This window comes from Rhodamnia argentea, chromosome 4, assembly GCF_020921035.1.
Source record: "Rhodamnia argentea isolate NSW1041297 chromosome 4, ASM2092103v1, whole genome shotgun sequence".
Taxonomy (NCBI): Eukaryota; Viridiplantae; Streptophyta; class Magnoliopsida; order Myrtales; family Myrtaceae; genus Rhodamnia; species Rhodamnia argentea.
This window is the reverse complement of record NC_063153.1, coordinates 22,035,321-22,168,708: the sequence shown is the minus strand read 5'-3', so window position 1 is coordinate 22,168,708 and position 133,388 is coordinate 22,035,321. Positions and strand designations below refer to the sequence as shown.

The 133,388-nt window shown below is 39.8% G+C and overlaps 11 protein-coding genes, 1 long non-coding RNA gene and 1 pseudogene across 20 annotated transcripts; 5 read left to right on the top strand and 8 right to left on the bottom strand.

Annotated features, from left to right (window-relative positions):
* Positions 1–7,515: 7,515 nt before the first annotated feature.
* On the bottom strand, positions 7,516–8,418 carry LOC115740567 (protein FAR1-RELATED SEQUENCE 5-like). Of its 2 annotated transcripts, none has more exons than XM_048277217.1 (2): positions 8,272–8,418; positions 7,516–8,155 (listed from the first exon to the last, which is right to left on the bottom strand). In XM_048277217.1, the coding sequence occupies exons 1-2, from the start codon at positions 8,367–8,369 to the stop codon at positions 7,609–7,611; spliced, it is 645 nt and encodes a 214-aa protein (XP_048133174.1). In that variant the 5' UTR covers positions 8,370–8,418; the 3' UTR covers positions 7,516–7,608. The 2 variants fall into 2 exon arrangements, with proteins under 2 accessions (XP_048133174.1, XP_048133175.1); XM_048277218.1 differs by having other exon boundaries at positions 7,516–8,152.
* A 6,942-nt stretch (positions 8,419–15,360) lies between these two features.
* LOC115740698 (anthocyanidin 3-O-glucosyltransferase 7-like) lies at positions 15,361–17,023 on the bottom strand. The gene has a single exon (XM_048277207.1). It carries the CDS (start codon positions 16,924–16,926, stop codon positions 15,520–15,522), a length of 1,407 nt encoding a protein of 468 aa, XP_048133164.1. The 5' UTR covers positions 16,927–17,023; the 3' UTR covers positions 15,361–15,519.
* A 3,830-nt stretch (positions 17,024–20,853) lies between these two features.
* LOC115740684 (40S ribosomal protein S3-3-like) lies at positions 20,854–23,543 on the bottom strand. The gene is made up of 6 exons (XM_030674242.2): positions 23,383–23,543; positions 23,144–23,291; positions 22,858–23,029; positions 21,660–21,714; positions 21,431–21,562; positions 20,854–21,227 (listed from the first exon to the last, which is right to left on the bottom strand). The coding sequence occupies exons 1-6, from the start codon at positions 23,410–23,412 to the stop codon at positions 21,057–21,059; spliced, it is 708 nt and encodes a 235-aa protein (XP_030530102.1). The 5' UTR covers positions 23,413–23,543; the 3' UTR covers positions 20,854–21,056.
* Positions 23,544–32,482: 8,939 nt separating this feature from the next.
* On the bottom strand, positions 32,483–34,861 carry LOC115740688 (protein ELF4-LIKE 4-like). The gene is made up of 2 exons (XM_030674245.2): positions 34,613–34,861; positions 32,483–33,224 (listed from the first exon to the last, which is right to left on the bottom strand). Exon 2 carries the CDS (start codon positions 33,127–33,129, stop codon positions 32,773–32,775), a length of 357 nt encoding a protein of 118 aa, XP_030530105.1. The 5' UTR covers positions 33,130–33,224; positions 34,613–34,861; the 3' UTR covers positions 32,483–32,772.
* Positions 33,768–34,642, top strand: LOC125314908. The gene is made up of 2 exons (XR_007198254.1): positions 33,768–34,254; positions 34,573–34,642. It is a non-coding gene; the product is annotated as an uncharacterized LOC125314908 (long non-coding RNA).
* Positions 34,862–40,680: 5,819 nt separating the features above from the next.
* LOC115740687 (acyl-CoA-binding domain-containing protein 3-like) lies at positions 40,681–41,404 on the top strand. The gene is made up of 4 exons (XM_030674244.2): positions 40,681–40,799; positions 40,896–41,013; positions 41,097–41,159; positions 41,278–41,404. Exons 1-4 carry the CDS (start codon positions 40,788–40,790, stop codon positions 41,349–41,351), a joined length of 267 nt encoding a protein of 88 aa, XP_030530104.2. The 5' UTR covers positions 40,681–40,787; the 3' UTR covers positions 41,352–41,404.
* A 34-nt stretch (positions 41,405–41,438) lies between these two features.
* On the bottom strand, positions 41,439–42,872 carry LOC115740690. 2 transcript variants are annotated; one of them, XM_030674251.2, is made up of 3 exons: positions 42,832–42,872; positions 42,397–42,562; positions 41,439–41,895 (listed from the first exon to the last, which is right to left on the bottom strand). In XM_030674251.2, the coding sequence occupies exons 2-3, from the start codon at positions 42,507–42,509 to the stop codon at positions 41,673–41,675; spliced, it is 336 nt and encodes a 111-aa protein (XP_030530111.1). In that variant the 5' UTR covers positions 42,510–42,562; positions 42,832–42,872; the 3' UTR covers positions 41,439–41,672. The 2 variants fall into 2 exon arrangements, with proteins under 2 accessions (XP_030530111.1, XP_048134271.1); XM_048278314.1 differs by having other exon boundaries at positions 42,397–42,565; positions 42,793–42,834.
* Positions 42,873–63,901: 21,029 nt separating this feature from the next.
* LOC115740683 (transcription factor MYB1-like) lies at positions 63,902–65,541 on the top strand. Its single transcript, XM_048278172.1, has 4 exons — positions 63,902–64,157; positions 64,325–64,454; positions 64,562–65,348; positions 65,384–65,541. Exons 1-3 carry the CDS (start codon positions 64,025–64,027, stop codon positions 65,238–65,240), a joined length of 942 nt encoding a protein of 313 aa, XP_048134129.1. The 5' UTR covers positions 63,902–64,024; the 3' UTR covers positions 65,241–65,348; positions 65,384–65,541.
* An 11,609-nt stretch (positions 65,542–77,150) lies between these two features.
* LOC115740712 (mediator of RNA polymerase II transcription subunit 20a-like) lies at positions 77,151–81,430 on the bottom strand. 2 transcript variants are annotated; one of them, XM_030674280.2, is made up of 5 exons: positions 81,300–81,430; positions 81,041–81,183; positions 80,749–80,927; positions 80,476–80,565; positions 77,151–77,482 (listed from the first exon to the last, which is right to left on the bottom strand). In XM_030674280.2, exons 1-5 carry the CDS (start codon positions 81,395–81,397, stop codon positions 77,240–77,242), a joined length of 753 nt encoding a protein of 250 aa, XP_030530140.1. In that variant the 5' UTR covers positions 81,398–81,430; the 3' UTR covers positions 77,151–77,239. The 2 variants fall into 2 exon arrangements, with proteins under 2 accessions (XP_030530140.1, XP_030530141.1); XM_030674281.2 differs by having other exon boundaries at positions 81,041–81,173; positions 81,300–81,412.
* A 5,596-nt stretch (positions 81,431–87,026) lies between these two features.
* On the top strand, positions 87,027–98,543 carry LOC115740700 (protein CTR9 homolog). The gene is made up of 24 exons (XM_030674260.2): positions 87,027–87,420; positions 87,622–87,688; positions 87,866–88,060; positions 88,367–88,467; positions 88,671–88,724; positions 88,908–89,024; positions 89,130–89,193; positions 89,304–89,518; positions 89,698–89,782; positions 90,081–90,181; positions 90,295–90,387; positions 91,436–91,504; positions 92,427–92,519; positions 92,741–93,007; positions 93,501–93,581; positions 93,678–93,836; positions 94,488–94,583; positions 95,713–95,814; positions 95,891–95,998; positions 96,079–96,303; positions 96,732–96,998; positions 97,115–97,186; positions 97,590–97,892; positions 98,121–98,543. Exons 1-24 carry the CDS (start codon positions 87,280–87,282, stop codon positions 98,307–98,309), a joined length of 3,264 nt encoding a protein of 1,087 aa, XP_030530120.1. The 5' UTR covers positions 87,027–87,279; the 3' UTR covers positions 98,310–98,543.
* A 1,595-nt stretch (positions 98,544–100,138) lies between these two features.
* On the bottom strand, positions 100,139–102,619 carry LOC115740702 (annotated as a pseudogene).
* A 2,657-nt stretch (positions 102,620–105,276) lies between these two features.
* On the bottom strand, positions 105,277–116,567 carry LOC115740701. Of its 6 annotated transcripts, XM_048276987.1 has the most exons (20): positions 116,264–116,561; positions 115,375–115,472; positions 114,827–115,146; positions 114,289–114,474; positions 114,126–114,209; positions 113,464–113,523; positions 113,056–113,100; positions 111,727–111,923; positions 110,761–111,234; positions 110,268–110,394; positions 109,975–110,172; positions 109,732–109,821; positions 108,980–109,042; positions 108,568–108,642; positions 108,403–108,453; positions 107,737–107,814; positions 107,058–107,192; positions 106,271–106,378; positions 105,891–105,956; positions 105,277–105,711 (listed from the first exon to the last, which is right to left on the bottom strand). In XM_048276987.1, the coding sequence occupies exons 3-20, from the start codon at positions 115,133–115,135 to the stop codon at positions 105,643–105,645; spliced, it is 2,415 nt and encodes an 804-aa protein (XP_048132944.1). In that variant the 5' UTR covers positions 115,136–115,146; positions 115,375–115,472; positions 116,264–116,561; the 3' UTR covers positions 105,277–105,642. The 6 variants fall into 6 exon arrangements, with proteins under 6 accessions (XP_048132944.1, XP_030530121.1, XP_048132945.1 ...); XM_030674261.2 differs by lacking the exon at positions 115,375–115,472 and having other exon boundaries at positions 116,264–116,560; XM_048276988.1 differs by lacking the exon at positions 115,375–115,472 and having other exon boundaries at positions 114,827–115,116; positions 116,264–116,560.
* A 7,915-nt stretch (positions 116,568–124,482) lies between these two features.
* Positions 124,483–128,719, top strand: LOC115740704 (12-oxophytodienoate reductase 3). Its single transcript, XM_030674267.2, has 5 exons — positions 124,483–124,661; positions 124,813–124,953; positions 126,799–126,929; positions 127,265–127,447; positions 127,998–128,719. The coding sequence occupies exons 1-5, from the start codon at positions 124,588–124,590 to the stop codon at positions 128,651–128,653; spliced, it is 1,185 nt and encodes a 394-aa protein (XP_030530127.1). The 5' UTR covers positions 124,483–124,587; the 3' UTR covers positions 128,654–128,719.
* The last annotated feature ends 4,669 nt before the right edge of the window (positions 128,720–133,388 follow it).

Sequence of the window (133,388 nt, the reverse complement as noted above, 5' to 3'; positions counted from 1 at the left end):
GCGAGAGAGAAAACTGACGTAAAGATACGTTTTTTCAACGGCGGTTGCCGCGTCGGTGTCGGATATTGACACGTTCCGTCGTTCAGACATGCATTCATCGCGTGTCAGGATTCCGACGACACGCCATCAACACGCGTGTCGAACTCGCAGGGGCCCTTAAAAAAAAGAAGTTGCATTTGCAACCGTGGAAACAACCCAGACAGACCAGATCCGAGGCCAGGTAGGCGTTGCGACGGCGAGGACGGTGCATTTGCGCCCGAGCAAAGATGAGCTTCGTGCGCACGGGAGCAGAGAGCGAACGAGCGGTGGAGGACAAAGCAAGAGAGAGCGCCGGAGGACAGAGAAGGCAGCCAAAATCACGGTTGTTGTCGTCGCCGTCGTCGTCGCCGCGTCGTTGGCTTCTCGAGACAGAGAGGAGAGAGAGGTGAGGCGTGTGCGTTCAAGAAGTAAAGAGAGAGGATAGATATCGTGGGGAAGAACAGAGGAGAGAGGAGAGTGAGCTTGGGGAAGACGCGAGATGATGAGAGAGGACAGAGGAGGGATTTGGATCCCTTGCCATAGAGGGTTAATGGCAGGGTAACATAGAACGAAATCCGGCCGTCCATTTGAATCCGAAGGCCGAGATTCGTCCACGTCATCTTAAGGAGAGCAGCTCAAAATTTGGGCGCGAAACCAGCATTTTCTAAATAAAAAATAAAAAAATATATTTTTCTCTCTCCTCAAATCTTACAAATCGACCCTCTCCCTTGCGAAATGTCCGCTTTCGTCCTTCCTCCTCCTTTCGCTTCCTCTCTGGTGACGGTCCCCTTCGATGCCGGCCTTCGTGGAACCGCCATCGACCCCGGGCGCTTTCGTCCTTCCTCCTCCTTTCGCTTCGTCTCCTCCTCAACGATTTCTTGCGCTGCAGCAAGGGGAGCAACTCGGCAAGCTACGGAGGACAAGGCGAGTTGTTCTCTCTAACGCATCTACTAATTTTTCCAATGTATGCCGGGTACGTGTGTGAGATGCTTCGGATTTCTTGGTGGGGTTCTTCGATTGAGGCGATTCGGAGTCCGATTGTTTCATTTGGCGAGTGAATCGATGTTGGCAAAAGATTGGGGGTTACGAATTTGTGAAGTTTAGAGTTCTTGTAGTTGACTTGCGATTAAAATAATGGAGCGAGCGGCTTTGTTTTTCTTTCGTTGGTTTTGGCGTCTCATTTTTTGCCCGGAGCCTATGGTAATGTTGAAGGGAGGGGCGTAGATTCTCCTTTCTTGTCTTGGATTTGTATAGTAGCAGACATTAGGTTGTGTTTTTCTTGAATTGGGTGGTCTTGTAAGAACTTTCATTTTGGGAACCAATTAGTTCGCATCTTGATGTTCCAATAAAAATCGTGAGTACTGCTGGACAATATCTTGACTGAAGATTGGGCTCAAACAACTGCTTGGTTTGCTTTCAATTATCACTCGCGAAGTCTCATCATTTTTGCTCCAGCGTGGACTATGAGTAATAGGCACCTTTACTCTAAGTTAACAGTATCTCCCTCTTGTTCCATTACTTATGCTTCAACAAGTTGATGGCAACTTTATAGCTAGACCTAGACTTACCCAAAAGATGATGCGAGGTTTGATTTGTTGTCCGGTTAGACAGGGTCTTACTAGGACAATTGCATGTCTCACGTTCTTCATGGATGTTGGATATTTGAGGTTTGTGTGCTGTTGGGCCGATATACCATTTAAGTTTTTCCAACAGCCTTCATATAATCGGTGGTGTTTCTTATCTTTTTGAGCTATGGTTCTTTGCATGAATCAATTGGACAAAATGTGCTCATATCCTTGGTTATCGATAAAGTTGCCTTGCATTAAAAATTCTGAACGAGTAAACAAACCGGCAGTTCTGTTTGGGGCAGAAAGATCTTACCCATGTGTTGTATTGAACTTGGTTGAGTGAGGACTTCCTGGAGCTGGATAGCTTACTCATGAACATGATTGGACTACATACTCTGATTTATGAAAAATTCTGAACTTGTTTACGAAAATAGTGGACACTAATTAGATGACATGCTGACTCGGCCTTAGTGGAGGAGGGCCTCATCCATATATATTCTCTTTGTTGCACTTTGATACTTTTAGGAATGCATATGCTCTAATTTAGAAGTTCAAAGCTTGGTTGATTGCCAATCATTAGAAAATTTGATGCTTCATCTATTGGTTGTCGCATTTTTTTGGTTCCAGAATCGCTCATATGCTTCAAGGAACTTTGCTAATCTCACTTGATTTTGTTCAGTGGATAATATTTTAGGTTTCTCATCAAGGTGGTTACTTTGATCTTCACAAGAACGCTTTGTAAATTGAATGCTAATGCCCCTTGGTGTTGTATATCACTTCTCTATGCTATTTTAGGTTTGTTGAAATGCCGAAGGAATACTATATTGTTTTCAATGGCCGTAATATCGGCATATACGATAGTTGGCCTCAAACCGAAGTTCAAGTAAGTGGTTTTAGTGAAGCTAATTATAAAGGATATAACAATTGGGAAGCCGCAAAACAGGCATACTTGAAATTTTTCAATATGAAGGAGTTGCCAATGACAAATCATTTACCTACACGATTTCGTCCCACTAATGAACATGTGAAGCAGGTATGTTAGTTCCTTACTCTTGTAATAACACACTTTAATACCTGTTTCACATGTTCAAACTGAAGTTCAAGTAAGTGGTTTTAGTAAAGCTAATTATAAAGGATATAACAATTGGGAAGTCGCAAAACAAGCGCACTTGAAATTTTTCAATATGAAGGAGTTGCCAACGACAAATCATTTGCCTACACTATTTCGTCCCAATAATGAACATGTGAAGCAGGTATGTTAGTTCCTTACTCTTGTAATTAGTTCCTTACTCTTGTAATAAGACACTTTAATTTTTCAATGGTTTAGGGATGTAACAATTATATGGTTTCTTGTTATGTCTAATCGGGACGATGATTGTCCCAGTGGTTGTAGCCGTATAATTAGAGATCTGAAAATGGAGTTGGAACAAACCTGATTTGAGCTGGAACAAACCCGAAGGGAGCAAGAACATAGCCAATGTTCGCATTGATTGACTATACAAGAATTGGAACATACCCAAGGTTCGCTTCTATTGACCGTACGAGAGCTACGGAATGCGAGGGAGGTGAATGACAACTTCCGAGATATGATTAGCGGCTTTAGGAATGTCAACATCGATTAGAAATGCTTCTTGCATTATTGTTTTGTGGAAGATCTAGCTTGAACTTATAGGATGTGAAAAAGATCTTAGCATCTACATTTATGCCTTTGTAATCACTCAAAAGTACATGCTACCTTGTTTCTGGAGATTTAGAGCTTCTTAATGAATGTTATTAAGTAAATGCGACTACCTTTTATATTTGGTCCTCTCTCTGTTAAAGATTCTTTGCATACGCCTTATACGCTCATACGGAAGGATGACTGGTAATGTCGCAGACAGGTTTTCATGTTTTTGCTATTGAGAATTGTTTGTGTTTTTTTTTTACAGGGCACGTAATGACTTAGTGTTTTTTTTCTTAATACAACCTACCCTTGTTGAAGTTTTTCCCTCTAAGTCGCAAACAGGTTTTCATGTTTTTGCCGTAGAGAATTGTTTGCCTACGCCTTATACACTCTTAATGCTTTTTTTTTTTTTTTTGCGCTTTAGAACAATTGGGGTTGGTTAATGAAGGTTGTGTGAGGAACACAATAACCTCCTGCTGTGAGAGATATTCAAACTAGTGAGTAATGACATCTTGAAAGGAGGACAGGCATGAGGAGTCTCATATTCCTTTCCTTTCCTCCACTCTGTCCCGGACATTACTTTGTCGCCCAACCAGCATTTCTTTCTTTGAAACGTATCTATGCAAATCTTCTTTCCTTATTGATGAAAATGAATTTTACTTTTCTTTTTCATGTCTCCCTTTCGATTTTTTTTTTACTTTTCTTTTATGAAAAAAAAGTTTTCGATTCTACGCTAAAAAGGGCTTCGCATTAGAAAAGTGCGAAACATGAATGAAAAACCGAGGTCAGGTACAAATTATATAAACGACATGAGTTTGTACAAAGCGGATTACCTTTTTTTTTACTTTTCTTTTTCATGTCCCCCTTTTGATTTTTTTGTTTTACTTTTCTTTTATGAAAAAAAAAGTTTCCGATTTTATGCTAAAAAGGGTTTTGTATTAGAAAAGTGTGAAAGGGGATGTAAAACAATTACATCGAATGAAGTCGGAACAAAAAGTCATCTTTAAATCCAAAACACAGGGAACATACGAGCAACAAAAACAGAAGAGAAAAAAAAGAAAAAGAATAAGGGATCAAATGGTAGTCAATGGAAAACAAAAAACGCAACCAGGTCCCCCATAAATAAAACATTGACTAACAATAAAACATCGAGTATTTTGTCAAGCATGAAACATTAGGAAGTAACAAGACATAACTTAAAATATTAGAAGAGTTGAAAAGCTTCGGATCAACGGGAGGGAAGGATGTGGTTGGGGGAAGACTACCACGTAACCAAGCTTCGGATCAACGTTTCCCATTTTGACAACCTCTCTACATCCATCAATCAAAGAGTTGAAAAGCTCAATTTGTGCTTCAACCAAAGCTGCAGAATCTGATCCATGAACCTCCGAAGCAATAAAATTTATTTGATTCTCATTTCCAAATTTCATAACCTATATAATCGGAGAAACAAGATGATGAACATACTTCCCACCTTCTACTAACCTGGAAAAGAAAATCACATTTTTGTAAAATGATTTTCGAAAGAGTCTATTTTTTAAATCATTTTCCAGTAAGCACCAGATTGAGTGATATCAAGTAACAACAAACTTATTAATAGACTTCAGAAATGACATGAAGTACGAACAAAATTGAAGTAGCTTTACCTCATTTTAAATGGGAAGCGTGTTTTATACGTGCATCAAAAAATTTCCTCCAAAAGGAAGAGCATATTCCGTAAAACATGCAACGGAAGTTTAATAAAGACAAATAATGATGAACAAAGACGATGAAGAGAAAGAAACCTTTGGCTTCACTTAATTGAATAGTTCTCGAGTCACAGAGATACCCATTCTTACAAATTTTGGCAACTTCCAACCACCAAACTTAAACAAGAAAAACTAGCATGTCCCTTATGATTCTTAAGAAAAAAACAACCCATCTTGTAAAGATGTATCCGCCTTCGAAAAATTCTCCTGGAGATTTACAAATAAAAGGTATAAGACATCCAAGGAAGGAATGTAACAGCACTAGCCCTCAAATCACCTGGCAACATAGAAAACATCGTTTTCAAGCATTAACAATTTATTTGCAAGCCAATGCCAAGAGTACCGCCAGAGCCACCTTCTCCAATAACGTTGTTTCGTTTAAGTCGTGTACTTCTAGCAGAAATTACTGGTCAAAGTAATTAGAAATTGTATTGAGTAACAATAAACATTACGTAGTAACAGCCAAGTTACTACGAACCGATGAAGATTTTTTAGTTTCGTTTCCCTCAAAACTTTAGGAAGAAACCTCTCTAGCGGGGTATGATAATATGACATCAAACATTTCTTAGAATCTACGAAGTAGATGAACTCTCTACAGGACAAACAACAATACCCGAAATCGTAGCATCTTTTTGAAATAGATGAACTTGAGGTGGGGCTGTATCTTCTAAGTTCGGGGGGAGCTGGTGGGGCTGCATTGCCAAGCTCATAAGCCTAAACATCCACAATGAAATGTCCCGAGTGTTAGTAAATAGGAAAAACTTTGCCCATCAGAAAGTGAAAACCATTAATCCAGACAACAAATCCACAACTTCCGCAAATAGACATAACAAATCAGAATTTAGCATGCATGATAAAATGAACATAATAAGATGAACATAACTTACTGCAAATAGAATAGTGCATTACCCGTTACCAAGCGATGTTATCATGGAAGGCATATTGAAGTCTCGTGGTGCCTCAAACGTACCGAGTAGATTACTATAAAAATCCGGAGAGTTATTGTAACTTCCAAAAACTTGAGGTGCATCTCCTTGCTTTTTTCTTTTTCTTTTATTCTTCTCTAGACAGCTCTTATGTCGCTTTCCTCCTTTGCGTCCATCTTTCTTCTTGAGGCTTGTACATTTTGCAACGAGCCTCGTATCTTCACTTAAGCCTATCAAATTTCTCCGAGACTCACCTCCAAGTGGCATTTCATTGAGAGATTTGTTTATGGTCAAAATCATCTTCTTGATAAATTCGTATCTCTAAATTGTTTGTGAGCCCTTGACTGCTATCTTCACAAACTCGGGACACACCTCTCTATATCTATCAAGAACATCCATGTCACCATTTCCCTAAACGAATGTATAGAATTTATTAGAAGTTACCAATAAATTAGAATACTAAATTGAGTAAAAAAGAATATAACGAAAGTTTATACACGAGTATCTAAACCATGCTTCTCGAGTATTCCATCTCTTGCTTCACATATCCATCTCTTCAAAATGTAAGCACTAGGAATTAACTTTATGTCCAAGTTATCAAGCACCTTCAACGCATGGCAACATAATATCCCAATGGTCTCAAAATGATTACAAGCACAATTTACTATTTCATTGCTTGGGCCGCCTGCGACCTTATACTTTGAATCATTTGTACCAAATGAACCAACAACATATTCCCGCAAGATTCCCATCTCATTGCGTTCCTTGATAACTAGGGATAAAGTTTTCATCCATTCTGTCTGAAAATTTTCAAACATTGAAAGTGTATAGACCTTGCTTGCTTTACGCAACATAGGTGATGTCCGACACAAAATCGTTGGCAATTTCTCTCTAGCATTAAACTTAGCGTGTAACTCTTTGTACCGCTTATCATTCACAACCTTATCAAATCTCTTGAAAAATCCATTTAGATTTATATTACATGCAAGATAATCCTTCAAATCTCCATTCAAACTCTCACTCAATTGTGTACTACGTATCCCCAATGTCACCGTAGCTTTCATATAACATCTAGCCCACTTCTCTTTCAACCTATACAGATTTTGGAGTCAAAAATTATCAGTAGCTTCATTTGTTGAAAGTAATGAATCCCAAACCTCGTCAAATTTTTTCACTTCTACATATTCATACACAAGCTTCTTTAAATCAGTCAAAAAATTAGATCCATTCCTCATTAAATGACCAACATTTTTCATAGCATTTTGCATTAGGTGCCATGTACACAATCCATGTCTTGTCTCGGGAATCACCTCTTTTAATGCCTTCGACATTGCTGCATCTTGATCAGTAAAAATTGTTGCGGGCCTCCTATATTTGTGTGCCCCCAAGAATGTTTCGAAAAGCCATTTGAATGAATCTGCGGTTTCATCATATAAAAGTGCAGTCTCAAAAATCACAAGCTCTCTATGGTGATTGAATCTAATAAATACACCGAGTGGCCTGTCCTCTTTGTTGGTGGAAAATGTTGTGTCAAAGGTCACAACATCACTAAAAAAGGTATAATCAATAACCATTCTAGAATATGCCCAAAATATGTTTGTTATTTGCTCATTACTATCAAGTTGGACAGCATAAAAGAAAGATGTGTCTAAGATCCGTCGTTTTTCAAAGTACTTCAATAAACATCACGTGTCTCCAAACTCCATGTATCTCCCTCGTTTAGTGCGAAGATAGTTTTTCACATCAACCCTCGTGTAACCAACATTTTCTCTTCCCCCAGATCGTACACTAGACAAGTCATGCTGTTGTCTCTGTGTGAGGCATGCATTGTCGCCCAACACAATTTGCTGAGCTTGGACATCGCTTATTTGCCTATGTGACCATATCAAGTGAGTACACTCTGCAAAGTGGAGTGGATGGGAATGCATCGACTCAAAATCATACACAAAATATTTACCGCTCTTTCGAACTAATTTTATTCCCATTCGGGCATGACAGTCCATCCTCGTTTCGGGCCTAGACTTTTTTACTAATTCCAACCATTTATCTTTTTGTTGATGTCCCTCTTTTGCACAACAAAAGCGTGTAGAAGTTATGGAACCATCCTTCCCTTTGTTAGTAACTCTTCTACGTACACCAAAACCAATTTTTAATGCATATATCTTCCAAAACTCCCATGCCTCATCTACATCATTAAATTCCATACCCATTTGTGGAGTCCAGTCATTACTGCTGATAAAATCACACAAAAATATAGTGGATAAAGTGACGTTATTAGACGATAAACTTGAACAACAAACAATAAAACAGAAGAAAAACTAAGATACTTTCATGAAGACATTACTTACCTTGTGCCGCCATCATCCATTTGAGAAGGAGTCTCCATTTGAGGGATAATTTGACTGCTAGTACTAAGTATGGTAGTTAGTGCTCCCTCCCTATCCATTTGAAAGGGAGGTTCTCAATGCCTCTTCTGAAGATCTAAGTGTCCGAAGGTAGTTTATCTTCAAACTAAGAAAAACGTCACTTATCATTAGAAGTCAATTTATGAAAGCTGCTGGAATGAGAGAGAAAAGCACAAGAGACAAATTCCAAACCAATAAGCTATCCGAGAAAAGCATCACTTCTCATTAAAAACATCACTGCTATAGGTATCCTAATCTAATCTCGGGAAAATGCTGTAATGCTTAGAAAGGGAAAAAAAAACTATATTATTCATTATCATGCTAAACTTCCCTTTACAATTGTCGTTTATCTATATCAAAAGAAATGAAGGCCTACCCCTAAGCTACATTCTACCAATACATTGTCCGAGGTAGGGAGTTATAATTTTTTACATTTTAACGAACAACTACTGAGATGATTCTTAAAATGCTTCTCTCAAACAAACTAACATAAAAACAAAACAAAGAAAAAGATGAAATGTCTTCTTTTCACCAAAAGAAAATTTGTTTTAAGAGGAGTAGAGAAGTAAGAAATACTAATCACTAAACATTATATTACCTGCCCCAATTGCGGTCATCCCAACTTTTAATCCACCAATAGCAGAGACTACTGCATCGGGAAAAAACAAGAAAACTATGAGGACATGACCTACAATGATGATGTAGACCTACAATTCCAAGTAAATAACCCACATGTATATTGAACATCAAAAACTACACTACCTTAAAGACATCCCAATGGAATGTCCGAGGATCAAGTGAGAACCCGACATTGTCGGCGTAACAACCCCATCGGCAGTAACCACCGAAGTACCAGCAAGCACTAAAATAAGAAGCAGTTTTTTCAACGTGAGTGAATTTTCTAGCCTTTCCTTTAGCCTTAAGGATCTCTCAAGTTCCGGGGATGGCATTTTTTGTCTAAAGGATGATATTCGGACATCAAATGGAAGCTAGTTTGGGAGAAGACCGACTTTGGTGTGTCTACAAATCAATGAGTATAAGGCGAAGGTGCCACCTGCAGAAAGTTAGAGCAATTAGGAGAACTTCAAAGTCACCAACAAATTGAAACAAGAGAACAATGGCAAAGAAGTAAAAAGAACAGATCACAACATGCAAAAGCAAAGAACAAGATTCACACACACACACACACACACACTAGGCACTTAATAGATTATATCAAACAACATCGTCTTCATCTAAACCAATAAGGTGTCCGAGAAAGGAGATCTACTCCACAAACCATGTAATGGAATTATATATACTGAGATGCACTTCATGTGTCCTTGCGGGGCCTTGAAATCTCAAAGTTGTTCCAGTGACTAGATATAGAGTATGAAAGCCCTGGCCAAGACTAGTAGCTGCTTTCTTTCGACCAATTTTAGTCCAAACAATTCATTTGACGTTTCCAAATTCATTTTATAGCAAATTTTCCTCATCTAAAACAGGCGTCCATGTCTTGAAATAGAAAAGGAAAGAGCCTACAAAAAAACTAGAAATTGGAGGAAGGCGTCGCTCCGGACCAATTTTGGACGGCACGCATTAACATCCGAGAAGCTTGAGAGACGAAAACAAAAAGTACTCAGCAATTCATAGGCATTGCTAATCTTGATGATTTCAATCTGGACACAACACGGATAATGAATACGGAATGTGGATGCGGCAAATGCAATCTTCCATTTCATTTGTGACAATATTACTTCACTTTTTCGCAAAAACCCCGATCGAGGAAGTGCTCTTAAATTGACCGGCTGTTAGGAAAGAATCATATGCACAACAATTTTTATTGTCCTTTATGGGCTGTCAAAATAAACTACTTCAATGGCAACCTGTGACGTCCCGAAAATTTGGTGTCCGTAAGAAAAATTATGAATTCCAACATGGAAAATAAAATTTGAATTTTGAGGATTTAAGAGACGATGATTGGTTATTCCGGGACATTTGTTAGAGGAAGTCAAGTTTGAATTGTCAAACGTTGACTCGTAGTGTTGAGACCCTTCATGGGTAAATTCAAACTTGTCTGAACCCTAAATGCCAAAATTCTAATTTTGCCCTCGGTCGATTGAGCCAAATGACTACCGGTATCCATTTTGCCAAATTGCCAATATGTCCTTAGATTTTATTCATATAGGACAAAAAACATTAAGTGAGATTTGAAATTGTGGCCCCTACCCTTTTTTTTTTGTTTCTTTTCATCCCATCAGCCGTACCTCTCTCTCTCTACCCTATGTTCTCTCACCTCACCCACCCCGTTGCAGCCCCCCTCTTGCTCCCCAAGTTTCACCTTTTTGACTTTTTCCATCTCTCTCTCTCTTTTCCCTCATTCTTCGCACAACCGGACCCCACCCCCTCTCTTGCTTCCTTCTTCTTCTTCGTCTTCAACCTCTGTATTCCTCTTCTTTTTCTGCAACCGAGCGACCAACTCCTCCACCGTGCGACGCCCGGCCAGCCCCAACGCCGTGTCTCGCCATCCCGGTCGTCGCCCGATCGGCCACCCGAACCCCCGAACCAAACCCGGCCCCTTAACCCGACCCAAAGCCGGACTCGCGAACCCCGACGCCGCCGTGAACCGAGCTCGGCCCGGCCGTCGTCGGCCACCCGGCACCCCCTGACCCGACGACCACCCGAGCTCATCCATGACCCCAACACCGGAGACTCGTGGCCGTTCGAGCCTCAATCGCCGCCGACCAGCCGCCCTCCACCCAAGCACCGCCGGCCAACGAACCCCCGACCGAACCTCGCGGTCCGGCCACAGCGCCTATCCGATCATCTCGGCCGCAGTCCGACGAACCACTCGAGCCCCCGCCGTGAACCCGGAAACCTGCGACCCGAAACCCGACTTTGACTCGACCCGAATAGTGACCCGATCCAAACAAGAACCCGAGCCCCAATCCCGACTCGCGTCGCTGTTTTCGTCGCCTCGCGCCCGACTCTACATCGAATACCGGAGTAGTGAGTCTGACCCCTAAACTCTGATTAAGGCGTTAACTGCGTTCGAGCATTAGAATAATTGATGTGGACTGCAATTAAAATAATTTGCGGGTGCTAGATATATTTATTTAAATTATAATTGCATTATTTGTCTAAAGTCGGGTCGGTTTATTATTAAGGTGACAATTAATCGAAGCATGGATTAATTGACTAAGATGGATTAATTAACTAAAGCCGGGTTAAATAATTAAGATAGATTTAATTATTTATGTTCGAGATTTATTAATTACTAGTTTAATCATAATTAAATCAATTAATTAGGACTGCGACAATTATATTAATTAGTCATAATCGGGATAATTAATTACGTTAATTAGTAATTACTTGTTTATTGGATTATTATTATTTGGTGACTGCCTGGTGAATGTTTAATGCCTTGATTGTTATGACTGGTCATCCTATATATATATGTGTGTGTGTGTGTGTGTGTGTGTGTGTGTGTGTGTGTGTGTGTGTGTGTGTGTGTGTGTGTGTGTGTGCAAAGTCCGGTGGACAATATGTGTATTTATGTGATCATATGTGGACAGACATTTTAAGCATGAAAATGGTCTTGAGCCAAGTTTTGAGCACAACTATTTGTGTGTGTGCATTGGGTTAAATGCAAATATACAAATTGGCTGATTACCTGTCGTGCGTGTGTGGTCACATAATGGATACCGTCTTTTCGGGTACGTGAGGACGAAGGCGACCCCCGGGTACGAGGGTTCGAGCTTGGTAAGTTCATGCCAAGGGTACTTGGAACCACACGACTTATTAAATGTCGGTCGCAACTTGTGACGGACCGACACTCCCTACAGGAATGCCCGAGTGTTAATCCATGCCGAGGGTACTTGGAACCACATGGTTTGTCAATTGCCATTGCCGAAGGAATGGAACGGTGCCTGGTCATGCCAGAAGAGCATGATTTTGCTAAGACCGAGAACTGTCGTTAATAACTGGAACACATATGGTGCATTGTGCATGCAATTTATGATGAGTGTTCTAGTTATGTGACGTGGTTGTATGCATTTGATTGCATGTTATATATGAATTATTTCATGTGTGGACCAAGGTGGGGTAAATCTGCATGTGCTTGATGGTGGACTGTTGATTTTGGATTTGACTCCGTGATTGATAAAGCGTTGCAAGGATCGCACGCTTTTAGTCTACCGTCGTTATTGTATTACATGCTTAGGATGCCTTGAGTGAGTCAATGTCTTACTCGGACTTAGGCATTGACTCACCGAGATTTTATATCTCACCCCGTTGTTGTTAACTATTTTTCGGGTTCTTAGCTGGAAGCCGGAAGTGTTCACATATTCTTTTTGAGTAGCACGGAGTAGTGTTAGCCCATAATCTTGATTCGGTATTTTTGAGGGTTGTAGGAAGTGGCCCCGAGGTAGGGCTTGTATATACACGTTTTTCCTAGGGTTAACAATAAATAAATAAAAAGAATTGTCCGGAATGATTTCTTGCTTTTCTATCCCTGTTTATTTTATAATTATTTGGGAGTTACACGTTCCGTATGCGCTTAATAATAAGATAAAATAATGGGTTGATGACGTGCCTGGGACGTCGTCCTTTTATGACCTGACGCGTTTTGGTCGGGTTGTTGCTGGCCCGGGGATCGGAGCGTGACACAAACAAGTCGAAGAGGCAGATTGAAAAGGAAGATTCTATTCTTAAGCACCCAACTCACGTAAAACTAACTCCAACGTCTTCTTTTCACATACCAAATGTTTTCTTACGATCGACTCAAGTGTTTGAGCATTCTTAACGCAGTATTGGTCTACTTAAGAACGGCTCAAGGTAAGCTAATCAGTACATTTAGATGTAGAGCAAAGTTCCAGACTCACCAACATGAGTTAAATCGAAAAATCCTAAAAACTTCTCAAGAATGCTGAATCATAGAAACCAAATCTAAAGAAGAGAAGCAAAGATTGATCAAGCACCAACCTGTAATCGAGGAGATCCACACGGAGTCGTAATCGGCAGAGAGAGAGATGGATATGTGCTCGGGTTCGAAGCTACTGACACGCCTCTCGATTTGGTGTCGGGAAGGTCGACGGTGGTTCCGCGGATGCTGGCATCGAAGAGGAGCATCACCGGAGCGAAAGAAGGAGAAGGATGGAGGGAATTTGACAGAAAGAGGTGAAAGCGGACGTTTCGCGAGGGAGAGGGTCGATCTGTAAGATTTGAAGAAAGAGAAAAATATAATTTTTTATTTTTTATTTAGAAAACGCTGGTTTCGCGCTCAAATTTTGAGCTGCCCTCCTTCAGATGACGTGGATGAATCTCGGCCTTCGGATTCAAATGGACGACCGGATTTCGTTCTATGTTACCCCTGCCATTAACCCTCTATGGCGGGGGATCCACATCCACAAAGGAGAGACAGCAGAAGACGTGCAAGATGAGGGAGGAGAGAGAGAGAGCGTGGGCATTTAGAGGTCTAAGTAACATCGGGAGCATTCAATTCAAATGATTTAATTTTCTTTTTATTTTATTATCTTTTTTTCCATAAGCCGGCTGCGGTCAATTTACGGAAGTGTCGTGGTAGAAAATTTCCTTTTTATTATAAGCTATCTTTTTATAAATTCTCTACTTTTGTGAAAAATCATAGAAATAATAATTAATTATGTATATATAAAAATATACATATTTAATATATAACGTGTTCTAATATGTCGAATTTTTTATTTTAGAAATGAAGTATCGACGTGTCGTGTCGCGTATCACATATCGGTATCGGTGCTACTTGAGATGTGGTTGCCTACATAGGCGGACCACCGTAGCTATCACGCAACCCAACATCTCCTACTAGCTCGTGAAGGGCCAACAACTCCAACTTACGTACAAAGGGCTAAACAACTCTCACTCGCCCACGAAGGGCTAAAACAACTCCCACTCGCACATTATGAGTTATACATAATACCGTCTTCTTTACAAGTTTAATCTCGACAAATAATCCGTGCGACAGCATATACTGTTCCCTAGATCGATAGTCACAACACACACACACACACACACACACACACATATATAGATCTTTTTTAAGTATGATACATTGTACTCACAATTGTGATCACACAAAATAATTATAATTGACAAGTATGTGAATACACAACTATGATATGACTTAAAATCTATCTCTCATTCTTAGTTCAATTTACTTTTCTAGAAATGTCCCATTAGGTTGAATCAATTTCACAATCATCGGTAAACACTCTAAGATAGCAAATATTGAATAAAAATCTTGATAATAAGTAAGAGTCATGAAATATGAGGGATACACATCCTCAAGAGTTTCACACGATTTAAAATTGAGATCAAAACTTTGCCAACTCTCATTAGTCGTCTCTAGCATACGTAATATGAAATACGTACTACAACATTCTTTCCTTTCCCATGGAGCGTACGTCTTTCCACTTAATACCATACATGCCCAATGTCTAACTTGAGTTCACAAATATACTCCACTAAAAAAAGTATCCATCGGAGTCATATCTAACAATAAATACAGATCAAGTGAAATATGTGGGTTATTTCACTTTCGGACATTATAAATAATAAGTCATCATCTTAACATTCTGTTAAGGAAACATCTTTATTTTAAGCTCGATATCTCGATTATCACCTAGATAACGAACTTGAAATTGTCTCATCTCTATTCATTACATAGTAAATAGAGGCGATTACCGGTATGAGCGGGCTAATCGTTTGTATGTCCGGCATACCTTCTCAACATAATGCACTAACCATTAATATGCATAAATGTCATATAAACTTATAGGCATGATAATAAATACCATTAAAGCCAAATGATGCACGCGTAAAAGCATTAATACCAATGAAGAAACAGAGCAATTGTCTGAATCTTCATTTGATCAATCAGATTCAAGCTATAGAGCTCCGACTGATGCCATTAACATTGACATGCTTATCGACCCCAGGCAACCCGTGACGTTCCTGCCGATGCTCAAAATGACCAGACCGACACGGCAATGACCGAAAAAAGAAAATCCCCCCTTCAGGAAGATACGGGCATTAGCGAAACCCGTCCCTGCTCCACCGGAAAAACAAATTCGCAACAAAACGCTACCAGTGTGCCGCGCCGAAGCTGTCTGGCCTACTGGTGGAGGGAGTTTCAAACAAAGCATACACGAAACGAACTAGAAACGAAGCTTATCAAGAAGCAGAAATCAAGTCCACAAGGGCCTTGAAATCAGCTCCGACGCTCCCGCCAGGGCCGGCAGCCTCCGCCAACCTCGCTCGAAGCTCGCCGACCTTCTTCCTCATCGCCTTTCCTTCCTCGCTCCTCAGCACAACCTCCAACGCCTTCACCATCCCACCCTTCGTAATCATCCCTCCCTCCGCTCCCGCTCCCGCTCCCACTCCGATCCCCCACCATTCCTTCACCATCCTCGCGTTCATCGCGTTGTCTGCCCAGAACGGCTTGCATATCATCGGCACGCCCCCCGCCACGCTCTCGAACACCGAGTTGTACCCGCAGTGCGTCACGTACACATCGCACGCCGGGTGGCTCAGCACCCGGCTCTGTGGGGCCCACGGCACGATCTTTCCCCGCGCCTCCGTCCGTTCCAAGAACCCTTTGGGCAAGTGTTCCATCATGTGCTCCTTCAGCGACCACAGGAACGGGGTTCCGGTGGATTCCAGGGCGTCGGCGAGGGCCGACACCTCGTCGGGTGACGGCATCGCCATCGTCCCGAAGCATATGTACGCGACCGTCCGAGGGTCTCTGGCATCTAGCCACAACAAGCAATCAGTATCATCTGAGGCGGAGCTGGGCGGCGGCGACGGCGGAGGGAATTGCACCGTGAGGCAACCCATGTGGAGGAGAATCTTGAACTTGGACTTCAAGTCCGCCACGAGGGGTGGGGGGTTCGCTTCCTCAAACGAGTTCACGACGACGGCCGTGGCGCGGGGCAGCACGCGCCCCATCTGGCGAAGCAGGTTCGGCACCATCCTCGTGTTCTGGTCTTGTAGTATTTCGTCTGGGATATCTGACATGCGAAATAACGATAAACCTGGAACCATCTCCAGGGCCTTGTCATCCGCCTCTGCCACCGCCACGCCGCCGCAGGAGGTTCCATGGCGGAGCCGACCGAGGACCTCGACGTGGACGCAAGCGGACAAAAAGCACGGCGATGGGACCCAGAACGTCACCCAAGGGACGCCCATTTCCTCCGCGATCTCGCATGCAAAAACTAAGAAAGCGTGACTCAGCAGACAACTCACCTTCCTCCTCGCATCTCGCTCGGCGGCACCGATGGCTTCTCGAAAACTCTCCGGAGCTTGCTTGAGGAACATATCCCCTTGCTTTCGCGGGTGCAGCCTCGTCGCTCCGCGATGGCCGGCCGGCAAGCCGTCGTCGACGTCGTAGATCCCGACGTTGGGCGGCAGCTGGGCCCTCGACGAAGGGGGAAAGAGGTCGCCGTTGGGCTGGGGCGTGCATAAGAAAGAGAAGCGGACGTCCGGGGCGGCTTCGGCCAGCTTACGGAGGAGGTTGGCGAGGGGCGGGGGGTGGCTAGTGAACGGGAACGCGAGGACGGCCACGTGCTTTTCCGAGGTCATTGTGATCCCCGACCCAACAAGAAGAACAGGTGGAGCTCTATGGTACCAGAGCAGAAACGGAGAAGTGAGACTGAAGGAGGAAGACGAGTGTTTTAGATTTGAGATTTCAATCGATAATCTCAGGCAGACTGCACAAGCTCGGGAAAATATCAGGTAGGCCGGGGTCAACACGTCACCGTGTACCCCTGCCGAACAATTACCGCCACGTGAGCCAGTGGTCCCACCGGCTTTCCTCCACGGGTTTGGTAGTGGGTTAGGGTATGTCACCTGCCTTTATGGCAGGTGATCCAAACGCTGCAAAAGAAGGCTACCATGACCGTCCTACCAATTCTGACGGTGGTACGGCCAATTTGTAGTCGCAAATTGATTTTGGTGAAATCGGATCACTTGTGATTCGGTTTCACCCTTTTGACTGCAATTTTTTTTAAACGTTAGTTAAAATTAAAAAAAAATTATAAGAGGAAAATATCCAATTGATAATATTCAAATAATAAGTTGCAACTTTTAAAATAGTAGATATTATTATCCTGCCAAATAAAAAGATTACATGGATATTGTCCCTAAAATATGAAGATATTCTTGATAACCCAAAAAAGTCGGAACGTAATTTTGACTCCATATTGAATCAACGCTTGAAATGTTGACTTCGCAACTAATAACGAAATCATTGTGCAATGAAATAGCTTCTCATTCCTTTCACTCAAATCAAATTGCTCCAAAAGGACTCTCCAGTGACCTAAATAAAATTAAGACCAGTGATATCGATTATGCACAAAACAAATGAAGTAAAGAAAAACTCAAAATAAGAATTAGTAGAAAAAAAATATACCCTATTGATCCAAATCTCGTTGATGAAGATGTGCATGGACCTAAAACATTACAAAGTCTAGGATCACATGAGTCATCTTCAGTTGCATTGTTCATCTCATCTTCATCAACACCATTATTTTCACGAGTGAAGTTGCTTTCAATATGAACTCCATCCATTTGCACGAGTTTTGAAAAAAAATTAGCATTGCATGTCTAGAATATAGATATAAACTAAAATTCGACGACAATAAATACCTCTTACTCTCTTGCGATCGAAGAAGCAGAGATTAAAGAACGTCTCTCCGGAGTTATGACTTGTTCGATTACAAAATCCTATGATAATTAGTAGTTCAAAGTATAAAAGATAATTACCTTCTGATTTTTTTTAGTTATTAAGAATGTCTTCGTATTTTGGAAATAATATCCATGTAATCTTTTCATTTGGCCGGATAATAATATCTAATTTTAAAAGTTGCAACTTGTTATTTGAATATTATCAATTGGATATTTCCCTCTTATAATTTTGTTTTTTAATTTTAGCTAACAATTAAAAAAAATTTGCAATCAAAATGGTGAAATCGGATCAGCAAGTGATCCGGTTTCACCGAAATCAATTTGTGGCTACAAATTGGCCATTCCACTGTCAAAATTGGTAGGACGGTCATGGTAGCCTTCTCCAATTGAAAAAGAGTAATACATGCAGTAATGCCGTGTAGTCCATCTCGAACGTGACAAGTGTTGCGCTAGGCCCACCATTCACCTCTCCTTTCCCTAGGGTCTAGTGTGATAGCATAATATGAAATGTTAAGCATAAAATTATAGGCGAATCTCATTATGATTGCTATATATATTTTTGTCATTCATAAAATTTGTGGTTGAGATTGAACCATTATACTATTACACTTCAACTTTTCAAATCTCAATCCAAAGCTCCATAAAATTATGGAGCCTAATTTCCTTAAGATAATCCCAAATTTTAGGTCAAGTCCTAAATTTATCTTGAAACTTGTCTCGAATTGTTTTTTTTTTTGTTAAAAAAACATAAAATTTGGCCTAATCCTAAATCCGGCCCGAGTTTTTTTTTTTTTTTGTCTTTAGATACAATCTTAGATCCGTCCCGAATTTTACTTTGTCTGAAAAAAATCACAAATTTTCAATATATTCTCAAATCTATCCTTGGTCCAGTCCCAATTTGAAAATGCATATTAGCAAAGAAATGGGGCAATAAGTGCGAATCGACGTGGCGTTTTTATGTGGATATTAAATCCATCCCAGTATTTAACCAAAAAAAAAAAATCCATCCCAATAAACAAATCCTTCAAAATGAAACCGTTTTAGAATATGAAAATTAGAGACGCCTAACGGTGTTTTCTGGACAATATGGAACATATTTAAGATTAGGGTAAAGATGGGTGAATTTTTGTTTAGGTAATTGGATCAATTACTGCGAAAAAAAAAAAAAAACTTTTCTCCACGTCGGAATGCATGGCCACAGGCCATGGATGAAAAGCAACGGGGCAGAGGCTGAGGAGTAGGCAACGCAGCAGCACTGATCTCGGTGGGCCCGGCGCTATAAGCGCCGCGCTTTGGATGAAAATCATTGTAGATGAGGGACGAGGACCTGGACCTGGACCTCGACGTCGGATGTAAGCGGGGAAAGAAAAGCACTGAGGATGGGACCCATCCCCGCTCGCCTTCTTCCCTTGCTTGTATTGTCGCTTCCGCGGCATCAATGGCGTCTCGAAACCTCTCCGGAGCTTTGCTTTCCCAACTATATTTGAAAATAAATTTGTTATCCATAAAGATAAAAGAAAGCTTTTTTCCTGTAGTTCCGCTTGTTCATCCTCCCTCTCAAAATAAAGAAAGACTTGTCAGAAATTTCCGGTTAGGTTAGTCTTAACAGGAAAAGACATGGAACTTTTGGGATGTTGTTTGAGAGTTGTCAAGCTTGGACCGACTTAAGTGAAGACTCCTTCACCGCACACTTTCTATCTATGTCTTTTCATTATCGGCTAAGATAAGAGTTTAAATATCCTGATGATTCAAAATTATTTAACTCTTTATAGAATTAGATTCTGACGTCGGGCGGCAAATCGGCCCCAAAACGAAGGCCGGAAGAGATCGCTGTTTGGAGAGGCAGCCAGTGAATGGGACGGCGAGGCCGGCGACAAGCTTTTCCAAGGTCATTACGATCCTGGCCCAATCGAAACCTTCGACGTCACTACATGCAGAAGAAATAAATCTTCAATAATAAGTTGGGCTCAAGGTGGACGATCATATCCATCGAAATAGAGAAGTGAGACCGAAGTAGGAGGAAAACACCCAATGAAACGAGGCAGGGGAGAAACGGAAGAAAGAGAAGGGAAAATTTAGTTCCTAGGTCGAGAAGGAAGTGACTGTATGCCCAATCCATCTCTGTGGCTCTCATTTCACTCTCTCCTCTCTTCTCTCTCGTCCTCACGTACATTCCATATTCTCGTCTTAATTTGGACATGAACTTCCCTAAATTTAATTAAATATGTAGGAGTTCCAATAATATGAGTCGGGTACGAATTGAGAACGGATCAAATCGAGTGTGGATCACTATATTTACATTGTATAAATATAGGTCAATATAAGCGAGATCAATTAACAGGTCCAACAATGTGGGACAAAAGCTAATTCCGCACCTAAGATGCTGAATACACAGCTTCATATCTCAACGAAAAAACAGACGAACACATGAACAGTGACTGAAACCTTTCTCTGTAAGAATCTGTGCAGGAAGTGGGAACTAGAATAGAAATTGTAGCACCGAACCTAAATCTCTCAATTCAAGCTTTGATCTAACTAAGCATAACGTTATATCCATTTCAAGTATGCCTGCCCTTTCTTCAGGATCATTACCTTACCAATTAAATTTATACTTTTAGAAAGGCCCAAGACAAATGGAAGGGAGAGAATGATCTTTGTACCATAATAGAATTGTATCCTAATGCAGCACAACTGCAGATTCCTGATTCGACTTCTTTGATGGCAAACCTACTACTATAGTCCAAAAAAATTGAATGCACGCATGTTTTGATGGCCTAAACCCCTAAAAAAAAAAACCGCATTTTAGATCACAGGAGAGCAAAATGCACAATGAACTCAAAAATTTTGAATTAAAATCGTGCGGATCAAGATATCTGTAACAAGATTCTGACAGAAGGAAAAAAAACCGAAAACTATCAAAAGATCATAGCAAGTTCTTCATACTCTAAAAACTGCTCTTCAAGCTCTTAAAGAAAATTCATGGAGAATTTCATAAACACGACCAATCCCTAGAAGTAGGAGGAGCATTAAGCAACTGGGACAGCTAGGTCAATATCAGTAGTCATCACTGGTGGCCTGTACTCCTCTTCCTCCTTGGGAGGATGGATGGTAACAAGATCGGGCAGTGGAGTTGTAGGCCCTTGTTTGCCCTTGGGATCCCAGTCGAGCATAATCTTGACCTTGATTCCAAGCACACCCTAGACAGTGAAATGCTATATGTTAGGCGATAAATTTCGAAGCAGAGAGGCATGATAAGATAAAATGAAGGTACAGCAATAGATTAAATTCTTAATCAGTCGCATCTTAACAAGAAGAGAAGGAATTTGAGGAGGCAGTTATTTAGGTAGGCATTTTTGTATTGCATAAAAAAAAAAGGTATTTGAGAAGGGGAAGCAGCAACCTGTCTCAAAAGAACATGTCTCACAGCCGAGTCAATATACTCATTAACAGGCTGACCAGAAGAAATCATGTAACCATCTTTGAATTTCATGGACTTGGCACGTTGAGCCCTGAGTTTCCCACTAACAATCACCTGTAAAATATTGACGACATTCACAAGTAAATTTATTGCACATGTCAAGAAAGGAAATCCAATAAAAACAGTTGATAAAAGGTTTGATGAGACAAACCTCACAACCCTTTGCTCCACTTTCCATGACAAACCTCAAGACACCATAACAAGCCCTGACATAAAGACCCACATCAGCAGAAATTCAACATCTAACGTCCATGAGTCCAAACAATAGATATTAAAATCAACGTTCAAGAAACAACAAAGATATGGACGATGCGAAATAGACATGAGATCCAGAGAGACGTGGGGAAAAAAGTTTGAAATGATGGCAGGAAATCAGTGATATAGTGTGGCATCATTAGCACTATGTGTGACCATGACATGCAATTGGTAATTACGTGAACATTACCATTATATAAACAAGGGTAAAGAATAACACTCGGCATTAACATATATGCACACAAACAGCAAAAGAGATCATATTAGAGTGAGCTAATTCTGTAGCTATGTATCCTCATCCAGGTTACTGCATGAAAATATAGGAACTTCACGAGAATGATGGCATGCAGGACAAATTGTATTCGATTTAGTCATCTTCCGACACAAAAATGGTAAAGGGAACAACCACACTGCTATGTAGATGACAAAGGGACAGAGTACATTGAACAAAGAACAGCTAAACCAAGATAAGAGAAGACACAATTGGTTATTATGGACATAAACATCATGAATAAAAGAAAATAACAACTCCCGGCATGGCAGTATGCACACAAACAGCAAAAGACGGCCTACAAGAACCAGCTAATTCCGAAACTCTATATCCTCCTCCAGGTTACTGCATGAAAATATAGGAACTTCATGAGGATGATGGCATGGAGGACAACGTGTATTCGATTTAGTCATCTTCCGACACAAGAATGGTAAAGGGAACCACCACTCTGCTTTGTAGATGACAAAGGGACAGAGTACATCGACCACAGAACAGATAACAATGATGTGAGTCGAGACATAATCCGACCACAAAACAAGAAAATACATCACAGATGCCGCATAAAGAGGTTGGAGACATTTCACTGGTGGTTTTCTATCAACTTGAAATTCTAATTTAACTGCACACCCAGTCTACTTAAAACGACGAATTCATCATATACACGCCATATGAATATTCTTTAACTTGCTCTAGTATCACGACTGTCCGGATAACATCTAGGAATGGCCATCTCTCAGCCGGGTTCAACAAGGACAACTAAGCAATGGACCTTAAAATGAAAGCAGGCTCAACAAAACATAAGAGGATTGCACAAAGTCTCCACCTGCGGACAGCCAGGCCACCGAGAAGCTTGTAGCGGAGCGACTCAGCCTGTGCGATGGCGCAAAGCCCTCTGTTGTTGACCTTCTCAGCATACAACTCCACGCCATTCTCCGGAAACTTAAACCTCTTCTGCACAACAGAGGTCAGCTCTCTGATCCTCCTCCCTTTCTCTCCTACACCACGCAGAATTCCCCAAAAAATACGAAACCAATCCATCACAATATCTACAAACCTCGATATTGCACAAAAGAAGGAAAATTAAGGGAAAAACAATTCTGACAACAGACCGAGAACATTTTGAGTGCGAGTAGCTCGGATGATGATCTCGGTGCGCATGGGCGTAACCCTAACCTCGACGCCGGAGTATCCATCCTCGGCGAGCTCTCTGGTCAGGACCTCGTTCAGCTCGGCGTAGAAGACTCCGTCAGCCACAAACTGCACAACCGAATAAGCCAAAACCACGATCAACGGAACCGACATCTCATCGTCCCGCAAAATGATATCTACCGAAGGCCGAGGCACTGACCTTTCTCTTCTTGCTGATCTGAGTCGTCATGTTTCGGATTTCGGTGAAGCTGAGCGAATTCGCCGGGAAGCGATCTGAGCTGAACGAGACGGCAGAAGCTACTCTGCAAACCCTAGCTCTCACTGGGGCTTTTGGGTGGTTGGAGGGCGGATTATATACGTGAAGTAGGAAGGAGATGGCGGGTGGAGATGAATCGGACGGTGTGGGTGAGAGCTAGGGTTTCGATTGGAAGTGGGGGCGCGCGGTTGGGGGAAGTTGGGCCCTAAGAGGGACGGGCCAGTTAAGCCCATTTAAGACATTATTTCAAGAAACTTGGGCTCTTGTTTGCGGACGATGAAGTATAGGATTACACAGAATATGGGCCTAAGTTGATGTCCGAGGCCCACTACAATCTTTTGTCGTTCAAACAAGCAAAAGTCAAACCCGGTTAATTTGAGAAATTAACCATAGATTAGTGAACTTTGGGCCCATAAACAATACTCCTCGTTAACCGCATGAAAATAATTAATAAGATGGACAATCGTTCAAGTCGCGAACGGATGTCCGGCTCGAAATGAGAATGTTTGCGCTTAGTAAAGTGCGAACCGGTTAAACCTACCCTTGCTTGTATACCTAATCTATCTAAACACGTCCGCTCCTCAAACATTAAAGCATCTTCGCCATAAGAACCAATCCGTAGTACGCTTCCTCCATTCATAATGGTCGGCATTGAACATCTTATGGTACTCACGAGAAATTCGGCATTAATATGATAACCAAATTAAACGGTGTACGCCCAAAAATATTCGTGTTGAAATTGGTTTAGACTTTGCCGAGTTGATCACCAAAGGTCGAAGCACATTCATCTAGAATGGTTACGACATTCGCGGCTTGTTTTTATTTCAGTAGATACCTTTTTTACGAGTAACCACGGTGAAAAAAAAAAAAAATCAATATCAATGCTTCAAAGAAAGTTGAAGTTAAATATACTCTGTAGGGCTCGATGCCTCAACTTCGTTCGTCGAAATGAGGCTACACAATAATCTCGATCTCTCACGCATTACTTCTCCATGTGGAAAACTTTATGGTACTCGTCACTCTTCGCACCCTCTGATTATCATTCCAATAACATTATGAACATGACACAGGGAAAATTATCAAAAAAAATCCTAAACTTATTGCGGTTGCGCCGATTCAGCCAAAAACTTTTTTTTTTGTCGATTCAGTCTTAAACCTTTTGTAATTGTACCAATTCGGTCCATCCGGCGAATTTTGGCTGACCGGCACTAATATGACGCCAACCGACCGACGATTTTATATTTTAATTATTTTTCTTTTTTCCTTTTTCTTTTCTTTCGTTATCCCCTTCCATGTTATACCTCCAGCCAACCGCCACCCAGCCATTGCGAACCCATAATTATTGAGCGGGAGGACGCCGATGTTGGACGAGGACCATGAGGCGACGAGCTCGATCGTGAAGAATCTGCTAGCGGGTTCATCATGGAGGAGGAGAAATCGACTAATGGTTGGAGGTCCGGAGTTGGATGAGATCGAGGCTCACTAGATCCACACCAACGGGACGATACGACCTTGTCGATTGAATCGAAGATATCCGAGTAATGTGGGATAAGAGAACATGAGGAGGAACCGGCTACAAGGCTCGGCCATCCTCACCCGACCATGGCAAGGCCAACGAGAGCCTCGTCGGTAGCCCTTTGGCCGGTCATCGAGATCCCATGATCAACTGGAGCTAGATAGGAAAGGCGGAAGGGGAAGAAGAAAAATAAAATAAAATAAAAATTCAAAAATATTAAAATATTATGTCGCCGGCTAGCGGGCATCCACGTTAGAGTCGACCGGCCAAAATTCGCCAAATGGACTGGATTGGTACAATTACAAAAGATTATCTCACGAGTATCGACTATCTTATGAGTCATAGTCGGCACTAATGTAAATGATTTGTGCATTTTTTTTTTATATATTTTTCTGAATTTATTCTTACTTTTATTTTTTATATTTTTTTTCCTTTTCTTTTTTTCCCCCGTATGGCTTGTGGGGTCCCGGCCTTACAAAAGGATTAGGACTTTTTTGGACTTGTTTTCCCATAAGATATAGCCACAACTTGTAAGCTAATGACAACGACCCGCTTAATCGTTCGCTTGCAAACACTCTTCTTCCTCCTTTTTTCCCCTACGGCTACACTTTTATCCAAAGGCATCACAATATTCAACAACAACAACGACAACAACAAAGGAAGGAAAATGGGTTTGGTCATGCTCATGCATCAAACAAACAAACGCCCTGTGATTCCACCAACTCACCAAGCACAAAGAAAAGTCAACAGTCAAATCCTTCAAGCCCTAGAGACCTTTAGTGGAGATGCTTGCTGAACTCGGCAATTAACACAGAGTTTAATAAACCCGCCCCCCATCTGTTAAATCGTGGGCAAAAGGCATAAAAAAAAAACAATGAAACACCTTCGCTAATTAATTAGCTGGGCCGACTAATGATGGAGATGCCCACGAGACCCAAAGTTAAATTTTATTTTTAATTTGTTTAATTTTTAAATTTTTGTTGGCTAAAGTTGGAAGAGGCCAAGACATGGGGGTCGGTTCCTTTCCAACCTTATATATATTTGTGCTCCAACTTCAAGAAACAAAAAGTGAATGAAGACTAAAGTTTTGAAAAGAAAGAGGATAGAATAGATGAATAAAGTTGGATTCCCACTTCACATGTTGTGTTGGCAACATGTCTGATTTGTCTTGGCTTGGCATGGGGCCAACATCCGGCCCCATCTATCTCATCCTTCTCCTCCTCCTCCTCCTCCTCATTTCCTTACCACAAAAAGAAAAAAGAAAAAAAAAAACCTTGTCAATAAAGTTTTTATTTATTTCGAGAATTACAAATAATTTTTAAAAAATATTTTTCTAAAATTATCACTCGAAGCAATTAATCCATAAAAAAAAAAAAAATTTTTTCATTGTCGCCAGCAATTTATGTCGAAACATTTCCGTGAAAAATGAAAACGTTTTTCCTTCGTTCGTTTTCATAAGATGAAAGAGATCGCTTTTTGAAGAAAATATTTCTCAAATTTACGTTCCGCCAAAAAAAAAAAAACGGGGAACTTAGATTATACGCCTTTTGTAAGGCTGTATAATTTGTTGAAATGCATCGGTTGAGGATTTTTATTTTATTTTATTTTGTTGATTTTTTAAATGCCATACATCCGGCAAGTACTACTTGATTTTTTGTTTCTCTTCTTAAATCCAGCATGTTGGATCAGATTGACAATTGGATAAGAGACACGTCGGGGCTTGTGCGGAACTTCTGGTTATTATCATAATGAGTGATGAAACCGAACCGCGCTTTGGTACAACATCACAAGTCACAACGAATAAGGTAAAATCGCGTATGATGTGGAGAACTCGTTGAATACGTGTTTCGATCTATGATAGTGTGGACTCTCAATCGTTTTACTATAGAGAAAACAGAATCCAATAAAAATGGCAGAAGAACATCCGAAGTGTCAATATCTGTGTGCGGCGCTTACTTTGGTGTTAATATATATTTTTTTAATCACTTAAATGTCGGTTTTTTTTTTAAAGATTATTTCAGCGACAAGTCCGACGTGGCTAGTCGGAAATCATACGTGGCGCATACATGTCACGCCGGAAATCCCAATCAGCAATAAAAAAAAAAGTCAAAACCTAATAAAAAAATTCCACCTAATAAGCTAAAAAATGAAAATAATTAAAAAAACCAGAACTTCAGCATTTGTATTGCAAAATTGGCTAAATATAAATAAAAAAAAATCAAGATGAGCGGCGGCGACGAGGGCTTGCACAACCCTTGCCACCGCCGCCCCGCCGTCATTAGCAATGGCCGGCGATGGGTGGGGGCTAGTCGGCTAGGGGTCGACGACCCCCGTCCATTGGCCCGCGGGGCAAGGTAGCCCTACCGAGGGCTGGTGAGGGCCAGAAGCCCTCGCTTAGATCTGGGCGAGGGTCGTGGCCCTTGCCTAGGCTCGGCCCCGGGCCGCCGGTGGCGGCCGACCCCCGTTGGTGGAAGCCCGCGGCTAGGCTCGGGCAAAGGCCGCCGACCCTCTCCCGGATCCGACCGAGGACTACTGGCCCTCGCCGGCCATCGCCTCGCCAACCCCGGCAGACCGGCCCCCACCCCTCGCCGACCTTTGCTGGAGTCAATGGGGTGGCAGAGCCCTCACCCAAATTTTTTTTTTAGGTTATACAGATTTTTTAAATTTTAATTTAATTTTTTAAAAATATTTTAGCTTATTTTGTAAAATAATATTACACGTTGTGTCTATGTGGACTTAATTTTAAAAAAATTGCCACGTGGGCTGACTTTTAAAAAAAAAAATTCACATAATATTAAAAAATTAATTAAAAAGATCATGTGTACTGTTTGGCCGGAATTGGTACTTAAGTGATTATTTTTTGCCAAAATTGGCACTTAACTAATCGTTTTTCTTCAATTTTAACACTTAAGTGATAAAAAAATATTGACACTAAAGTGAGCGCCGTACACAAATATTGGCACTCCGAGTGTTTTTTTTACCCAATAAAAAGACAAACATACATACAAACATAGATACATATTTTCTGCATAGTAATAAAATATTTCGCTCCGAAATTTGTCACTTGCAATGAATTTGATTTTTCTTAGGAGTCATAAATTCCTCAAAGCAATGAATTTCTCATGAAAATAAAGAAGTTGTGCTTTTAATGGCATTAAAGAGGTCAACTACCCTTACCAAAAAAAAAAAAAGAGGTCAACTATTGTAGATATATTAGTTTGGATAATTAATGAATTTTGAGGAAAGCATACTAAAAAAAAAAAACTGGGATGTGGCACTCTTTCCTTTGCTAAGTTTGCTTAGTTTGGCCTAATTTCAAGTGGCCTCTCTAGTTACCTCGATCTATATGTAAAAGTATATCATGCGGTCGAAATCCCCCTAATTTAGGACAAATAGCAACACAAATTATTTTATGCTCTTTCCAATTTTATCCCTATCTCTTTAGGTTATCAAAATAAATCATCGCCTTTCGAACACGCGCGCGCGCGCGCGTGCGCACACACACACACACACACATATATATATATATATATATATATATATATATATATATATATCAGATGTTCCTCGACACTAGACTCCCTCCCAAAACTATATGGTACTCTACCCGTTTGCCCCGAAGAGGTCGTGATTTATTTTGTCGATTGACCTTTAATTTGTCGGTTAAGCAACTACATGATAGACATGATCAATTGTTTAGCATGCCTATACACGGGTATAAGTCATCACTATTAATAGAAAAATCATTGGATTTAGGAAATAATCTAATTGTTACAAAATAAATTAAAAAAGCAAATTTTTGGTGCATTGAATGATTGAAAGTTTAGTTTCACGATTTCATTATAAAGTAAAAGAAAATACTTTCATGATAATATTGTTAGGGATGGTGCAATCTCAATTATAGATGCACACATCATCACCGCTTGTTTTTACATAATGTATTCGTTGATTGGAAGATCGTGAGATCAAAAATAACTGATAATATCGTAAGATTTTCAGATTATCGATTTTCTAAAATAAACTAAATTTAAGCGATGAACAACGAAATTTGGCCCATCATGCACATGAATCCAAATTCATCACATCATACATTTAAATCCAGCTTAAAAGCATGTGTAGTGGTAGCTACCTATAGGGGAAATGATCCTCAAACAAAGTATGATCTCACATGCATGAGAAAAGCCATATTAATTCGACCCTTCTTATTTTTGGTTGCTGGTGTCATTAATAACTCAGGAAGAAGAAAGAAGAACATCCACATCTCCCTATTCAAGTGAAAAGCAGCCAGCTTTGTGCAGCCATTAATGACTATCTGCTGTGGCACTACTCCAACCCCTACTCTATTATCCACTTTGATTGCAACTGCTAAATTTTGAATTGATGGATCACGCACGCCTAGAAAACCTGGACCAATCAAGATCTCACAACAAGACATGCCCTGAGGTCACAGGCCATGACATCACACTTTCACAGTGACAGCGAAGCACATGCAGTGGATCCAGTTCAAACCTGCGGCATCACAAGAGGAAAATAACTAAATAAATAGGTTCGAATAGAGTTGCTTATGGACATCTTTCTGTACATGGAGTGACAGCGATCTCCCCCCACCAATGTTCCTTTCTCTCGTAGAGAATAAAGAAAGAAGGGGAACAAAAAAAAAAGTCTAGTGCAGGACAAAAGATATTTCCAGGAATCCCTCATGTGGTGGGCCTTTCTCATCCTCCTGAGATCAGGAAAAACTTGGGTAGCTCTGCATTTATGGGTCCACCATCAGGAGCACCTGCTCAATGCCCTCAAGAAGAAGACATGAAAATGGTGGAGAAAAGCCTGAGTTAGGTCGGTCTTGGGACCTTCTATCTTTTGCATCGATGAGAAACGAGATGAAAAATCGACACGATCCGCTCATCAGCAGACCCGACATCGACATCGGAGTCTACGAAAAGAAAGGTATAGGTCCGATGCGATTGCGTGAAATACAATCAAAGAAAACATGCCCAAAAGAGAGAGAGAGAACACGAAACCTTGGCAGTGGGAAGAGATGAGCATGTGTTGGAACCCTAGTTCCATCCTTAAAAAAAGAATGTTGAACTGTTGGTCCCTTGTCATGTCACTGGGTTTCTGTCCATTTCCTGGGACTGTAGTGCTTTCAGTTTTTTCCTCATCGTCAATTATTTATTCATGTATCCTCCTCCTATCTTTCAACACTTCCTAGTGAATACTTTATGAAATCTCTCTCTCCTGTCGTCACCATCCAATAGATTGTCTTGGGCGAGCAAGAGGAATTCAAGAGAAAGATATGTAAAAAGAAAAGGGTCAAGAGAGCTCATCATCATCGCCATCTCTTATCTGACTGAGATTCTGATCTTGTGGTGGTGGTGGAGTGTGATGGGAGCCAAAAAGATCATCAAAAAAGCTGCTTTCTCACTCAACCAGTTTCAGAGCATGTCAGGAACACTAACTTAAACTCAGATTTATGTTTGAGTAGTTCCATAACTACTTTGCTCAGTTCTCCACATCGAAGCCCAAAAAGTTGAAAGGATCATGAGAACCGCGAGAATATTTTTTTTTTTTAACCTTTAAGCAACCAAAGAAAGACCATCTTTGATCTCGTGGCAGTTCAGAAGAATTGAGAAAGGGACCGCTCATCATGAAAACATCAGGCCCCCGCTCTTTAGAATTGATCATCAACCCATCATCATCTAATGGACCGGCGAGATTGTAAGGTAGGGAAAAAGAAAAATAATACTTTTTTGTTACAAGAGAATTTGGGTTATGATGGCCAATTTTTGACATTGAAAATGATAATTTGATATGTAAATAGAGTGTTAGGGAGCGTGTAGCAGAAATCCTTACCTTTTGCTTAGAGGGAACACTAAGGGGGGAGCCCAAGATTGAGCCCGACAATATATCAAGTCGGGGCTCATTTTTACTTAAAAGCTTAAACCAATGAGTTGTGGGCCTACATCATATCAATTATTCGATGTTCTGACAAAAAAAAAAATTCGATGTGAAATTTCTTTAACACAGCTCGCAAATGCATATTAACAATCTCCCTCTCACGTGTGTGTTTGGTGTTAAGTTTACTCCCCCTTAATTCAAACATCCTTCTGCATCAAGATATCTTTCCCCATATTGAACTATGAGTCTGCTACCGGGCCTGCATTGTTTTGCCACAACGTCCATCGCTTGAAAATTACGCTCAACTTCATCCACCATCGGCTCTAATACCAATTTGTTAGGGAGAGCATAACAAAAACCCGATATCTTTTGCCTAGGGAGATCATTAGGAGGGAGCCCACGTTCGGGCCTATCAATACATCAAGTTGGATTCATCTTCAATCAAAAGCTTAAATTAATGAGTTTTGGACCAATTATGATATGTTAATTGTTCTATAAGTTAATAATGTCGTGCCACTTGACGTGCTTTATTAAGTGTGTTGAGGTCATGTTTGGATTAGCCAAATTTGTGTTATGTCTCTGTATCAACACGATACGACACAAATTGCGAGCATTAGCATAAACATAAGATAAACACATAAGCACCAAATCCGAAAAATAGTCGTCGTATCCGTGTTTCACAAAGAACCACTAATTACATTATTTAAATTATATGTTAAACTAAAAATTTGATATTTGTTTTTCTCTTTTGGCTTGTCACATACTAATTTTAAAGACAAGCGCGTAGGGCTAGCGGGAAAAATTGTCCAAAAAATCCTAAATTTTTCTCACTTTTGCCGGTTTAATCTTAGACCTTTTAAGTTTGTCGATTCAATCATAAACATTTTCACCTTTTATCAATTCAATCTTGTTGGCCGAAAATCGCTAACGTGGATACCGTTCATTCCATGTGATACCGTCAATATTACCGTGAAAATTTTGAATCGTTTTTAAATATTTTTTCAAATTTTTTAATTTTTTAATCTTTCTTCTTTCCTTTTTTTTCTTTGTGGTTCAGAGGCCGGTGACCCCGCCGGCCTTTGAGGCTAAAAAGAAAAATAAGAAGAAAATAAATTTAAAAAAAGTTGAATTATTTTAAAATTATTGAAAAATAATACGTCGGTGCTGACGGTAGCACATAAGATGGCTAACTTCTACATCGGCGATTTTCAACCAATAGAATTGAATTGATAAATATTTTCATCGATCGCGAAAATATTTAACATAAATTGTGTCGATAATTAAATATCTTTTTTGTTAGCAAATTATTTCAAATGATATAAGTAATCATTTTTATTGCTATATTTTTAAATCATTTATCTTTCGCAAAATAAAGAGAGATTTAATCACTTCTAACGATTCTTTATCACCTCTTCACATTGTCAAGCCTATATATGTATGTATGTATATATATAGAGGCTTGGCTATGATCCTATGAATAAGATCCTCTTTCGTTCGATGGGCTTTCTGAAAGGCATGCTAAATGACAAGGTACGGACACACGCACAGAGCAGACGGAACAAAGCATGATTGATCCCTAATTAGATCCACAGTTACGATGGAGCACAGAGAGAGGGGAAACTTTTTGAACTCTTTGGAACAATTATTCTCCTCCTAGTGAAGAAGGAAGTACGGATGAATCAGGGGGTGAAAACAGAACCGCAAGAGACACAGTTCAGAGCCACTCCAGTGACTTCATGATGGATCAAGCACTTAATAAAACCACATTCTACCACCACGCACCCAAGAACCCCACTTTCTTCTTCTTCTTCTTCTTCTTCTCCTTCTTCTGCTTTCTTCATCTGACTTCATCCCATCAAAACTACAGAGAGAATAAGCAAAAGGGTACGACTTTTTTGTTTTTGCTTTCTTGAATCTGTCTATGCAGGTCTGTTTCTCTTGAGCCCAGCTTTGGCGTCTGATCTCAGAGCGCCGCCACTGGAGTCACCCTCAGAAGAAGCGTCCATGGACTTGGCGAAGTTGCTCGACAGACCGGCGTAGAGGTCGACCACCCTCCGGATGTTGTTGTTGAGCTCGCGGATCAGCCCCACGTTCCGGCTCAGGCTGTCGGGGACCCGGGACTCTTGGTTCTGGTTTATCTCGTTGATCAGGCGCCTGTTCTGGTCCAGTAGGTCCTGCACCTGCACGAAGCTCTTCTGGAAGGTCTGCAATATCTTGGTGTCTATCTGGTGGTGGTGAGCCCCACCGCCGAACCCAGAGAATGCGTCGCCTTCCATTTTACACTTCCCTCGAGTCCAACTTTTGACCGGCCCCCGAGAGAGATGGAGGAAAAAAAGAAAAATCCTGTCTTTGTTCAGAATCTCAATCTGCCCTGTTAAAAAGAGAAAGAAGGAGAATAAAGGACAGCAAGTGGGATAATGTTCTCATTAACAGGCCCATAACCAGAAAATGATGAAGCATGAATTTCCAGCAGCAGAAGCGGCAGCACTGTACTCTCTCTCTCTCTGTCTCTCTGTGTTTGTGTGTGCTTTGACATTTCCCGTCAGCCCCACTACGGAACAAGTAGATCAAAATGGTATAATTTATTATTCTTTCCAGGCTTAAAAATGTTAAGCTATTTCTGATGTGATATTACTTTAATATGACAAGCACCCATAATCCAAATATTCATTCTTTAAACAGTGGATGCCTACCCCAAGAAGAACCCCAAAAAGACAGTTTTAAAAGAGAGAGAGAGAGAGAGAGAGAGAGAGGGAGAGAGAGAGAGAAGGAAACGCAATGTTGGGATTTGTTCAAGGCATCTTGCATAAAAGACAGGATCAGAGATGGGTGAAATAATGACCTCAAAGGGTACTCTGTTTTCTCTCAGATAGAGGGATCAGATGACAAATTTTTTTTTTTCCGATGATGATGATGATGATAATTGTGGATATTGATATTATGAGTCTATTATAGCTGCTATTATTGTTGTTCACAGGATTGTGGGAAAAAAAGCAGATCCCGTTTCTATAAAAAGGAACCCCTTTTCATTGTACTGAGAAAAATGCCCACCTAAAGCTCAGTGTCCCAGAAGAAGAATCTCACGGAAAAGAAAAAGGTCAAAAAATGATGCAGAGAAAAAGATCAGGGGGCCATAACAAGAAGGGAGCAGCACTGCTTGGGGAACCAGCATTTAACACATTGTTTGTTTTCGATCCTTAATACGAGCAGACAACAACTACTGTAGCAAATTCAAATCGATTCAACAAAGCACCGAGAAGAATCAACAAGGGAGGAGGAGGAGCAGCAGCAGTGTCAGTGGAAAGGGATTGAAAAAGATCAAAGCTTTTCGTTCGCTGGAAGCATGTAAAAGCTCCAGAAATGCCGAGACAACCAAAGCGACAGCTCAGAAAGAAATCTGGGTATTGACCAAACTCTGATTTGGAGAAGATTCCCATGCTTTTTACATGCAAGGATTTCGCGATTTGTCAAAACGGACAATTTTGCGACTCCGCGAAGTCCCCAGAAACGATAAAACGAAGAGGAATAAACCGAGAAAAATCTGAGACTCGTGCCGAGAGAATTCGACGATCTAATAATCAGTACAAAGACTCATTTTTTTTTTCTCCCCCTTCCCGCATCGCTTACGAGAGCAAGAAAAACCGAAGGAAAAGACGAGCTTTTATTCATTTTATTTTTTAAATTTTTTTTAAACCACGAAACGGAATCTTCACTTTCAGCAGAAGTACAAGAATGATGGAACGATCGAACCTAACGTACCTCGAAAATCCGGGACATCGTCGAAATCCGCAAAGAACAAAAGAAAGGAGAGGATTCCCGGAAAAAGGGAGCCGAACCAGTCGGACAATCTCCTGAAGACGGAGACGAAGACGAAGACGGAGAAGACGACGCCCTTTTCTTTTTGCTCCTATGCATTCAGAGCTGATTTTTTAGAGGAGAGAGAGAGAGAGAGAGAGAGAGAGAGAGAGAGAATGAGTAGATTTTGAGAGTCACGCTTGGTCCCCCCACCCCCCAACCCCTCTCGGTGTCTCAATCTTATAGCTCTATCTATGATTCTATACTACTCTGTAATATCCAGCTATAGTAATTATTTTTTCCCTTTTCCCTTTTTTGGTCTCTCTTTCCTTTAGACCGCAATGCCACGTGGCTTCCTGTCCGATGATTGCCCGAGAAAAATTCCGTCGAAAAAATGTCGAGAAATCCGAAACCCTTGTTGAGAAATATACAAATATCGACTTTAACATTTTGATTACCCCGGTGGATTGAATTTTGGGATTTAGCTAACTCGAGCTCTTAACGCTCGAAAAGAAAGTGCGATCAAATCTTAAACTCATTATCGACAGATTCTCCGCATCGGAAACCTTTGTTTTAGAGCCACGTGGCCATAGTCGAGAGAGTTATCAAAAGTACTGGAAAATTTATTGGCGGTAAAAAAAAAAAAAAAACTCAGGACGCGACCGTACGTATTCCAAAACGTAAAAGGGTTCTGGTCAAAGCAATATGTTAAGGATTGAATCGACCAACGATCATAACGTTAATGACAGATTTGAACTCTATTTGTTTCGTGCCAATACGACTGCACATATTTCAAAACATAAAGGTTTCTAATCAAAGCAATGTGTTAAGGATTGGATCGACCAACGGTCGAATGTTACGAGATAAATTTGAACTCTATTTATTTCGTGTCAATCTTGTACAATCGAGCTCATCGTCGTTTTATCTCCTCCGACATCTCGAAGTTGCCAAGTGATGATATCTCCAACACTTCCTCTCACTCGAAGGCTAAATCGACAAATGAAGGCGCTCCATTTTTATCATTGTTGTTATTATTATTTTTTGCCAGAGAGGATTTTTTTTTTTTTTTTACTTTTTCAATCTTGAGTTTAACAAGCAAAAAGGAAAAATAAATTGTGACGCAATTGGCATGGTTTCCGGGGTGGACAGCTCAATGTCCTCCAGCTAGCGGATCTTTGTTTTGGCCGAGAATGGAAGCTAAACTTAAAAAATATAATAAAAATAATAACACTACTAACAAAAGGTGTCTTTTCTATACATCCTCGGACCGGCATTCGATTTCCGCGTCTTGTAAAAAGGCATAGCAAAAAGTCAAAGAGATGAGAATTGTAAATATGACAGAACAAAAGTAAAATACACTCCCGTGCTAGTTAAAGTGCGACACTTGCTCTCCGTCTTATTACCTCATGTTCAACTTTCAACATATTTTCAGTGTGACAAATTAAAAAAAAATTATGTCATTTTGGGAGTTTCGAACTTGGAAAAAGAAAAAAAAATCCAAAACACGAGAAAACCGCAAAATTTAGACTAAGTGAAATATAGATAATTTTCTTTTGGAAAAATATGTTTACTATGAAGTTCATAGTACTAAAAACGGGTAATATGTGGGGCACAAAAGTCCGAAGTGGGTAAAAAAACTTTCGGGACATATTTTCGCCGATAGTAGGAGAAGCGTGTTTGATTCTAAGCAAGACCTTGAAAAGCTTCGTCTGAACTCTAGGATGTAAAAATTCGGAGGTATTCTCTTGAGATAAAGGGAAGAAAAATAATTTCTCTCAACAAGGGACAGGGCGTGCGGGCACCAGCACGTTAAAATAAGAAACACATGCGGGATGAACGCCGAGTTACCGGACTACCGTTGAAGGCTCCTTTTGGAGCTTCGGCTCGCTGCTATTAGCCAGCACTTTGCGCAATCCAAATTAACCGCATGGCAAAGCAGTACCCCCGATTGGCAGAAAAAATGTCTACTTATCGTTAAGAATGCGGGATAGTCTTTTTCATTTACGGTTAGAAAGTTCGATCACACGCGTATAAAAAAAAACATATAAACACATAGAAATGTGAATGCAAGCCAGATTAGGAACAACACGTAGAATTTGACGACCTTGATGATCACGTTTATATAAAAACAAGATTAACTCATATATCATTTTGGATCGTTTCAGTATCAACCGATATGGAATATTTTGCTTCGTCATTTTTAATGTGCGATCTGGCATAAGAATAATTGGCGAATTTGACTAGGATATGCTCGAGTTTGGAATCGATGGTTTGCCACAATTAACATGTATCTTCAATGTAAAACAAATAACGGGGAACGTGTAAGGAGGACATAAAATACTGATTTTTAGAACGTGTAAGAGCTTCTTCTTCTTTTTTGCTTTATATAGTAGTGTGGATATAAGTTTTATCACGTAATCAACTAAGAAATTTATTTCGAAAAAAAAAACTAAGAAATTTATGAAAAAAAAAAATTAAGAAATTTATAAAAAAAAATCACTAACTTTAGGTTCGGTCTCAAATCTGCCCCGAACTTATCTCCAAAAAAATCTCAAACTTTAGGTACATTCTCAAATTTGCTTCGAATTTTATATTATCTTTAAAAAATCACAAATTTTCAATGTATTTTCAAATCCACATTGTGGTCCAGTTGCAACTTGACGTGGCATTTCTACGTTGATAAAAAATATCACATTAGCAAAATAATGGGGCAATAGATACGGATCGAAGTGGCGTTTTCGCGTGGATATTAAATCCTCCATAATAAAGAAATTCTTTAAATTAAAACCGTTCTAGGATATATCTAAGGATGACTAACGACCATTTTTTGGCAAAGGGCTAAGGTAACAGAATGAGAGTAAAAATTAGTGATTTTTTCTTGGACAAAAAAAGTTCGAGGTATATTTGAGACTTGACCTAAAGTTTAGCGCTTTTTTTACATAAAAAAAAGTTCAGGGCATATTTTGGATTGAACCTAAAATTGGAAGATATTTTTAAGAAACAAAAGTTACGATTAGATTTGGGACTTGATCTAAAATTCGAGTTTTTTTTAAAGGAAAATTGGCATAAAAAGAATCAATTTTTTTATGCTCGAATCACAAAAGGAATCAATTAAAACGCAGCCATTTCGCTTTCTAGAACTGCTTCAAACCTCCGGGTAGTTTGGACAATGTACATGCACGTGCATGTCACGCGCGGTTTGGCGGGTCCATAGTTTTAGGAGGTACATTAGACGGCAAAATTATTGTAGGCATTCATCAGTTTGTAGAAGGAGAAAGAGGTATGAAAAGTCAAAGATGTCGCGTCCTTGTCCTATCGTTTTCATCGATTAGATTCTCCCAAGACTTCGATTTACATAGTACAAAACATGGTGATAGGAACCACCACGTATATATATAAAAAAAAAGTACCTGTAAAATGATACGAATGATCTCTAAATTTTAATCTAACGCCTAACGTGATTATTAAACTATGACCTTTAAAATATTAGTAAATTTCAATTCAGGCCCTAGATTACATGAGAATGTTCGAGGTCGTCCTTCAGTTAATTCAAGTTAGCGGAATCTGCTGACGTGGCTTTCATTTCGTTAAATTTGAATGGTGGATAAAAGAAAGTTATATGCGAATTACCCAAGTAAAATATTCATCTCAAATCATTATATAATAATCCACGCCATCAAATAATGACAGGCATTCATAAGGTAAATGGACAAAAAGATGGACACGTTAAACTCGTCCTTTTTAAGAGCCCAACTCGACGATATAATGATCGACGTTATCAAATAAAAGTTCGGGAACAACATTGCATACTAGGTTAAAGTCTAAGAAACAATTAAGGATGACACATAAATTTTAACGAACTGGGTGGACTTAACACACGTGAAATAAACTAGGGCAGAAATTGCCCATGACACCACGATAGAAAGTCATACAAAAAAAAAAAAGATTATGTTTGTTTTGCAAAAAATGAATAATTCTATAAATAAATCTATTTCAAAAAATGATCGATTATATTGTTTAAAAGATTGAATGAATGAAAAAAAAGTTTATTGTCCACGAAAACGTTTGGACATAAATCGTTAATAAATAATAAACAATGCAAACTATCATTTGAAAAATATTTGGCAAATCATTCATTTTCCGCGTAATAAACGGAGCCTTGACAAGTGGAGGAAGATCACAAACATATAAAAAGCATATAAACCGCCTAGTCATGCGATGTGAGATATGTCAACACATGATTCTAGAAGAAGAAAAAAAAATTATCGCAAAGCCATTATGTTTATCATCAAAATTTGACAAATTTTCGGAATTCTTACATTCAGTTAAATCTATTGGTTCTTCCATAGTATGCCTCTGGATGATACGGTGTTTTGTAGATCTTTAAATTTGGCAGGAATCCAGATATCAATTCGGAAAATTCATTATATACTTCTAGATGACAAAAAAAAAAAAAAAACCAGAAACAAGATCTTCTTTTTATTGCTTAAGTTTTCCTTCGCACTGTGATGATCATGCTTAAATCAAGACTTTTCATATGCCACCTTGGATTATTTCATCTGTTTTCTTGACAAAGTATATTTAGACATAAAGTATCGTCGATAATGATTTTTTTTTATAGACTAATTATTTTGAACGATACGAATGTTTTTCAAATTATTTATTTTCTGTGAAATAAACGGAGCTCGTGTCGTGTCGATGCAAGACATTTGGGTGCACGAAGGTAGCGTCCAGATAATTTCATGGCTCGTGAAAAGTAGGTGGATCGATGGCCACCTGATCTTGCATTTCCTTTTTTGCTTAATTACAATCCATGGACTGATATGGACAAAGTCATTATTAAGTTCTTCTAGTTCTATCGCAATAATTAAGGACGTTAAGTCGTCGGTATTGACACTGGACGATGCTGTCGCCAATAAGACAATCCAAGATCATGCCTTAATCCAAATAGTCAGTGGAAAAAGGTGTCATCTAATAAGTATTCCCAATTGACAAATGGGTTTTGGGATTTTGATAAGTTTAAGGTCGTCATGATCGCATCTGCCCCGCTTCTTTTCCAGATCTGGGATCAGCTCATGATTCATATATAAGTGGGATTAGGCACGTAATAAGGCGATTTCGGTTTCCTTGTCTCTTCAAAGGTAACCGATCCAATGTTTGGGCACCCATCGGGACTTGGGTACGCCGTGATCCGTACGAGGCTCTGGTTCGCGGCGGATGGCCGGTTGGATTACTCGGGTCGTGCCGTGACGTGCTCGCTTGATAACGATCGAGAATGCGGAGTCGTGGGATCGTGAGACCCGAGTTTAGTGGCAGGAGAGTATGGCAAGGGATCCATGAGGGTACCCGTCTTCGAAGGTCTTTGAGCTAGTACCCGTTTTTAAAACCCGAGCCCCATGAGTTTTGGGTCGGGTCATTGCACATGTTGTGGCCCATCTCTAGAAGACCAAACATAGGGATAACGATATAAATAATATGTGAACTTTGGCTCAACGTGCAATGTAATCCATGAACTTTAGCCCAATATTCAATGTGATTTCTGAAATTTTAATTTGTTCAATGTGATCCCTAAACTTTTGGTACATAATCAATTTAGTCCATAAAAGTGTATGGTTATTGTTTATATGAAAATATTCAATGCAATCCTTTTATTAATTTAAAATCAAGAATAATATTGAACATTTTTATATACACAATGACTAAATTGAACATGTACTAAAAGTTCAGAGACTATATTGAACAAATTAAAAGTTTAAGGACTACATTGAATATGTTAAAAGTTTAATGATCATATCGCATTCTGAGCCGAAATTCATGAAGTATTTGAGTCATTTTCCCACCAAACAAATGCGGTTGTCTAAAATGGGGTCAGATCAAATTGAGGTAACAGATCACCGCATGTCCTGCTCGCCAAGCATACCATTTCTCGCTCGTTCGAAACAAGAAAGGGTTCGACCGAAAAGAAGGAAAGTCTACAAGTAGGCCGAAGTTGGCTCAACGATCCGGACGTACTCCACAAGAAAGATCTCTCTTGTTCGCATCGCCATGTGAGGCCAATGCGAGCTCCCTTTTAAACTATAGAGAAGAGAGATCCGTTGCATGTTTGCCAGTTACAAGCCTCCTTTCTGCTGAAAAGAATATGGCTTCAGAGGTTCTCACCATCCCCTCATCTTCTATGCTTGTGTTCTTGCATTGGGTTCGTGTTTTTAAGCTCTTCTTTTTTATCTGATTTCATGTTTCGTGGCAGGATGAGTTCAAGGAGTATGCAGAGAAGGCCAAGTCATTGCCGCTGAGCACAAAAGATGCAGACAAGCTGGTGCTCTATGGGCTGTACAAGCAAGCCACCATTGGAGCTGTCAATACCAGTAAAAAAAGAGAAATCTTTAGACCAATGTTTTCTCTGAAACCATTCGCAATCGTGCACTGATTATCCTCTTCGTAATGATAGGTCGACCCGGGTTGTTCAGCCCTGCAGACAGGGCGAAATGGGATGCTTGGAAAGCAGTTGAAGGTCTGAGCTACAATTGAAACAAGCCATTCATCTGAATCTTACGAGTTTTGTGGAATTTCTTCTGACCTGAGAAGGAATCAAATCATTCGGTTTCGTCATTTTATGTTTTGTGTTTCAGGGAAGAGCAAGGAAGAAGCAATGGCTGATTATATCGCCAAGGTGAAGCAGCTGCAGGAAGTGCCCTCCACATGAATTGAATTCCATTCCTATCCTGTTTGGACTTCCGTCACTTCCGAAACTCAGTCAAGCTGTTCTGTTTACGAAACGCGACAAGTCCTCGAATTTGATTCTGTCTTCAATAACAGTTGTTTCTGCAAGTGTTTATCTCTATTAGTACACGGCAGAGACACTGTCCTGCCCCTTCTAAAAGATCTTTCTTTTGGGTCTTCCGGTGTGACAAATCCAAACAAATACCACCTCTATGTTACAGAAAAGGGGGGTGCGCAATCAATTTGCGGAGCCCTTAAGTAATTTTGTCCTCTAACTTAAGCCGAAGGAAAAACCGGACTTCGATTACTGCGCTTTTGAGCAATTTGGGCAACGAAAATGACCTTTTGCTCCACACTTCGTGCACGGTATGGTTTTCACCCCGGTTTCATCGCCACCAAGCAATTGATATAAATCGTCCATGAAACTGAATCTGATAAGCCCGCCTTCCTTGACCGATCCAACTCCACGACATGTCGAGCATGCTATGATCTTCAAATCGCCGCATTTCCTGCACATACCGAGTGAGCTGCACACGACAAGACAAAGGCAGTTTTTTGAATCAGAATGCATAGATGAAGCATCCTTGTGTACGGACAAAGGATTGTGCTCTAGAAACAGAATTGAAGTGCCATTGCAATTCCATCATTTCTGGCCCAACCTTCAGACTTTATAGGTGAGTGAATGGAAGCGATTTCTCTACACCTAATCAGCAGATAGCAGATGAACTGGCTAAAGTCAAACCCAATAATGTTGGGAGTGAACCTTTGCGGATCACCGTCAGCTCATCCAAACATAAAGAACATGAAGAAAGACCACAAAAATAGTTCATGGGAAGATCCAAATGCTGTCCAAAAGACACTATAGATATTTTTGATAACTTCCTCTTTGAACAAGAACCTTTTACTAGTTTCTCTGTGAAAACTAGTCTGAAACCCACCCGCGAAACCAAATTCATAACAGAAGCATAACCCAACAGCATATGAAGGCATCTGAAGTAAACCAGAGAAGGGCCAGGAAAAGCAGAAACCTCCTCTGTGAAGCAGAAATGAAAGAGTCGACTCTTGGAGCAGCAATTGTGGCACAGAGAAGCAGAGTGCCCACCCCAAAACCTGCAATCTCACTTGCTGTTATGTTTTCCATCTCCCTCTCTCTCTCTCACTCTCTCCCAATTCACTCCCCCACTAGTCTGCAGTCTGCACCACCATCCACAGAAGCATGTATTAATCAGGACAGTGAAGCGAAGTTCTCGTAAATTGAGTTAAAAATCGGATCTTTCAAAGCAAGTGCAGAGCAGCATATGCTCTGCATAGTTGTATAATCCTCAGACACAAGCTACATAGCAGAATCACGTGAGGTGAAAGATCTAAACAGCAAGATATGCACACCATTCTCGCTGGGTTAATGTAGCAGAAAAATTATTAAATCTGAAATCTTAATGCTGATCAAGCAGGAGAGGACCGACCTTTCAAGATTTCTGCCGAGAGAAGCTTTGCAGATGCAGAGCATTGGTGGAGATGAAGAGGATATAGCTGAAGATTATCCTTTTCTTTCTCCACTTCTTCTGGGGTCATTGTCGTTTTGAACTTGGGCCTTTCTCGGGTGGATTTCTCGTTTTGGGCTTTGAGCGGCCACGTCAAAACAAGATTTTGAGTCCATAAGCAGTCTATTTCACGAGGCCGAACGCAATTGAGTGCATGGCTAGTCCCTGGTTACTCCAAGATTTAAGATTGAAGAGATATGGGATGATTATTCAAAAAGTCCTAAACCTATTGAACGGCGGCCAAATTGTACCAATTTGATTCTAGACATATTGGTTATTTATCAATTTGTTTATAAACATTTCAATTGTGTCAATTCAGTTTGGACTTTTTCCAATTTAGTTCTAAACCTATTATTTGGGTAATTAGCCGAAAGGACTCGACATATTGTCAATCGGTTTAGAAATAAATTGACAAGTCGTCAAAATTGTTTACGATTAAATTGGTTCAATTGAAAGGTTTAAAATTGAATAGCCAAATCGTCAAAAGGTTTAGGTCGAAATTGGCACTATTAAAATGATTATGAGGATTTTTCTCTCGAGTGACGTAGTTGCATATGTGCCCATCAAAAGGCAATAGCTTTCTCTTCCTATGTCGACTTCGTGTTAAGGTGTGAACATGCATGTGGAGATCAGACGCACAACGCGCATGTTCGAATTCTCCACGTTATCGAAAGAGAATTTCCTTGTCATAAAAGTTCGATCTTTTATCATTTATTCTACGCAAGAGGTAATCCTCAAGGAACGGCATAAGAACTCATATTCCCGCCGACCATCACATCGGACAATCGATGCTTGGTCTTCGTCCAACTTGCACATCAACGCTGTCAAATCTAAAGAGAAGAAAACATTCAACCTCGAAGAAATTTCACCTCTTGAAAGATAAAAGATTCAAATCGGTCACGCCAGCTTTTTTTTCCAACGGAGATTGAGCCCCAAGCTAAGTGCACTGCGGTTGAAACTTGGGGCATATGACAAGCTATGCTACGTGAAAAGGCAAGTCAAGCCTTCACTAAAATTACGGAGTCCATTTGTTTCGTGAAAAAATGAACGATTTGAAAAAAAATTTCTTAAAATTGATCGTTTCTATCGCTTGAAATTATTAGTCCATTAAAAATACTATCATTACAATACAAGCGATCATTTTTAGAATTTTTTTTTTCGAATCATTCATTTTTTACTAAACAAATGAAGCTGAGATTGTATCCATTATTGCCTCGTCATGTATGGTCGAACGCTCAACTAGGTCCTCGCCAACCTTATTTGATTAGAACCGTCAAATTGTGACTACAGTCCATTCGCACTAGACAGGTTCTCGGTAAGTTCCTAACCGAGTTATCTAACTACCCACATGGAAATTTGGTTGCAACATATGCATCATAGTTTCAAGACAATCTTTGTTCTGGTCAAACGTGTGCACATGCAGCTTGTGGAATTTGAGGTCTGGGGACTTTGATTATAATAGGAAAAAACGGCACAAATGTTATCTGAATTTTGTCTCAATATGTAATGTGGTTCAAAAACTTTTAATTTATTCGATGTGGTTCTTGAACAATCATTAAATGTTCAATCTAACCTCTAAACTACATGAAAATATTTAATTCCGTCTTTTTATTAATTCAAGTTAATGAAATATACTCATGTTTGAGCAGTGAAAAAAAAAAAAGGTTACATTTGAATTATCCACATAAATTATTCATCTCAAATCAGGTTATAATAGTTCATGTCATCAAGTAACAATAGATATCTCGGTGTCAATTTTTTTTTCCCTTGTCTAAAGTAAATGGATATATTGAATCATCATTTTTAAAAATGCAACTCAGCATATATTGTCTTATTGGTCACTTGAGCAAATGAAAGGACTACATTGGACGTTGACCAATAGTTCAGGAACTGTATCAAGTAAATATAAATGTCCATGAACGATATTGTATATTAACCTAAAGTTCAAGGATCATTCGTGTAATTTTTGCATTATAATATCGCAATCAACATGGATGTTTCGCATAGAGACATCCTCCTAGACAACAATTATTTGCTTTGTGATGGATTAGAAGCAATTAGCAATAGCTTTAATAATTTTTCTTGGGCATTTCAAATTATTATTGTTTGACGTGGACCATAGGCAATGGAAGATCCAAGTTGGACCATACCCCGATCGACACGTGGCTGGCTTGCTTAGAATAATCAATTGTAATTTTTCATTGCAGTCTCTTCTTTTCATCTTGTCTCTAAGCGCGGCAAGCGAAGTCATAGAGTCCTCAATCTACTTCCAGACCATCCCCTTACTTCTATAACTGATATGTGTCAAATATGTGCCAATTGGGTGGCTCGAATCGAATATATTTCTAATTATTTTTTTTTAACTATACATTTCAAATGACTTGAAGATGACAAACATCCTACATGTATATGTAATGCCATTATCGCCGACTGTCTCTTGTGTGATTTCGTGTTTTCGGTTGTTGGTGTCGCTTAGTTGCGCATGTTCGGCTTTGTCAATGGAATAGCAGGATGTGTTTGCTTCACGAAAAATTTTATGAAAAATGAATTTGATTGTCCCTAGATTATTTTCAAAGAAAATAGTTTATTTTCTTTTGTTTGGTGATATGTGATCAAAAATATTATTTGGTGTTTGATTCTTATTTGAAAAATGGTTTCAATATCATGATTTTATCTTAGGCAAAAAAAAATTTCAAATTAGTTATTATTATTATTATTATTATTTTATTAATTTAGTATTTCATTGTTTTTTTACTTTTCTTTTTTCTTCTATCTCGCCGGTTGTTGGGCCACGGTAAGGCTCGGTCTCGATTGATACCGGGCGAGGCGAGACTCACCGAGAAAGCTTGAGCTTGTTTTGGCCTTGCCAGCCTGCGCCCATGGTTGATCACCGGCTGTCATCAAGGTTTGGTGACCGTCGAGGGAAAGAAAAAAAAAAGAAATTAAAAGAAAAAAATTATAAAAAATTAAAATAAATTGTTAAAAAGTTAGAGATGAGCAATTTCGAAGAGTATTTTCACCTCTTCAGATTGGGAAATTCACTTTCCAGATTTTTGCATGAACATTTTCATTGACCGGAAAGTATTTTCGATTGACTTGTCACTTTCGGTGAACAAACAAGTGAAAGTTCGAAAAAAGAATTTCCGAAAAAACACTTGCGCTCAAACAAACACACTATTAGGCTTTATTTGTTTAGCAAAGAAATAAATGATTTAAAGAAAATTCTTAAATATAATTTTTTATTACTTGAAATAATTAATTAATAAAATATAATCTCATGGACGGTGAAAACTTTTTCGTTTGTTTACTTTCATAAACGTTACAAGCGGTTCACCTTTTCGCTCCCCCATGGATCAAGAGATTTAGGCTGCGTATGGTAATGTTTCTATTCCAGGGAACAACTTTTAGAACGGAAACATTTTTTTCTGTTTTGTTCCCAAAGAACGATTTTTTGGAACAAAAACGTGTTTGGTAACTACAAAAAAAATCTGTCCCCGAAATAAAAAAAGAACAGAAACATGTTTGGTAACTGCATAAAATTTCTGTTACGGAACAAAAAAGAAGAAAAAAAAGAAATGCGTTTGGTAACCGCAAAAAAATTGTTCCTAATTTTTTTCTTTTAATTAAGGGGACTATATATATTAAAATTAAAATGTCTTTATCTTTTTAACTTACTAAATCAAATTAAATTGCATTTGTTCAATTTACTAAATCAAATTGGACCAATATATGTATAAGTAATTTATGCACGATTTATCAAATAATGATATGGATGAGATCAACTATAAAAAAAAAAAATGAAAGAGAAGACGAATTGGAATTAGACAACGAGAACATCAAATATGTTTTCTATAGATAGGAAAAATTACAATTATGAGTTACACGTAAATGTTCCCAAGTAGTTAAAAATATGATTACCTTTAAACGGGGACTCTAGAAAAATATTAATTGCACTTTAAGTGAAATCGGGGACTAAAATGAAAAATATTTGTGCATTTAGGTTCTTTTAGTCCAATTGTGCAATTTTTCCAAACATGAGGACTGAAATAAGATGCAAGATATCAAAATCTCATGTCATGACTCTAAAAGTAAAAATTTTGGCTAAAATGATTTAAAATGAAATTTTTTAGTCAATTTAGGATTATGTTCAATGAAGAGGCATGTGATCCCAAACTGAATTTTTTTAAATTTAAGAGACCAAAATGAAAAGGGAATTAAAATAAGAATATGGACTATTTTTGCACACTTTTCTGACCACAAATACTATTTTTCCTTATTTTCGGCTATTTTTATAATTAAAATAAATCTGCAAAATGTCAAATATTATAAAAAATATTTTTTGTTCAAAATTGGTTGCTAAGGCTAGGCCAAAGCTTCCAAGGTTGATTTTGTAATTTTATAAATTTTTTCATATTTTTAATTAATTTTTTAAAATAAAATGATCAAAAATCAAGTGTCAACATCATGCAAGAACAAAAGAGAAAAAAGTGTGTTCAAAAATAGAATTGTTCCCAATTGTTTCTAAAAAATGTTCCAAATGTGTTTCTAAAAAGTGTTCTAGGAACACAGAAGCAAGTTTTTCTTGTTTCTTGTTTCTGCTCCAAAAGTGTTTTTGTTTATCAAAAGTGTTCCCAGAACATTTTGGGAACATTGTTTTACTATACGTATTTCTATTCCCAAAGTGTTCCCGGAACACTTTGGGAACAAAAACATTTTTTCTAGTACGTTACCATACGGACCCTTAAGAACCAAAGGTAAGAAATGATTGAAAATATGCATCTCGTATGTGTTGCCAAGCACATGTGAACCACGCGATCATTTGGGCCCCATACGGGCGCACCAAATCTAGCGGTTCACATGCACTGAGCTTATGTGAACCAAGAGCTTAGGTGAATGTTCCCGAAGGAATTGGTTTCTCACATGCTGCATCACGTGCGACGCTCACCGGCCTGCGAGACCCGCTCCAATTCATTCTCATGTTCCCTCGTAGGGAAAGTATCAAAAAAGTCTTAAACTTATTATATTGGTATCAATTTAATCATAAATCCTTTACATTTATATCTGTTGAGTCTATCCGATCAATTTTGGCAAGAAATCACTAACGTGGACGCCGATCGTCTACGCGGCATGACCGGTGCTGACGTGAATACTTTTTAATATTTTTTAAAATTTAGATTTAATTTTTTTTTCATTTCATTATGGCCGCGAGATCCGGGCAACGGCTGTTGTGACATCTTGGATTAATTCACTGAGATATTTTTCACTTTCCAAGAGGTCACCCATCTCGAGAGTGCTCTCACTTGAGCATGTTTAAGTTTGAAGTTCCAAAGCTAAACATTTTCATAACGCCAAAAGGTGCCTCTATGAGTTAATTACGGTTGTGAAATAAGTATTCCATAATTGTTCTCCTCCGCCCTTTCGTTATCCTAGAAGTTTGCCGGGAGTCACTTCTTGTTCAAACCCTTTAACTCCGGCGTCCACTCCCAGCTCTTGTTGGACTGGATTGAGACGGGCCCACTAGCTTCGGCATGGGTCATCCTCGAGCATACACCTACTGGAGGGATCTCACTCTTATGCCATATCATATTATCTCGGAATGACTCACTGAGGTATTGTCTATTTTGGCCCGTCCTATACCAAGGCTCACGATTTTGTCCTTTGACATACATGTGGTCACTTTCCTAGGAGGTCATCCATTATGAGAGTGCTTCCACCCGAGCACGCTTAACTTTGGAGTTCCAAAGTTAAGCATTCCAAAAGTTAACTCCAATTTTTACATATATATTCTAGAATCACTTTCTCCCTATTTGGTGCATGGTTGGGTTCATTTCTATTCCCTTCGCCATCCTAGAAACCTAGCAGGAGCTGCTTCTTGTCCAAATCCTCTGCCCTTGAGGACTGCTCCCCGTCCTCATTGGGCCGGGTCATTACAGCCACCTTTCCCAGGGCCTTCGTGGCCTTGCCAATTTTGGAAGAGGTGGACTCTCACGAGTCACTGGGCGAGGGTTGCTTGCCAAAATGAAATGAAAAAAGACAGAAAAATAGAAAAAAAAATTGAAAATTCAATATATTTTAAGAAAATTATTTAAAATGTCCACGTCAAGCCTGGCCGTGTCACGTAGGATGGCCGACATTCATACTAGCGATTTTCGATCAAAACTGATTAAATGGACTCAATTACCACAGACTCAAAAGGTGTAAACTTTTTTGGGTACTTTTCCCTCCCCTCGCATGCGCACACTCAAAGTGAAGGGACAGCCACCAGTGCTTCACATGTCTTGGCAAAAGCATGTCGGCGAGCTACGTAGGGACACACTCTACTTCCTTTGGGAACTCTCCCTAATAATTTTCAAGCATGTTGGGACCAATTATTCTTTTTCGGAAAATTAATCAACTAGTAAATGAAGATCTAAATACCTGCACACACACAGATATAGATATAGATATATATATATATATATGTATTGATGTGAGAGCATCGGACCTTGTTGACAAATTCATGTTGAAGATGTCGATTGCATAAGAGAGTCATTGATTCAATAATTAAGTTGTCGATTTCACGGTTGTCGATCGGCTACCGAGATACCAATACAAAAGTTTATTGCCGATTGCGAGACTCCCTATTGACTACCTAACAAATGGAAGATGTTCTCATCAATTTCTATCGATGTTTGATGATCTTTAATGATGGCTGTTCGGCTTCCGAGGATGATGAACGAATTTATAGTCTAAATATAATTACTTCGTATTTGGTCAAGCGTCTTTAGTCCTATTTTTAAGAGTCTTAAATTTGCAGGTTTCAAGAGTTAAAAGTTCAAATCTTTTGGTGTTCTAGTATATTTTCTAGTTCTTAAGTCTTTATCGTGTTTTCTAGTTTCTATATCATCAATGTTTGGTACTTCCCATGTCTTTAATGTTTGTCACCTTGGTTGGTGATATTCCGTGTGCCTTGCGTCTAATCGTAATCTATTTTGTATTTTGCATTTACCCATCGACATCATTCAAAACATCTCTCACCTGTCCTGCACCCGCATACTATGTATGTATGTATGTGTGTGACACAATCAAATCTGTTGACAAACAATTGCTTCAAGTCCTTGGCCTCGACTCGGACCGAATCAGACCGAGCAAGACATGGTTAAAGTGAAATTTGCTTAGTCCTTTTAATCGATGACTATAGGTAATCGACGAAGGCGCTGAGGAGTTACCGACAGGCGATACAAGAGAAAATTACTGAGCGTTGAGCAAACGAGTGTGGGTAAACGAGATTTAGCTGAGCCTATAGGAGAACCGAAGCTGAAGTGAAGATCTACGAATTAAGAACAAGATAAGCGTTCACGTCGTGAGGCCAACAACTTCGGCTGCAACCGTAACAATCCATTCGATCGTGAAGCCAGCATGATTACCAGCTTGTGGAGCCATAAATTTCCAAAGTCACGAATGATGATAGCCGAGAAACTATGGGCTGTTATCACTATCATCTAGTAGGGTGTCTTTAAGTAGCCATTTGCAATTGTAATTCGAGCAAAGGGTCGCCAACGAATCAATGAGCACCAATCGTTCAATTTCATCTTCCCGATATCTTTGCATTCCAGTGTCTTTTTACATGGCCGGCCACGATTGCCTCCAATCTTTGTACATTTAATTATCTCGTAAATCCGCGTTTCTCGTCCAAGAATCAACAAAAGAACCTCCATATCCCTCATCAATTTCCACATTGACCCACAATTTGAAAGGTGCTTTGCCGATTCTTTTTCGACGAAATGCAATCCCATCCAATATTCAAAGTGTCTTGTGTTAACTAAAGTTCACAAGGCCTCGCCATACTCAATGTTGAAACCCTAGCTAACATATTTCTGGTGGAAAAATTGTCGAAAAAGTCCTAAACCTATTATACTTTTGTTAATTCAGTCATAAACCTTTTAATTTTGCCAATTCAGTCCTAAATCTTTCTTACTTGTGTCAATTCGGTCTTAAATTTTTTTTTTGTGCTAATTTAGTCCTAAATCTTTTGCATTTGTGCCCAATCAATCCATCCGGTCAATTTCGACCTGTCGGCGCCGACGAGACAGTTTTTAATAATATTTTAGTATTTTTTAAAAATTTTATTTCTTTTATTTTCTTTTATTTTCTTTTTTTCCCCTTTTTCTGGTTCATCTTCTTCGTCCACCAAGGCTCACCGGTCAACGACACAGCCGCCTCAAGAGGCCGGCGCCACTATTGGCCTTGCTTAGATCCGGCAAGGTCGAGTCACCCCTTGGTTGGGCGAGGCTCGGCCTTGCTAGATATGAGGGAGGCCGACCTCGCCCGGCCATGGCGTCGCATCGCCGTCGCTAGGTGGGTTCGGCTTCTCCCGGCTACGACCGAGCCTTACCATCGCCCAACCGAATGCCCTTACTTGCCTGGTTTTCGGTGATTGTGCGGCACCGACGGTCTAGTTACGGTTTTTGCCGAGGTTTAAGTATCGAATAGTTTTGGTCGATGGTGTTGAGTGATTTGGCCACCACCGGAAGTGTGGTGATGTCGTAATTGGCCGATGGATAGGTTGGTGATGGTCGTTTGGCGTCGGTGGCGGGCGACGATGGCCAAGGATGGAGGTGCCGCGAAGTCAAACATAGTGGCGTGAAGTCAAACGTGGACTTCTCGAGAAGAGCCGTTGCAATGAAGAAGAACAACAATAAATAAGAAAAAGAAATAAAAAAATTAATAAAAAATAAAAATTTTGAAATATTATTAAAATTACCACATCAGCATCAACTGGCCAAAGTTGGTGAGATGAATTGAACCGACACAAATATAAAAGAGTTTAGGACTAAATTTGCACAAATGTAAATGTTTTAGGATTGAATTGGCAAAATTAAAAGATTTATAACTGAATTGGTAAAAGCGCAATAAATTTAAGACTTTTTTTTTTTGACAATTTTCCCCGTTGCTGGTCATTGCCTACTCGGAATCCATACCAAGCACTATGAACAAATCCCGGGAGCCTTGCGAACCAAAAGCGAAGAGGACAAAAATCACATGGGAGTGGGCACAGTGACCTTCGTCGGCCAGCCGTTCGTTGGAAGGTTTCCCATGTCTCCGGATGTCAGAACTCGTCCGTGCGTCGTGGTCCTCGGTTTTCGATTTCCGCACCGTCGACCGCCGACACTCGTTCAATCCTCGTTACCTCTAGATTTCTCGTTGCGTTGAGTGGTGCAAGCGCCCGGTCATGTCAATGCACCTCACAGATCTTTGGATTTGCTTATGGCCTCCACCTCCCTGCAATGGCTAAGGTTGTAGGTCCGCTTGCCGTGCCGAAAAAAGACGACCGGAACGCGAGCCGTTGTGTCCATGAGAGGAGAAATTATTAGCCTATGGAGCGTAGCATGCGTAATAAGCTGAATTTGGACATTCGTGAATATGGGTCATCGCCATATCGAATGGTCCATATTCATTTTACGACGGGTATGAGGTTCGCTAAATACGACGCGCGGACCATTTTCATCTTACACGCCCCTGGTAGCCGAGCAAAAAATACATAAATAAAGAGAAAAGAGAGAAAAATGAACAATCACATGTTTACGCACGGAAGAGTTTGGTCCTGAAATTAGTGACCATCGTCAACTTAGCCTGATATTCTTAATGGTCGGCTCATAAGGCAGAAAGCCCTAGTGGAATAGCAAGTATTATGTCGAAGACAATCTGCTTTTTCATTCTGTATAAAGATATATAAACTCAGGGAGCACGGACATGAAGACCTCGATACTTGGAGGCCATGAAACACCTTGCAAGTCCCCTTAACCGGTAAGTCCAAGCTTTTGATCTGTTCAGGTAGCCCTAATTTAGAACAGTTTGAATGTATGTTAGTGCATCTGGGAACAAGTGATCTTCGGCTTCTTAATAAAAATCCACTTTCGGATCAACCAATTGAGCCAATCCTGGAGGATAACAATGCGCTTCTAATAAATGCGGCTTGTCGGCCTGATTTCTCGACGGCTTAAATATATGTTAACTTCTTGAAAATGGTTAATTTAATGTAATGTATCGAAGCCTGGATCACGAGGTCGAATCCCGAGATTTCCTCTTTCTCCTGATTAGTTACTTGAGGTAGGAAAAATGTAGTCAAACTCTTGTCCTTGCATATCGAGCAATTTAGGGCGGCCGCCATAAAATAGATTTGAACGTCAAGGACCACCAAATTCGAGTTTTTCAATGAATGAAATCAAAGAGAATACGAGGTTCCTCGCCACTAGAATAACACCACCACACAAGCATCCACAAGCAATATACAAAATTCCCAAGTCTTAAACCTCCAAACATGTGGAACCATTCTCTCAAAGACAGAAATGCAAACTTTCATAGAAGCCGACAGAGCTCTGTCGTTGACGAAATTGAGCTGATCTTGTCCCTATCTGTTCTATATTTGATTGAAGATTAAATTGAAAACAGCTTCATTGGCATAAATGTATGTACGTATGTCGTTCGTGGGTATGTGTCTTAATAGGAAATTGCAAAACCTAGTGAAGGTTTCGAATAGTAGAGACGGCGATTGTCACGAACAAGCTCCTTCAAGCCCTCCAAGATAAGCTACGGGAGTTGAAATTAAGAGTTTTGCCTCCTGTTAGGGTGTGATTAATACTCCCTCGGAAAACCAGAGATGGCTTTTATAGCTTGAGCTTCGTATTTTACTATTTTATTGGTAGTTCGGATTGGGCCCATGAATAGTTGCTATTAAATATAATCTTTTTTTTTTCTTATAATTGAAAGTCGTAATAGAGATATGAGATGTGCTAATTATAGTGAAATCATCTGCTGGATGTAACCCTAGTCTATGGGCGAACTAGAATAAACCTTGTACCTTGACTTCTTTTTCTCGCATTTACTCTCTATTTCGTTGTGATTGTGCGCTTAATCCCTAACACCTCATGGGCACTATCTTGATGATCAAATCACTGAAATTGAGAAGCTCAAGGAACAAATCAAGTCTCTTCGGAGTTCGAGAGAGGCGGCTTCCCCCAAACCTCTTCCTTTTTATTCACCAATTGCTCCCTCTTCAAGTCACTTGCACTCGGAATATCTCATCGTGACTATCGGTTGGTCGAGATTCTCCGTGCTCGATATCCATTACAAACTTAAGATGATTCTACGATTAGAGATGAAAATTTACGTTGCATGCTTATTCCAATTCATCTCTATATGAAGAGAAATTCGTCATTGAGAATCTGACACGTGTTGCCCGAACATGACCAGTAAGACGTATCCTTAGACTTAATTATAGAATCTTTTCATTATAAGAATAAATCCAAGAGGGAACACGCCAAGATCCAGCTGATTATAGAACGCACTCTGATGGCACGGAATCTCGTGAACATTGGACAATATTATCACAGCAATGGCAGACTTATTCACTATGTTATCACAGCAATGGCAGACTTATTCACTACACATGCATAGTGGTAGCCAATTATTACCATTAAGCTCAAGTAGACATTAATCAATCAATTAATTAAGGTAATCGTTCTTTGTGGTCCAGATACCCACCGATGCTGCCAGACTCTTTCCGTCTGATATAAATAAAAAAAATTTGTTGTCATAACAAATCGAATCTTCATTTCTTGTTAAGTTATTACAACAAAGGACAATTAGGAGGTCAGTGTCGCATATAATACTGTTCTGAGCTGGCTAATTTACAGGGAAGAGTTGAAGTCTAAGCACGTTTAAGATAATCGATTGGTTTAGGTAAGTTGTTTTCGCTTTAAGTGGTCTTTGATTTTGTTTTAGGTGAAAAGTGAAGAGAAGGTCATGCGTCCGCCTTAATAATACGTCCAAAAATCAACCTGGTCCCCAACTTTCCTTTAGGGTGGCGTTGTTATTGTTTGGTTTGAAGATTCTTGCGCATAATTTTATCATGGACTGACAAAGCAACATTATATCAGCAATTAATTAATGAGAGGCAACATTCTGTCTCTATTTGACCGTATTGCACACGTCGTAACTTAATTAGTTTAATCTAACGAAACCCTTTTCCAGATCTCATAGATCAACTTAGTGAAATGAGCTTATTAGGCTATTTAGTCAGATTATTTCACTAACAATAGAGATTTACAGTTGATATGTAGCGAAAACTGGACCCTTCTGATTGGACACGGCGCCGTAAGCACGAGATAATACCAATATCGAAATAGAGATGATGTTAGCGACGATGGGACCGACTAAAAACATTGTTATGCGAGTATTTCGAGCTGTTTCTTAACGTTCTTTAATGAATTTATGTAGTTTTTTTTTTTTTTGGGTCGAAAAAACTTATGTAGTTTGATAAGTGAAAAATCGCCATAAAAGTTGTAGACATGTTCCATTTTTGTCAATTCAATCATAATTTTTTTTTTTTGTCAATTCAATCCATTCGGCTAATTACGTCAATGCCGACCGATCTTGACGTATACAATTTTTAACAATATTTTAATATTTTTTCCATTTTGTTCTATTCTTTCTCTTTCCTTCTTCTTTTCCCTTCTTCTTCCTCTAGCCTGTCAACGGCAAGCTTCACCCGAGGCCGACAAGGTCGACCTCGCTGGCAACGACCGGCCGGAGGAAGAAAAAAAGAAAGAGACATAAAAGAAAAAAGAAAAAAAATACAAAAAAAAAATTAAAATATTATCAAGAATTGTCTAGATCGGCGTTGATCGACATCCACGTTAACGCCGAACTGCCAAAGTTGACAAGATGGAATGAATTAGCACAAAGTCAAAAGGTTTAGGACTGAATTGAAATAAATTTAAAAGGTTTAGAATTAAATTGGCATAAATGTAAAAAATTTAGGACTAAATTGACAAAATTAAAAGTATTAGGATTGAATTGACAAAAACGCAATGGGGTTAGGTCTTTTTTTTACATTTTTCCGTTTAATAAGTGCCTATGTTGAAGGGTCTTATGGTAAATAATTTTTTGGATGTGAAAGTAAATGTATTTTTGAGGGACCAATGCCGGAGAAATAACCCACGAGTCTCCCTATCGTGCACGTCGATTTCCGCGACAACATCCATGACATAGAGCATCATTACCACAAAAGGTGATATCCTTTGGAGGTCGGTCCAATATTATATTTAGTGCTCAAATTGCACCACTTGAAAATCCTAACTTTAATGTAGAATTTGTGCCCCACTAGGAGGGGGGGTCGCGACTTTGACGTCTACCAACCCGATCTAAATTAAACGACTTATGAGCCGTGCTCCTATTTGGATTCGACTATCGATGTAATGATAGGAATTCTCTGTGTTTATTTGCATTTAATTCATCGAGAAATTTCGCGACTAAATTCTTATTATTTGATTATAGCATGACGTGAACTAGGGTTCACGTGTTGCGTGTACCGACATAATACTTCTGTTCGATATTTTCTAAACAATGGGGTGGGTCTATGAAGCTTATATTATGCCATGTACATGTTATTTAGGAATAACTAATGCACAAATAGCCCAGCTAAAGTAATACGTTTTAGACTGAAGACACTCTATCAATCACCATCTACTTTGGAAATAGCTTCCGAAACAATTTTTAGGTTTTGTACGTGATGTAACCCCTATGCCACGTATGCCCGCAGGCCTCATAAAAAAGATATGTGTAGATATCGAAATGAAAGAGATTTCAAGAGACATAAATGATTCGATGATTTGATCAAATAATCCTACTATAGTTCGAGAAAAATTAAGAATATCTACTTGGACGCTACTGAATCCCAAACAATTCGATTATGGGTTAGTACACAAAGATTTAAGGTCATTTATTCAATTTACTCTTCATTTCTAAGTTCGTAGCCTTCGCAGTAATTTCATTGATGCTACTTACCAAATAAAAGGCTTGTTTAGGAAGACCATCTAATTCTCCGGAAAGAATTAATTTGTTTTTGTTAGACCAACATATTTCCTCGAGAAACCGGTAAATACTTTTGCAACGAAAAAGGATTGTGATCAGAAACGCTCAATTTTTCGTGCTCTTGCTATGGATAATAAATCCATCGCATTGAATAATCGAAGGTAAGGGAGAAGAACTCCCATTACAAGCTTGAGTTAGGGAAAAACCCTAATATCATGTTGCGAACCCGTCTTGTTAAAGTAATTAAATATTAAACCCTAATTGCTTAAATTTTTAGAAAAGTTGTCAATGGCCCACAAAATCTCACATGGCATCAGAGTCACTCGGAAAATACAGGTTGTTGCATCTCTGACCTAGGGTCGGGTGTGAGGGGGAGATTGCTGGGATTATCCCAAATAGGTTGTGGATGGGTCTAGTAGTTAGTTTATAAGTGTGAAGGAAATTTTCATCATTTGAGCTAGCTTTTGAAATGAGAAATGCCCAAAACCACCCAATACTGTTTGGTATCGGCTTAGGAGGCCTCGAGTTCAAACTTTTCCATCTCCTATTTGCCTTCCCAATGAAATATTTTCACGCTTAGTACTAAGTAAAGAAAGGCCATAAAAAGCATAAGGGGAGCGTCAGAGTAATTAAATATTAAACCATGCATTCATCTAATAGCTTAAATTTTTTGAACAGTCGACAATAGTCCAACAAAATCTCGTATGTATAATGAGTAGAAAAAAAATCCATCTCTTGTCGAAAAATAGTAAAATGCTTCACGTCACAAACAACTACGATTGAATCTCGCCGCTCATAGACAAGATTGAAGGAAGCAAAAGATCGCATGACGAGAAAACATAGCAGCTGTAATAACTGTGTCAACTTCGGGAGACGTATTCTAATGAATCAACCTGTGGTCTTCTAGCTCTCAGTCTCCACAGCCTCCGGAGCCCAACGCAAGTCTCCATCCTGTTCGCCGATGAACCCGGCTGGAGTTCCTACAGACCCAAACTTTCTTAGGAAAAGGAGCGTAGCCAGAGACTAAATGATCCCTGGATTCCTGGTGGTGTTTACACCATTTTCTCATTCTACTGAGCGTTCTGTAGTCTATCAAGAATAAATGACCACACTATGAAGCCAAGCAAGTTGAACCAGGAGACTGTAACTCCGGGATCTGTGACTAGGTTCCATGCCTCCTTATGAGAGATAGTTGCACTCCTAGATTCAGTATATACAACCTTTGTCGGCTGAAGCATTAGGATACAAGCTGTCGCAAACTGCTGCTCGGATATTAATAGAGTCTTCCGTCCAGCAGGCTGCCATTCCCGCTCGCAGAATTGACGGTCGGTATAGTTGCAGGAAAGATGTTGGAAAGAAGTGGGAACAATCCTAGCTGTCTTAGTTTCTTGGACTCTAGTTTCAACCAAGCAAAGGCATCGAACGTCTTACTTTCTACCATCTGCAAAACTTGTTCAGCCCTTAGGGTCTTATCAAGTCCCTAACATTCCAAAGAGAGGATATTCATGGCCGAAAGATGGAGCTAAGTAGGATAGCCCATTCAAATCATCAACATACTACTACTTGAACAATGTGCTTCAACATCCACCAGCTGTCGTTGCGGCCGCTCAAGGCTACCGGGGGGAAATGGTTTAATCGATTTATAGGGAATCTATATGTTATCATTGTTTTTTTCATAATAATCTGAGTATTGTACCACATCTTCTGAATTTCAGGACTATATAAAAGATGGAAATAAAGTTTTTCAAGCTAATATAAGGAATAATTTCAAATAAGGACATGAAGCGGTTTCATTATCTCACAAGAGGGCTCAGAATGAACGTTGTTTCAAATAAAGTCCGACATGGCCACCTAATCTCCAATAGAGATCTAAACTCGCTAGTTGGCGATCAAGGCAGGGGCAACGACCAAATAGGCAAATCCAGTATACGAATAATTGCTTTCTTGTGTTGTGCAAGTAGTTCATGTGCGCCCACCCAAATACGATCGCTGGGTTCATCGCCAGCCTGGTGTAGCCCAACACAACCACCAACGACCTCACCGTTGCCATCGCCAGTAGTCACACCATCAAGCTTCTTAGCCCCTTCATCAATATCACCAGGGACTGATGACAAAGGTTAGCGAACCCACCCCCCCCACCCCCCGGGGAAATGCCCATGTGCTCCACCTTCTTCGGCATCCGCCGTGGGATGGCTTCTGTGTCCGCTTGGGCAGTGAAGTGGTCGACATGCTCGATCCAAGGCTTGGATTGACCTCCATCTGACGACGAAGTTGCTGGAGTTACTGTTGAGGGGCGGTGGCAGACAAGGTCGAGGGCATCGATGGTGAGGTTAGTGGAGAAAGAGAAAAGAAGAAAGAAAACAAAAGAAAAATTTACGTGGACAAAATTGCCCCTCCTCTAACCGCCGGTTGGTGAAGATTTGGCCGGCCGGTGAGTTCGAGCCCTTTTTTGAAATTAAATGGGCACTCCAAACATAATAATTTTTTTTTAATAAACATCAACATCAACATTACCTTTATCTCAAAAATAAATAAAATAAAAGCAAGATCGATTGAGGAAAAATATATAAATATATATATAGGAAAAAATGACTAAAAAGGACAATCTAGAACATAGGAATTCTGCTCCTCTATAATGTTAATAAATTTCCTTCACTCCATCCTAAGACAAACTATACGCCAATCTATTTTTCACTTCATTAAATCTTATTTTATTACTTTCCCTCAAGTAAGTTTCAGCCAATCTCTTCTTTTCTTCATGTCATGTTCTCATTAACAAACTTCTGTTCTTGCTGGAGCATCTAGAGATCTTTGAAGAATATGCTCAATCCATCTCAATTTATGTTCTCTCATTTTTTCTGTCACCGTTACTACTCCAACTTTTCATTGAATCTTCATTTCTTATCTTATACATCCTTGTACGATCGCAGAAAAATCCTGATGTACTGTGCCATTTTTTTCAGACCTAAAATGCCTTGTTTTATTAATAAAATAAAACGAGGCATTTTAGATCTTTATTTTAAATTTTCCATCAAGACAAATATCCGAGAAACTTTTCTTCAACACCGGCACCGGGCTTGATGAAAGCACGGGTTCAGCCGTCCGGCCGGAGGGCTGAATCGTAATTTCCTACATTTGGAGAAGTGATCTGTCGGGCCCATAAAAAGACGCGAATGCGACCAGCATAATTCCGCCCGCAAAACTACAATCGCCCGTGGCCGTGGCTCGCCAAAACAATAACATCGCACAGCTTGAGAGCACGATTGGCGCACTCGATGTCCAAAGGCCAAGTTGGGCAATGTGTTGGCAAGTTGCTCCTCCCCCACCTTTTTTTTTAATGATTTCGAAACTTTTCTTCATGCATCATCCAATGCGAATATCCTCCGTACAATTTTGAGCAAATTTTTCTTTGGCCCTTTTCGTAATATATATTTATCATCATCTCGCGACGCGCAGCTAATATAATTTTGAGTTTTTACCAATTCGAATCTCAATAATCATTGCATCATATGACATGTGCAATGATAATTAGACTTGCCAAAAGGGGGGGGGAAGGGGGGGGGGAGGGGGTTTTACCCAAAAGAGGGGGGGGGGTGACGGGTTGGATAAAAAATGGTCCATTTTAATTTATTTTCAAGCAATGCAAATCTAGTGACCCACACTTGACTTGATTCATATTCCTAAAATATTTTCATATTTAACCCAATTTAGGAAAATCTAATACGGTGAGAGTGCAGAGTGAGTGACGTGAGATCGACCGAGAGAGTCATAAAAGTTTATTGGGTCTAACGAAGTTATAAACTCATTTAGGACACATTTATTGAATTCAACTAGCCCATTTAATAATTCAGCCTATCACATAAGAATTAAAAAATGCGTTTATTACCCATTTTAACAGGTTTACCGATAATATATCGTCTCGCCGTTCTTGAATTTTAACATATCCGGAAATCCGCAATCACTACGAGTTAATAACGAGCAATCTTTTAAAACACCGCTTGGGATTTAAACTTCAATTAAGAGTGGACCTTGTGGTCTAAACATTTGATCGACCTTTCTCCCTTGAGATCCCTTTTTTGGTCCCCTAATGTGGGGACATTTCATATATATATAAAAGAGAGTCGTGGCGAGATGAATTTTATCATTAAGGGGAATAACTCTTATGAATTGAGTATACGACTTAAGTGCTTCTGGAGTTTTTCACAACATATTCTGATGTGACATCAAGGGTTCACAAATGGAAAAGATCTAGAGGGATTTGGACTTTGGAGGGGATGGACGGTAGATTTTCCACACCTATCTCGCAAGTTTTCTCAGGACTAGTTATGAAAATACCAATCTTGTCAAAAGTGAAAAGGATTGTGGTACTGTGGAGGTGACAATGGGGGAAATTATGGGCATCTTTTTTGTTTTTTGGGGGTGGGGGGTTGTAGATTGCCAAAAATAGGTTATTGGAAAGCAATAGAAGACCGGCTTTTCAATGAGATGAATGAGTGCAGTGATTTTGCCCCCAAAAAGAAAAAATTATAAGACTAGTGTTTAGGATTTGGTAGCTTTCCAACTACTAAAGTCATTGCTTCAATTGTCCAATGCCACATCTGAGTAGATAGAAAAGACACATTGTAGCTTCTTGTCTCACTTGAAATTTTGCAAATACAAGGCGTTTAATCTTGTGCGTGAAGCACCAATATAGCTCAATTTTCAGACATGTAATTTTTTAGACTTAATTTTACCTTAGAGGTCAAATTTGAAATTTGGTTGCTTGTTATGTGTGCAGTAAAGGAGAGGACAATCCTTGGTAAATCCGTTGACAAATTCATCATTCTTCTCTTCTGATAAAGATATACATCAAAATTTACTGCACACGAGAGAATTGAAACGGGATTATGGACTTGCTTCAAGTCAACCATTGGCGGTAATGATAGGTCGCCTCGTCTGGGACTCAGATGATCAGAGGGCAATGAGTGTTTCAAATGCGCGTCACCCCAATATGTGCGATATAGGTCCTCCATATCGCAATCTTATTAGTACTACCAATATAATTTATGAGAGAGAGAGAGAGAGAGAGAGAGAGAGAGAGAGGAAATAGAATTCTCAATCCCAAGGTTAGAACCCTTCTTTCTTTGTGATCTAATACCTTCAATTTTTAGAGAGAGAGAGAGAGAGGAAATAGAATTCTCAATCCCATGGTTAGAACCCTTCTTTCTTTGTGATCTAATACCTTCAATTTTTAGCTTGTTTCATACTGGTTCTATTATTATATTTGCATAAGGTGAGTTTGCTTCATAGTACAAAATTTCTAGAAGAATTGTGGAAAAAGGGTCATTGCGTATTGCTATGTTATAACCAGATAGTCAAGTATGTGTATTATATACATAAAAGAAAGGCTACACAAGTGCCACGTACATCCTATCCTGGAGATTTTTTTTAACTCTTGAAGACTAGTAATTGATGGAGGAATCTTTCTTAAATCTTTTGGACTTTAGACTTCATAATTTACTTTATTTGATTAGACTTAGGGATATAAAATATCAATGAAACCAAATATAAATGCATTGAAGCATGTACCCAAGATCCCAATCAGTCGTGAGATGAAATTGGGGAATGTATATAGCAGAAAAAATTGTGACGATATAAAGCCTCGTCTATTCTCTAGAGTAATGAGAAAACTTCAATGAAGATGCGATGCGACTTTATATCCCGTCGACGAGGTAAAGATAATCAAACGAGAAAGCCCGTCCAAACGGATCTCGAACAGATTTCGCCGTTCCCCCTTTTCGAATTTGCGAAACAACTTGTGACTAAACTAATCTAATCAATCTCATAACATCTTCAATCGATTCAAGAAAAAAAAAAAAAAAAAGGTTTTAGCAGCTTCAAGGACCACTCCTTCCCCCCTCCAGCCCACACACACTTGCCTCTTCCCTACGAACAAACAGATGATGGAGACATGGACGGTCCAACGTGAGATCGGGCCATGGAGCTGCGACGCCATTGTAAGGTCAGCGACATTTACTATTATGGCCTTGCTGGTGCTGTGTACCTCTCACCCTCTTGACTCTTTCTATTCTTAGAGAGAGAGAGAGAGAGGCGGCTGAGTCCAACCAACTTTCAAGACAGAGTACGAGAAAGTTAGCTTGGGACGAGGACGCGAAACTGGAGAGTGATAATTGGGAGGGTAGGGTTAAAAAAAGATTCAATTTTTTACGGACCTACCACGGGACAATGATCACGTTGGCCTCCAGCGATGAAGATTGATAGTAAATAATGGCACATAACGCGCGACACGCGAGACAGACACCTTTTTTTTTTTTCTAAGCATCGCAATTCGTCCAAATTCTTATGGCCCAATGAACCTCCGTATACGCGCTTTTTAAAACATCTAGTGTTTAAACTGCTCAACCAATGCTTTAAAAATCGATCCGTCGCATTTGGTTTCGCCTGTGCAGTACATTATGCGGAATATTTTCCCTCCGGAATCCATCGACAAACAGATAATTCTCTTTCCCCGATCATTTGCTGATTAGATTAACTAAAATCTTCTTTTCTTACAACATCTGTTTGTTTGGATGGAGTACGCCCAGTATTCCCATCATTTGGATCGTGCGTGTTCGTATAAGATACCACGTAGATCAATCTCTGACCCGCAAGACGAATTTTCATTTTTTAATGCCGACATTTAATGCGTCGAGACTTTCGGGACAGTCTCGACACTTCTTGCGTATTGTACATATATAACATAGAAACATCGATCTCGAAATTAGGGGTCTTGATTTTCCGTTCATAGTTTTCGATGAAACGGTATTGCTGATCTCCTAAAGATTCATGTACATGCACACCGTATATATAAGGAAACTGTTTGAAATAGCGAACAGAACGTTGGTCCCCGGAGAGAGGCGCATGCAACCAAAAGTTTGGAAAAAGTATCCCTGGAATAATCCTTTTTTTTTTGCAATTCAGTCACGTTGATTTTGTGATTTTCAAAGGGACCGCGTAAGTTGTTTTTTTTTTTTTTTTGTATTTCTCAAGGGAAAATGAAACGGACAAACGGACAAACGAACGAAGCTATGCCTCTGTGTATGTGCATGTAGTAAGACGACAAGATGATGGTTGCTATATAAGCACCAAGTTTTTTAGACCAGAGGGAAGATATTACACTACACCCAGAAAGTTAACCTGAGGAAAAAACCACAGCCACAGAGAGGAAGAGAAAGGGAGAGAGAGAGAGAGTGGGGGGGGGGGAGGGAGGGAGGTTGCAGAGATGGGAAGAAGCCCTTGCTGCTCCAAGGAGGGCTTGAACAGAGGTGCGTGGACGGCTCAGGAAGACAAGATCCTCACCGACTACATCCGAGCTCACGGCGAGGGCAGGTGGCGGAACCTCCCCAAGAAAGCAGGTCCCTTTAACTTCGCTCCAGTAGTTTTGCTTTTTGCCTTTGCTGTAAATGAAGCTTGTGAAGATGGTGGGGAGGGATCGAGATTCATCCGGGTCGTCCGGTTCTCGAGAGATAATTGCCATTATTGGCTAGGAAAATGAGGTTTCGTTTGAAAAAAAAATTTGCAGGGCTGAAGAGATGCGGCAAGAGTTGCAGGCTGAGATGGTTGAATTACCTGAGGCCCGACATCAAAAGAGGCAACATATCACCTGATGAGGAAGAGCTCATCATCAGGCTTCACAAGCTTTTGGGGAACAGGTTGAACTTTCTTCTTGAATTCTGTGATTTTTTTCCCATCTCATCTCGCTATGTTTGAGTAGTAAGTACTGGTTATAGATGAACTCACCGGAAGTTTTTGGTTTAAGATGGTCTCTGATTGCTGGGAGACTTCCAGGGCGAACAGACAATGAAATAAAGAACTACTGGAACACCAATTTAGGCAAGAAGGTTCAGAGCAATAATCAAACCAACTCCCAGTCTCGTGATGGTCATAAAGTAGAGAACCCGAAACATTCCGAGACATCGAAAATGTCTGCTGATGATAATAGCGCATTCGAGTCGCCGTCGAGTGAGCCCGAGCATCGTTTGGTCAAGACCAAGGCATTGAAGTGCTCCAGGATCCTCATCAACCCGCTGCCAGAACAAGAGCTTCGCCGAAGCAAGGATCCTATCAACAAAGACTTGGCGGCGGTGGGGACGGGGGTGGAGGACCCGGCTCCCACCGGGGCCTTGCCACCATTCGTGGGGAATATTCCGGCGGATCTGTTGATCGATGACTTTGAGATTGGGGAGATCTGCTTGTCGGGGCTCCTGAATTCCGATCTGTCGGGCACCGGTAACCAAGATCAACTCAACAGCAACAGCAACACGAGCAGGGACGATCCGTTTGCTGATCAGAGCCAAGTGCAAGGTCTGGCTTGGGCAGCAATGAGCAGCGACTGCGCTCATGATAACCATCAAGCGAATGCTGCTGCCTCCAACTTCCATCAGGCTTTTGCTTCCTTTCTTGACTATAATGGAGGAGATCAGTGGCTATGGGTATGATCAGCGAGGCATTGTTCATAGAAGAAGTTGCATATAGTGACACACTGTGCTGTCTGTGCTGTTCATGATTCCTTCTTTGTTTTTTGTTTTCCTCTTGGGTTTCTGCCAGTCACTCTGTTTTTTTTTTTTTTTTTGGTCGGAAGTCACTCTGTTTATTCACTCGTGGATTAATTGTACGGGTCTCTAACCTTAAAAAAATCCTTCCATAAGATGATGTTTGCCCAACTTGTCTGATAAATAATCCCATGATTAGTTGTACTTAGCTCCCAGAGAGAGAGGCCTGTGTAAGGGAGAGCTTTTTCAAAATTCCTGCTTTAACTTACTGGGTTCTTTGCAAGTCAGTTGCTTTCTTCCACTCGGTCCTGTTAAGAGCGCGTTTGATCGATCATCCCTGAGCTTCGGGGATTTGGGCGAGCCGAAGCGAATCTGTCGTGTATGTTTCGTTGTCCGAACATCTGTTCCCTTCTTGGCGGCATATATAAAATAAGTTTTTCCAATCTCTCCTTGATTGGCGACGAGGTTGTCTAACTAATTCCAGCACGACCTCTTCGCGCCCCGGTCGCTGCAGCGATGAATGAACACTGGCATTGTCGGTTTATCAAACGGTTAGTCCGGAGAATCGCCCGCACATCCATCTGCAAAGTTTTCATCACGTACAAGGAAGCACAACCATATAGAGCTTCTTGGCTTCAGACTCCAAAAGTCAGTCTCAATATGCCGAAGTTCAATTCAGATTTTTGGGCATATCAGCGTTGACCTCAGTCCCGTGCATGGCTTTTTCTTCTGCAACGTCCCTGTGGAAGAACAAGTAACAAAGATAGGGCTTTAGACTCAGCAGCAATATGTATCATCTCCTGAGTTCAAGCTCTCTTTCTTTGCAGGAAAAGAAATCCTAATCCTATTGCATTGATGATAATTTAGTCCCAAACATTTTAATTCGTACCAATTTAGTTCTAAACTTTTTTATTCGGAGCCGATCCAGTCATTTAGGTTAATTTTAGCCGGATATTGCTGCCGTGTTAGTTTCTTGCTAGAATGAAATGACAAAAAAAAAAAAGGAATCTTGACATCTACGGTAACAGCAAATTCTCCAAAATCGAGAACTTCGAAACATCAATTTATTTCCTTTACAAGAGAGACAATCAAAAGAGTCAAAATTGATGGCCCCACCCTCACTAATTTCTTGGTCCAACTGAAAATCTTCAATGTAATATCATGATAGAGGGAGAAACATCCGTCGATTCTTAGCAAGATCAACCAGAGAAAGTTCTATATTTATGATAAGTAGCGACCTGCTCCTGCTCATGATAAATAGGCAGGCAAAACAATTAAGGTGATGAAAGCTCAATCTTAGGGTTTCTTTAATGGCCCCCCTCCTTCCCCATAGACGTTTGCTCAAGAAAGCTATTGGCCTGATAGTTTGATGGTACTGTCAGTTATTTCTGACTATACGATCTCCCAATCAATGAGTGCTTTATGCAAAACACACGGTGATGATATGTGGATATACGGTTAAGATTGTATTGTTCCCGACAATCGTGAAAGCATTTCTCTTTGCTTAATTAGCACAATCATCTACTTCTGTTAATTTTGAGTACCCTTTTCATTCCCGATTCCGCTCAAAGTCTCTAGATGGAGAAGAGAGTATAAAAAAAAAAAAAAGCAACGATTGCAGTACATCGACGTGAAAAAAGGCAATGCATGGCCATGCATTCGACTTAGTTCGTGGAGGCATACTTGATTATATAGACAAGGAGAAGAGTCATCCACGATATAGACGACAACGGTATTTCATTTTCGTCGACTTGTAATTTGCCGATGGCTCACTTTTGACTAGTTCCTGTCAATTGCTATCTAAATTGACTTGCACGAGCATGTGTTGCACGAGCCGCGAAACCGTGGATTAAGTACAAGAACCGATTATTTCTCTCATTATTTTCACGATGCATGTGGAGTTCAGCAATTTTTTCCTCTCATAAAACACTCAGTTAGTATATGTTCTCATCTTCTGCATCTTAATCGGTATCGAGTTATCAATACGGCGATCCTGTCAAACAATCTATACGAGCATTTGCAGTAGTCGTTAGACAAATGAGAGATGAATGATCTACCGCAGCGAACGAACTCTCATCGGTATTTTCACGACTCTCCCACCGTAAAACAATTTATCACCTTTTGTTCTCCTGTAAAATTTTTACTGCAAACATGCAGCTCGAACCAAAACCCTAATCTTCTTAATTCAAATATAGCGCCGAGTCTCAATTTGCTGAGAAACAAGGGCATCATCATCATCGTTCAATGAATTCATGATAGCATAAAGTGGAATTAGTTCACCTAACCCTCTTAAATCTGAGGTAGTTAGGACATTTTAGAGAGCATAACGAATCAAGAAATGATCTTACTGGTTTCCCATTTCTTGGGTCTGCGAATTGACATCTTGTCTTCACTCTTCCATTCTTGGACAGTGAAGTTTGTGAACGAGGCCTACACTGTACAAAATCTGCGATATGCGGGTTCGTCACGACGGGTCGATAATAACAATTAAAGGACACAGAAATTGGATTAGGGTTCATAGGCATTGTAGTATTGCATGCGCCATAAGTGTAGTGAAGTCCTACGTTGGCATCTTCCTTAGTCTTTCCTTCATGCCGGACCGTGTTTCTTCTACCCTTCAACTCTTCTCAACCCTAGACTGAGCAAGAAGCACTTCTTCCCACAATGTCTATGAGCAAGTGAAGCTGCAGAATCGTAATTTCCAATAGAAAGAGAACAAAATTAGAGAGAACTTGGCTTCCTGACGATCATTACTGCACAAAATCCACTTGATAGATCTTCCATTTTCGGAACAATTCGAATGTGGATTATGTAACAGAGGTCGCATTTAAACCGACAGCTTAAATTTGTAAATTGGCCGGTAAATGTCCGGTATGTAAGCGGGTTCAACCACGTTAATTTATGCTTGACGGCAAGTCGATCGCTGAAGTATGTAAGCGGGTTGAACTTTTCATGCCACCAATTCGATAAAGTCGTTAAATACATAAATTCGCATATTCTTGGCTTGTTATCTCTTTTCTTTTCTTCTTAATCTCGAATTGATCCTGGTGATATTTTCGTGAGCGCTTGCTTATTCTTTTATCTTGATAGATGAGTCAAGTCAATGGCACGATCTTGATTCTTGACGCCTTGTTGGAGTTATAGCTGAGATCACAAAGGTTTCGTGCATGTCCTACTTTACAATGAAATCAAATCTCGACCTTAGACCTAAAAAGAGGAATATCATTTGATTTGAAGAAAGATTTTGGGATCCACAACAAATGACATCTTGTGGGGTCCGCGTTTACTATTCTCTGGAAAATCATGTTTTAGAAAAGATTAATCAATATCCATTATTTTATTTTTGTTGAGCAAAGCTCAGAAGAGGCAGTTGCTTTTCCACCTGCTGTGTGGCCGAAATTCTACCACGGGGAGGGGCCAATCTTTTTTTTTATTATTCATCATTTTGTCATTGTCAATGGGGACTTCTCGATAGTTATTTTCGAGTCAAGTAACAATTTTCAATTTTCAAAATATGTAGCTATTGCTTCATTATAGTTTGGAGGGTCAGAAGCACTAGCTCACAACATTTCAAAAATAATTGTCCAAAATGTCATAACCTATTGTAAGCAAGAACTACCTAGGAGTGCTCACGGTAACACTTTTATAAGTGAATTTCTGCTCCATAAGTATTTTTGGAGCAGAAATCTATTTGGTAATGTAATTTCTGAAGTAGAAATTCATTTAGTAAAAATTTTCATTTCTGAAGTTGTTTTTCCTCAAATTTGAGAAGTTAAAAAAAAAAAATTTCTTCTCAACTCAAGAAGCACTTCTTCGATTAAAAAAAAAAACTCAAGAAGTACTTGTCGCGTAACCCTCTTTTCGACCACACCCGCCTCAGCCGACCTCTGCTGCTGCCCATCATCGACCACCGCTGTCCGCGATCGTAACGACCTCGGGACCTTTGCCCCGTTATTATACCTCTTTTCTAATTTATTTATTATTTCTTCCAACCTTTATTCTTTATCTGCGGAAACGTGACCATAGGCTACCTATATAAACAGACATACCAGCCACCAAGATATTTACAAACCTACTTAAATATGTACCAAGTACATCTTACAATATTCATTACCTTCCCTTAAAAATATACAATCAAATTTTAGGGAGGTCATATCGACTATTGCTACTCGGTATCTCTTTACTCTTTCTAAACTATTAGAACTTCTTCCTCATTCGGACTCGGGTACTCTCCTAAGGCATCACTCTGCTTTGGAAACCTAACGGCCCATCAAAATTGTGCAGAGGATCCATGAGCATTCCTCTACTTACTCTTCTACGCCAATTTCTACATTCACAACTTCCAGCTGAGAATATTCCATGTAAGTCGATAATCCAAACAGCAAGGTGTGAGACGGATCCATCTTAGTTTCCCGAAAAATAAAGGGATGAACGAACAACCTAGTAAATGAAATTACTACGCCTAAAGCAGGAATGTCATTTTTATACTCAACAAAGCTATCCTGCGATCTATTGTAATATGAGCATGAATCTTCATTGTAAATCATCAAATGCATGGAGTCCATTGCATAACTTTTGTTCAAATGCAATGAACACATCAATCCATGCAAGTCATATCAAACGGCCATTCCTGGCTCGCCAATTTTTTGTGCCTATCCCGGCCATAATAATCGCCTATCCGGGCCATAATTAGTAAGACGTATTCCGGGAACGCCCTATTGTGGGTTCAACGTCACCAAAAGGTGAACGTCGGGCATAATCACCTTCACGAGAATGGCGGCTCAATATATCCATAGTACAAACCCTCGAGACTTTAAGGGAACGTTTGCCTATTCATACCATAATTGCCTATCCGGGCCATAATAATTACATATCTAGGCCATACGTCATTCCTCGGATGATCCGCACAAACACATTCTTGCAGGCACATGCATCAAATCATTTTAATGCAAGAAAATATCGTTGTGGTATGATTCAAATCATTTTAATTCATTGTCATGGCTTAATGCAATAACACTCGTATCGCACACAAAATGCACACAATTCATGTCAATCTAATGCAATACTTCGTTTAAGTAACAAATGAATGTTACTGTGTTAGATCTAGTAATTTCATTTACCTAGAACCCGAATTACGGTGTCCTACGTCAAGCAACAAGGAATCAAGACGAGAAGTAGAGTGATAGTGGCGGCAGCACGCGGTAGTGGCGTCGGTGGGGTGGTCAAGAGTAGAAGGTCGGAGTGAGGGAGAAGAGGGAGTAAAAAGGGAGAGAGATAGTATATAAGGAAGAAGGAGAGGATTGATGGACAATGGAATGAAGAAATCGAACCCCTATTTATAGGAGTTTCCTAGCATTAATTACTTGAAAGTAACATAGATCTTATCATATTACTTGAAAGCAATGTTGATCTTATCCTATCATTAATTTCTTGAAAGCGATATTGTACTTATCCTATTACTTGAAAGCGACGTTGATCTTATCCTATCATTAATTACGTGAAAGTGACATTGATCTTATCATATCTTCATTTACTTAAAAAATTACATTGTTCCTATCATTTAGAAAAACTTAATTGACTTAGCATCAACCTTATTCTTATTCTTTAAAAAATTGACTTGTCGTTGACTCAATTTCCCCTATTCTATTTGATTTATAAATATCAATTTAAGAACTATTTCTTCATATCATATTTTCTAATACAATTTTTCGGAAAACTTCTTAAATAAGTTAAGTAATAGTTTTTTGAGAAATTTCGAAATAACTTTTTCGAAAAGTTACGAAATAACCTCTTATAAAGGTTCCTTAAAAAATATGTCAAGAAGGTTTATTTTACTTTCTAATTATTTTTAGTATAGTGAAAATTCGAGATGTCACAATGACGACCACCACCCACTGTCCCCCACCACCAACACCCAACTACCATCGGCGGTCGCCCATTGCCGAGCTTCATCGACCGCCGCCAATCGCCCACCATCGCTCGCTACCGCCCACCGTAGACCTCCATCCGCCGTCAACCACCCCCACCAGTGGACCACCACGACCAACCGCCGACACCTGCCAACAATTGCCCAACACCAACCTCTCGCGATCGCCGCCAATTCTTGCCGCCAACCATCAACCTCCATCGGCCATGACTGTCGCTCCCTACAGCTAACTGTCCACCGCCGACCATCGCCCGCCGCCGCCAATCGATGACCATCACATTGCCGCAGTCTTCAGCCGACCTTTGTCGATCACTGGAATAAAAAAAAAATTGAAAAGAAAATAATATTTTTTTAATAATAAATAATATTTTGTAAAGAAATTTAAAAAGTTTAAAAATGAAATAGAAATTTTTTTGCCGCCAACAATAAATTTTCATAGAAGATTTTATATTAATAATATTTCAGAAGTATAAATTTTCAACCGTTACCAAACGAATTCTCCGATCGTAAACTAACTTCCGGAGCAAAAGTAGAAAAATCAACTTCTGCTTCTTAGGAGAAGTAAAAAAATCAAATTTTGGCCGGAAGTTGATTTACGAAACAAAAGTATGGCCATGCGCGCCCTTAGTCATCACCGATCATGCCACGCAGGACGCCCAATGATAACTAGGTTGTCACGTCTGCGATCTCCGGACGAAATTAGCCTGACAAGTAAATTAGAAAATTGCCAAAAAGTTTAGGATTACGTTGATCAAATCGAAAAATTTAATGCTAAATTGGCAACCGTAAAATACGTTTATAACTATTTGGATAATTTTCCTCAACATTCGGCGTGCATCTTAAGCACATAATTTTAGGCTCCCACATTGTTCTGGACCTTGTAACTCGGAAACAACCTTTTTCGAGCCAGATTATAAAGTTATATCCTCATAATTTTCTTTGTCTTAATGATTCATGGAAAAATGAGAACTACAAGAGGGGGACAAATGTGGGGGAAAAATAAAAAAGAAAAGGGCAGAAAAAGTAAAAAAGATCGAACCATAAATCAAAAGTTCAAATTGGGCCCACTACCACATGATTTGTCCCCCTCGCAGTGCACGTGAGTCAATTGCATACTGTCGGAAGGGACTCACGTGCAATGTCTCCGATTTAGGGCCTTTGTTCCAATTTCGAAGGGTGACCCTATCAATTAAAGGGGCGCGGCAAACACCCCCCCTTGCTCCCATCTGATCGGGAGCACCGTAAAGCAAAGTTGCACGTGTTGCGAAAAAAACATTATTACGACATAACGAGGCTCCGTGCGCTCTCAATATCTCTTCACTTAACGAATTGAATCTCAGACGATTCGAACATCCGCGCGTGATCTTATCCGATCCGACGATGCAAACACCGAGCGCCGCTCAATTGTTCAGAGAGAGCGAGAAGGCACCCGGATGTAGATGTGCGGCAGTGGTTTTCATGCCGACGTGGTCAATTTCGGACTCGTCATTGGAATGTAACTATCGCCAGCAACTCTCTATTATGGCCAGGCGGTGCCGTATGACCCCGCATCATGAATTCGCTGATGGCCACATTTCCGCTCTGACGTAGTCGCGAAATGGGCCGGCAAATAATCCAAAGATTATGCCAAGAATCCGTTTCAAATCAGGAAGGTGAGAAAGTCTTAAAGAGGAGTTCTATTCCAAGTTCGGCTTTGCTTCTCTGCTTTTTCTTGACCTGGAGTTTTGTGGCTTGTCGCATACAATTGAAAAACGATGCTCGAAAGGCGGCCTCTATCGAGATCAAAAGGTGTCGGTTTTGTCAAAGTTGTTGGAGACCTATGAAGTTTTCGTGTCCGAGTTCGACAATAGCTTTGAAGAAAACCAGATCTTTCAAGTGCTCGAACCATTTTGTATCAACCAAGCTATTCACTTCCAAAGTTACATAAATTGTCTAAGAAGAGAGAGAGAGACAGACCCCATAAGAGAAAAAAGTGCATAGATTCGATGAACCGCTCTCTGTGAGAAATCAACTTTTCTCACCTCACATGACTAGCACACACGCTGCGTTTGGTGGTCAGAATAAAAATCAAGATAAGATAAAATCTATCATATTCTTTGTTTGGCTACCACGATAAAGTGGGATATAAAGAGGATATAGCTTGAATAAAAATATCCCATGAGGGGTCGGATAAAAGTGGATATGATTTCTTATGTTCAAGTTATAAAAGTTATTTTTTTCTCGAATAACAAACTAATTAAAAATGAATTATATTTGAATTCTAATATTATAAATAAAACTAAATATTAAAAAAATTATTTATTCCTACATATATTTATAAATTTTAGTTTCTTTTTACGTAACAATAAATATTATTTACACATATATATACACACACTTCATATCTATGTTATTACGAATTGAAGGATTTCTTATTGGGTGAGTTCAAAGAAGGATTTTTTTGGTAGTACAGTTTATTATTTAATAAAAAAAATTATTAAGAAATGATGGGATGGAATAAAAATAACGAAAAAAAGGGATATAAAAATAAGTAAATAAAAATAAAGTAGAAGAACCCAAATTTTAAATGAACAAATTCGAACTTAAAAATGATCTTTCGAATTCTTGAAAAATATGGGGCAATGAAATTTCTAAAAAAAAAAATCTAGAAATCTCGTTCTCCTATGTATCTTTGATTCCTGTTGAAGTTTCACCACATCTTTGTAGTTTTTTAGTTCACGTCAAAATCCTACAAAAATGACGAGAGAGTTGAAACTTCTTCTCTTTCGTAGATTTCTAGCTCACGTCAAAAGTCTATGAAAGCAAAAAGAGAGTCAAAACTCATTCTTCTCTGTAGTTTTGTGATTCATGTTGAAATTTAATGAAAATAAAAGAGAGACAAAACTTTTTGCAGTTGCAAATGCGAATGATTATATTTTCTCTCTTACTAGAATTGACAATGAATCATAAGAGATTCTTATAATCTCCGTTTATGTATTTTCATATTCATTTATATCGATATATGTAAATACCAAACAATTAACATAATATTATATGAATATATCCGGCTTTATTAATGTTTAGCACTCTCGTGTATTAAGTCATGTTAACGACTACAAGCCAGAACCTCAGTCCACGTCCCCGGAAGAGAAAGGCAGCAAAAGAAGAGGTTGAACATGCGAGGCTTTAGCTGAAAGTCAGGCGAAGAATGGTCGCCAACTCTGCCGTCGAATTTACAAAAACAACCTCCTGGATGAGACTGATATCACCCTAGGACGAAGATGCACGACATTTTATTCTTTCCGTTTTCGAGAAACTGTGATTCCGTGACTTGTTTCTCTTTTCTAGTGTCTCTGTTACATCTTCTAGATTAGTAGAGAAACTGAAAGACACAGAGAAAAATGATATCCAGAGAGCTACATTAGTGTCTTCGTAGGCAGACTAAAATTGGGTAAACACCAAAAGTGGCTACCCCCAGTGGAAGTTGAAATACGCTAGGCTTGGTCATCTTCAGCCTAACAAAAGCATGCATTGATACAAGGATAGATTCCCTCTGACAGTGACTTCAAGAAGACATCTTTCAGTGCAGTTGAGTGTCCCCATCACAACAAATTACAAGCTTTTATGAGGATCATCAAGAACCAACTAGAACATTGATGACATGAAGTGTATCCATTTGGATCAATCTATAATTTTTTTTTTCACTCAAATCTATATACGTAATCTGACAAATCAGGTTTTGCTCAATTTCTCAGCATGACCTAGCTTGTCACACATTTCAGCTCCAAGAAACAGAAGAACGGGATAACTACAAATCATTATGCTTCAGCTCCCAGGAGCAGATGATAACTACAAGTTATACTAGAATAATACAATCACAAGACAACAACTAGGCAAAAATCTGCATGTTGTTATGACATTTGTTTCCCAACATGATCTATTACTGCATACATCACTTCAATAGGAAGCACTTGCAAGCAGAGGCCTCACTTTACTTCAACAGTGTCCTCCCTCCATTCTGCCACGAAATTATATGTTTGTTTCTTACAATATCGGCTCCATATTTATGTGAATCATATTTACCATCAGCACTAGATGCAAATTAGATTACACACACAATGGTCAATTTGTCCTAGTTATCCCGTTACGGATCATACGTATACTTGATACTGTGACTGCTGAGAATGATGCAAATGACAAAGCTAACCATGTACACAGCCCATTAACGGATTTGACCTGCATTACGCTTTAAATGATCAACAATAAGTCATGCCTATACTAAAGTTTGTCGTCTTATTAATGTTGTCCCAAAGACCCATCGTGATTATAAGCATCTCACTGTATGGAAATTTAAACTATGGCATTTAGTATATAAAAGTCTACTGATTCTACTCACATATCTCGGAAAAAAAGTATATGCATTAGCATCATTGTCTCTATAACATTCATGTACATGAATCAGTAGATAAACTGAACCCAAGTTCCTATAACTTCAAGGAGGACATATAATAAGTCCACCCATACAATTAAAAAAAATGCTCAATTCCTCTTGGATGGGATGCGAGCACAATCATTCCAAATGTGTATCCAACTTGACTTTACTAATGTCAACAGGAAAATACAAAAGAAGAAACACAAAAAAGAAAGATTCAGTAAAAACGACAGTCATTCGGCAAGGTATGTACTCTTAAGCCAATATTAGCGAAAGGGTTTGTCTGGTCGATAAATTTATTGAGATCGAAATAGCATAGAGCTATCCGGAGAAAGTCTTGAACTTAGCTCGTCTCCTTTGATAATAATGGTCAGTAGAATCATCAATTGCAAACAGTTACATTAATCTAACAATCAAGCAACTAAGTGGCTGAGCATGGGGAGACCGTCATCAAATTGTAACTGAAATAAAAGGAGAGGCAAATCAACCAAAATACAGCAGAGAAGCTCCTTATGAGAGCAGATGGCAATAGGATAGGACTTCTTTTAAAATCATATCAATGAATCGCCAAAGTGAAGGCACTGCATCACTTTTCAGGTTGCATGTAGATAGGAAATGATGTTTTTAAAGTCTAGATTCAGAAGTGAGCAAGTCAGAGGGCCCGTTTGAGGCCCTTGTTGAACAGTCCTTTTCCCTTGCACAATGATCAGATGGCCAGAAATCGTGCAAAATTCAAAGATACTCTGTCACGGAGATTGAATATGTCCATGAACAAATGTTAAACTCCATTTTTGAGGAGTAAGCAGCCTTGCTGAAACGTAAGTATGTCAATCAATCATCTTCAGTAACCAATCATAAGTTCACAAATCCAAATGACTGACAGTAGACTTTTGTCCTCGGAAGCACGGATAACAAGAAAAAACCTCAAAAGTTTTCTACGAATCGTACATCCATAAATGTTCATCTGGACTCTCCCAAATATTAAGATATTTCTGTCATTAATAAAGTCACGAAAGATAATTTGGTAAAAGTAACTTTCTCAATTGCAATGTTTCAACACAAAATGAAACCAGAAAATGGCACCAGAGCAGTGACACCACAAGACCAATTTCAAGACTCCGAACAGAGAATTCTCTTCTACTGCGTAAGACATATTGGTAAACAATCAGCGGACTAAGCCAAAAGGTGGAAGCGCTCCCTTGCATTGAGTATGAGGAAATCTATATTGCCCAAAATCAGACCAACTGAACACTGAATAGATTTAGGCGTTGAAAAATCTGGGATTATATTATCCGTGGCTAACTTCAAGGATCGGCCATTAACATAAAGAAAGTAAATCCTCGTACTAGATGTCTTACATTCACTGCACAGCTATTTTTTCTACTTTGTGGTAACATAGGGAAAGAGTCCTATCTTCTCACAAACCAATCAACTTGCTTAAGTTTGCCTGTGATGTTGTACATCTTTGGATATACAGAAAGGACATTAGTACACCAAAAACAATCATTTTGAAGTGAAATTTAGAAAATACAGCAAAAATTCACTAATAACTAATCAACCCACTCATAAGAGTAATATGCTAACACGAATGATTAGACACTGTGGGTCTTAGTTTCTCACTGTTGACACAGCTTGTGCAGAGGCAATCAATTGAGCCATTACAGTAGCATACTGAACAGCTGTGTGTTGTGAAGTATAGTGGTCTGAGAGCCCATATTCTGAAAAGTTCGGCTCTACATGAATAAAATGACCTGGCAATGATCTTTTTGACAATGCTTCTTGCCATATATCAATGAACTCTTCCATGATTTGTCTGGACTTTTCCAATGAAGAAATAGGCAAATACTCCACCTGCAAGACATAACCCAAGTTCCTCTTGAATTAGTTACCAGTGGAACTAAATCACCAGTATGCATGCAGTTAACACAAAATAGAGAAAAAAAGAGAGGAGGGGAAAGAGGGGGGGGAGTGGCGCGGAAGGAGGGAGGGGAGGAAGATCTTATACACTATCTAATCTATCCAAAATGACTGAAATTTGGCTAGTGTAGGAAAAAAAGTTCCCAGGGATGCTAAGAAAATGCATCTCATATCCCACCAGTGGCATGCAAGAACCCAGACCACACATAACAGCCTTGTTTCCTCTTTGGACAATACCACCCCCTCGAGTTAGCTGAAAATCTTCATATAAACATCATATAACTTCGAGGAAAACAAAAGAGAAACAGCCTTCCTGCTGCCACTCTTCATTATCAAGTCCCTAGAACCTCACCTTGAAAAGGAAGGAGAAAGTAAAGTGTCCTTTGGTATGAGAGAGCTATTCAAAATTTTATTTTCCATATTCAAAATCTACTGGAAATGCATTTGGCAATAGTTGAAAATTGTTTTTTAACAAAAACACAGGAAAGAGCTATCTCATTTTTCTTAGCCTAACTTCTAAAAACAATTGATGTTGTTTTCAAACAAAGACACTTCCACATGCAAAAGCCTCGACACAGTTATGGTCTTTGGTTTCTGAGCAGGATCCTTTTTGGTTTTCCTAAGCTATGAAGAATCTTTTCTGAAGCTTTTCTGGTCTAAATGAAAGCTTGGGCAGCTACCTCATCAACAAAAACTCCTTGAGAATATTTCTTGTTCAAACTTTCTCTCAACCTCACAACTGCTATATTTCTCGTCTTTCCCGTTTGGCAAGAGTCTGACTGAAGCTTAGGGAAGTTTCCTTAAGCATCTTCACTTATAAATGAAAAATAAAGAAGGAAAGAAAACAACATTTTTGCACTAAATCACCATCAATTTCACGTCATTATGTATCAGGGACTTCCTAAAAGGAATCATATATAGGCAAATCCAGAAGATATCAATTTATCAGATATGGAGTAATTAGAGTACAAATCTAGTAAATGATCACATCGCAGAGGATGATTAATCTAGAACTAGAAAATATTTAGTAACATAGTTGAATAAGATGAGACGCAACATTAACACAATTTGATCAACTGATGGACAAAATGGACTATAAAAGTAAGAAGATATCGAGCATGTTCTCAGCATTTCATTTGCTAAGAGGATTCTAATTTTACCAACGCAACACATAGTCGTGAAAATAGAAGCATGACAATGAAAAATAAATGAAAACAAAAACTAAAACTACTTTTGTAAAACCAAACGGGCCTCGAGATCACAAACACAAATATTCAGTAGATTCCATGTTAATTATCTTCAAAACCTTCAATATCTATTCCTAGGCAGTCTTAGAAGATGTTTAGAAAAATTGTATATGATAAGGGTGAAAGTCGCATATCGGGCAACTAAGGAGATATTCTGGGGCTTATAACGGGTTGGGTTCCCTCTCCTAACAAGCTAGCTTTTTGGCATGAGCTCTTTCACCCCGTGTAACACATCAAGTTGGTATCAGAACCACTCCTTAAACGCCCACCTTTTGGCACTTTATCCTCGGGGCTGCAGTCCCTTGGCGGTGGCCTAAGGCCGCATTATCGAGGCCGTTCTACGAGGTCATACAATCCTAAAGAGTGGGAGAATGATGCGGGCAAAAGTCCCACATTGGGCGATTAAGGGTCCGTTTGTCAACGATTCCGATCCTCTTATTCTATTTCCCGCAACAGAAAAAGGTGAGAAACTTGTTTGATAACATAAATGATTCTGATTCTAAAATTCTCTCGATTCTATTCCCCGAAACACGTTTGGAGCAGCAACAAGGATAAAAAATAGTTGATTCTTTATTCCGGAATCACTTTTGAGAAACAAGACCATGCTGTCACTTTGTTCCATCCGCGATCCTCCGCCGACCACCGCCGGTTGCGGAGAAAGAGGAAAAGAAAATAGAAAATAAAAATAAAATAAAATAAAATAAAATAACTTTTTAAAAAAATAATAATAATTTTTTTTATAATAATAAAAATAATTTAATTTAAAATTAATTGTTTAAAATTTGTATTGAATGAAAGTATTTTAGCAACATCATTTTTCTTAACAAATTACAAATATGCTATGATTTAGTTAAATATAGAAGTGTTTAAGTGCAAATTCATCGCAAAATTCAAGTGCAAATTGCCTATTGAGCTTATGTTCTTTCTTAAGGAACTTGCATAAGTCTTTATGCTCCACGAAATAAGTAGATTAAGTATGGATCATGTATGATCTGTATTTATTTTATTTAGTGATGCTATATAGGTTGATTTTGTAGTGGCAAGACCTAATTATTTGACTTAAATGAAAAATTGGGAAGAGAAATTATGCTTGAGAACAGAAATTATGTGCAATTAACAAATGCATATCTGTTCTAGGAACAAAAATTTTGTGCAAATAGCAAACGCTTTCGATTCTTTAAAACTCATCCAAGTAAACAGAAATAAAAATAAAAAATAATAAACCAATTCTGAACTCATCCAGTGAACAGAATTTGATTTTTTAGACTAGAATCATTGCCAAACGAACCCTAAGGAGATATTTTGGGGCTTATAATGGATTGGGTTCGCTCTCCTAATAAGCTAGCTTTTCGGGATAAGTTTTTCCATCCCTTGTAATGCATTAGCATATTAACTGGAAAGCTTAACTACCAACATATCAATTGCTAAAGTGCAATGTTGCCATGCACGATCCTTCAAGGGCAGATGGCAATAAATGCATTGAATTGACAGAAATACTGCTAAGTTGGAAGTAATGTAAGAAAAACAAATTCACAACCAAGATAGCATTTTAGTTCAAAAAAACACACAATGGAAAGTCTCAGCAAAATTTGCAGAAACTCGTCCCTGAGCAACTCTCATTCCGAAAGAATTCCGAGGCACACAAAGGCACAGAACAGTAATGCAATATAAGATCATTACCTCCATAACAATCCCTCTCAAATTCTCAGAATGACTCGGAACAACTTTCCCCACTCTCAACTGAAAGTCGCCGAGTTGATATTGAAACCCCTAGAACACAACAAGGAGGCAAAAAGCTAATTAGTCTTCTCGTAATTGCAGACCAGATTAAACATATTGAACTCACACTCACAGCAACCCAAGCAATATTCACTGCTCGGAACACGCACATCATACACGAAAGCACGCCACAGAGAAACTAAGCAGAACAATAATGCGCATCCGATGTCCTACCTCGAATATAAGGGCAACTCTCGATTTGTAAGACTGCAACTTCTCCATTATGTTCTGAACCGAGACATCAGATTCGACAACTATCCGGTGACTCCGGAGCGTGAAGTAGTACTTATTTGGTTGCTCCGGCAGCGACATCCCGATGAAATCCCGCGGCATTTCCGGTGACATTGCCTGGTCTATTTAACCAATGATGTTTCCGATAAGCAAAGCTAAACCGAAGCACTCGCGAAAGATTTAAAAAAAAAAACTTTAGGGGCGCGCAAACAAAATGAATTCCATCTCGATTCACCTCGAAGAATAGGTTTGTAGTAGGTGAGAGTAGCCTTCCATCTGCCTTCCTTGACGCCATTGATGCCCTCGACGCACTGAGAGACTTCCGCGAGGATCTGGCTGTTCACCGTCGTCCCCGGATTTGGTTGCCACTGCAGAACCCTAGCACGGCGACATAGAAAACGCCGATTAGTGTGCGAAATTTTAGGAGAAGGTGTAGTGGAATTTGAGAATTTGGCTTCTATGAGATCGTGCGATGCTCGAAATCGAACGATTACCACTTGAGAGGCATGGCTTCTGCGAGGAACAGAGACGGCCGAAATTCCCCGAGGAACGAGCGACTGATAGACTGACGGCTTCCGTAAGAAAATGGCATGCCCGAAAATCGAACCGGGCGGGCCGGGCTCAAGTAGCCCAATTCGGTAAAAGGACTCTGCCTAAGGCTCCGTTTTTTTTTTTTTTCCGAAAGAAAATTTTTATTTAACTTAAAAAAGAGATGTACGTCACTTCAAGATAAAAATAAAAATCAAATAAAGTAAGTAAAATTGAAAGATGATACAGCTTATGGAGACTTACTCATTTCACAAAGCCGCATCGAGGTATAATCGACGGCCAATCCTCGAATCACGTATTAACATCAATGATGAGCACATGTAAAGATTTCCTTCTTCACTAACTACGGCTTTGCCAAAAGGCGGTACGCATCTAGATTCGACATCCTCAGCGCCATCCTCGCATAGAGATAACAATAACCCAAACATGTTGAAAAAGAATAGATAACGCCTTGTAAATTCTACATTTATTTCTAGATCGGAATAGAAGAGCAATCAAATTTAAATTTAACTCTAGATCGGAAGAGGAAACCCGCAAAGAAGATCATATAATCGCTCTTAGATAAGTCAACTGTTGAAGTAGTAGAGAAGTCATGCTCGACTATAGGAGCAAGCACCGAAACCGAAGCGAGCGGGCATATCCAGAATAGAGGATTCTTCCGAAATGCTCACGCTTCGAACTACGAGCTCACCCGATAAAACTCTTCATGTGGAAGAAGAAGTCGACGAGTCAACGAAGAGTTCTTCGAGAAAAAGTCGAGAATATACAAAAATAGAAAAAGCAAAAAGGAAATGGGAGAGGAAAAGAGGGAAGGGGAGAGTCCCTCTCTCTCCATCAAGAATGATGGTGCAGAAATGAGGGCTTGGGCGGCCAATTGGGGAGGGAGAAGAAAACCCTAGGAGAGAGTGTGGGATTATCCACTCCATTTATTTTGCGAAAAATGTAATATTTTTGAAAAATATTTTTTAGGAAGTCGTTTTTAAAGAAAATAACGATATTTTTTGGTGTTTTGCTAAAACCTAAAAACGAACTGAAAAATATTTTTCGCCGTTTGGTATGAAAAATCATTTTCTTCCATACACACCTTTTTAATAATTTTTTATTTTTTAATTTTAAAAAAATCAAATTTTAAATTATTTTTATCTATTTTACTTTTATTTTTATTTTTATTATTTTGTTTTATTTTTCCTTTCTTCCTCGACTGGCCCCGAACAAGCAGCACACGCTCCACGGAGTCGCCACCGCATGCTTCGTTGCCGCCCTCAACACCCCGAACACCTTTTGCAATATCGACTCCAGGCACGTCGCGTCCCGCGCAACGTCGCCCGCTCTTCACCGAGTAGCTTCATTGCCTTCTTCGTCGGTGAGGCCTCGAGGCTCGGTCTCGCCAGATCTAGCGAGCTCGCCATGAAGCAGAAGTTATGGCGTGGAAGAGAGAGAACCAAGAGGCAACCAAATGGCGTGGATGAAAGAGAACAAGATACGCAGGCAAAGCCATGAGGAGAGAGAACGAGGAGGGAGGAAGAGGAGAGAGAAAAGATTTTTTTTTTTTTTCTGATTTCTTTCACGTGCATGTGAGAGAGAAAAAGTAGATAGAAAGGAAAATTATTTCTCTCGAATTTAGAAGGATATTTTTCATTGGCCTGAAATAATTTCCTCAATCACATATTTTTCGGCCCCTAAACGTCAGAAATTAAGGAACATATTTTTCAAAAAAATATTTTCGCGAAACAAACGGGGCCTAAATATATTTGTAGAAGGTTAAATTCGCTAGCTAATGAATTGATTTTTATTACGGTGAATATCACGAAAAATTTCAAATTGATACACTTCAAATTATTTTTTGGCCACAATAAATCTCAAATTGATATACATGTGATGAATTTACCTAAAACTATTTTTTCACTATAAAAAATTTCAAACTAGTATAGCTGTAATAAATTTACCAAAAATTATTTTTTTGACCACAAAAAATCCTAAACTGGTATACATGTAATAAATTTGTCCCAAACTAATTTTTTAATTACCAAAAAATTCAGATTGGTACACCTATAATAAATTTATTTTCGGTTGAATTGGATTATTACAACACGAAAAACCCAAGCTAATATACCTATAACAAACATATGGTAAAAATTTCAAACTAGTATGCTTGTTAATCGGCACGTGTCATCCAAAAAATAACTGAAACTAACATAGGAATAAATTTATCACGGATGTGTTAATTTGAAATTTTTGGTGATTAAAAAATTGGTCAAATTCCATAAAAAAAAAATCCTTAACTTTAAATTTAGTCCTAATTATATCCTCAGCCTTTTTTGTTTGTCTCAAGAAAACTCCTCAATTTTCAATTTAGTCCCAAATCTATCCCCAGTTAACTCTCCATCTAAATCGTCGTTAGTCATCCGACTTCCCCGTAAGAAATACATCTACGTCCCTGTTGACTTGGACTTGAAACACTGTTCATCTCCATATCCGGGTTTTTTTCTAATTTAATTTTTTTTAAAAAAATATTTACGGGTTTGAGCCTCACTCAACAGCCCAACTGCCGAGCAACTACGCTAGCCCTAGCCTCAGTCTGCTCGGCGACCAAGCTGTCGAGCGGGGGGCTAAGCCCTTTTTTTTCATTAAATTTCTTTTTTTAAGTGTTTTAATTATTTATACTTATAATATTTAGTTTATTTCTTATTTTTTTAACATGTTTATATTTGTTTTATTTATAATTTTTTTTCTTGCGAAGCTTATCTTTATAACATAATTAGTAATAATCAACATAAAAAATTATTAAGATCTATAATTCATAAATAATGTTGTAATTATGTAATTAATTGAAAATATTCATAAAATAAAATTGGTAAAGATATATGAAACTAATGAGGACGAGGATCTAGATGTCTAGATGTCATTTCGTAATTTTTTTTTAAATTAAATTGGAAAAAAACCCTTCTTTTGCCCTTTTCCCTACATTTCATAAATGACAAATTTTATCATCTTTTGTAGCTTTGTCAGAGTGATGTGGAATGTATTAGTAGTGCGTTTCTAGATCGATTGGACAAACAAAAATCCAATCGGAAGACGAAATAGTGATGTGTTAAGAACCGGCGGATCGGGTCGACGATATCGGATCGGACTCAAATTTGGTCGGCTAAAGCGAAACGATGTCCTAATCAATATACACTGCCGTTGGCGGTAACGAACGAAGGATCTTTGCAATTTGAGATCGTCTAGATGGGTTTTCCTTTTTTTTTAGTATTTTCGGGATATATTAATGGCAATTTTTGCGATTCGGGATCGTTTAGATAGGTTTTCGATTGATTATGTTATAAAGATATTGAATTAAGAAGGGGGTTCCTTAATTTCATATATCTTACCAATTTTATTTTATGAATATTTTTAATTAATTACATAATTACAACATTATTTATTAATTATATATCTTAATAATTTTTATAGTAATTATTACTAATTATGTTATAAAGATAAGCTTTACAAGAAAAAAACTATAAATAAAATAAATATAAATATGTTAAAAAAATACGAAATAAACTAAATATTATAAGTATAAATAATTAAAACACTTAAAAACGAAATTTAATGAAAAAAAGGGCCCAGCCCCGCTCGGCAGTTGGGCTGCCGAGCAACTACACTGGGCCCTAGGCTGCTCGGCAGCCCAACTGTCGAGCGAGGCCCAAACCCGTAAATACATTTTTAAAAAAAAATAATTTCGTAAATATTTAAAAAAAAATTAAATTGGAGAAAAACCCTCCATATCCTCCCAACCCTCGTCCAAATCTTTTCCTTTTTATTTCCCTTTTTCTCCTTCTGACTCTGCTAATCAAAGCGTGGTTAGAACTCAGACCAGAATAGAAACATCACCGAAGCCAATCAACATGACAAAGAGTCCCGCCCTCCCTCTACTTTGTTAACGCCTCTGTCGTCTTCGTCTTCTTCACCGTCCTCTGCTACCTCCTCTCCCACTGGCGCGAGAAGATCCGCTCCTCCTCCCCACTCCGCCTCCTCTCTGCCCCAGATCTCGCCGCCCTCCTCGCCTTTCGCGGCCTCCTCCGTCCACCTCCTCTATAGGCTAAGGGAGGTCTTGATGCCGTTCGTCAGCGAAGAGATGGTGTCAAGGTGAAGCTCGGTTACAGGGAATCACGAAGAGGGTCGATTTGGGTTCGAGCTCGAGCGAGCAAGACTTGTCTTTTTCTTGAGGATGGCGCACGCGATCCTTGCTTGAGGAGGGGTTCGTAAAAGAGAGTAATAAAAATGAGTTCTCGAGCCGTTGATTCGAGCCTCCAAATGGATCCAATGGCCATGCTTTTGCAGGGCCAGAAAGAGAAAAAGGAAAATAATAAGGAAAGAGAGAGAGAGAGAGAGAGAGAGAAATAAAGGAAAGATATGGACGAGGGATTAGTTAACTTAAATTTATTTTAAGTGTATCAATTTGAGATTTTCCGTAATATTAATATGTTTTGATGTAAATTGATAAGGGGAAAAAAAAATCTAATTTTGGCATAAATGGTTATTTTTCTTTTCCTCGCACCTTACTAGATTTCGATCACCATGTCCATCATACCTCTTGTCCTCATTTATGATTTTGAATTCGCTTTGGGACTCAGATAACTCGATAATAACATTCTCGTAGGAGGGGCAAGTGAAGATCTTAACAAATTGTCGTCCTCTGCGACAACAGATGCCAAGTCCTTATTTTGATTTGGACGAATCGAGGATGTCATCCGTTCGGCGCAATGAATTTTAGATATCTTTATTATCTATTAACATCGATCGAACTTTGCAACTAATTTCAAATAAAACTGCACGAATCGCATATCGAAACTCCATAATCCAAAGCCGGAAAAGATTTCGCTTTTTTTTGCACACTTAATTTTAGTAAAAGCGAAGGTGTTGCTCACTTTGATACTTCTACCGGTTGGTTTTTTTAGTTCGGTCCCAAGAATCGGCCAACTATATTAGAAGGAGGACCGAAACCCGATCCAGACCGAACCGAGTTATGATTTTATTTGGGTTGGGTCGCAACAAAATCAGAAAATTTGTTTAAAATATCCTAAATTCATTACATTTTTATTAATTCGATCACAAACTTCTTAGTTACATTAATTAAGTCGTAAATAACTTTACGTTTTGCTAATTGAATCCATCCGATCAATTTTGATGTGGAATCACCGACGTGGACGTCAATCATTTTACGTGGTACGATCGAAACTTACGTGAAGAATTTTTAATCACTGTTTTAATAAATTTTTTAATTATTTTATTAATGTAGCTGCTAAGGATTACCAAATACTCGCCGGCCACATCAAAAAGAGAATAAAAGAAAAAGAGAAGAAAAAAATTCTAAAAAAAGTATTATTAAAATAAGAAAAGTTATTTACGTCAGTTCCGGTTATGTCACGTCAAATGATTAGCGTCCACGTCAATGATTTAATGCTAAAATTAATCCGATGAACTTAATTAGTAAAACGTGAAAATATTTATGGCTTACTCAGCGCAATTAAAAAATTCAGATAACCGAACCGTTCACCCTGTATGGAGGTACGGGCGGGCCCCGCTGGGCCTATTCGGGCTTCCGGTCCTCGGGCGATTTTGGACAGACCACCGAGCGGATCCAATTACGAATCTAACCAGAAAACAGCAAAAGCTAGTTCAGTCGCTGGCCATTCCCTATTTCTTCTCCGGATCATCTCTGCTCTGCTACAGAGAGAGATCATCGGACGGAGGCATCGTAGCAGCATACTGCAGAGCTAGGGTTTCTGCGCCCTCGCTCCGTTTCTCTTCCTTCTTCACGCCCTTGCTCACATGAGTTGCGGTTTCGCACGCTGCCGAGACTCGCTCGGAAGCCGAATTTGAAGTGCGCTGGTGGGGTGGGAGAAGCGGATCGTATCGTAGAGAGCTCGGGCAGAGCCAATGGCGTGCGTGTACATACCCGTGCAGAACTCGGAGGAGGAGGTCCGGGTGGCCCTCGACCAGCTCCCCCGGGACGCTTCCGACATCCTCGACATCCTCAAGGCCGAGCAAGCGCCGCTCGATCTCTGGCTAGTCATCGCGGTAACTTGCTTTAGCTTTCCAGTTGGGATTCCACTTGTCCTGCATTGGTTGTTGCCAGTTCGATCAGTTCGATCCAGTGGCATGTTTTCTTTTGGATTTACTGTTTTAGTTTTTCGAATTTTTGCGGTGTTCCACGTTTTGTTAAGCTCAGTTTGCCCTTTCAATTTCGCTAGTTTGTTTGCTAAATTAGTTTTCATGCAGAGAGAGTACTTTAAGCAAGGGAAGATCGACCAGTTTCGACAAATTCTGGAAGAAGGCTCAAGTCCCGGTATATTTTGCACTCCCTGTATTCATACTAGTGGCCCGTTTTCTTCTTTGTTTTCTCCCTCCTTGAATAGCCATCCGTTTCCTTCATAGGGAAAAGAACTTCTACTTGTCATGGTAATTTCTTTTTAAATTAATGACAAAACTCTCTTGCTGATGTCTTTTGCAATATTGCTTGCAGAGATTGATGAGTATTATGCTGATGTGAGGTATGAGAGGATAGCGATTCTCAATGCTTTGGGGGCTTATTACAGCTACCTCGGGAAAATTGAGACCAAACAGAGAGAAAAGGAGGAACATTTTATTTTAGCGACCCAGTACTACAATAAGGCATCGAGAATCGATATGCACGAGCCTTCAACTTGGGTTGGAAAAGGTAAATATTCCCCACTTTAGACTTGTAATATATACTGGGGAAAATCTATTGTGGGTCTCAAAAGAGTTAGATGTTGAAATGTTGGTTCAGTTGTTGAGTGAAAGATGTTGAAATTCTGTAGTTGCTTAATGATTCTTGCATGCTAGTTCTAATATAGTCGATATTTGATTTCGATCCTCAATTAGCATCTAGGAAAGATTCAGACTGGCATGTTCCAACCACATTATATTGCATCTGGCTCAGTGTGCCATATCTTTAGTCTTCATTGATTGAATCCTAATATCATCACATTTCTCCTGCTTACAGGTCAACTCTTACTTGCCAAAGGCGAAGTAGAACAGGCATTTGCTGCATTTAAGATTGTGCTAGATGGAGATCGGGATAACGTTCCTGCTCTTCTTGGTCAGGTTATGTTTGCCGACATTCTGTGATGTGATCATACTGGCTGGATACCACTGAATCGTCTTCTGCTTTAGATATGTGGTGTCTAGGGTACTTGCATGCATTCAACCGTTGTAGAAACTGAACTACTCTTTGTTCTTTGATTGCCCAAATTTCATATTTTTGTCTCTCTTTTTTTGTACTAAAACTTGGACTTTCATGTCTGCAGGCATGTGTCGAGTTCAATCGTGGACGGTATTCTGATTCCTTGGAGTTGTATAAGGTTTGTTATATCATCATATTCCCCTAAATTGGAACAATAATGACGATTATAGATTCCTTACTGCATCATGATACTTAGTTCAGTAAGTAGTGTCATGTTGCGGAGTTTCAGTCTAAGTTTGCAGGAATGTCATCAGTCTGAATAGACTATTGATGTTTCCCTTTAATCATTGTCTCCGTTTAGAGGGCGTTGCAAGTCCACCCTGATTGTCCTGGAGCTGTAAGACTTGGCATAGGTCTCTGTCGCTATAAGTTGGGCCAATTAGAGAAAGCTAGGCAGGCATTTCAACGGGTTCTGCAGGCAAGTTATATGGTTATATCATGTTGGTTATGAAGAGATATCTGGCCTTGCTTCGCAGTTCATATTAACTCCGTCATTTATAGGGTTTTCAATTTCATTTAACAGTTAGACCCGGAAAATGTTGAGGCCCTTGTTGCACTTGCAATTATGGATATGCGTACAAACAAAGGTTATTTAGTCTTGTTGTTTATATTCTTACATTTGATTATAGGGATGTCTACTGGATTTAAGATATATTCCTGCTGATAGATCGCTCTGTTTTCTTCCATACATGTTCAGCGGGTGGAATTAGGAGAGGAGTGGAAAAGATGCACAGGGCGTTCGAGATATACCCTTACTGTGCAATGGCATTGAATTATCTAGCAAACCACTTCTTCTTCACCGGGCAACACTTTTTGGTTGAGCAATTGACAGAGACTGCCCTTGCAGTGACCAATCATGGGCCAACAAAGTCACATTCTTATTATAATCTAGCAAGATCTTACCACAGCAAGGTTTGCTCATTGTCTTGCTTCTCACATCTTAAAGATATTTCTTTAACGAAAATAATGAGGCGGAGATGCAGATGAATCGATTGTTACGAGTGTTACCATGTTAAATGGAAAGTCTCTCTCTCTCTCTCGGTTGCTCCAGTTCCTCTGCCTAATGGGGCCTTGCTTCTTGTCAACTTTAGGGGGACTACGAAAAAGCAGGTCTCTACTATATGGCTTCTGTCAAGGAAATCAACAAGCCACATGCATTTATTTTTCCTTATTATGGTTAGTATCCTTCCCCTTCTTCAATATTTGCTCATTCGAAAGAGGAAACTCAGACAGATGACATTTGGGATGGAAAAGTATCAAAATTAAGAGATGGAATTGAAAGTGGATTTTACAATTAATTGCATGACCTGGGAAGTGGATTTTACAATCATCCTGAAGATGTGTAGACTCAGTAATATTATTCCATCATCTGTTTTGTATGAAATTGGAAAATCTTTCTCTCTGCCAGTATTTACCTTCTCTGATTAGATTTTAAATTTTGTTCTGTTGGTGTGCGTTGGTCGCTATCGATTAGGTCTTGGTCAAGTACAACTCAAGTTGGGAGATTTCAGAAGTTCTTTGTCAAATTTTGAAAAGGTTTTGGAGGTATATCCTGATAATTGTGAGACATTAAGAGTAAGTCGGTAACAAATATCCGTGCATTTTGTGATTTACTTGTTGGATTTATTTATTGACTACATTTTCTGAGAATTATGCTCTCTCTCTCTCTCTCTCACAACTTGAAATAGGTTCTTGGGCACATATATGTGCAACTCGGGCAGATGGAAAAGGGACAGGAGTTTATGAGGAAGGCAACAAAGGTTGATCCACGTGATGCCCAGGTGACCAATTTTGTCTTCTTTTTTGAAATATTCTCTTTAATCATAATGCCTGTGGCATGCATACCTTTGTTCTTTGTATTCCTGTAACATGCAGGATAAGTTTACCACGTTTACATTCTTGACCCTCTTTAGTATTTTTATTACAATTGGGATTGATTTTTGTCTTAGAAACAAAGTCGATAATGAGTCGATTGCATGCAAGTTGAAGATGGTATTGCATACTTTCTAGGATAGGCAGATTTTGTGCATTCCTCAGGAATGCAACATAGCATGCCATCCTTGCAAAAGTCCGGAGATATGATAGAATGGCAACACTTTAATGGAAATGCTTGGTGTGACAATGTAGCAACACATTGATAATTGGTTTAATGTTTCACTTTTGGTATGGTGGAGATTTACTCTTGGATGCAAATGCTTTGATGGATACCATGGATTCGTTGTCTTGGGAACAACTTCTCCTTTGGCTCTGAGCTCCTCCTGCAAATGCATGGGGTGCCTTATACTGAATCTCTTTACCTGCAAGAATATAGATGGGCCTTACAAGCTTGTGAATCACTGCCCACTTCAATGCGATAATTGAAAAATGACATTATAATTGACTGGAATATTACAGAAAAAAATTAGCTTATTTCAGTGAATATTCTGTTAGCTCTTGGATTTAAATGCTTTGATCACAGTATTGCTACACTTGTTGAAAATTGGTTCAAAGTTTTACACTGTTTGTATAGTGGGATAATGCCTTGTATGAAAATGCTTTGAAATGATACTGTGGATTCCCATGTGTTGTTAATGATCTCTCTTTTGGCTTTGAGATTTTTAAAGCGGCACCCCTTTGTTGTGTCACGGTGAATTTTTCTTTACTTATCAAAGAAGTATATATGCCTGCCTAAGCTAGTGAACAGCTGGCCACCTCAATATGAAAATTGAAGATTGTCATTTTGCTTGAATATTAAATTAGGTTATTTAACTTAACTTTCTGTTAGCTCCATCGTGAATGGTACAATTACTGTTCAATTACAAAGTATGGGTTTGTGGAAACTTGATTCAGGCATTTCTTGATCTGGGAGAATTGTTGATATCATCTGACACTGGCGCTGCTTTAGATGCCTTCAAGACAGTAAGTACGTTTTTTTTTAATAATATTGTGAACTTTTGTAATTGGGTGACGTTAATGTGGAGAGAAGTGAAAAAAAGTTTATATTCACGATATTTTTGTTCATATTAAGTAGAAAGCTTTCCAGTGCTGGATATGGTGGTAGGAATCAGGTTATAATATTATGGGCAATAGCATAAGTATGTATAGCCATTAGATGGTGTGATCTCACTGTCTTTGTCCAATACATCGATATCAAGAGAACAGACAATTGGCTAACTTAATAATTTTGATCGACACCGGTTGCTGTAATGGATAGTGTTATGGATCTTGAAGGATTCAGAGCTAAAGAGGTCGTGAATCTCACGAGATTTGATCAATCGATGGAGAATTCTAAGAGACCTTATTACCTGTTCATCCTTGAGACAAACAAGAAGAAATCTTGCTTGGTAACACAGGATACTACATGCACTTGATTGATTGTTTACCTTCAAATAAATCGGTAGGACCATCAAGAAGACATGTCAGTCTTCTATTCAGATAGCAGGTGATCTAATAGTCTGGATCCAACTTGTTTCTCCTCTCTTCTTTGGAAAATATAATCAGTTGATCCAAACTTGCCTTCGACTTGTCTCAAGCACTGAAGACCCCCACACCTCACTAAATCTCACATAAACCTACATAGGCAATGGCTCTTTTGAATTAAATTTCTGCTACATATCGGCCAAAGAAAGTTTTTGCTCATAGTTATTTGCATGCATAAAATTATATCATTAAACTTCCTTTACATAATTGACATGTTGCCCAACAAAATGCTGATACACCCTAGCACAGCCCTTTACCCTGTATGTGAAGGCAATTTTTATTGCCACTGCAGTAGAATTTCATTGGAATTTACCTTCTATTGTGGCTTGTCAATTTTGTCACCATTCTTACATCCTAACAGGCTCGTGGTCTACTGAAAAGGGGTGGCCTAGAAGTGCCGGTAGAGTTGCTCAATAATATTGGAGTTATCCACTTTGAAAGGGGAGAGCTTGAGGTTAGTATTCCATATTCTAAGTGTAACTTCCCACTATGGGTTAGGGCAACTTCCCACTATGGATGTTTAAATCTATGATTTACTTGGACTTCAAACCACACTTCCTGTGGGATAAAGTAGAGCCTTTTGCTCCTCGTACTGGTTTTTTATAGCAGATATGACCATAATAAATTTGATGCTATTTGCTGTTGAAGTACATTTGATGTTTTTCTATTGTCCAGCTTGCTGAACAAAGTCTCAAGGAGGCAGTTGGTGATGGCATATGGCGTTCTTTCATTGAGGGAAAAGTGAATGTCGGCGCTGCTGATGCTACTGCATGCAATCGTATTTACAAGGATGTGCAAATATTTACACAACTTGAAGCAGATAATGTAAACCTAGAATTGCCTTGGAATAAAGTGACAGCACTTTTCAATCTGGCAAGATTACTGGAGCAGCTGCACAAAATGGAAATTGCAAGTATATTATATAGATTGATAATATACAAGGTATGTCCGCTTATATAGCATCCTACACTGCTGGATTTCTGTTTGAAGCAGAACATAGGTGTTAGATTATTTTTCAATGATCAAACAACAGTTTATAATTGGCTTTAAGATACCTTGCTTATCTTATGTACTGACTGTAGAAGAAATTTTTTTGTGCTTATCCTTGTTTTATTTAAATTGTGGTCTCTTTAGAAAAATCTGAATTGGATATATTCTGTAGGCTAGTATCTCCACGTCCTTGAAACCTGAGGAGACAGGAACCTAAGTCATAGCACGTTTCTGAATAGCTTACAGTACACTCAGAGTTGTCTACTCTGGAATCCCAATTTATGAATGTTCTGGTCTCATAATTCTACCTTTAGACGTACCGATAACGTAATCTAGTTCTTCTGGCTGAAGTTTCTAGTTTCTAGACATAGAACTACCACTTATCTTGAAATATTCTGGGCCATATCACTTGAGATTTTCCATAACTTGTCTGTTTCTTTTGCAGTATCCTGACTATATAGATGCATATCTTAGGCTTGCTGCCATCTCAAAAGCTCGGAATAACATTCAATTAAGCATTGAACTGGTGGTTATTTACCCTCTATCATATCATCCTTGGTTGTACTTTTTCTGAACCCCCTGTTTCCTATGACTTATTGGCCCTTTCTCCTGTGTTGTTCAGGTTAATGATGCCTTGAAAGTGAATGAGAAGTGTCCAAATGCATTGTCCATGCTTGGAGAACTAGAGCTTAAAAATGATGACTGGGTCAAGGCAAAAGAAACATTTCGAGCTGCTAGTGAAGCAGCTGATGGGAAGGATTCTTATTCGACACTCTCTCTGGTGAGTGTATTTGAGATATCAAAACCTTCACATTGTTAGAATCTGAGGGAGTAAACATGTGAGTCAGTGAACAATGATCTACAAGGAAATGCTTTATTAGTGTATCCCTTAGTAGTGCTGGACACTGAATGTTACACCATTGACATTCAAAATCTTTTCTATTTTAAGGAAAAGCTTTGACCATTTAGTCTTGTTTCATTAGGAGCCACGTCTTTGAATTTTATTGCAAGAAGGCCTCACCTTTTGAATTTGATTCTGTAAACCTAGTCATGATATTGCCGTTTCTTTTCGTCACTAAAGGTTGATATGTCATCCTCCATATCACTCGAAATGCCATCTTTTCAGAAGAAATGACACGGTTTTGAGCTTGAATTCCAGAATGGGGTCGTTTCATCTGCTGAGGTGGCGTTCCGGCTGACAGGTAGTATAACAGATCAGCGTTTGACGGAGAAAAGAAATGGCAGCTTAACTGATGGCTATTATGAAACCAATCTAAAAGGTTGCGGTCTTTCTTGGATAAAATTAAATGGCGAGGCTATTTCTAAAAATTGATCTAAAATTAAATGGTGAGGCTTTCTTCAAATATTAGAACACATGTCCTTTCCTTCTCCCTGCTACTTTGTGGTTTACGTGTGTGATGGCATTGTTAAGGGGAACTGGAACTATTTTGCTGCAATGCGCAATGAGAAGAGGGCACCGAAGCTAGAAGCCACTCATTTGGAGAAAGCAAAGGAGCTTTATACCAAAGTATGTGCCTCCTATCCATTTTAGCCTTTTCAGCTGCCACCACTGTTGCATTTGCTTTCTTGATGTAATCTTCTTGTTAATTTCTTAATTCATTTATTGTCTTGTGCTCTATCTATGGTCTACATGCTTTTAGCATGAGCGTATTTGTGAGTTGTTTGGGAGAAATGCAGATGGCTGGGTATCCTTTTAGCTATAGTGTCAGGAAGCAGAATAGAGGACATTAAGCAGGACAAGTATACATAAATAATTTGTGGATGGAGGGTTGGAAGAAATATACACTCATTGCTAATTGCTGGTTCGTTTAGCAGAACTCAATTATACAAAAATGAGATTAATGTATGTCTATAACCATATGCATAAATGAATGAAAATTTTAAATCTTAAATTTATGGAATGCAAGATGATATTAAATAAATGCAATATTATCGTCATGTATGATGATCTATTAATGAAAGAAATTAAAATTTAAACTTTTCAATATGTTGTCTGGTCTTTCATAACGTCCTCATAGTTTCTAGTTTTTTTTTCTAAAGTCTTTTGCAGTGTTAGAATATAATTAACTTAATGTTTGATACAGTTGACTATGAGAATTGGTTATCCGACAGTTTTCTGACTAGTCCCTTTTATTCGTTAAAGAAATTGAACTCACTCAAACCTTGACAGTGGGTTTTTATTTATTTATTTATTTCAACTCCAAAGGATGGTGTTATTCTGCAAGTGCAATCTTCAACAATAGACAGGACAATTTTCAGCTCAAATGAATAGAAAGCAATTGAATTAATTAAGGTAATAGCAGACAAACTGAACTATCAGAGTGATGGATGCTGAAATCCAATTAAGGGAACTACCACAGGATAGTTGACCATATGTGTCAGAGTTTCGAAGGGTCATTCTGGCTTCTTCAGATTTTGGCTGATTTTTTGCGATAAACTTAAAAGGAGCATTGCAAAAGTTGATTTTTTATTCCTTTCCTAATATCATTTATACCAGTAAAAGAGCATCGATATCCGCATCTTTTTCAGTTCCTCTCTTGTATGTCTGTTTATAATCTTCATTGTTTTTATTTTAGTGTTATTGACACGCTTGACATAAAAAGCCTTAATTTTGCAAACTATTGCATATTATGTAGGTTCTAGTTCAGCATAATTCTAACTTATATGCTGCCAATGGTGCTGGAGTGGTCTTGGCCGAGAAGGGGCAGTTCGATGTTTCAAAAGATATGTTCACACAGGTAAGCTTAACTCATACTGTGATTGTGTCACGAAGACATCTGTTTTTAATGCGATACTCATTGCTGATTAACATAGGTTCAAGAAGCTGCAAGTGGAAGTATATTTATTCAGTTGCCTGACGTGTGGATCAATATAGCACATGTTTATTTTGCTCAAGGAAACTTCCCATTGGCCGTGAAAATGGTAAGCTTGATCTCTCTCTCTCTCTCTCTCAGACTTGTCCAAGGACATCCATGTACTTACTTCACCTGATTGTTATGCAGTATCAAAATTGCTTGCGGAAGTTTTATCACGACACAGACTCTCATATTCTTCTTTATTTGGCGCGCACTCATTATGAAGCTGAACAGTGGCAAGACTGCAAGAAAACTTTGTTAAGGGCCATCCACTTGTCACCTGCAAATTATGTATTAAGGTTTGATGCTGGTGTTGCAATGCAGAAATTCTCAGCATCGACACTGCAAAAATCAAAGAGAACGGCAGATGAGGTTGTTTGAAGATTTAATGCTTGGCTTTATTATTCCTCTTTGTTTTCTCACTTGCTTCTATATTTTTTTTCTGCTTGATTAAGGAAAGCCAACACCAGTGATCACTTATTCACTTGCATATCAGTAGAGTAAAAGCAAATAATTTTGATAAACAAGCATGACAGAGAACTTCACTAGTGATAAATGTTGTTGTGCATGTTGAGTTCTGAACTTTGCCTTGTATCCTTGTTTGGTCCTTTTGGACTCTAGTTTTGCACTTGTGGCAATTTTAACTCCTGTAATTGGACGATAATCTTTACATGCCTTGAGAAAATAATGCCTATTAAATTGTATTTGGCTCTGTGCTGACCGGATGACTATTCCAAACTGATAGGATTTTTTCTCCTTCAAAGTAGCAATATTGAGTCTTTATACTTCGGATGTTATAGGTGCGTTCAGCAGTTGCTGAGCTTGAGAATGCTGTCCGCGTGTTTAGTCAAATGGCTGCCGGTGCCAATCTTCATTATCATGGGTTTGATGAGAAGAAAATTGATACACATGTTGGATATTGTAAGCACTTACTTGAGGCTGCAAAAGTTCACTGTGAGGCAGCTCAGCGTGAGGAAGAGCAGGCACGGCAAAGGCAAGAACTTGCGCGTCAGCTTGCACTGGCTGAGGAAGCCCGCCGGAAGGCTGAGGAACAGAGGAAGAAGCAGGTGTGCTATTGTGAATTTTCCCTGACATCAACAGATTAATTGAGCTCTTCTCTATTTGCTTTTGTTGTGAAGATGTGACATCATTCCTCGCTTTTTTGCATTATTCACTCAAACAGTTGGAAAAGAGAAAACTGGAGGATGAGCAGAAGCGGGTTCAGCAACAAGAGGAGCACTTCCGGCGTGTAAAGGTGAGGGCCTGGATTGTGTTGAAATTTTGCTTTTAATTTATATGAAAGTCGATCTCTGCCCACATGTCTTGTAATGAAAGGAGAAAATAAGGTTAAAAAAATGAATTTGTTTGAAATATTGATTTCCAAAGAAATTGTTTCATATGGCTGAGGTTCTTGTTGGCTGCAAATCGTCTCCTGTTAGTAGCATGTCACCTGGAGTTTAGGTCGTGACAATCTACTTGGTCTGGCATGTGCTTTGAGAAGTCAAACAACATTTAATTGTGATGCAGCTTATGTAGGAAATGGATCTGTTTATCAAACAAGACTCTCCACGTTGATTAGATATTGTGAAGTCCCAAGAGTATGCACTTGATCTAAATTTTGAATTCACGCACAACATTTGGATTTACTTGATCCCTAGGAACAATGGAAGAGTAGCACATCTGCTTCTAAGCGGAGGGAAAGGTCTGATGCCGATGATGAAGAGGGTGGGCATAGCGAGAAGAGGAGGAGAAAAGGTGGTAAGAGAAGAAGGAAGGAGAGAAGTTCAAAGTCCCAATATGAGATGGAGGAAGCAGAAGTTGACGATCAGGAATATGAAGATGCCCCCTTAAATTATGGGGAGCCTGCTGATCAAATGCATGATCAGGATGACAATGCTGAAGAAAATGCCCAGGATGTACTTGCAGCAGCTGGGCTCGAAGATTCTGATGCTGAAGATGAGGTGATGAGAACTGCTTGCAACTCTTTCTTTTGATTAGTAGCATTGTCTGTGATGAGTGACAGCTGCTTTCAAAGTTCATCGTTACTAACATGTTACAGTGAGTTTTAGGTGCCAAAATCTGATGGTTAACGACGAAGCATGCTTATCAAATACTCATGGACGACATCTACTATCATGCAGTTATTCAATTCTCTCTTATTCTGATATGTTTTGCTACTTCCTGTAAAGGGTGTGCCTCCACCAAATGCAAGTAGACGGAGGAAAGCATGGTCAGAATCAGACGAGGAGGAGGAGGAGCGACGGCCGGAAAGCAGCCCGGTCAGAGAGAATTCTGCAGAGCTTCAAGAGAGCGATGGGGAATTTGGGGCGGATAACGAGAAGCCGAATCAAGACGAAGCAGTTGAGGATGAAGATTAGACCACATTTCAACCCAATCGCCGGACTGGACACAGTTGGTCCTTCTGTCCTGAAAGAGATCCTCTCTTTTAGTTCCTTTAGTAGGGAAAATCCTTTGCAACTGGGTATCACTGTGTTGTCTGTATAACATCATCCATCTTTTTCGCCGATCCCCAGTCTATTTTTACCTGGCAACATTTTCTTCATAGATTAATTTGATGATCCCCATCGATCAACACAAACAAATTTGTCATAGAATTGTAACTCATGTATGAGACTGAACCGCATGTAGCTGTTGGGGAGGCAAACAAATTAGAGCTGTCCAGAAAAAACGGAATCTCTCTCTCTCTCTCTCTCTCTCTTCATCCTTTTTGGGCTTGAAACGACTGCGCTTTAACTGAGTGAAGTTGGTGCAGAAATAATAGCAGAAGGCATGAAGGTGTCAGAAGAGGTGGGCAAATGACGAGACTCAGGTGGGTTTCTGGCTTTTGGGGTAGGGGGGATGGGGGGTGGTGAGACTCTGACTCTGAATAAATGGGGAGGGTAGATGAGTCCCTCTAGTCGCCCACTGAATAATGTACGGTCCTCCAACTCTCTGTTCGCGCCTTCTCTTGTTTTCTCTTTTGGCTGAGTATACTTCTCTTTTATGCATCTGCAAATATCACACACAGAATCTGAATTGGACCACAAACTCTCTCTCTGGCTTTTTTTTTTTTTTTTTTTTTGGTGTTTTGAAGTGATGCGACCGGACCAGACCAGACCCACCCCCACCAGAAGGTTCAGAAACGGACAGAGAGAGCCAGAGAGTCAGAGTCAGAGCTCACCAGACAGGTGCACCTTCTTTTAATGCCAAAGCTTCTCCTGTTCCTTTTTCGCCGGTAAAAACAGACGCTTTCATCATGTTGGACCAGTAAATAAGTAGTCCCATTTCCTATTCTGAGACCCTGCTGGTTGCGTCACCATTGTCAGCCATCTCTAATTATCAGGGTGAAGTACGTACGCCCAAGCTGTCTTCCCGAGGTCACAAACCAACATTGGCGTAAGGTGGTGCGAAGCAGCTACAACTTTGTGACGTTTTGTGGTGGAGTGCTAAGATTTTTATGATCACAAGTAGAGAGGATGGCTGGCTGGTGAGGCTTCACTTTTGGAGTTGTCTTGAGTCGGGCACGAAATCTAATTTGGCAAGTCGTATGTAACTGGTAACGTGAGCTTTACCCTGTTTTCGTTTTGCTTTCTTCCTTTCAAATCTCCATTGCGTGATAGACAGAAGGGTCATCCATCCCCGAATTCGTTTGCATTTTCTTCTAAGTGGAAATGTAGCCAGCATTTGTCGAGTGCTTGATTCGATTTAGCGCAAAAGAACAGACCCAACGCGGAAGATTAAGGGCTTTTCTTTGGAACCGGGGCTTTGCATTACATCATTTTCATGTAAAAATTTATCTAAAACTAATAATAAAGATTCAAAATACCAATTAAAAATTGAAAGCTCGGAAGCGAATCATTAATTCATTCTTGTTTTGTGCACAAAAATTGTGAGGCGGTGCCGCGACGCTAACTCAACATGGGTTGCTTCAGATTCAGGAGCACGCTCGAAAATGAACCGAGACCCCCCACGCATGAAAGAGGGACGTCGATGCTGGTGTCCAAAATGCAAATTGCCTTGGGTTGATGACAACAGTGGCGGGCCCCACTCTGCACCAACCAGGATGGGCTGAATCATAAGAACTCAGAAACGACACGACCAAACAATGGGCCCATCTAGGCCTACCGACCATAATTACAAGCTGGTCTTTGTGTTCCCCACTCCGAAAGCAACCGAAACCGATGAAAAATGAGAAGAAACCCAGAAGAGAAGGGAAACTCATGATCTTACAACATGTCACCTCGCCAAGAAACAATCTTGCCATTCTAAAACACCCACCTAAAAAGATCTGATCCATCATAAAAGAAAAAGAAAAAAAAAAAGTGAACGTAGAGAAAGGACCATCAAAAGATTTGGTAACTAAAGCACTGTTCTCGATCTATGAAGCAACGAATATATAACATAACTTTGGAATCAAACTCCCAACTCACCTCTAGCACCACCCAAAAAACAAAGCAAAACAAGAAAAAAGGAAAAGGGAAAAATCACCCAACTTAACTTACAGGAAGAAAATGAAACTCCAAACCGATCTCAGGAGACACCCACACAGTAGCCACAGCTTTCAGATCCCCAGAAACAATATTCCTTTCAGGGCTCAACCATCTGCAATCAAAGATTGAGCTCACTTAGCACAGAGAGAGAGAGAGAGAGAGAGAGAGAGATGCTTTTTGTTTTCTTGAGTGCATGAGAAATGTCGGGCAAGATTGCGACATTCAGCATCTTGTTTTAAATCAAGCATTCAAAGCAAGAACCTGCTTTTAAGCGTGAAAATGAAGTTGATGGAATGTGGCTGACCATAGTTTCTTCTGGAATTGAATGCTGGGAAGTCGTTTGAGGAAGAGGGCATAGATATGGACAGCTTGGTCGTCGACATGGATGAGCTGTTCGATGACTTGTTGTCTTCCACATCGACCCAAGAAGTGTTGTCTCTGCTCTTCATGGGCCCGTCATCGAAGAACCTGTGGATCGTCGTCTGGGGCTCCTCCTCATCTCTCTCCATCTTCATGGGCATCATCAGCTCGCACTTCACGTCTTGCTTGTAGTGCTTCGACACATCCCTCAGGCTCTGAAGCTGCAAGTAGGAGTAGTCGCTCTCCAAGGCCGAGCAACTCCTCTGCTTCGAGGAAGAGCTCATGGTGAGCGGCGTGAGCTGCCAAGAGTCGTCCATGGATGAACCAGAGAAGCTCCTCATGCTCCCACTTGGCTCTGCAAAGAAGGCATGCTCATCCACATGGTTCTCCTTCAGCCCGTAAAGGTACCTGTTTTTCCTTCCCCACATAAGCAAGAGACATACCTCGCCCACATCAGCAACAAATCTTTGAGAAAAATTCCAAATTTTTCAGTTTCACAAGACAAGTAACCTGAAGTCTTGGCTGCTTTGGGAATATGAGCCGGCGTCGAGAAGGAAGTTGGTGGTGGTGCTGTCCTGCGCAGACAAGGCGATGTTCCCAGGAGGCCTTGAAGAAGAGAAGTAATAAGAATGGTGAGGATGGTTGTGGTGGGAATGGTCGGCGCTGGAGAGAGAGGAGAGGGACTGAGGGTTGTTTGTGGCTGGACTGTGAGGGTAATAGGGGCTTTTATTGGAGGGGGCGATTGATGGAATCGGTGTTGGGGTTGGTGAAGCAGATGAGATTGATGACAGAACTTCCACAGGCTTTCTTGAACGGTTCTTGCCTCTGTGCATGTGCCTCTCGCAGTACTTGGAATCTGGGTAGGCCTCTTTAGAGCACCTCCACTTCTTCCCATCTGTTCTTCTGCACCTCCCTGGCTCTGGGTCTATCTTCTTCCCCAGACCCATTTGGAAACAGTTCCATCCCACTGCACCCAGTAACGAGAACACGACCATACCAACAAAAGAAAGAGAACCATCAGTTCTGAGCCAAAAAAGGGACCACAAACAGCAAAAGCCCAAAAAGAAAAAGAAAAAACCCAGAGAAAAAAAAACAGAAGACCAAAAGTTCAAAAGCAAAGATAAAACCGAGGACAAGACAAACAAAAGAAAAGGATTGTTGGTGTTGGAGAGAGAGAGAGAGAGAGAGAGAGTACCATGTTGGGGCTGGTGAGACAGGAACTTGGGAGAGAAAGCGGAGGAGTCAAAGCAGGAGGGGCTTCTCTTGAGGGAGAAGAGGAGGTCAGGAGGGATTGGGATGCCAGAGATGAGGTACTTGTAGATGAGGGCTTGGTGCTCCAGCTCTTGCCATTGTGAGGCTGTGAAGGGGAATCTGCTGCTCATTCCACCACTCATCGTATGCACATACACGATATGCGCAAGCCCACAAACTGAAGGAAGCAAGCAAAAGTTCGAAGAAATACAAAGCAAGAACCAACAAATAAGAGAGAGAGAGAAGAGAGAGAGAGAGAGAGAGAGAGAGATCAGTTTTTGGGCTTTGGAGGAAGGGAGTAGAGTAGGTATATTTATTTCAGGGACCATTGGGCTGCAGAATCTTCTGTACATGGATAAAACTCATGGTTCTGATTACAGTGCTGCAACATCTCTCTTTTTCTCTCTCTTCCCTGTGCAAGTGACTTATTAACGTTTCGGTGTGTGTGAGAGAGAGAGTCTGTGCACATATTATGACTGCAACATCTCTGCAGCTCCTGGTCCTGCAGCTAAGCTGCCTCTGTGGCAGCTCTTGTCTCTGACATCTCTCTACAGAAATCCATAAACTAAAACACTATGTGCGTGTGAGAGAGAGAAAGAGAGAGAGAGAGCTCAAGCCAAAAAAAAAAAAGAGAGACCTTACTAATTCTTGCTTCAGAAATTATTACTCTTTTAGTATCTAAATGACACGTACTAAACAAGGGCCTGTTGTCTGAAGGCACTCCTTAACAGAATTCAAACATATATCAATGCTTAATTAAGAGTCTGTTGAATCGTTTTATGCAGTGATTATTGTATAGGAAAAAAAAAGTATGTCTTAAGCCGAAAAAACAAAAGAGAAAGGCTGTCTGGGGGGAGTGAAAATATTATATGAGTTGGTGCCCGAAGCAAATGCACAGACTGAGAAAAGATTGTACGGGTGGTTGACAGCTTTTACTGCTACTAACTCTTTTACTTTTCTTCCATCTTTTTCCTTCTTCATTTTCTTTAATTTTTGTTCTCTTTTTTGGGCATGTTCCTTTTTCACTTCCCACACCCACAAACACAAGTGGGCAGCAAAAACCCCACTTACGTTTTGACCTTTTTCAATTTGGGAAACTTAGAAAAGGATATATGCAGTGTCTGGCCCCTTCTTCTGCTTTCTGATAAAAGAGTCATGAAACTTAGGAAGGGGGAAGGGAAATGGGTTTTTTGTGTTTCAATGATGTTCCTGCTTCATCACCATCTTGGACAGGCTAGGGGGAGTCATCATTGTTTAGCAGGCTTTAGGAAAAGAAGATCAATCAAGGAATTGGGTTTTTTGAGGATTTCTTCAGGGTCGTGTGACAAACACCCTTGCAAAGGTTGGGTTTTAGTGGATTAATGGTCCTTTTCTAATTTGATACAAGGCACAAAAAATTTCCTCTTACCTATCTAAGCCAACAGATCGCTCCTTATGTAAATCTCGCTTCATTGTATCACTTGAAATAAACCCACAAAAAAAAATGACTCTGATAATGAGTTCAAAAGTGTCTCGGAGCGGACCAATGATGTAGTGTAGAGCAGTCAACAAATCTAATATCATCAATTGAAAAGTTTTTTTTTTTTTCGATCGATGGTAAGTTAATAGGTGGAGATTGTCAACTTAATTCAGTTCAAAAGAAGAAAAAGAAGGTGGATAAAGGCGCTCGTTGTAACAAACCATTACGGGATTGATGTGCCAACACACGCAAACTCGTTGTTGGCCATTGCATTGTCTAACATCTTTTTTGTTAGGTCGTATATTTTCGGTTTGACTTTCTATTTCCTACTCGAGTTTTCACAACACTTAAATTAAAATTAGCTTTTTTTTTTTTTTTTCTGAATTGCTACATTGTTCCAAAAAAGAATGAGTGACACCCGACATTTTTCAGGTGGTGATGATTCATGCACAAGTTCAAGAGCCTTAAATTATATATTTGCATGGAATTCATTGATGGGGGGAAGCAACGCAATATCATTTCATGACTTTATGGTTAGTCCATTCCCCACTACTAAGCATTCAACCTAAGATTCTTGGTTAATGGGCATGTAATATGTTGTTGACATTTTCAGACATTCAACAGCTTTGAGAGCCCAAAGAAAAAAAAAAAAAGTGAAGCGAGAGGGCTTAAATTGAATTTTATTTTATTTTTTTGGTTGGAGAGGGGGTGTGGGGTGTGTGTGTTAAGAGGGTTTGAATGCATTCAATGGCCCTTTGGAGGGCAATGCTTAGAATGTAAGGTTGGGACAAAGTTCAAAGAGAGAACAGAGAAGAAGCAGGGCACTGGGTCTCCTCTCATGGCAGGCTCAAACACATGCAATTTCACCTTTTCATGGTACAAAGTACCCACTATGACCCACCATCTGGCCTTTCCTTTCGACACCCAGAACAGCAAAACCCCAAAGTAAATTCTTCCAACGCAGTGAAGCTCATCATGGGACCAGAGACATTATTTTCGTGTCCCCGATTGCCTTGGCTTGTATTTGTGCTTCCGTAATACATGCGTAGTATGCGCAATCATAAGCATAAGACATTAGATACGATATCGGATCGTTCCCCGTCTCTTATACGATTCCCGATGGACTAAGCCCGAAGCCTTTCGACCAAGTTCCCAGAATGACCATCTCTAGCGAAAATTGCAGAGACGTTGGAAGAGAGACTGTGGGGCTACATAATTCTGATCCAGGTGAGCAAAACCGAACATTTCCGAGTCTGCCGAACCAAACTCAATCTAATCAGTCTCGGACAGTTACCAGTCAACTCGCCTCACATGATCGCGGACTTAGAACTTTCAACATTTCTTTTGTTTATGAGGAGCAATAACTCTCTTCTGCCCCCATGATCCACTGTTCTTTAGCTTTCCAAACCTAGTAAATAAAAAATCAGCGACCCTAAGAACAGTAGATCAATCTCATTCGTAAATATATAATGACTTTTAATTCCAAATGAATTGGAAAAGAAGACACAGAAAAACCCAGTGAAGATTCTGAAACTGAAAGTACCCAATATTAGAAAGTCGCACTGATCAACTCGGTCAACATCTGACTTCAGGATTCACAATAAATACAGGGGTCCTTATGATTAAATCTGCAGAATTCTCAAAAAAGCAACCCGTATAAACTTCATTGAAAAGAAAAAAAAGAAAGAGTTCTTGCAGATTGCGGAGTCTTTGCCACACATCCTACATATCTACCCGATCTCCACTTCGGTTGCTCTTAACATTTGAAGCATCTATTCACAGAAGTTTTTAAGTTTGGAACTCCAAATTTGCACGCTGGAAAAACTCTAGAGAAAGGAATTACTTGATCCCTCCAGATCATCAAAGATAAACGCGGCTTTTAACGAGAACGTCGACTACTCATTCACGCCGGATTGCTGCAACCTTATCACCGGACATGGAATAATGTGATCTGACGCTAGTACATGCTTGTACATATTCATATATTTCTTTGCAGCCCGTGAGGCTGAACATCTCAAAGGAAGAAGAAAATAATGAGAGCATAGACAAACACACACTTCTCAACTAGCTCAACAAACACACGTCTCAACTAGCTCTCGAGGTTGCCCTAGGCATTCTACATTTAATGGCCCGGCAACGTGCATGGAAGCACTAGTCCTTCTGGAAGAAAGAAAGAACGAGATCTGTATGTACAGAGAAGAGCTGTGTGTCCACGAAAAGCTGTAAACGGCACAAAAAAGGATGAAAGCCGAACATCAGATGGTTCGCGCATGAAACATGTAATAGTGCAAGGATAAAGTTGGCCAGTTACATCGTTGTTGCTGTAAATATCACAAGACTGAAAAACTGCATTAATTATCCCAATTAGCATAAACAAGTCGAGAAACTCAGAAACACACCTTCATAAATGGTCGATCGCGATAAGGGAAAGAGTCAATAAAACTTTCCTTAAGAAGCAAGGATACCTACAAATTTAAGGAGAAATCCAAGGTCAATATCGACACATAGCCCTTACTTTTCAAGGTTTTCTTTGAACCTCATCCTGTTTCAACCAAAAAAAAAAAAAACCCCTCCTGTTAGACAAGGTCGACCCCTCTTCTAAGAAGGTCGACCACTATTATGTTAAGAGTACGAGATTGAGGGGTTGAACCCCACTTCTGACAGCATATAGAACGAAGTAGTGTGTGAATCATCATTCTCAACAAGTGGCCAAAAAAGAAAAAAAAAATTGCACTAGTGAGAGTTTCTAAACATTCAAAGCTGGAAAAAAGACACTAACCTTGTCGTCGTTGGACTGCACATTTGTAATTGTGTGTGAGCGTAAATTAGAGCAAAGTGAATCCAGATAAGATCGTAACACCGACAAGAAACCTTTCGCTGCTTCAATCTACAAGTGACAAATATACACAGGGAGACAACAATTACCATAACGATTAAAAGTATTCCATGGACAAATAAGGCAGTTGCAAGATACACAATTGCTGAGATTTTCAAGCCATGACACAAAATCATATGCTGAAGACTTCAGGGGAATATCAAGGTCCACAACACTTGGTGAATCTTCAAAAACTTATGAGGACATAATTAACTGGAAAGCAAAATGACAGCTTAACAGCGATAGCCATGTCAAAGAGAGAGAGACCATTGCATGTAGTCATGGACTCGAAGTGGTGGATAGGGTGTTGAAACAATACAAGGATCCACAAGACCAGAAAATGTTTTCGACGATGAATGAATAGCAAAAAGAATTCAAACTTCAGATAGGTAGATCCAAAAGTTTTATTCGCTCTACCACAGCGGAAATAGCCCAATGACATTGCTTTATGTTTTACTATATACTCCACTTACCCTGAAAATTGAAACCAGCTTTTAATTCATAAGAGACGATGTTCTGATGTATTTCAAAAGATGATAACATGCAGAAAGCTTTTTACGATCGTGTAATAATAGCAAACATGATACGTGTTATCTTGCAAAGATTTACAAGCTGTACGTATAGAACTGATGCAAATTTCCTCACTCATGCATGCCCGCTTATGGAGGTGAAAATTTCAAGGAGAGCACACCTGCACGTCTGTGCATTCGTACATTGGCCTCTTCCTCCCCAAAAAACTCTCTCCCACTAGCCTCGCATGATATGGACCTAAGGATGAAAATAACTCCTTGTGCTTGGGTAGCTGCGGAATTGAAGGTGACTTCACCTAAAACATAAATTGAACAAACTATAAACGGTGAAATGATATGGCCTCAAAAAATAAAACCACAAAATTTAACCGAAACATTGGATCAGAAGAACAGAAGCAAGTTGCATGCAGAGAGGCTATAAGAGCAGTTACGTGATGCACCGATGTACAAACAAAAAACCCACACAGCAATTCTCCCTGCCCTTTCAAATCACATGAGTTCTCACATTGTCGAGGAGTAAAAGAAGCAGTTAAAGCCCCACTTAGTACCTACTGTAGATAGAAAAAAACCGCACATATATGAACCACCCCAAAGCAGGCTATACTTTATTAAAACCAAATGCAAAGCTATTAGTTTTTTGGAGCCAATCGAAGTGTAACGAACAAGCCCTAATGTACATCAGCAATTATATACATGTAGTCACTTTTCTATTGAACTTGTGAACTCTGCCGAAGGTAATTCTACAACCATAAGCTAGTTCTCCATAAAGTATCCATTTCAACAGGATCGCATGCAATCATTCAGTTAGCGACAAATCCAATTGCGTGGGAAGATCTCTACCTGATTCTTGTTAGCATCAACCAGAACGACATTGGCAATTTTCGACTGAACATCAGATGTTTTGTTCTTTACGCCAACCTACAAATGGCAGTCCCAGTGTCAAATAAGAAATCAGGAAGAATATTAACATAAAGAAGAATACAAAAGGCAGATAGAAGGTTAGGCAGGTCAATCAATCTCAACAATGATCAAATACTTATAAGAAGAATATAAAAGGCAGAAAAAAGGTTAGGCAGGTCAATCAAACTCAACAATGATCAAATACTTATAAGAAGAATATAAAAGGCAGAAAAAAGGTTAGGCAGGTCAATCAAACTCAACAATGATCAAATACTTATGTCTTCCTGCATGGAGTTGACGTATGTGGAAATCAAGACTATGAATTTTGCTCAAGTAATAGCTGCAATAGAGCAAATTCTAATGCAAAAGGAGTTTTAGCCGCACATCCACTATATCCAACTTAAAAGAGAACTGTTTGAAACATTTTTCCTGTTTCTATCTTGTTTCCCTTCGGTGCAATTCAGTTCATCGGTATAAGAATTAGACACCAGAAAGTCACAGACAATGGATCTATTGCAAACGACAATATAGCAAGCATCACCAAGACCATGTTCATATATTACTCCTCTAACAGTAATGATTACTTGCCAAAAAAAAAATACTTACTATATAAGGGACGGGAGCATCCAAAAATTCCAACATGTCATTTGGTAAAACCTGGAGTTTTCTCATCCAATTAGAAGATAAAGGGAAGAAAAAATTCTGATGATTGTTTTTTAAAAAAAAGAGAAGACAAAAAAAAAAACTAATGACAATTTAAGAACCCCATACCGGCATCAAAAGGCTCTGCCACTGGTAGGGACGAATGAGAGGGATCACTGACAAGACCAATGCAGATAAAATCCCCTGCACATTGCATAAACGAAACTATAAATAGAACTTACAATTAGCACCTCTATAAAGCAAATGAAAGTATTGTCTTACAAAAAGTGTTACTCCGACAGTTTGGCAATTAAATATCCTAACACTGTTGCTTACTTTTAGATGCCGTTTCATACAGATACAAATTTGCAATCTCTCTATTATAAGACAAGGGCCTCGCAAATCCGGCCCAATCGGAAATGAAGGAAAAAAATACTGGGAGGAACCATATTCACGTAGGTGGAAAAGCTAGCCTGACAAAGAGATCTTCAAAGTAAGAACTATGAGACCAAGAACCATTCACACATGGCCTTGGACATACCAAATTGGAGCAAACAACCACAATCTGCTTCTCCAGAAGTGCTCCAGCAAACAAAGTTAGCACCTGCAGAACAAGCAAATAATCAGTTCTCAGACTTCCCACTTTGAGATCATAAGCAAATGATCAGTTCTCAGACTTCCTATTTTGAGGTCATACTGGACAAGTGTTTCAACTATATTAACAGTAGCTGATGCAGAATATGACTTGAACACCAAATATTTTGATCGTATACTACAAGACCAAGAGTAGATGATGCATACAAGAATATTATTCCCACTGATGTGCATTGGACCCTTTCATTCTCCTTGTCATAGTAAAAAGAAACTCGTATGGATTCTAGTAGTAACTTCTTCCTTGTAATATGACTATGTCAGCTATGAGAAGACTGCACGAAGAAGCAAAGCAGGCAAAGATAGGCTCAAAATTTGCTATTTATACTCCAAAAGTATTCAGTCACAGCTTTTTCTTCAGCACAAGTTTGTGCACGTCAATTCTCAAATTAACATGGAGTCATGGTTAGATGGATGCAGCAACAAGCGTACATACACATATAAATGTGCATGTACATGGACACACGTAAATCTATGGTTAGATGAATACACCAAACGTGCATACATAAACGTAGACATCAACTCTCCTGTGTGTAGGACAGTGTGTGTTATCTATCATGTAAAAGCGGAAATGCATGTGCAGCGAAAATCTGTATGTGTGCTGGAAAAACCTATGCAATAATAAAAGAGAAAAATACTTACATTCTCAAGTCGCAGTGAGCCACATATGCAAGCAATGGTCCATATTGATAATGCAGTTGCTTCCTCCTCCACCAAGAGGGCATTGTGTGCCTGAACTAGGCCAACAATTTAGATTTAAATGGCCTACTATGTTGAAAATAGCAAAAAACCCGGCTAAACAAGCTAGGAACCACATCCCACAATTTAATGTAGTATTGCAATGAATTCACACAAAACCAGAAAATTTCTACAAAAACAATATACCTCTGCTAGTTCCAGACTTGTATTACATGATCTCAAATCAATAGTGGAACCAGCTATCCTTAGTACCGTTTCATTTGGCCGATGGTATTCTATAGGATGAAGGTGTTCCAATGGGTGAAACCTAATTGTTGAACCCCTTGCAGGGCAACGTAACTTGTAGTACTCACAAACAATCTGTAATAATCCATAGCTGTTTGCCTGGAAAAATTGGGAAACAGATTCAAATAGCAACACATGTTGTTGGAGTAGAACATTTGCATTGGATACATGACAAGGACATGGACTATTCAAACCTTAGCCCATTCAAGAATATCGGTGTGGTCACTTGTATCTTCCTGGCCAGATATGGATGCTTCTTCTGTCTCTGTATCATCAATATCACTTCTAAAGTTCCTATCATCAATTGGAGAGCCCTGGAAGCTGTAGTGAATCGTTTAGATCGCATTGCGGAAGTAGCACAAAATGTCATTCTAATTACAAATGTGCCACAAGAATAAATAAGTATCTGGCCATAAGGAAAGATGAATTAAGAATTAAATGGAAGGACGAGAAGCTTTAAGCAGAAACGAATGTAAAAGAATTTGTAAAAGCCCACAAAGGTCAGATCAAGGGATTCAACACCAAGGCAACAGGAGATGACACCACTGTGCATGTGCACAACACACAGAAATAACTTCGGATATCTGACTAGGTCAAGATCATGCAGAATAAATAATCCAATCTTCACCGAAATACAAGTACAGCATCAAAGTCTAAAAGAGATCATGGGATTCAATAATCATCTACCTGGAAGAAGATTCCGAGCTTTCATAATGATAATAACGCAGAAGTGGCAGCACAGAACTTGGCAAACGCTTCTCAGGTGTTTGTTTGTTAGTCACAAAATCGTCAGCATATGCATCACAACTTTCAGCGGCAATTGCAGTAGCTTCCTTTCTGGTTATAGTTTCCTCGGCTTCATTTTCTGTTGTAATCACCTTATCATCACTTGCTTTACTTGGCAAGCTAGATTCTGCTTCATGAATTCGACACTCAATGTGGTTTACATTACCACTCACTATTTCAGGATCAGAATTTCCAAAACCCAATTCAGAAGGCCCAGAAGTTTCATTTATCATGTCCTCTGCATCTCCATGCTTAAGTGACATGGCATCTAACTTTTCCTCTGGATATCCTTCTTCTTTATTACCTTCTGAATATTCCATAGTTAAGTCGACAATACCTTTTGTCAACCGTTCCAACCTTTCTTCCGTGAAGATGCTACAGGAATATTAAGAATGGCATGATAAGCACTCATAAGCCACATAGCATAGACAATCAAGTTTCATAGATTGATCAGACCAGCAATCAAGTTAAAGATTTTCTATCAAGTTTCGTTCACTAGTGGTTTATGATGAAACAAAGCATCTGTTATTCAGTTTGATAATATGCTCACAATAAACCGAACACTCATGCTCAAATAAATTTAATCTGTTCCAGTCTTGAACCAACCCAGTTAACACCATCATGCAATTGCTTCAGCAATACAAAGGCCCGAAATCTTCAATACAACAATCCTTTGACTTTGATTTGAAGCTCCTGATATCTTTTGTTGATCCTTCCAGTAATTTGTGAACGCATTTTTACAATTAAGCCTATCGGGCATATAATCTCCAACAAGAGCAAGTTCGACATAACAATCCTATTGTTTGTACATTATCCACATGATATACATCTACTGAAAGGCTAATGACGCGTCACATGTAAAAGTACCTATTTAAAACTCGAAAATGCAACTCAAAAAATGGAAGTCTTGAGAGAATGCAATAACATCTGCGCGTGGTTAATATATGACGGCTCAACGAAGGGCGTAATTGTTTATCCGATATCATTGAAATCAATCCAGATGGTCGCTGCAACAACTCGTCCACCAGCACACAGCAACCATACATAGTTGAATCATCAGCTACCTAAAGGACAAAATCATGTGTGAGTGCAGCATATACTAGACATAAATCAAAGTGGAACTACAAAAGTGGCAACACAGCAACCAATGGCCCAGTACCAATGGTACTGGAAGGCACAATCAATCAAATAGACAACATTGCCCATAAGCTTTATCATGTAAACTATCTACATCATACTTAATAACAGAAACCATCTGGTTAAACCTCTCCGTTTGCTCCACTTTCATCAATTTAGGGGGCTGCCTTAAAACTGCTTTCCTCTCCCACAGTCGTGCTATTTAGCTCCACTCCAACTCCTCGCAGTGATTTTCTCTCACGAGCAGCACAATAAGGAATGGCAAGAGATTGATGCTATCTAAGACAATTGTGCATGGAAACAGTCGAACCTAATTTCAGAGCGATTGCAATGTTGAAAAATCTTATTGTAGGCTTATGAAGGTTGAAGTGCCTACATATCAAACTCCAACATATGATAACTGAAAAAACAAATAAAGCACAAACTAGAAGCTAGAACCCCAAAGCAAAGCTTGAGTGTTCCTCAATCCCAGTATTAAGCTGGTCAAAGACTCAGTATCTCAGCCAAAAAACATTTAATTTCAAACAATTAACCAAAGCCTCCCCCAGCAGAAAATTGCACAATAATCCAGCAAGTAGAAGGCATCCTAGACTGGAATTATAGAGGATTGCCATTATATTCTGCTACCAGAAAAGCTCTGCCTGTTCTTTTCACATTATATAAGCGACCACTTCTGCAAAAAGTGAAATAAATTCCAGGATTTGACAAACTTCAAAGCAAATTATCAACTCAATACTGCGCCTCACGGATGCAATACCAGAATGGCTACACAAGAAGAAATCATTGAAAGGATTTAAGCACCAACACCAACCTTCTGGGAAAGATAACAACTTCTGCAACTAAAGATTTCATTGATGAGCTAATGGTAGTGGCCATATGATTCTCACTGAATGCACTATGAATATTCTGTATGTTAAGTTGAATATTCATGTACAAATTGAGTAATATGACTTCCAAATGAGCAAAGTAAACAGAGAATTCGTAACTTATTTTATCATCAGTGATGATTCTGATGACTCGGAAGATATATGCAATGAGCCATTGGAGAAAATAGTTTACCTGTAAGCGGAACACAAATGACAGATCACTTTGTTTCAAGTGTTCCTGTATGAAAAATCACTGCTAGTCAGGAGAGATACTGAAAGGACAAATTGACATGTAACACACAGAAAGATATAATCATAGCACCATGCAGTAAAATTTTCCTAAGAAATAAATTAACAACTGTAGCCCAGAGGCTGTTATATGGAGATAAAAGTTGCCCAGCAAATATGCAATTCATCGAGGGCTCTAAGTTATACACCTCAGATAAGAACACAACAAAGGAATACATCATCAGTCTCTTCAGCTGAGCAAAGGGCTCCTTATATGATTAATTTAAACAATATGGCAGGACATGAGCATGACTTTGTCCATGCAAAGAACTCTTACATGATAACATGAAAGTGAGGGATGCAGCAGTAGTACCTGTCCAAGAAGTATTTCATTCAATTCACTCATGCTAGGAGTTCTCTCGACAGCATTAACCTACATCATATCAAAGAACTATCACAAGCTGGTCTGCTCTGCGTCTGTCCTTAGTATAGTAAAATAACAGTCTTAAGAAATACCAAGGCCCAAACAGCATATGCAAGTATTCCACACTAAAACATTGAAATAAAGGGGAAGTTGCAATATCTTCCTTCAAATTCCAAGCAGTTGAGAACTTTGAAAGTTCAGATTTTCACAAACTGAGAGGGGAATTGTCTATGAATTTTGCAGCTTCAGATTCCCACAGAGTAGTTCAAAGGTTAGCAACCTTTTCTAAGACTAATTAGGATTACCCCTGAAGTGGCAAAAGTGGCAGACTAGGCCAACTTCTTTCCATCTCATAAACCTGTACCAGGAACAGTTCACACTGGTTTGATCCTATTATTGGTTGGTTGAAGACTATCCTCGTCAAAGTGGTCAATAAAGAAGCCAGTCAATAGAAATCCAAATAAGCCACAAGTTGAAAACGAACACTTGATAATCAACAAGGAAAGAGAATAGAAAGTCAATGTCCCACTGATTAAGGAAAAAAAAAAAGGAGGAAGGGAGAAAAGGAACTTTCCCATATCAGCAAAAGAAACATCAAAAATAAATCTTACCTCTACACCTCCAGGGAAGCAAAAGGAAAGAAGATCCTTGTATTTGAGTGGTAGCGGCTTTTCTGGAGGGTAGACAAATAAAACCTAAAAAAGACAATTCATGTCAAACATTGGTTGCATGTGTTTAGGAGACGCATTAGAGAATCAAGTTGAGGAGGGGAACCTGAGGTTCAATGTTTGGCTCTACACGAGATTGATGACCGCTTAAACTATTTCGTAGTTTCCCAGTACCTTCAAATTTTCTTGCAACGTATCTCTTTTGGAGAGCCTGAGTGTCACAGTTAGGATGAAGGCCAACAACCACCATGCTCTCAAAGAGCCTCGATGGCTCTCTTATGGACCTATGGTCCTGCACAGTTAACAGCATGAACACCACGATATGCAATGAAAGAGCTGCTTATAGTTTATGTGCTACTTGAACACATACAGATCAAATATTAATGCGAAGCCAAATCTCAGCCTTAGCTGCATCTAATATTCTAATGCCATTCAGCAAGCACAATGACATAGAACACGACTTAAGGCAAAGGATTGACACTTACAAATGAGAGAGAGAGAGAGAGAGTGAGTGACATAGAACACGACTTAAGGCAAAGGAACAACACTTTAACACATCAGAGAGAGAGAAAGACCGAGACAGAGACAGAGACAGACACAGAGACAGACAGAGACAGAGGAATTTGCTGCCCAGAAGAGCATACCAAGTACTGCAACTGACAGCTTGCCCATTGTCGCTTTTGGCTTGTTAGAACTTCTGGGTTGTAAGTCGCATATTTCACCTCAGGTGGAGTTGAAAATCCTTTTAACACCCGTGAAACATGCCGTTGTATTTTCTGAAGTTGGCTGCTGCTATCGTCTTTGGATGAATAGACAACAGATGGCCGTGGGGAATGAGCTGCGGTGGCAGCAGCAGCTGCTGCCGCAACAGCTCTAGCTATGTCTTCTGTGGTTTGCATGAAAAATGAAGCACTCCACCCTGGACTACCTGAATCTTCATCTCTTGCCATCATCAGAATTTCTCCTAAGAGAACATTCAATATTAACAGCTAGAGAGGTCAAAATGAACAAGACCACTACAGACTCCAACTTTCTGAATTTACAGAGAGGAAATAATTCCTGAACAATAACCAGTGTATATAAGTAATTGAATGATCATTGGGTGGATCAACAGGTTACGGTTTTCAAGAAATGCTGCCAGAGAATGATGGAATTAAGGGCAAGTATGGCGTACAAAAGGTCTCTATCATACATAGGAAGTAGCATCAAAACTTCTCGAAATCCCTTTACTACCAACTGATTTCAATGTGCATCAAATTTCAAAAGCCCATCTAATAGATGAGTTTACTCCTTAAAAAAGCAACGGAAAGTAGAATCTCATCAAAAAAGAAAAAGATCGACAGAAACAATTTTCAACACCCGGATCAGCACACTGAGAAAGCAGTTGCCGCTCCTCTCCAAAATTTCTAGATATTTCATTCATTTCATGAAAATTTGCACTCGAAAGTAAACAAACATCGAGAAATAACAGGACCAGAACACCTAATTCTCTTACTGTCTTTCAGCTTGCAATCTTAGTTCAGGCTTCAGGGACTATCATATTACTCTGTTCACAGCCCACCAATTACATGCCGTATTCCATTAAAAGAAATGAATGATGCCCAACCAATAGTAGAGAAAGAAACAAAAGCACACAACAAATGGGTGTTTCCAAAGGATCAGCCACCCTCTAAACAGCACAGTGAAGATTCCAATTCACGAAACGGAACAATCAATCTAAAGATGAGCATACGCGAGAAAGAAAATCTTCCTACACGATCGAAACAAGCTCTTGAAATAAGCTCGCGAGGAAAGTAATCGAGCTTTCAAGGGAAAAAAAGATAAAGGAAAAAAGCTCAGAAACTCCGTCCCCCTCGCGAGCATCGACCATCCGCAGAACATGGGAATTGACAAACGACTCGCAAGAACAACAATTCAAGCGCATGATAAGAAGCTACCAACGAAAAAGGGAACATCTGAAAAGCCAAAAAAAAAAAAAAAAGCAGCTTAGTCATGAAAGAACAGACGGAAACGAAATAGAAATGAATTCCATTGATCTTCCAAAGCTGAACCGAAATCGATCGCGGGCACAGGAATTTTACCTTCGGAGGAAGCGGCGATGATCGAGAGACCGAAACGGGTAGTGAGAGAGGGAGAGGGAGCGCTTAGGCGGCCATAACCAAGAAGAAGAAGAGGGCACTTAGCTTCGGCGAGAGAGCGAGAGGTGGAGACAAGAAAGATTTTATTGACCAATTTTTATTCACACCCAAAAAAAAAAAATGACACCTTTTTGATAAATGCTATTGCTGGGGTACTTTAATGGAGGTCTCTCAGCATCGGAGAGGATGACGAACAAGGAGAGACTTCGTGTGCTCCGAATGACGAAACATGCGAATGTGGGTCAAAGGTAGACAGCGGGGGAGAGGCCGGTCTGGTTCGCCTGCTCGCGAGCCAAATTGTGGCAGAGGAGGAGATTGGATTGTCCTTCTAATCTTAATATCGACCATTAGCAGACTTCATTATACTTAATTAGTTAATTAATTAAGGTTCCAGATAGATAGAAGGTTGACTCTTTGATTCTCGTTCACAGTCATTTGGATGGAAAATTCAAAGTTGGAAGGGTTGAATTGAACGTTGTTGGAGGGTTAAAACTAGTTTTCCATCTCCTAACTCTTGCAATTTCATCCCATTGAATCCTCCATTTTTCTTATTAATACAGTTCTCGACTCACGGAAGTGTTTCCGTTTTTTTTTTTTTTGTTGGAGAAGTGTTTTCGTTTACCGATAGAAAACAGAACATTTTTAAAACAAAATGAAGGATTAAAATAATAAGAAACAATGTAAGAGGTGACCTCGCTCTAGAGGTGGCCGGTTCCTAAGCCCAATAACTCTCTTTCTCGGGCCTTCTCCCTTTTTTTTTTTTTTTTTAACGGGTCGGAACCGTAACCGGCCCTTGAAGGCCGGTTCCAGTTCCGGGCTCCGGTTTAATATTGGCCATGTCTACCTTGCTCCTCCACCGTTGGGAATCACTAAAAACCCTTTTCAGATTGAGGTACACTAGCCTCTGGCCGATCATTGACGAGAGCTGTCGTAGAGGCAAGGCAGAGAGCTGGAAGATGGCGAGGGTTCAGTTCGTTGGCCGGCCAACTAACCCTCGCTAATGATGGAGAGGCGGTATCCACTCCTCCCCTCTGACCACCTCCTTTTTCTATCAAGTTTTCTTAATAATACTAATTTGGCGTGGTAAATCTACTTGATCACGGGATGCCACATCGACAATTTCATGTAGCAAAAATAACGAAGTTGCTAATAGCATTCGACAAGAGGATCGAACCACATAAGTCAAACAAATTGAATGACTTGTTTAGATAGATCGGATAAACCGAGGGATTTAATTATGAAAAAGAATAGGACTCGATTACACAAAACACAAAAGTTGCGATACGAAAAAAGACAAACTCAACTCAGGATTTATGTCGACACTCGATTCAATAAACTCGCTTTGGCATTTATCACTAAATTTGCGAATGATAATCACTTATTAAAAAAAATCATCGGTTAATCATTTTCGGTCCACGACCCAATTTCAAGCCGTGAGAACTCTTCTTTCAAAGGAAATTAAACGTATTAGGATTTCTCACAAATTTATCGAGAATTGAGGAATAGAAAACAGATTATGATACCAATTTCATAATGTTTGAAGGAGAATTATACTTCAATAAATTAATGTTTAGGGCGTTGAGTCATAAAGCCAATCTATTAACTCAACTCATAGGAATTGGACCGCGCTAAACTTTCTTTCTTGTCCCTTTCGTCATAACCAATTTGGCGTCCCTATTTCTGACCGATGAATCGATTACCACTTATGGAAGATTTATTCCTTCAAATAGAAGAGATATTGAAAAATACTAAATGGTCTTTTTTTTTTGTATCTTTTACACGTTCTCAATGTATACTGTAAACTCAATTTTAATGTTGGCACGCCCGCCTCGTCTTGAATAATATACTTTCCCTTTATTTTTATCTTCAAGAAAAAGAAAATAGAAATGCCCCGATCTGATAATTAAATATTACGCCATGCGTTCATTTAACAGCTTAAACTTTAAAAATCGTCGGCACCGGGCTTACGAAAATATCACAAGGTATTAGAGGAGGAGATCCCGAGTTCAAAACATTTCAGGTCTTATTTGTCTCCCCAATTAATAAATTTCCATGATAGAGTAACTAAATATTAAAATGTGCCTTCATCTAGCAATCTAATGGCGGTGATCGCCCAAGTAACACCGATACGTCAATACATTATTTTTTAAAAAATAGAGCACTTTGACACGTTGGGACGCGTTATATATTAAATTTATATATAAAAAATATCAGCATGTCGAATGTCCGACACCCGTTGACCACCTGTGTTTCTTCTTTAGGTATTTTTGGGCTAGCTGGTTGTAAAAATTTTTGGATGGCTTGGTATATGATTTAAGTACATATTTTTTTTATAAATTTATATTTTAGCCTATAATTTATTGAAAATATTTAAAATTGACCTCATGCGTGTGGAAATGACTTATCAGAATATTGGACTCGCTTGTTTGGAATGCCTACCACTTGTCGAATGTCTGACACCTGTTGACCGCATGTAAGTTGCGAGTCGGAGAGTGTCGAACACATTGACAAGACACAGAGGCTTTCCGAAAGTATCTTTGCTTTTTAGGTGTGAGAGTTAGAAAGTCGTGAATACAAATCCTTACGGATCTTTTTCCTTTTTAGTGTAAAGGAGAAAGAAAAACCTCTTTTTTAACTGGCAGAGAACAGACAATAACCGAAGATTAAGGATAAAAACCAGAGTAAGGTGAAAAAGATAATAAAAAAACACGAGAAACCACCGATTCATGATGAAGCTAACATGGCGCAACATGGTTGCTACTCGATAGCTAAGGTGCCACACGTGTTCGACCATGATTCGAAGGACCACAAAAATCGATCCTACCTTTTGTAATAAAATAATTTAATCCCGATAAATTAAATCGACCCCAGGTTAAGAACTTCTTAATCAGTCCACCCCTACCTTGCTCGAGAAGCGATTAACTCGTATATTCTATTCGCAAAAAGTCTATTTTGGTCGTCACGTGCCCAACAACCGTAACATATTTAGGGTAATCCGTGATTGATCGGGCCATTAAACTTTCACTTCAATCACCCAACGGATTAATTTTTCTTTTCTTTTGATGAGTGACGTGCGCCGTTCTGAAATCCAACCATATCGGTGTGACAAACACGTGACACTAATGAGATACCAAGAAAATTGATTATGACACCATATTAACAGTTCGTTGGAGAAGGATAGGATTCTTGCTAATCAATTATAGTAATCGCTCGCGATTTAATGTCCGGAACAATAAAAGCCAAAATTCAATGACCTGATTATAAATTCCGTCCGATACGAGTGTCCCTTCATGATATTTATCGAACACATTTGTTTCTTAAAGAAAGAGAGAGGAGACAATTTTCCAGCACGCTTGTTAAGTCTTTTTTCTTTTCACCGACCGGGTCGCTTGGTGTCAATGCAGTATGATGATGAGACACATAAATAGTTACTTTCTATTCATGGATTGGATAGGGACCATCGTCGTTAGGATAAGCAAAAATGAATTAAAAATAAAGTTGTAGGGACCATTTTTAGATGGGGCCTCTCTAAAGGTAGGCTGATCACCATAATTGAAGGTTAAAAAATTGATTAAGATTCTTTAAGGTATGGGACAAAAGACGATAAAGAGCTATGGACCACATTGTTGCGTGTGTGTTTTGTACTAGTCTCTTGTCCGATATCTTCCTTGGAAAATTGTGAGCGCCACCATCCGTCGTCGCCATCAACCGCCGTCGCCCGTCACCATCACTGCACGATTCCGACCTCAGATACAGAGGTCGTGACTTCCAGATCTAAGGTTCTGGAAGCCACACGGCCACAATCTCCATTAGAGGTCGGCCGGAGGGGGAGAGAGAGAGAGCGAGAGGAGGAGGATGAAAATTTTAGGTGAGTTTCAATAAATCTAGAGGAGGTTTCGGCAAAGAAGGATCTCAATGTCCCAAAAGTGGCGATTTCCCCTCGTACTTCGCTGGAGGTCGGGCTATTTTGCTAAATAAGCGAGCCACGTCAGCATTTTTCTTGAGTAAACGAGCGGCATCGGCATTGAAGACGCAATGCGGCGACTTTTTTTTAATGGAGGCACTACATTTTCGTCACATTTTGAAAGTTGAGGTATTCTATTGAAACGAAAAAGAAAATTCAGGTACTTGATTGCAAAATGTATGAAAGTCCATGTACTTACGAGTTAGGATGCTGAACTATCACCTCATCTTCACGCTGTTCTCTTCCGTCACTTCTTTCTTGACGCTCCTACCGCGTGCATAGATTTTAGGTGCGAGCAAACATGCCTAAGTAAACTATACATGTTGAGTTAGAGTTTATGGGTAGGTGCGTCCATGCAAGTCATTTTCATTTTTCATGTGAAGTATATGTTTGAATTTCTTCCATTAGCATGTGATATCGCGTTATAAGGAGTTATCCCAAAGTCGCATAGTTTTCGAGAATAAGTTTCAAAAAATTTTACTGGCTTTGGAAAAAAATTGCCCTAAAAATTCAAAATTTATTGTACGGTGGTCAATTCAATCTTAAAATTTTCAATTTTGCCCATTTTGTCTTAACCTTTTGACTATTTGCCAGTGCAATCCCCCTAGCCTTAGTTTTGATCGAGAAATACTTACATGGATACCCCATCAATACCGACCGTCCTATGAGGCATAGCCCATGCTGATAGGTAGCGTCGACGTAGATAATTTTCACAATTTTTGAAAAATTTTATAAAGTTGTATCTTTTTTTCCTTTTATTTTATTTTCTTTTTTGTTCATTAAATTTCCAATCGACGACAATGGTCGGCTAGGGCATCACCCGCCTCACTTGGATCTTGGCGAGGGCGTCAACCCTTCCATGTGGCTAAAAACGGTTGCCGGCTACCGCCTACCGTAAAGTGGATGTGGAAAAAAAGAAAAAAGAATAGAAAAAAAAGGAAAAAAAAATTAAATTCAATCTAAAAAAAAGCAAAAATTATCTATGTCAATGCTGATCGAATAGACCATTCGATCGTGCTAAAGGACGGTCGATGCGACTGGGTATCCACGCAAGTACTTTCAACCAATATTAATTGTGAGAACTATATTAGCAAATCGTTGTAGACTAAATTGACAAAATTGAAAAGTTTAAAGTTAAATTCCGCCTCTCGACCCATTGCTAGCCAAGGGACCGCACCCTGGCTTCGAGGTAGGAGCGGTGATCCTCGACGCGCTCGTCAGGGGGTGGGGCGGCGATTGTCAAGGAATGGTGGAGTCATCAAAGGCTGACTGGTTTGGCGGGAAGTTCACAACATTGGAGGAGACTTTGAGCTCTAGCGAGTGGGTGGATCCCTGGTTGGGGCCGGAGGGAGACGATGAAGACTAAGGGCTGAAAAAGGAGAATGGGTTCTCTTACAAGCCCGACCCAATAAGTGGATTATTAGATGGGTTGAAAGAGGGTTTGACAACCCATCTGTTATGAACTTCTACCTTTAAAATTCATATTGACCTATATTTTGAATTTGAGATGGCCCTTGTATAACCCCCTTCACCACATATCGGTTAAAATATGGACTTGTGACCTATTTTGACAGCTCTAATTTTACGTATTTGATTCGTCGATGGCCGAAAAAAGTGATTGATGTGTTCATTACACACCTCGTCGCAGTTTTACTCAACGCATTTCGACTTTTACCGCTTCTATTTGAATCCCCACGTCACGAATTAAACACAAGCATTAAACGGAAAAAAAACCAATTGGGCCTCCTAGGCACGGATGGTAAAATCAAGTGAATATGAGTAAGCCATTCCTTCTTAGGTCAAACCCGCCCGAATCCGATTTTCAATCGAGGGCGACAGCCCGTGATCGAGCTAAGATTTTTTTCGGGTCCGAAGCCGGACCTACTCATCGAGGCCTCATGTCTAATCGTAGGTATGTATGCCCATAAAGTCTTCAGGCGTTTGGAAAATGTGCGGCTGCAAAAGAGATTAGTGGGTAGAATAGACATTTGAAAGTGTGGCTAAGCCCACTTTAGAGGTTTAACTTTGGACCACGTACGCAGTGGGAAGATAGCCGAAAAGATTGTGGGGGTGGTGTGAAAAAGCTTTTGATACGATGGATTTCGACCTAACCTTGATGGTTCACTTAAGGGCAAGGGGATATGAAAGGGTTGGTGCAAAGATGACCAAGCGGTCGACCAAACCATGCGGTTAACACCAAGACTTTTTTTTTTTTCCCCTCCGTATCACGACTTCCTTTTCTTCCGAACGTTCTCGTTTCGGGGTCGGTGAAAATCCGATCTATGGAGAGAATTCTGGATCGGATTCGAGATGCTTTTCACTGCGTGCGAAAATCGGTCTCGTCTAAATCTTCTCGGCTCCAACACATGATCGCTCGACTCCCATAAGACCAATAAGAGAAGATACTAAACGGAATCGGATCCTCATGGAGTGCATTAGTCGCCCACGGCGATCGTGGACCGAATCAACCCCCGTGGAAGCTCGACATGCTTTCCCTTGTTCGACATCAAACACAATCCAAGCTCGAGTTTTAAAAACAAAGGGGACATCTATGATGCTGGAACGGTGAATCGCGTGATTTCTTCTGCAAAATCAAACGTCAGCCCGACCGGGTTGACCGTGATCAGCTCCATACCAAGCAGGAAAAAAAAAGGTAATATAACCAATTCAACAGAGTGAAGCCAAAAAATTCCGCCCCCCCCAATTCGGGTCGGTGGATTTCCAATCGGGCCGTTTCGTTCGATGTTCACAAGGGTCGGAGCTGAACCGACCCATCATCGATCAAGAGGCTTTGGCCCCTTGGGGGCGCGAATCAAGGAGCCCGAGAAAAACAACATTGCCGGCCGCCAATGGGTCAGCCAGCAATCATTTCATACAGCGCTAAAAACATGTCTACCTTCGACCCATGCAGTGCATGTGCGAAAATCCAATTTTTAAAACGAGAAAGGTCTGCCCGCGTTGGCGGGGCCCACCCGTCTCGGATTCGTTCCAATCTGTCCACGAGCCCCCACAACCTCGTACAGTGCACCTTACACGTTTCACGAGCCCCCAAATCTTTAAATTTTTGCTTTTTGCTTCTTCTTTTTTCTCCTTAACTTGTTCCCATTAAATTACTCATTTGATACTCTCGAAAAAAAAAAAGTCATACACTTTAATTCATATCACGTGGCTTAAACCCGGTTTGCGCTAATTTTCCTCCTCCTTTTTTTTTTTATACTTCTTTTGTCTTTTTTATATAAAATTTATTTTATTTTCTTCTTGGTCCTACTCACGGCTAAAGTACACTACAAGTGTCAAAACTTGTGTATGACGCTTACTTTTGTGTCAAAACCTTCAAAAAGATCACTTAAGTGTTACTTTTTTTGAAAAACACTCACTCTGATTTGAGCCGACGTGACTTGTCGGAATTGACACCGAAGTAAGATTTTTTTTAAAAAAAATTGGCACTTAAGTGATCGTTTTGAAAGTTTTGACACTAAAGTTATAGTTTTTTTAAAAAAAAAATGACACTTAAGTGATTGTTTTGATACTAAAGTGAACTCCGTACACAAATTTTGACACTCATAATGTACTCAAGCCTCCTCCTCATGGTATTTTCTTTAATATTTTTAAAATGAAAAAATAAATGATTTCTCTCGTCAAGATTTGAATATATTGACAAAGTTCTACCTTCTCGGTGTTCCGCAAAGTGCCAGTACTGCAAAAAATAACAAAAAGTAAAGAAAATAAAAAAGAATATAGAAGTCGCTCCAAACTGCTTTGACTAAGAATCTCAGTCAAGGAGATACCAAAAAATGTATAAGATGAGGAATGACGAAAACGAACTATCACAAAAGCTTAATTTATGCTGGAAACACAATGGTCGAAGGGAAATGACCACCGCGACTCAACTCCCTCCTCGGCTCGACAATTCAATAGGATTTCATAAAAATTGCACTTAATAATGCAAGAATTCGAGTTTTGAAATGTAAATTCAACTCTGTATTTTGAAGATTAACCATATCTATCGATTAGATTTTAATCAATAATAAGGATTCAATTTTGAAGCGTGGGTTCATCCATTGTCGTGGCGCTTAAGAAGATCATTACATCCTAATGACCTTTTTCTAACCGGTCCAATTCTTTTACGCCTTAAATAAGATCTTGACCGTCCAAAAGCATCTCAATTATTGAACCATCGTCTCTCTCTCTCTCTCCTCTCCACTCATCTCCGATGCATCTATAAAACCCCACCCCTCCGATTCGCATTCGGCTCGCCGTTCAACTTCGACCACCGCCGCCCACCGCCGCAACCGTGTCGTCCATGGTGAGTAGAGACATGGCGGAGTCCGACCTCTTCACTCCGTACAAGATGAGCAAGTTCGACCTCTCTCACCGGTCAGTCAACTCCTCCGATCTCCCTCGCTTTCCTCGGGCTCGGGCTCGGGCGCGGCTCGGCTCCGCCCGATTAACGCTTTCCGCCCGAGAATCCGAGTCCGGAAGCTATGTTCGTGTCTTACGTGGGTAGTACTTTTTGGGTGGTTGGCAGGATCGTGCTGGCGCCGATGACGAGGTGCAGGGCTCTGGGCGGGATCCCGCGGCCGGCGATGGCGGAGTACTACTCGCAGAGGTCGACGCCCGGCGGGTTCCTCATCTCCGAGGGGACCATGATCTCCGACACTGCGGCTGGGTCAGTTCCGTAATTTCCCGTTCTGGTCGTCGCGTGCTTTTTCTTCATTTTTTTCAAAGAGAGTAAAAAAAGGAGTTTGGCTGGAATTGCATGGGTGGGAGGATCGTCGGTGATTGGTCGGGGGCCCCACCCCCCTGATATTATATTCCCCCCAAGCCCCAACTTTTTACTTGAATTCCCCGTCGATCCCGTGTATGGGAGAAATTTCCGACCCGGACCCGGATCACGTACCCGAAATAATCGTGTCCGCTGATCACGTGGGGTCCGCGTTCATTCGGAGTCCACATGATCACCGGTCGTGATGAACCGCGTTCGGTTCCCGGTGGAATCACGCTACGATACGCTTGTGACAGTGTTAGCGATTTTTAATGTGAATTAGTACTATAGGTTAGTGACTTTCGTTATTGAATCAATGACTTTTCAAAACACGATCTATTTGCGCAGCCAAAACATTTTGACTCTCAATTCGGTGAATTGCTAAGTCCGCTATCGTCACATGGCAAAATAAAATTAGATATAATCTTACAGCATGTCTGGATTGATTTTTTACAATTGCTTCTCTAAATATTGCGGCGGTATGTATATATATATATATATTTTAAATTTGCATACGACTTTTTCATTTTTTTTTTTTGAAATTCGCATTATATTCTACATGGTGGGGCAAGCAAAAGGGTATTTTCCATTTGTGTTGGAGTATAGGGAACAATTAAGAATGAGCAAAAAGTACTCTGTTGCTTACAATATTATTCATGTTTCGGAAAAAATTCGGAACAATTAAGTGGGAATTTATATATCATCATTTCCACATTGATTTTGAAGTGCGAAAATAAAAAAATCTAAATGCATGAGTTGCAAAATCTGGATTAATGGTCCGATTTTTTTGAAGGAAGAATTTGAAACTTCGAAAAACTAGTTAATGCATGAAAAACGCTTTTCGTGAGCTGAAAATAATAAGTTTAGATCGGAGGAAAACTTATGTCTGTTCCGGCAAGAAGTACATAAACTCTCCCCCAAACAATTAGGCAAATGAGAACTAACCATCAAAAAGTAAATTTGACGCGCCTTAAATGAGCATGATTTATGTACTACATAAGGCGCAAACTGTAGCATCCCTTTACGTCCTCATTAAGATTTTGCCGCATTATCGTGTATATCGCATGGTCGTGTCGCGGTAAATGAAATTGTAACCCCTAATCTTAAAAAGCATTTTATGTGCCGATTATATCACGTGACAATGGTGACGTGGCGCAACGGACTGACCACAATGGTCGGCGCGCTATGAACCTCGTCTTTCTTGGCGTCTGTGTGTGAAACGTCTCACCCACAATGGAAGATGATAATCCCTCGGTGACACCATATCATCATGTCAAATAGCATGAAAGGTTTCAAAATGGTCCTTTGCATCTCCTTCTCTACAGAGAGGAGTGTTCAGCAGTAGAAGTTGGCATGAAAAAAAGTCTGGCAAATATGTTCTCGGCTGTCTGAATGGGTAATGTATTCGTGCCAAATAAAGTCGAGATGAATGTAACGAATCGAGAGAACGAATCATAAGTATGTGGATTATAAGATTCGAAATGGGATTTTGCGCGACACCCACACCCTGGATTAACTCAGATGACGTGTTGTCCGCTTTGGTCTGTCCCTGTACCGAGCGCTACGATTTTGTTCCCAGGAGGTTATCCATCCTTTCGGGATAGGACGGGCTAAAGCGGACAATAACTCGAGCTAGTTAATGTCATGTTATGAGATCTCTTTCGTATAGTTGAGGGGAGTTCTCTTCACTTGATCTTTAGATTTTGTCGCCATCTTATTTGGAACTGGTGGATCTGCTTTTGAACGCAGGTTCCCGCATGTCCCTGGAATCTACAACGAAGAGCAAGTGAGAGCATGGAAGAAGGTGGTGGATTCTGTTCATGCCCAAGGCAGCGTTATCTTCTGTCAACTTTGGCACGTCGGCCGTGCCTCCCATCACGGTACACCGTTCTCTCTTTAATTTTGGTCAATGATGAGAACACGAGATCGTCAGTGATGTTGGATTCTCTGCGTCCGTTTTTGGTTTCTTTGTGCTCTTGCAGCCTTTTCTTTGCCAGCTTTTTGCATCTGAGTGAACTGTGCTGAACTAGTCACATAATCAGGAAACTGCGGAGGCCGTACCGGGTCCCGTGGAAAATGCAAATTTCAATGTGATCATTGCGCTGCAATTTATGACCACGAAAGTCTGCATAAGATTTCCTTTTTCGCAAATGGAATATTTGTGTTCTTGATGTGCTGACCAGTTCCTGCTTTGGAACTCATCGAATTTGATCAGTTTATCAGCCCGGGGAAGCCGCCCCGTTGTCGTCGACAGACAAGCCGATAACTCAGAGGTGGAGGATCCTGATGCCGGATGTGTCTCATGCCATTTATCCCAAACCCAGGGCTCTGAACCACTCTGAGATACAGGACATGGTTGAGCATTATCGCCGGGCTGCCATAAACGCCATTCGAGCTGGTTAGTCCACGGACCGCCTTATCTTCATTAGTTCCAGCAGAAGAGTTTCCCTTTAACGATTTTGCCGCCTCCGAAGGCTTAGTATTTGCGGCGCTTTCCGATAAAGAAATTGCAGCTCAAATCGAACTTAGTTTATACTTCCCAAACCCCATGTTCAGGTAAAACTGAAACCGGCATAATTGGAATAGAGAAAGTGTTCAATCTACTGGCAGGGTGGGACCTCATAGAGAAAGCTTTGGTGAGACATGATGGATGTTTTTACAGTTGCTTCATCGTCAAATGCTTTTGCTTTCTTGTCTTGTCTTTTGGTGGAAAAGCATCATCCAAAGGGGGACATATTGAGTGAAGAATAGTGCCCTGATTCTCTAACTTTTGCCATATTGCGTGGTTTATCCTTTCTGCCATTACTTGAAGGTTTCTCAATGTTGAATGTCTGCAATTATTTATGTTTTTGCTGAGAATCTAAGACATGACGAATATTCGGATTTCGTGAAATCTAAAACTCGGTCCCCGCGAGGTCTGAAAGTTAGATATTCTTGACATGAATCAGGATTCGATGGAATTGAGATACATGGAGCGCATGGCTACCTCATTGATCAATTCTTGAAGGACGGGATCAATGACCGGACAGATGAATATGGCGGGTCCATTGGAAACAGATGCAAATTCATAATACAGGTTGTCAAAGCTGTGGCGATGGCCATCGGTCCGGATCGAGTCGGAGTTAGGATATCGCCGGCAATCGATCACCTCGATGCCGTGGACTCCGATCCCCCTAAGCTGGGCCTTGCCGTCATCGAGAGGCTCAACAAGCTTCAGCTGGAGCTTGACTCGAGGCTGGCTTATCTCCACGTGACTCAGCCACGGTACGTGGCTTATGGCCAAACGGAATCCGGCCGACTCGGGAGCGAGGACGAGGAGGCCCAATTGATGAGGACTTGGAGGAGGACTTATCAGGGCACTTTCATTTGCAGCGGAGGGTTCACGCGGGAGCTCGGCATGAAAGCCATAGCCGACGGCGATGCAGATCTGGTATCATTCGGTCGTCTTTTCATTGCCAACCCTGATCTGGTCTTGAGATTTAAGATGAATGCACCTTTGAACAAGTATGTTAGGAAGACTTTCTACACCCCAGATCCTGTTGTGGGGTACACAGACTACCCTTTCCTAGAAAGCGGGAAGCGGAATTTGCGGTCGCTCCTATGAGTCCACGGCTAGGTTTTTTGTCCAGATTATTACTGTTGTGTAATAAGATGCTGTGTTTCGCTTTTACTTGGTGGGATTGAATTTGCTAACCGGAAGACGGAGACAGACGGTTCTTTCGCAAAAAATTTTTCCTAGTGCTTTAGCCTCAGCTGCAAATATAAGATTCTGGAATGCAGACGTAGATAACAGGGGATCCAGTTTACCAGGTTATTGAACTGTCTATTGATACGCATTGCAGCTTCCAAGTTACACATGATGAGATCATATCTCCGGAACAGTCCACAGCACACGGCAAAAGACGGCGCCGGAGATGAGTTGTGTCTATTGGAGCTACGAAAAAATGGGGTAAACTGGAGTTTTATCAGGATAGAAGAGACCGAAATTTTGTTCGACGCCAGGAAATTTTAGATCCTCGTTGAACATTGCGAATATGGTACCATGCAAGTGGCTATCTGGTCGCTTTGGCGTCCCTTTCCCCTCTACGATTTTCTTCATGAAGTTTTTGTTGTAAGTCAGCGCGAGTTTCGGCGTTGTGAAATTTCCATTTCCAGCTGAAGGCCAACCAGACTCGGAGATTGCCACGCCCACGTTAGGGAAATTCTCTCGCTCCATCGCTGCGTAATAAGCATCCACCATCGCATCGAGCAAGTTCCAGTAGCTTAAGTCCCCATCGTGAACCACTGGTCCCGGCGCGGTGAACTGCGCATAGTCCAATCTTATGTTGGTGGGATCGGCAGCATAGGCAAAGTAAGGGAACACATTGATCAACAAAGGGGCATGATTGTCAGACAGAAACTGCAGGATGCCGGGCAATGAGCACTTCGCATCGGCGGTGAATGCACCACTTGAGGGTGGGTAAGAAGCTCCAAGGACGGTCCCCGTGACCGCAGTGGTCAGTGCCACAGATGAGAAACTGGAGCCGCTGAGGGCGCTTTGTAGATTCTGCATCGCGGGCAACACGCACTGGGCCAATTCGCCGGGGATGACCTCGTTGCCTACGGCTATGTACTTGATGTTCACAGCTTGGTAGGGCATAACATGAACATCGATCCACGACTTGGCAGCTTCCACGCTCGATGCCAAGTTGTGCAGGTCTTCGTTTTTCGTTCCTAAGATCACGCTGATGCCAGAGTTTGCTAGAGCTAGGAGTGCTTTGGGGTTGGGATCATAAAGCCGTATCGTCCCGATGTTGTGATCCTTGTACAGCTGTATAACCTCGGCCGGGGGAGGCAGGTTGTCTCCCAACATTCCATAGCAGACGCCAAAGGCGGGCTGTGCATCTGCAGTGAGAATTTGGCTGAGGAGAGACGCCACCAAAACCGACGCCGCGAACACCACGAGAAGTGCTGCCATTTCTAGGACTCCCGAATCCTGTTTTGACATTCAAGTCAGAGCGAAACATCAGGAAGAGATTTAAATTCCAAGGCAATCAAAGTTTCCCCAACCCATAATTACAGCAGAAGGAGGTTTTAACCAAAACGGCTGTCATGGTTCGGAAGAGATCAACGCCGAAGCTACTTGTAAAGTACATGGTTCGACGTGTTTCGTCTCTCAGAAAGCTAAATAAGCCGGAGATTCATATATGCGCCTTAAAGACTTCCATGCGAGGCTAGAACTATGATCAACGCGTAGCTGGTTATCGAGTCACGCACAAGTGGTGAGGATCAATCTACGATAAATCTCTCCCTAATTGCTAAACATTCTTTTCGACCGACAAACCGCAAAATGAACAATGCAGGAAGTTGCAAGGCAGCCTTACCACAGAGACCAAAGAGAACTTCTGTGAAGGAAAAAATAGAGCAGTACTTCTTTATTTATGAAGCCTACCCATTAACACACACTGATTTTCACTAGGGATGTGGATAACTCATGAGTTGGTATTTTGCCTGTTTCTTTCTTCTGTCATATGGAAAAACACACGTTTCTCTGGGAAAATATCCCTTTAACGAAACCGTTTTCATGGGAAAGTCTCTTATGGTAATTTTCACTGGGCAGCGAGCAAATTAGGTAAAGGGATAAGTTGTTAACACTTTGGAACCTGGAAAACTTCCCAAAATGGTCGGTTCAAATGTCCAACCTTCGTTTTCTTCAGCCCCACCCGCCATGTCCTTCTGGTGTTGAACTGGCACACACTGCTCCACGGTCACATTCTTGTGTAAGATTCCGTTCTCTTCGCCAAAAAGACAAATGATTTGAAAAATGATTTTTAAAAAATAATCGCTTGTATTGCTTATAAAAATGAATGAGTAAAATATATTTCATCGTGCATGAAATGTTTAGACATAAATTGCTGTTGATAATGAAAACGTTCGGCATTGACTAATTATTTACAAGCGATGATTTTCAAAAAGTGCTTTCCGAGATCATCTATTTTCCTTGAAACAAGCAGACTAGACGACAATTTATGTTTAATTATTTTTGTGGACGAGTAAAAATTCGTTCGTTTGCTTTTGTAAGAGATACGAGCTATAATTTTTACGGAAACATGTTTCAAGTCTTTCACTTTTGGTGAAACAAATATGCCCTTAGGCTCCGTTCGTTTAGCAAAAAATGAGGTGTTTTTGAAATTTTTTTTCCAGAAAACCATTTTCTAGGAAAATGATAATATTTACTGGCACTCGGCTAAAACCCGAAAATGACCTAGAAAATATTTTTTGTTTTTCAGTATGCACTCCATTTAATAAATTTTATTTCTATTTTATTGTTTTTCTTATCTGTAAAATGCTATTTTTTTCTCTTTTCTCTTTTGTCTTTTCCTCTCTTCTGCTGGTCACCACCATGGCAACCACTAGTGACTAGCTGCAAGAGAGCTCGAGCCTTGCCTCCCTAGATCCGGCAAGGCTTGTCTTCGCTGGCCCTTGGCCATAGCCGAGGACGAGCAAATGAAGAAGGAAAAATAAAATAAAAATAAAAAGAGAGAAAAAAAAACTCAATTTAAAAAATAAAAATAATTAAAAATAAAGGAAATGTGAAAGAAATGAGGAAGGAAAGATGAGGGGCCTACTGTTGAATGTGTTTTTTTTTTCCATAAGAGGAAAATGTTTCATTGACTCATTTATTTTCCGTAAACCGAATGTCGAAAAATCTAAAAAATATTTTTCTGTAGAACTGAACGGATCCTCCCAACCGTGTAAGGTATCCGATCAACCTTAAAAAAAAAAAAAAATCGGTGGTGATTTCATTTGCACATGCCACCCGACCACACCAAAGGTCAAACCCGATACTTCAATCCCATTGCGATTTGGAAAGGGCCTAGCAGGGCCCGAGCTAAGCCCATTCTTGAGGCTTAGCGGTCCATTAGCTCAATTTTTTGGGATCTGATTACGACACTGGCAAGGCCTTGGTGGAGATTCAAATGAAGAAGATGGACTAGAAAAAGAAAGAAAGGAAAAAAGGAAGAAGATGAACAAGAAAAAGAAAGAAAAGGCAAAAAAAGGAAGAAGATAAGAAGATGAACCAGAAAAAGAAAGAAAGGAAAAAAGAAAAAAATAAAGAATTTGAAAAAATTATTAAAAATTGACCCGTCGGTGCCGACAGGTTAAAATTGGCCGGATGGAATGATTTGGCACAAATACAAGAAGTTTATGATTGAATTGATACAAAAAAAAAGGTTTATGATTAAATTGGCACAAATACAAATGTTTAGGATTGAGTTGATAAAACTAAAAGGTCTAGGATTGAATTGGCAGAAGTATAATAGGTTTAGGATTTTTTCGACAATTTTTCCAATTTTTGTTCACATTCATGTTTCGTACTCTCTACATCAGGATCCCGTTATTGATTACCGCGACATATTTCATGAGTAATGTGAACTAAAGAAAAAAATTGTTACTGAATTTTTGCTAAGTATCGCTGGCATGTATGGATTCTCCATCTACGAAAGTGGTGCCACTCCGAATCAAAGTAGATTCTCAGGACAAGGTAATGAATTTTGCTAGCTAATCCTGAGAAAATCGTCTGAAAAATCCTAAACTTCTATAGGGTGTCCAATTCAACCCTAAAAATATAAATTGTGCTATTTTAATCCTAAACATATTACACAACAGTTATTTCAATCATAAACCTTTCAATTTTATCAATTTTGTCCTACACCTATTGTATGACAGCTAATTCAAGAACAAGTCTTTCAATTGTGCCAGTTTAGTCCTAAACCTTTTTGACAATTTGCCAATTTATTTTTAAACCTTGAAACGGACTATCAATATAGTTCTTCTAGCTAATTTTGGCCGAAAATCGCTGACGTGATAATCTAATAAGTGTTGGCAATCCTATGTGGTGCATGCAGCGTTGACATGGTTTCCAGTTACTTTTTGGCTATATGGAATGAATTGGCACAAATACAAAAGGTTTAAGATTTAATTGATAAAAAAAATTAAAACTTAATTGGCACAATTGTAATAAATTTAGGAGTTTTTGGTAATTTTTCCACTAAATTACTGTGTACAGGAATCTGAATATGTATGCTATGTTCAGATGCTCAGGTTTTCAAGATTCTCTGTCAATGTGATTGTCAAATGTTTCTGCTCGTCTTAAATTTGATCTGTTGGGTGGTATTTTGCACCAACTTATCAAACCAAACTAAGTCGTTTCTTATTCTGATCACTACCAGACGATTTCACTGTTGTTAAGCACATTGGTGGATGTCTTTGGGAAGGACTCACAACCTCACTTAGCTTCACCATTGACATGCGACATGTGATGCGACATGACAAGCCGACTCTTCATTTATCAAAAA

Coding starts and splice junctions, on each gene's coding strand:
- LOC115740567 (XM_048277217.1), bottom strand. CDS start 8,369: ATGGATAGGGAGGGAGCACTAACTACCATACTTAGTACTAGCAGTCAA. Junction 8,156..8,271: donor ATGGATGATGGCGGCACAAG/GTAAGTAATGTC, acceptor TGATTTTATCAG/CAGTAATGACTGGACTCCAC.
- LOC115740698 (XM_048277207.1), bottom strand. CDS start 16,926: ATGACCTCGGAAAAGCACGTGGCCGTCCTCGCGTTCCCGTTCACTAGC.
- LOC115740684 (XM_030674242.2), bottom strand. CDS start 23,412: ATGACGACTCAGATCAGCAAGAAGAGAAAG. Junction 23,030..23,143: donor TCGCACTCAAAATGTTCTCG/GTCTGTTGTCAG, acceptor TGCGTGGTGTAG/GAGAGAAAGGGAGGAGGATC. Junction 21,715..22,857: donor GGTGGCCTGGCTGTCCGCAG/GTGGAGACTTTG, acceptor TCTTTATGTCAG/GGCTTGTTATGGTGTCTTGA.
- LOC115740688 (XM_030674245.2), bottom strand. CDS start 33,129: ATGGAAGGCGACGCATTCTCTGGGTTCGGCGGTGGGGCTCACCACCAC.
- LOC115740687 (XM_030674244.2), top strand. Junction 41,014..41,096: donor CATTGGAGCTGTCAATACCA/GTAAAAAAAGAG, acceptor TCGTAATGATAG/GTCGACCCGGGTTGTTCAGC. Junction 41,160..41,277: donor TGCTTGGAAAGCAGTTGAAG/GTCTGAGCTACA, acceptor TTTGTGTTTCAG/GGAAGAGCAAGGAAGAAGCA.
- LOC115740690 (XM_030674251.2), bottom strand. CDS start 42,509: ATGGAAAACATAACAGCAAGTGAGATTGCAGGTTTTGGGGTGGGCACT. Junction 41,896..42,396: donor ATTTCTGCTTCACAGAGGAG/GTTTCTGCTTTT, acceptor TGTCGTGTGCAG/CTCACTCGGTATGTGCAGGA.
- LOC115740683 (XM_048278172.1), top strand. CDS start 64,025: ATGGGAAGAAGCCCTTGCTGCTCCAAGGAGGGCTTGAACAGAGGTGCG. Junction 64,158..64,324: donor GAACCTCCCCAAGAAAGCAG/GTCCCTTTAACT, acceptor AAAAATTTGCAG/GGCTGAAGAGATGCGGCAAG. Junction 64,455..64,561: donor CACAAGCTTTTGGGGAACAG/GTTGAACTTTCT, acceptor TTTTGGTTTAAG/ATGGTCTCTGATTGCTGGGA.
- LOC115740712 (XM_030674280.2), bottom strand. CDS start 81,397: ATGCCATTTTCTTACGGAAGCCGTCAGTCTATCAGTCGCTCGTTCCTC. Junction 81,184..81,299: donor GAAGCCATGCCTCTCAAGTG/GTAATCGTTCGA, acceptor TCGCCGTGCTAG/GGTTCTGCAGTGGCAACCAA. Junction 77,483..80,475: donor TGAGAGGGATTGTTATGGAG/GTAATGATCTTA, acceptor TATGTCTTGCAG/GTGGAGTATTTGCCTATTTC.
- LOC115740700 (XM_030674260.2), top strand. CDS start 87,280: ATGGCGTGCGTGTACATACCCGTGCAGAACTCGGAGGAGGAGGTCCGG. Junction 93,008..93,500: donor ATAGATTGATAATATACAAG/GTATGTCCGCTT, acceptor TTTCTTTTGCAG/TATCCTGACTATATAGATGC. Junction 96,304..96,731: donor CAAAGAGAACGGCAGATGAG/GTTGTTTGAAGA, acceptor CGGATGTTATAG/GTGCGTTCAGCAGTTGCTGA.
- LOC115740701 (XM_048276987.1), bottom strand. CDS start 115,135: ATGATGGCAAGAGATGAAGATTCAGGTAGTCCAGGGTGGAGTGCTTCA. Junction 110,173..110,267: donor ATATTCTTGAATGGGCTAAG/GTTTGAATAGTC, acceptor CAATTTTTCCAG/GCAAACAGCTATGGATTATT. Junction 107,193..107,736: donor TTGATGCTAACAAGAATCAG/GTAGAGATCTTC, acceptor TTTATGTTTTAG/GTGAAGTCACCTTCAATTCC.
- LOC115740704 (XM_030674267.2), top strand. CDS start 124,588: ATGGTGAGTAGAGACATGGCGGAGTCCGACCTCTTCACTCCGTACAAG. Junction 124,662..124,812: donor AAGTTCGACCTCTCTCACCG/GTCAGTCAACTC, acceptor GGTGGTTGGCAG/GATCGTGCTGGCGCCGATGA. Junction 126,930..127,264: donor CGGCCGTGCCTCCCATCACG/GTACACCGTTCT, acceptor GAATTTGATCAG/TTTATCAGCCCGGGGAAGCC.